This window comes from Xyrauchen texanus, chromosome 33 (genome assembly GCF_025860055.1).
Source record: "Xyrauchen texanus isolate HMW12.3.18 chromosome 33, RBS_HiC_50CHRs, whole genome shotgun sequence".
Taxonomy (NCBI): Eukaryota; Metazoa; Chordata; class Actinopteri; order Cypriniformes; family Catostomidae; genus Xyrauchen; species Xyrauchen texanus.
In genome coordinates, this window is record NC_068308.1 from 3671975 (window position 1) to 3777474 (window position 105500).

At 39.3% G+C, this 105500-nt stretch overlaps 2 protein-coding genes across 2 annotated transcripts; one reads left to right on the top strand and one right to left on the bottom strand.

Annotated features, from left to right (window-relative positions):
* Nucleotides 1-1163: 1163 nt before the first annotated feature.
* On the top strand, nt 1164-4082 carry LOC127626829 (60S ribosomal protein L19). Its single transcript, XM_052102896.1, has 6 exons — nt 1164-1192; nt 1803-1909; nt 2840-2962; nt 3104-3224; nt 3564-3674; nt 3908-4082. Exons 1-6 carry the CDS (start codon nt 1188-1190, stop codon nt 4029-4031), a joined length of 591 nt encoding a protein of 196 aa, XP_051958856.1. The 5' UTR covers nt 1164-1187; the 3' UTR covers nt 4032-4082.
* Nucleotides 4083-16194: 12112 nt separating this feature from the next.
* On the bottom strand, nt 16195-87202 carry LOC127626532 (SH3 and cysteine-rich domain-containing protein 2-like). Its single transcript, XM_052102398.1, has 11 exons — nt 86801-87202; nt 65858-66233; nt 65517-65611; nt 41635-41719; nt 40294-40406; nt 38997-39066; nt 37047-37096; nt 33412-33500; nt 29911-29962; nt 23842-23979; nt 16195-16632 (listed from the first exon to the last, which is right to left on the bottom strand). Exons 1-11 carry the CDS (start codon nt 86891-86893, stop codon nt 16534-16536), a joined length of 1260 nt encoding a protein of 419 aa, XP_051958358.1. The 5' UTR covers nt 86894-87202; the 3' UTR covers nt 16195-16533.
* Nucleotides 87203-105500: the final 18298 nt, after the last annotated feature.

Genomic DNA, 105500 nt, shown 5'->3' on the forward strand with positions numbered 1-105500 from the left:
AAACACCCTCAAACGCACACAGACATACAGTATACACACATACACAGACTCACACTGCATGCAAGGGACAAAAAGAATCAAACACGTTTTTTGAGACTTAATCTTGCCATACAACAACCTTTTTTCTACATTCTTATTGAATTATTTATTGCTACAGTACGTATATTCTTTTAAAAATCTTTAAGATTAGTTCACATACTGTATAAGTTTAAACTATTGTTCACATGTATGATTAACACACAAAAAATACGAGGAATCCTGTTAAAAGTGTCTTGAAATTTTGTGTTGCTTCAGTTGTGGTGCATATCAACTGGGTAAGAAAATCTTTTGCTCAGTGGAAAAAAAAACATGTCTGAAGGGTTTAGGCACATTAATACTAATAGTACAAAATAAATAAAACTGTTGTGATCAAAATTAAATCACAACCTTAACAATGAACTTGAAGGATAAACACAAATACATTTTTGAGCCACTGGAATGTGAATACTTTTGCAATCTTTGTACAGTTGGCTTTTTATAAATGTGCAACTTATCATTCCAGTACAGAAGTGCAGTATACAGTACAGAATAACAGAACGTTATTGTCATTAATTCATCAGGCTACCATAAAATTGAAGGGATGGGAGATCACATGAGCCCTGAAAAGAGTTTGTACTAAAATAAGAAAAAGTTTTGGAATTTAAAGAACTGACACTGCTACCTTATCTGGCCCATTTTACCTGGCATTAACATATCAGATTATATTATGTTATTACTGCTAAAATAGTCTGTAAAATCGTTAAGATATTTATTTAATAAGAGGATGTATGTAGATTTTGAGAAAGAAGAGGAAACAGAGGGACCCATGTGACAAAAACGCAAAGCGTGATTACGTCAAGCCGTAGCCCATAATGCAATTTTAGAGGAACTTTTTTTTTTTCATCGGAATGTACCATTTTCATTGTAATAGTGTTGTGCTATTCCTTCGCACGTCCAACTTAATGAACATTTTAACATACACAAGAAGGTGTGTTTTAGATGTAAAATATATTTAACACATATTGTAAACATATTTTCTTATTTATTTGCAAAATAATTTATGGTTATTTAAGTTTGAGCGCAGATGATTTGGGCAATGTACCCATCCTTTATAATGGTATACTCCAGCGTTCTGCGCAATCGCTCCTTTCTCTCAGCGATCCGCCGCAATGAGGTAAGAGCTCGAGACCTGCTCCAACAAAAATAACCAAAGTTGCAGAAAATACGATACTATTCCCACATATTTTGCCAGAATGTTGACCGTAAAGGTGTTCATTTAGGAACCTATCTTTAGTTGATGTTATGGGGCTTGAATGTGAGTTTTAAACCCCAGTGTTTCGTGAAATGTGCAGGCCTCAATCTGTATCGTGCTCCACGCTGTCTCGTGCTCGGCCGAAATAAATGCTTTATACTGACATTTATTACAGCTGTCTTATAAAGATGCGGACATCACATGCTAACTGTTGTTTAACTTAAAACCACTCGCTTTTACTCCGTTAGTTTTATTATTTATAAAGGTTCTGCCATGTGCGAGCATAGTATTGTGGCTTGTTTTGAACAGCGTGTTATGATATTGTCATCGTTTTATGGTCCGTGCATTGTCATAGAATTCTACTGAAGTAGCTTAGAGGACCATGTAAGTTCCGTGGTATATGAATATTATAATTGTAAAGACGTTTTGGTTAGTTATCTGTATTGTATGTCCGTAAATGTTTAACTGACCTAACACTGGCACATAAGAACTCAAATGTGTCTTCATCTTAATGTGTATTGAATGTTTTCAGCATGCTCAGGCTGCAGAAGCGCTTGGCGTCCAGCGTCTTGCGCTGTGGCAAGAAGAAGGTCTGGCTGGACCCCAATGAAACCAACGAGATCGCCAACGCCAATTCCCGTAAGACATTTACTACATCATCCAACAAGTGCATCAGTTTCACTCTAATTGGGGGTTTTCCACGTTGTCTTAAAGGGATCATCTTACAATGATGACAGTTTTACTCTGCCTCAGTTTGTTCCAAACCCATATGGATAATTTCTGTGGAACATGCACAAAATATTTAACAGAATGTTCATGCTGCTCTTTTCCACACTATGAAAGCATTTGGTGACCAGTAGCTGTCAAGAAAATAAATGCTGTAAAACTATCATATAAGTAGGTAGTTTGAAAGTGGAGAAGAAAAAGTTAGATATAATAACCTAGCAACTAACTCATAAAGCTATCATAACTCATCAATAGACAACTTCTATGATAATTTTATTGTACTTGATCCTTTTGAAGCTTGGCAGGCCTTGCCCCAATTAAGGGTGTACTCATACTAGGGCCTGTTGCCTTGTACCATGCCCAAGCAGAAGAAGAAAAGTGCTCTTGCATAGCTCAATGGAGTCCATCATTGTAATGTTACTTTATGGCTTAATTGGAGTCGTTTGTGGCACTGTGACACTCCCATGCCTAATTGTCGACAGCATCATACCACTGGAATTTATCCTGCCAGATATAGAGTCCATCCTGTACCTTCAGATACTGAACCATTGCTCAAAGTTTCTTTGGTGTCCATGAGCGCACAGATAGTCATGAGTTTTACCAAATATCTCAGAGTTCTTGTCTGTTGTATCCGGTTGTTCCTGTATACTCGTCTGCCCAAATTTCCAGTAAACACTGCACCTATGCCGTAGACCAAAGTGATCCATTTGCCCAGTCGCATAATTGATGTCATGTTTCCAGTTCCGTGCTCTCTCCGTAGAGAGATCTCCGTAGAGGGATCTCTCCGTACACGGGTCTGTGCTAATGTAGTAATCATCTGTTCTTGGTTCTCACTCTTGTTAGGCCAGCAGATTCGTAAACTGGTGAAAGATGGTCTGATCATCAAGAAGCCTGTCACTGTTCATTCTCGTGCCCGCTGCCGTAAGAATACATTGGCACGTCGTAAGGGGCGCCACATGGGCATCGGTATGTTGAGCCTGTGGCATTTTCTTTTTTTATTAATATATACTAGTTCAAAGAAATGTTGTAAAATGTATAGGTGTCAGATTTGCCAACTCCTTGTCAGTTGAGTCCTTGTTTTGATTTATTTTGGATAATTGCTGTCAGGTAAGAGGAAGGGTACAGCTAACGCCCGCATGCCAGAGAAGCTTTGCTGGATGCGTCGCATGAGAATCCTGCGCCGTCTTCTGCGTCGCTACAGGGAGTCCAAGAAAATTGACAGGCACATGTAAGTAACCTGTTTGCCATGCTTTGTGAATAAATCTCATTGAGAGAGAATTTTCAGGTAATATGCGAAAGTGGTAGAATTTGTTGTATTCCCTTTTATTCTCTTTGAAGAATCTCATTGAGTCACTACAGTATTCAAATCAGAATTTTGAAACTCAAATGTTCTGAATGCATTACAGAAATCAATTTATGAAGATGCTCTTTATTTTGGTTAATTTAAACAAAAATGTTCCTAAAAAATGGGCTGAATTTTCTTCATGCAATTTCATGCATTTAGTTTCTAAGCTGTTCACATACTATCAAGCTATTTTAATAGTTGTGCATTTGTTTGTGATTTCAGGTACCACAGCCTGTACCTCAGAGCTAAGGGTAATGTGTTCAAGAACAAGCGCATCCTCATGGAGCACATCCATAAACTGAAGGCTGACAAAGCTCGCAAGAAGCTCCTGTCGTAAGTTGAACTGCCCTAGCAGCTAATGGGCGATTTTCAAATAAGATTTCTCTAGAAACGTATTTAAGTGCAATTTTAGTGTTTCATTTGGCTGCTTTAGTAATATTACATGGATTTATAAAATGGTATTACTGGAATTTTAAATATATTGAAATGAATGAATGAATTTAGTACAAAGAAAATCTTTCAAAAGTGTTTATGTAATGGCTGATCATATTTCACTTTTCTCACAGTGATCAGGCCGAGGCTCGCCGCTCTAAGACCAGGGAGGCTCGTAAGCGCCGTGAGGAGCGTCTGCAGGCCAAGAAAGAGGAGATCATCAAGACTCTGTCAAAGGAGGAGGAGACCAAAAAATGAGCATTTGTGTCAAACTTGTTTAAGTTGTAATAAACATCCACAAAACGTTGACTCAGTGCTTTTTATGTTCTTGGCAGAATTTTTTCCAAAGTGACTCACACAAAAGGTATGTTAGATAATATAAAGAGCAGTACATGTAGCTGAGGAACACTTGTTGCATGGAGTTTAAGAACACTCTTGCTTTGATTTATTTTCTATAGATCAGGATGTTGGGATGTGATGTACTATAAAAGTATAAAAATTGTATTAACGCCAGCATTAATGGAGGAAAAACAAAATGAGTTGCCACAACAGCAAAGATGTTTCCAAACCAGCTGCTGCAGAAGTGACTAAATTTGGCAACTTTCTCCTATGACTGCTGAAACCCACTTCGCTCATTTTTTTTCCTGTTATGGAGTTTTTTTTTTATGCTTTTGAAACCAATATTTGCTTTGGGCTCCCATTCACAGATACTTAAGTGTACCCCTGTAGTCGTTTACTTATACATTGTGTACCCAGAAATGTGAAAAGGATCTATTGCCATTATGGTTTAGTTGATTTCATGAATAATGATTTGCTACTTGCTAGTCGGCAGCAGGTGGTGTAAGACGTGGGAAATGCTCTTTTCTTTTAGAGAGCATATTATTGGGCATAAATATGAGGTGCCCCATGGTATTAAGTGTAGTAGTATAAGGTTTGTTAACAAGGCAAAACATTTTTGACTTGCACATCACACCAATGCCAATTTAGGAGAAAACATAGTTTCTAAGCAAACATAAGTGGTCTTTGCAGTGCAAAGCTTTATTTGTACGCGAGACATTTACATTATTTCATTTTATAGTTTTTGTTTAGCTTGACGTTTTATCTGGAGATCAAATGTGATTTTTCTTTTCTGTGTTAATTTGATAGAACAAGTAAAAAAAAATTAAAAGGTATGCAGTACAAATTCACTTGTGTGTATATATAGAGCATCTGGAAAGTATTCACAGCGCTTTTTCCACATTACGCTATGTTGTAGCCTTATTTAAAAATGGATTAAATTAATTATTTTCCTCAAAATTCTACAAACTACCCCATAATTACAACGTGAAAGAAGTTTGTTTGAAATCTTAGCAAGTTTATTAAAAATAAAAAACGAAAAAATCACTTGTACATAAGTATTTGCAGCCTTTGCTCAATACTTTGAAGCACCAATTACAGCCTCAAGTCTTTTTGTGTATAATGCTACAAGCATGGCACACATATTTTTGGGCAGTTTCTCCCATTCTTCTTTGCAGGACCTCTCGAGCTCCATCATGTTGAATGGGGAGCGTCAGTGCACAGCCATTTTCAGATCTCTCCAGAGATGTTCAATCGGGTTCATGTCTGGACTCTGGCTGGGCCACTCAAGAACATTCACAGAGTTGTCCTGTAGCCACTCCTTTGTTATCTTGGCTGTGTGCTTAGGGTCGTTGTCCTGTTGGAAGATGAACCTTTGCCCCAGTCTGAGGTCCAGAGCGCTCTGGAGCAGGTTTTCATCAAGGGCGTCTCTGTACATTGCTGCATTCATCTTTCCCTCGATCCTGACTGGTCTCCTAGTTACTTCCGCTGAAAAACATCCCCACAGCATAATGCTGCCACCACCATGCTTCACTGTAGAGATGGTATTGGCCAGGTGATGAGCGGTGCCAGGTTTCCTCCAGACATAACACTTTCAGGCCAAAGAGTTCAATCTTTGTTTCATCGGACCAGATAATTTTGTTTCTCATGCTCTGAGAGTCCTTCAGGTGCCATTTGGCAAACTCCAGGTGGGCTGTCATGTGCCTTTTACTGAGGAGTGACTTCCGTCTGGCCACTCTACCATACAGGCCTGATTGGTGGAGTGCTGCAGAGATGGTTGTTCTTCTGGAAGGTTCTCCTCTCTCCACAGAGAAACGCTGGAGCTCTGTCAGAGTGACCATCGGGTTCTTGGTCACCTCCCTGACTAAGGTCCTTCTCCCACGATCACTCAGTTTGGCCAGGTGGCCAGTTCTAGGAAGAGTCCTGGTGGTTCCAAACTTCTTCCATTTACGATTGAAAGTGTTAAGACCTTAAGGGATGGTAAAACTATGCTGTTTTGTAAAAATGGTAGGCAACAAAAAACGACCCTGGGAATTAAATCACTGGTCGGGCATAAAGTAGTATGTTTAATCCCTGAAGAAAAGATTTGGGTTAAAGGTGTGTGTAATGTTGTTCGATGGAAAGGCGGAGGCGAGAACCGGCTTGTCAATATAAATAATAGTTTAAGTGGTAAACTGAAACAAAACACACATACACATGACGGACATGTACGTAAACGATCTCTCTCTCCAACACCACAGCCCGCAATCGGCCTTTATCCCTCTCAGAGGCTTAATTAGCCTGATAAGGGACCGGGTGTGTATAATCACGACCTGGCCCCGCCCTCCACCCTGCCACAGTGTGATAACAGGGATTCCAACCGATGTTCCAGTTAAAAAGATAAAAAGAAACATAACTGGAGCTTCAGTAAATTATGTCAGATGGCTGAAGTGTGTCAGCAACAATGTAAAGACAGACAGCCTCTCAGTGGTATTATACTTTGGTGAGAATAAGTTACCTGAGAGAGTATACGTAGGATTTGTGAGCTATATGGTTGGACCATACGTTCCACCACCATTAAGATGTTATAAATGTCAAAAATTCGGACATGTAGCAGCTGTGAGCAGAGGCAAACAGAGATGTGCGAGATGTGGAAGTGAGCATGAATATGGCAAATGTGAGCAAGGTACAAACCCTAAGTGCTGTAATTGCGGAGGTGATCATAGCGTGGGATATGGAGGTTGTTTAGTGAGGAAAAATGCAGTGAAATTTCAAAATGTCAGAGTGGAAGAAGGAATATCATAAGCTGAATCTCTCAAGAAGGTAAAATGGACAACCAAAGTAATAGAAGCTAAAGCAACAGTTCCACAACAAAACGTTAAGTTGCAAGAACAAAGTGAAGCGAAAGAAGTGATTGTAGATAAAGTGTCATTCATGGCAGAAGTGGTGAATTGTTCTGCCCAAACTGAAAGTAGGACAGAAAGAATTAAAATAATAATCAGAGCTGCTGAAAAGTACTTGGAATTAGAGGATGTTAATGTAGATATGATAAATGAAAGGCTTAAGATGCAAACAGTAATAGTCAGACAGCATGTGGTGGTTCATAATGGTGATTACAATCTTGCAATGGAATGCAAGAAGTTTAATTGCCAATGGACATGAATTCAAGAAATTCAAAACAAACCAAGAAAGTGATCGTGACATTATATGTGTGCAAGAAACGTGGCTAAAACCACACATTTTTTAATGCATGGATACAATACAATTAGAAGAGATGGACATAAAGGAAATGGTGGTGGGGTAGCAACATTTATTAAACAAGGTATTGGGTATAGAATAGTTGAGGTTGATGGGGAACAAGAGGTAGTGGTGGTTGAAATTTGGGAAGGATCACGGAGTATTAGAATAATTCATTTTTATAATCCATGTGACAGGTTAAGTAAGGATACATTAGAAAATATTGGAGGGAATGGAAATTATAAAGTAGTGTGGATTGGTGACTTTAATGCACACAGTACATTATGGGGTAGCACAATAACAGATCATAATGGACAGATAATAGAAGACATGCTAGAATGGAGAGGGTTTGTATGCATTAATGATGGAAGTTATACAAGAATTGATTTGGCACAGGGAAAATATTCAATGTTAGACTTGACACTTGTTTCTGAAAATTTAGCAGGAAAATGTGATTGGAAAGTTTTAAATCAAAGTACAATAGTTAGTGATAATATTTCTATCAGTAGTAAAATCGGTGTGGACATAGCTCAAACAGTGGTGGAGAGCTTACCAAGGTGGAAATTTAAAACAGCCGACTGGGATAAATATAAGGAATTATGTAAAAATTAAATGGCAGAAATGAGTAATTCTATAGAGGAAGCTGGAGAAAAGCTTTCCCATTGTGGAATGAGGCAATTAAAAAAATAAGTAAAGCACTTAAGAGAGTAAGAAGATCATTCAATTATAATGATTTTATTAATTATAAAAAAGCACAGGCTATAGTGAGAAGAGTAATACAGACATCTAAGAAAAGATATTGGAGGGAATTTTGTAATAATATTGGAGAAGAAATTGAAATGAATGAAGTATGGAGTATGATAAGAAAGATGGGAGGGAAACAAAGAAACAGTAACATTCCTGTCTTAGTATATAACAATAGATCAGTAATACCTGACATTGAAAAAGCAGAGGTGTTAGCAGAAACATTTGCTAATGTGCATAGCAATTCAAATATAACAGAATAAGTGAGGACATATAGGGATCTGAGCTTGAGTAAGAACCCTCAAATTCTGGAGGAAAATGGATCATCAGGATGTACTTTAGATTTAGAGTTTACCCTGTTTGAACTGAAGCGGCGCTTACTGGGGTAAAATAAACTTCTCCAGGTAGAGATGACATCTGTTATGAGATGGTAAAACACCTATCAGAAACATCTCTAAATATTATTTTGAGTCTTTTTAATAAGGTTGGGAATCAGGGAAATTACCAGATGACTGGAAGCATGGGGTCATAGTGCCAATAGCGAAGCCAGGGAAGGATCATTTGCAGCCCACAAACTACAGGCCCATAGCATTAATGTTTAATTTATGAACACATTAACAGATTGATATATGTTATTGAAAAGAAAAACCTTTTCTCTGCATTCCAAAGTGGTTCAGAAAAGGGAGAAACACAGTGGATTCTGTTTTCGTTCACTTAAGGAAGTGTTAGTAGGAGTATGTTTTGATGTTGAAAAAGCTTACGATGTGATGTGGAAAGAGGGACTTTTAATAAAACTGGATAGAATGGAAGTAAAAGGTATAATGTGTAACTGGATTATGATTTTTTTGTTTAAAAGAACAATACAAGTGAGAGTGGGGTCTGCTTTTTCTCAGGTACATCAAGTAGAGAATGGAACACCACAAGGAAGTGTTAGCAGTCCAGTTCTGTTTAACTTAATGATCAATGATGTTTTTTCACAGATAGATTCATATGGATAAATTAGGTGTATGCCTGGCTAAATAGATGAGTCTTTAGTCTAGACTTAAACTGTGTGAGTGTGTCTGCATCCCGATCAGTGCTAGGGAGACTGTTCCATAGTTTAGGTGCCAAATAGGAAAAGGATCTACGTCCTTTTGTGGATTTTTATATTCTAGCAACTATTATCAGGCCAGAATTTTATGATCGTAATGAAGACGACATCATATTTCTTTCTTTCAAGCCGTCCCCCACCACCAGTTGAAGAGTGTGGGTGAAACACTGAAGACGCTGTTTTCTTGCCATAGCAGCATCCAGGGATTGCTGCTCTTCTTGGCTTGGATAATTCCAGAGCTGTGGATCATCAAGTTGGTCCTCATCATGTGTGTTCACTGGGAAATCACACAGTGAAGGCTTTCTTTATTTTGGGGGCATTATCACTAATAATATAGTCTAATTTATCTTTAATGTTAAAATCATCACAGATGGCCTTTGAAATGGTTGCAGACCAGTAAATTCAAATTAAGCTTAATACTCTCATCAGTTGCCTCAATTAAGTGTACAGTTACTCCAAGATACCACCTAATTTTTCTGTCGGACCAAATATCCACTGTGACATAAATGTTTTGTGTTGCTTAATGCAGTTTTTAGCTTGTTGCATCACTCCACAGAAAGATTTTCTACTTTTGAGGCCACTGTTCTGCGACATATTGGGGTGTACTTCTGGTCAACCACTGAGAGACAGTGATGAAAACTGTTGTTTTCCACAATAGACAGAGGTAGTTTGCAATCAGTAACTAAGTCAGACACGATTTAATTGGTTATAACTTTCTGTTATGGATGACTGGCACTGTACAACATGTGTTTCTATGAATTGTGAGACTGAAGGTTGCTGTGGATCTTTTGGAATGCTTTTGTTAATCTGGTATTCTTCAAACCTGTGCATGGTAAAGATAATACAAAGCAGAGATAAATTCAATGATTAAATTCTATGGATGACAATATTCAGAATAAATACATATAAAATACATTTTGACTATTTTAAAATAAGTATTTTACAAGTAGAATAATAAACATTATTACATGGCTCTACTACATATCATATTTATTTGGCAAGTAGATGTGTAATAAGTGGGATAATGTATATTTAGGATAGATATTCCTTTAACAAATGAAGCCATGACTACTCGCATGACCAGCTTGCTTATCTTTAAAAAATGGTCTTTTCTGTGCAACATGCAGAACGAAGTCAAAATACATTTCCAATCATTCTAAAATCATTACTATATATATAATCAATCATAACTACATACATACCGCTGATCATCTGATTCAGCGCCAGCCATGCACCCCCACAACCCGGCCTGCCCTCCTCCTTGTCGCATTCAGTTATTTCCATTTTGCTTACATAATTCCTCAGCACCTGATTGGAAAGCTGAACCTAATGGGCTTGGACACCTCCCTCTGCAACTGGATCCTGGACTTCCTGACTGGGAGACCTCAGTCAGTCCGGATCGGGAACAGCATGTCCACAGACACAACGCTGAGCACTGGGGCCCCACAGGGCTGTGTGCTCAGTCTACTGCTGTTCACTCTGCTGACTTACGACTGTGCAGCAATGCACAGCTCGAAACACATTTACATTTACATTTATGCATTTGGCAGACGCTTTTATCCAAAGCGACTTACAGTGCAATTATTACAGGGATAATCCCCCTGGAACAACCTGGAGTTAAGTGCCTTGCTCAAGGGCACAATGGTGGTGGCCGTGAGGTTCAAACCAGCAACCTTCTGATTAACAGCCCTGTGCTTTAGCCACTACGCCACCACCACTCCATCATCAAGTTCACCGATGACACGACCGTGGTGGGTCTCATCAGCAAGAACGACGAGTCAGCATACAGAGAGGAGGTGCAGCGGCTAATGGAGTGGTGTAGAGCCAACAACCTGTCCCTGAATGTCGACAAAACAAAAGAGATGGTTGTTGACTTCAGGAGAGCACAGAGTGACCGTTCTCCGCTGAACATCGATGGCTCCTCTGTGGAGATAGTCAAGAGCACCAAATTCCTTGGTGTTCAGCTGGCAGGGAACCTCACCTGGTCCCTCAACACCAGCTCCATTACCAAGAAAACCCAGCACTGTCTCTACTTTCTTCGAAGGCTGAGAAAAGCACATCTTCCACCCCCCATCCTCACTACATTCTATAGAGGGACTATTGAGAGCATCCTGAGCAGCTGCATCACTGCCTGGTTTGGGACTTGCACCATTTCGGACCACAAAGCCCTGCAGAGGATAGTGAGAACAGCTGAGAAGATCATCAGGGTCTCTCTTCCCTCCATCAAAGACATTTACACCAAACACTGCATCTGCAAAGCAACCAGAATTGTGGATGACCCCACACACCCCTCACACAAACTCTTTACCCTCCTCCCGTCTGGCAAGAGGTACTGAAGCATTCGGGCCCTCACGGCCAGACTGTGTAACAGCTTCTTCCCCCAAGCCATCAGACTCCTCAATACTCAGAGACTGGACTGACACACACACACACACACCATTACATTTGGCATTTTTATAGTGTCATCTTTTTGGACTATTCAGATTAGAAATATACTGGTCGGTGCTGCACTGTCTGTCACTGTCTCTTACTGTGCCTATTGTCCTGTTTCCTTTTTAGTAATTTATTGTACTGTCCTGTACTGTCCTGTACTACTACACACATTTCCACATGCACTTTATGTAGGAATGTGTAGGTCTTATTCAGTCTGTGTTGTCTCATGTGGTCCTGTGTTGGTCCTTTGTTGTTTTTATGTAGCACCATGGTCCTGGAGGAACGTTGTCTCGTTTTGCTGTGTACTGTACTAACTGTATATGGTTGAAACGACAATAAAAACCACTTGACTTGACTTGACTTGACTGCAGAGTATCGTGTGGGAGAGAGAGATTGTTAACGGATATGTCCGTCATGTGTTTATGTTGTCTTTTAAGTTTCTCATTAAAATATTATTCATATTGAAAAGCTGGTTCAAGCCTCCTCCTTTCCATTGATCATTTTACAGATGCCTTTCCATCTTTGTGTGATTACTGGATGTGTTTTACATCTCTCCGCTTCCGACGGCCACATGCACTGCCTCACGTGTCTGGGCAGCAATCACACTGAGGCAGCATTTCTGGAAGGTTCATGGTCTCATTGCGAGAATATGACCATGGCGACGCTGCGGTCGCGGCTTTCTTTCTTCCGCGGGAAAGCCGCCCGCCCGCGCGCTGCGCATTCTACCCACAGGTATGAGGCCGGCCCGGCTTGTGCTGGAGGTGATTTGGGGAGTTCAATGTGTAGTCTGATGCACCTGCTATTATGCACGTAGCAGCCTGCTTGCACGTGCATTATCAGTTCTTGTAACACGATTCAGCTGTTGTGCCGTTTTTCTATAGGGACCACTACTGTCACGAAACATGAGTGAGTGACAGAAGGGGAAAGTGATGGTTACTGTTGGAACCTCCGTTGCCTGATGGAGGGAACGAGATTTTGTGTCCCTCTTGCCACAACACTGTACTAGCGACTGAAATGGCCGAACCTTGTCTCGGCTTCTCAGCACAAAACCTGAATGAGTGGTTGCATTCCAGCTCCTTTTATACCTGTATGTCTGGAGGAGTGGCATGCAAATTCCACTCGCTAATTCTCATTGGCCTTTTCTCAAAGAATGGGAGGTGTTTGGGGCTCTCAAAAGCGACCCCTAGTGTCACTAAAACGACACAACGTCTCGTTCTCTCCATCAGGGAATGGAGGTTATGACAGTAACCATGACGATTTTGAGCCCCCTTTATTCAGGGACACATTATTCAATTTCTGTTAGTCACATGTCTGTGAAACTTGTTCAGCTTATATCTTAGTTGTTGAATCTTTTTATCTTTTTTTCATACAAATATTTACAAATTTTTAGTTTGTTGAAAATAAAAGCAGTTGAAAGTGAGAGGATGTTTATATATATATATATATATATATATATATATATATATATATATATATATATATATATATATATATTCTCCTTTCTTTTTTTTTTTACTTTTGAAGCAGTTATACCTGTGCTAATAATATACAGTAATAATAAAATAATTTTTGCTTTATACCTGTGAATAAATTAACATGTTTATTTGCACAGTTTAAGCATGCTATCTTGCTTAAAAGAGCAAATGGCTCTTTTAGTTTGTTTAATACACTCCCAATGTAAACAAACGTGCAAACATGGATGTGTTTTTAAGGATACGCTTCTTTGTGAAGCATGCAGGGAGAGGGTGTCTACTCACTGACTTGGTGCCGATTAGAACAGCAAATCATTGGTTTAGGGTTCCAGAGCAGGAGAGATGTCTACGCGACCCTGAAAGTGTAAAATTCAGATGTTGTTGAGATGCTTAGATAGCACACGTAAATCTCTGAAATGTCTGTAGATCTTTTCATCTGGAAAGCATCACTATCTAATTAACATGTTAAAAAGTTCAGATTTACAAACATTCTAAATTATAAACGTGTCAAAGAGATCTGCTGAATGTCTTATTGACATCAAAGATATATTGACATATGTCTTGGAGACGTATTGCAGATGAGCAAACCATGTTAAAAATGTGTCTTCCAAATTTAAACACGCATTAAATAAATGTTTGGGTGATGTATGTGTGCTATTAGGGTGGGCTGTAGCTTATATGCCCGCAATGACACAAGCATAGGGCATAAAGCCAAGCATCACCTGCCGATAAAATTGTCAATTAGGGTTTCAAGGTCACCACCCCTAAGAGGAGCTCCCACAGAGTCAGTTACTGACACAGCATCGAAGTTATCAACATGAAACGGAACTGTGGTTATTTACTCCACTGTTCGAAGACAACTGAGAATTCGGCTCTGTGTTAACAGCTCCAAATTTTCTTCTTGCCATTGGACAGGGAAGAACCCAGTGCAACGCTGAGTACTTAGTGTCAAACAGGGCGGAATAACTGAACATACTGATTGACAACAAAGTCGACAGCATTGGGAGTAAAGTTGCAACTTTAAAATGTTTTTTTTATTTTTTATTAAAGTGTGATCAGTAGATTTGATCATTTTCATGCATACAGAAAAAAGTGTGTCCAGCATTACAGAGTAAACCTATTATCACTGCTTCTTTCAAACATCAACCCAAACTACAGTACATGCCGAGTTTTAGTGCTTCATCAAAGATGTACAATATTTTACATCAGAAATTTCAACCAGCAATATATTTAACATAAAATTCTCAGTTTCATCAGAAGACACAATAATTAGTGACACATCAAATGTCAATACATATTTAATCTTATGTACCAACCCAATAAACTATTTTGTTTTTTTCTTGAGTGCTGTAGCACATCAAACATGAACTATACATGTAAAACTTTCTCAGCGAATACATGATATGGTGCTCTGGTAGAGCTTATTTAATTGAACAATAAATCACAATAAATAATAGAATAAAACAGACAAATAAATAAATACCTCCAAAGCCACAGTGATTTTGGTTCATATCTCAATGATCTTATCATTTTAACAAGTCAAACTGATATTATCTTCTAAAGAAAAACATCAAATCATTATTGCCAGTTCAAAGCAGATTAAACTGCTATACAAATAGCAATACTATTGACAATGCACACAAAATAATGGACATAAACAGTAAAATAAGACATGCACACATGAAACACAGAATATCTATGAATTAAAAACTATTGTTCAAATGCTTGCTACATATTTGCTGTGTGTGTTTGAGGTTTCTTATTGTAGTGCATGTTAAGTTCATCTATATCTCATACTCTTGACATAAGGCATGTGCTTTGTGCTGAGTGTTGAGAGGAGACGTCAACAACACTCAAAACAGACTCCTCAATAGTGTCATCTCACTCTGCTCCCAACATTACAATGAACACAACTGGACAAGTGCCTTACTGTGCTTATTATTCGACAGAGCAAGAGAGAGAGAAGTGTGTGTGCGAGAAAGAGAGAATAAACAAGTGAAAAAATGAAAAGGAAGACAATTATTTTTGAATATACTATGAATAATGTATTCATAATCACTATGTTTTTCATAATGAAAAAATGAAAGAGAAGTTTTGCATTGCTTCATTATAGTATAAAGACAATAGTCCACACAAGCTTTTCATTCATCAAACTATTGCATGCTTTTCTGTTTTTATTGTTTTTTAATTATGTAGAACACAATGCAACCAAACAATCCATACAGTGACTCTAAGGTCAGAAACATACTCTACACCAGTACATCAATGCAAATGCTTCTAGCAACGCAAGCTCGATTTCACTGCGTTCAAAATGTGCCAGAACCAGAGTTGGGTGTAATCTGATTACATAGCAATTATTTACTGTAATCGAGTTACTTTTTAAGTCAAAACATTGTGTAATGTATTACATTTTAAATTCTTGTAATCAGATTGCATTTTAGTACATTATCAGATTACTTTTTAATTACATTTACATGTACAATATTATTATTATTATCATTATTTATGTATAATACATTTAAAAAATGAACTACGTTCATCTGTTTGCATTTCTGTGACAGCTGAAAGGTGTTTGATATATATTATTATAGACATTACTATATAATTATTTTAGAAAATTAAATTTTTTAGACATTATTTAGAAAACAAACTTATCTGAAAAGTGTTTTAGAAAGTAACTTGTAATGTGTTTACTTTTGCAACCTAGTAATTAGTAAAGTAATCTAATTCAAATTTTAGGGAAGTTATGTTATGGAAATAATTTGTAATATGTAATAGATTACTTTAATTAAGTAATTTACCCAACACTGGTCAGAACACAATTCAAAATACATCACAAGTATGCGTTGCATTCTCAGTGTTACCACAGGGGGTGCTATCTATCTATCTATCTATCTATCTATCTATCTATCTATCTATCTATCTATCTATCTATCTATCTATCTATCTATCTATCTGTCTGTCTGTCTGTCTGTCTGTCTGTCTGTCTGTCTGTCTGTCTAGCTGTCTGTCTGTCTGTCTGTCTGTCTGTCAGTCTGTCTGTCTGTCTGTCTGTCTGTCTATCTATCTATCTAGCTGTCTGTCTGTCTGTCTGTCTGTCTGTCTGTCTGTCTGTCTGTCTGTCTGTCTATCTATCTATCTATCTAGCTATCTGTCTGTCTGTCTGTCTGTCTGTCTGTCTGTCTGTCTGTCTGTCCATTTCGGGTTCACGCTGTCCTCTTGTTTACATCTATAAGAGTTCAGAGGTCGGAATGCAGGCCATGCAAAGTCGCATGAACTTCTGTTTCCCTGCTGATCTCCTGCATGTCTCACCGCAGGTTTCTGGTATCTGGTGCTCTACAGGTAAAGCGTGTGTGTGTGGGGATGCATGCTTGATCAGTTGCTGCAGTGTGTTACACATGGAGAGGTGAAGCAGATTCATTCCATATGTTCTCTCACGTTTCCCGTTCAGGACGTACAAAAACAGGCCTCATATCTCCTCCAAACACCTTTGGGGAACCAGACCACGCTTCTTACTACTGCTCAACTTCAGGAAACCATCATTCTCTTCTCCTTTACCAACACAGATCTGTTTGAGAGAAAAAACATGTTTTTCGTCAACTTATGTCTCAGGGGTTGAATTCTTTTGTAGGTCACATTAAAACTGCCTTGGGCTTTATTTCGGCTACTTTTCAAATGCCTTTTAGGTATAGATTTGATAGTTTTACCCTTGTCCAAGATTTTGAATCTTAAAATATACAATTATTTTAAAATAATTGCTAATGTTTTTCAATATTTATTGTGTGAAAATTATTTTACACTGCAAAAAAAAAACATATTTTTGACATATTCTTTTAATGTATCATATTTAATACATTAGGCTTTAGAGGTCATTATCCTCCACCTTGTGTAGGACATTAATTATTAAGTTTTTCTTAACATACATGCTACAGTGGTAAATCTAGAGGTACTCTCTGGGATTTTCAGAGATACCAAATGTTTGAGAGTTTGTCCATGACTTCCTCTCCTTGATATGGATTGAAATGTATCACAGTTCAATTCAGCACATCAAATACAATATTAATAAAATATTTTTTTTTCAATAAACTAATTTTATCATATGTATTTTGTGCACAAACCCTACTATCACTATATACAGATAATCCAGGTTGAACTTCAAAGACATTAGTCATTAATCTTACAGTTCATCTAAAATCTTTGTATTTTATATTTGTATATAAGATAAACACTGGAAAACTATTATGGAGTTTTGTGCGCTATACAAATAAAAATGACGACTATATTCACATTTAAAAAAGACATACTGTAAAACGTTTTTCACTGGTCTCAAGAATTTATGGTAAGATGACATCATAATAGCTTGTAATGTAAAATAATGAGATCTTGAAAATGACAGAGCAGACTGCATATATGAAAGTACACAGACATTTTAGTTCACATTTTAAATATATTTTATAAAAACTATATGTCAGAATTTTCAAAAAAGTTTTTTTTTGTGGTGGGCATGAATGTAATGTAATGGTGATGGTATCACACACACACACACACACACACACACACACACACACACACACACACACACACACACACACACACACACACATGTTTGTGTTTCCATGTTTTATGGGGACTTTCCATAGACATAATGGTTTTTATACTGTACAAACTTTATATTCTATCCCCTAAACCTAACCCTACCCCTAAACCTAACCCTCACAGAAAACTTTCTGCATTTTTACATTTTCAAAAAACATAATTTAGTATGATTTATAAGCTGTTTTCCTCATGGGGACCGACAAAATGTCCCCACAAGGTCAAAAATTTCGGGTTTTACTATCCTTATGGGGACATTTGGTCCCCACAAAGTGATAAATACACGCTCACACACACACACACACACACACACACACACACACACACACACACACACACACACACACATGTTTGGTTTCCATGTTTTATGGGGACTTTCCATAGACATAATGGTTTTTATACTGTACAAACTTTATATTCTATCCCCTAAACCTAACCCTACCCCTAAACCTAACCCTCACAGAAAACATTCTGTATTTTTACATTTTCAAAAAACATAATTTAGTATGATTTATAAGCTGTTTTCCTCATGGGGACCAACAAAATGTCCCCACAAGGTCAAAAAATTTCGGGTTTTACTATCCTTATGGGGACATTTGGTCCCCACAAAGTGATAAATACACGCCACACACACACACACACACACACACACACACACACACACACACACACACACACACACACACACATGTTTGGTTTCCATGTTTTATGGGGACTTTCCATAGACATAATGGTTTTTATACTGTACAAACTTTATATTCTATCCCCTAAACCTAACCCTACCCCTAAACCTAACCCTCACAGAAAACATTCTGTATTTTTACATTTTCAAAAACATAATTTAGTATGATTTATAAGCTGTTTTCCTCATGGGGACCAACAAAATGTCCCCACAAGGTCAAAAATTTCGGGTTTTACTATCCTTATGGGGACATTTGGTCCCCACAAAGTGATAAATACACACACACACACACACACACACACACACACACACACACACGCTCACACACACACACACACACACACACGCTCACACACACACACACACACACACACACACACACACACACACACACACACACACACTCATACACACACACACACACACACACCATCAAGAAATGTTCAGAAACATCCACTAGGTGGCAGCAGTCATCTAGTACAGTGCAGACAACAGGATTTTTAGCTAAATTTTTATTATGTAAATGATGCACAGGCTTTAGAAAACAGAGTATAAAATTTGCTGGTAAAGTATGTAACCATGGTTCTATGACTGGCGGAAGACCGTCAGAGAGCTACTGAGTGGAATACAATGTATGTATATGCGAGTGGTTTGCATTCCTTGGGGCACTGTGCTGCAGTGAATGCACAAGTCTTCCAAAGCCTGCTTAAGATTTTCGATGCCTAGGCAGCTTGGACAACGGTTGTGACATCACCTGGTACAGGAAATACCAAGCTGACATCCATAAAATGAGGCTCACTTAAAGGTGGGGAGTGCGGTACAAGACTGGAATCACCAGTACACCATAGCTAAGGCATTGAAATGAGTATGTATTTTTTGTGCATCTTCACTGGGGACAGGTTGTTTTGGGCAGTTTAGGAAGAACATGCTCACCCAGTTTTGCAAGGAAAGGCCTGAAAATTGCAGGGATACAGCCATGTTTGGGAAGTAATAGAGTACATGTAACAGGATTACATATTTAAAATTCAAAATCTTAGTAACTGTATTCCACTACAGTTACAATTTAAATCATTGGTAAACAATACAGTTATATTCAAAAAGTATTGTGATTATTGAAGAGATTACTTTGCATTTTATTGTAATTTGTTTCATTTAATATTTAGTCTATTCAGTTGGGGGGAAGAATCCATATAAATGATGCGATCCATGAAACGTTTGAACAGCGGTAAAACACTTTTTTAAAATATGTTACATTCATATGAGCAGACAGAGGGCACTTTCACACTGTTAAGAGTGAAAAGGAGGATGACATCATTGAGGAACTTTCCTTTTGAGAGCCTAATCGAGAATCCACATCACATCACATGATAAGAAGAAATCTGTGTGTAGTTTTATAGTTTGGAGCAGCAGAAAGATTTAACCTTGTGGTTAATGTGGTAATGTGAACATTTAGCTTTATGCAAAGCTAAAATGCTATTTCTAGCCCTTTTAAATGCACATTACCAGCAACTATATTTTTTCTTTTTCTAAGTGTCGATAATATGTAAACTCCCCTAAAAACGTCCCTTTTTCAGGACACTATATTTTAAAGATAATTTTGTAAAAATCTAAATAACTTAACAGATCTTTATTATAATTGGTTTAAACAATGTTTTCCATGCTTGCTCAATGAACCATAAACAATTAATGAACATGCACCTGTGGAACGGTCGTTAAGACACTAACAGCTGACAGACGGTAGACAATTAAGATCACAGTTATAAAAACTGAGGACACTATAGAGACCTTTCTACTGACTTCTAAAACACCAAAAGAAAGATGCCCAGGGTTGGCTTGCTGCATGCAGGCATGAGGACTGCAGATGTTGCCAGGGCAATAAATTGCAATGTCCGTATTGTGAGACGCCTAAGACAGCACTACAGGGAGACAGGAAGGACAGCTGACCACATGTAACAACACCTGTACAGGATGGCAACAACAACTGCCTGAGTTACACCAGGAACGCACAATACCTCCATCAATGCTCAGACTGTCCGCAACAGGCTGGACTGAGGGCTTGTAGGCCTGTTGTAAGGCAGGTCCTTACCAGACATCACCAGCAATAATGTTGCCTATGGGCGCAATCCCACCTTTGCTGGACCAGACAGGACTGGCAAAAAGTGCTCTTCACTGACTAGTCACAGTTTTGTCTCACCAGGGGTGATGATCGCACAAGCATTTATCGTCAAAGGATTGAGAGTTACACCGGGGCCTGTACTCTGGAGCAGGATCAATTTGGAGGTGATTTTGGTGGTCTGTCATGGTCTAGGGCGGTGTGTCACAGCTTCATCGGACTGAGCTTGTTGTCATTACAGGCAATCTCAACAGTGTGCGTTACAGGGAAGACATCCTCCTCCCTCATGTTGTACCCTTCCTGCAGGCTCATCCTGACATGACCCTCCCACATGACAATGCCACCAGTCATACTGCTCCTTCTGTGAGTGATTTCCTGCAAGACAGGAATGTCAGTGTTCTGCCATGGCCAGCGAAGAGCCCGGATCTCTTTGGATCGGAGGGTGAGGGCTAGGGCCATTCCCCCCCAGAAATGTCTAGGAAATTGCAAGTGCAAGTTCCAAGACATCCTGTAAAAAAAAACTATAATAATATATAAAACATTTTTTTTTTGGCTTTTTATATATTTATTATTAAAATATACTGATATATTTAGAACTGATTCCATCGCTTATTCTCCATGTGTCGGATCATGGACATGATAAGATTGAAATCACTCATCAGTATGGACCACAGTCCAGAACCTCACCGAAGCGAGCATGTTTGTTGGACGAACAGCGCCAAAAGCATCTTCTTGCTGTGCATCTGATCATAAACAGGATAACACAATGGCTTGTTAAAAAAGACAATGATTAAAACTGAAAACTCAACGTCATATCAACTCTATTTTTGGTCTATTTTATATCAAGTTCCCATGATTGATGCCAACATGTTTTTTTGGCGATACGTCGACATGACAATATAGTTGAAATACTGAATAACTTGATACAGACAAGGTAAGTAAGCAATTTTATCACACTAGAGTCATGTTAACACGCATTATGCTCAAGTATTGTGGCTTTACTTTGTATATGTTTTGTGTATCAGACCCTTGCACAAAAATAATTTTCTTTAGAAATAAAGGGATGAGTGGAAACTATTTTCTGTGGTAATAAATATTATGCCACAAATATTGTCAGTAGAGCTGAACTTTTACTAAACATGAAACACCCCTTGTAAGAAATATCAACAAATGAACATAAAGTCTCAAAGCAGTCCTGGTTTTGATGGTAATGTCTGCTCTGTGTGCTGTTCTATCGTATTTGAACAAAGCATCCAAATCTTTTTGGCAGATCTGCAAACTGTTCTATCGTATTTATTCTTAACACTTTTGTCCCATGATTAATATACAGCCCCAAACTATTTTGTTTTCATCGCCACTCAAAATGTGAGGTTCAGCCATCTTTGTTTATGTGTTTTTGGAAGTAGCTCTTGTCCCCCTCCCGTTTTCCCCCTTCCCGCCCACAATACCCAACAGGGACTTTTCTTAGCTTATGGCGAGCCCTATGCAAAATCCTAAAAAACTACTTTGCTTTGCGGGGCCCCCTGGTGGCTCAGGGGACCTAAGCGGCCACTTATACCACTTATAGCTAGAAACAGCCCTGATACCTGCCCACATATTTACATATTTTCCAGCCCATTTCGACAGTCTTATTTCAGTCTGAGGTGCAAAACATTGGGACTGAACTAGGGGAGTTTCATGACCCTTTAATGGCAGCATTCAGACCCCTGCAGGTCCTAAGCATTAGGTGAGAAGACAAAATAGGAAGTGATGATGAGTGCAATGGGTATTTATAGGCGGCCACGTCATCAACATGCCACAAGGTGACAGCTTTTGCAGTAGGTTCTCTGCAAGAAGGGAGAAATGAAGGTGTTCCACCCAGAAGTGCTCTTTGCCATTCAAGAGCAAAGGAAATAGAACTATTTGCCAAAAGGGTAAGAAAAATAAAAAACATTAAAATCTTACCCCATGGCATATAGGTTTTTCTTGTTATAAGCATAAACGTTACAAAATTTAGTCGAATAAATGTATCTTTATATATTTCCTAAAAAAACAAGTAAAAAAATACGCAGTAAAAGTGTACACTTTTTTAACACAGTTATTTAAAAGTTAATGTAGACCAAAGAGTCAACTGTGTCAGTGCAGACCATGCTTGATATGAGATATTATGTGTGAAGCAAAAATATAAAAATCATGTTAAATATCACTTGTGAAAATAATATTTTTTATTGTGCAGCATTTCAAGCTCTAGTTTTGTCAAATTATACAAGAAGCGCATTTACATTTATGCATTTGGCAGATGCTTTTATCCAAAACAACATACAGTGCATTTAAAGGTGTAACGTTTCTCATTGTGTCATCTTGGACTTACACTGACACCTAGTGGTTTGGATGCAGCATCATTTAAAATCAATAGTTTTCAGTTTCAGATGTCATTGTAGAAATGTAGTATTCACAGTCAGTCATGATTACTTTACTCAATGAGTGAAAGTGTCCAATAACAGGACTGTTACTGAGATTAATTGAGTAGTGTTCTAGCTGGTCATGTGATTCTAACATGGCAGCCCCCATGTGCGGAAAACAGCTTTTATAAAGTTACTGATATGACTGTAGTCTTCATTTTAATGTGAATGCTCATGATTTAATAACATATATTGCAAAAGTACAATTCATGTCTTTAGGAGATAAAAAATTAACAATGTATGCCCTGGGAATCAAATCCATGATCTCGGTGTTGCTAGTGCAATGTTCTACCAGCTGAGCTACCATTCATGAAGTATAGGATTAAAAAAATGCTAGCTATGAATTTAGTGCATGCAATTTTCTCTCCATAATGTTAAACTATCTCTAAATGGCAATTTAAGACGTTGTAGAAATGACATTTGTTGTGTTACGACCCTAATTTAACTCTTTTTTTCCTATCCTATGGTTTTAGTGTGGGACAGTCTACATATGCAGCTATAGTACCTTCAAAATGCTAAGAGACACAACCCACAATAGATTTCAATAGTTTGATGTTAGCATGTTGCTAAGTTTATGACGAGATACTCTAATGAGCATACAAATACATAGCACACACATATATTGGGTAAAACAGTACATATAGCAGTAATGAGAATTTTCTGGATACTTTTGAGTATTGAATGAAATTGATTTATGATGTATTTAAAATTGATTGTCTTCTCTGAGAAGGATATATGCAATGTTGCTTTATAATTTGGCCAAATCAACGTATTGCTTTCTATCTTGTGGAAGAGACTTTGCATCAGGAGCATCTTGATGCCTTAAAATGCTGCCTAGGTATCACCACACTAGGATTTTTAACAGAGCTATTTTGTGTGCATGTGTATTTCTGTACGTGTGTGTGTGTGTGTGTGTGTGTGTGTATGTGTGTTTATTTGTCAATTCACCTGAAACTCTTTGATGGTCATCTGTCCTTTGTCTTTGTTACCATGGTAACTCTGAGTCACCCTCCACACCCTCTCTCCAGGACGGACTCTTTGCACAAAGTTAGCTGGGAAAAAGCCGACTTTATCACGACATTTACCCTACAACACACACACAAGCATGTATGAAGTCAGTCACCATAGCAACATCCATCTAAAACCTCACCCATGTTTCTCCAGGGCTTCAGAATTAAAGTGACTGAGCAACATAACAGCTTCTCATTAAAGAATAAAAGGATGAAAGCAGCACGACTGATCTTCTCATGCAGACTGGCACTATTTCAGTGCTGAAAGGTAAAATGTGCAATGCTTGGATGTTAAAATACTGTGTAAATACTGTGACTCTATGGTGCTTAAAAAAATTGCTCCATTGGTTTGAGTGGCCTGATGTCAATTTCTGGCTTGGGGTTTGACTATCTGTTTCATATTTTGGATGTTAAAATATTTTCTCAAGTCAACTACAGTATAGTGTTACTGATGCAGAAATCATACTTCAGCTTAAAGTAAATCCTATTTATTATTGCACACTTTTCTGTTTACTGTTATGATCGTAATCGAATCAATTGGATTATGATCTTTGCTGTGGCAGATGCTCAACTATGTGCAGATTAAAGTGATAGTTCACCCAAAAATGAAAATTCTCTTATGATTTACTCACCTGTAACCCATCCCAGATGTGTATGACTTTCCTTCTTCAGCAGAACCGAAATGAAGATTTTTACAAGCCGATTTCAGCTCAGTTTGTTCATAAAATGCCAGTGAATGGGTGCCATCAGGCTCCCAGGTGTGATAGTCTAATGCTGCCTAAATATTAATATTAAAGTAATCCGGGTTCACACATCCTCCATGTGGCGTGGCATGAGAGAGGCACGAGAAGCGCATAAGCGAGAAAAAGCAACGCCTCTGCACAGAAAATAAAGTTATCTATGGGGTCCTGGGGCGATTCTGGGATGCGTCACCTCTCGACTCACGCTTGCAGTGTAAACAGTGTCATTTGTTAATATGGGCACCGAAACAAAAACGCGCCCATCAACCCTCGCTCACGCCCTGCTCACGGAGGATGTGTGAACCCGGCATAACTCTCGTGAGGTTTGTTCCTCATTTGTAAACAAAGCGCGGGCTTCTGGCGTCTTGCGTGAATGCGCCATTATGCTTATGTCACGCGACAGCAGCATCGACTGCTGGCAGGAAGCATTTTTTAAAGTTAATAAAGTTTTAATCAGCGATTTGTTTCTTTTTTTATCCTCATTTGGATTGCCCAATTCCCACTATTTAGTATGTCCTCGTGGTTGTCTTTGCCTCTGTTGCCTTCTGAGACCGTCAATCTGCGCATCTTATGACATGGCTCATTGTGCATGACACCGCAGAGACTCACCGCATGTGGAGAGTCATGCTACTCTCCGCGATCCACACACAACTTACCACACGCCCTATTGAGAGCGAGAACCCCTCATAGCGACCACAAGGAGGTTACCTCATGTGACTCTACCCTCCCTAGCAACTGGGCCAATTTGGTTGCTTAGGAGACCTGGCTTGAGTCACTCAGCACACCCTGGATTTGAACTTGGGACTCCAGGGGTGATAGTCAGCGTCACTGAGCCCCCATCAATTTGTTTCTTGCACAAACCTATTGATTTTCTTCAGAATTTTCTTCAAAGATACACTGATGAAGGAAAGTCATACTGTTACGATCCCGTGTTGTCTGCCCCGTGTTTTCTGTTTCACATATCACGTGTCACGTTCCATGTCACATTTTCCTTGTTGTCCGCCCCATGTTTTACTGTCCATGTAAGAAACTACATTTCCCATGTTTCCCGGCCCTCATCACTGCCTGCACTGTGTTATTGTCCGCACCTGTTCGTGATTTTGTTATTACCGTGTCTGTCTACTTAAACCCTGTTGTTTTCCCTTTCCTTTGTGGTTCGAGGTTTACCCTACCCTTCGTGGATGTTTCGCTGTCTGTTCTACCCGCTGTGTGTTCTTTTGTGTTTGAGTTAGTTTTTCCCCTCGTGGACTTTTCTTTGTGTTTTGCTTATTTGTTATTTTGAAATAAACCACATTTGGATCCTAACCACCCGTCTGCCTTCTCCTGCTTCCCGCACCCATAACACATACACATCTGGGTAAAATCATGAGAGGATTTTCATTTTTGGGTTAACTATCCCTTTAAGTGAAAACATTGTTACAATTTCAAATCCCCATGTATGTATGTACAGTGGCAAGAAAATGTATTGTATTTTGTCTATAGTAGTGACTTTGATGAAGATGAGATCACATTTAAATGCAGAAAACCAGCTAATTCTAAAGGGTTCACATACTTTTTCTTTCCACAGTATATATGTGCATTTGAGTGAAAAGTTGTACAAAACCCAATGATTAAGTTATCCAGCAAGATTTGTTAATGTTCTACAGAGCATATTCTGTGCATGCTTCAATGAAAGCAGAAACCTAACCTTTTGTACAAAAAGAGTTAACCTGGTTAATGCCACCAATTTGATTAGTGACTTACAAATTGTGTGGAATCTTAAAAAAATCTTATAAATTTTATGTAATTTTTAATAAAAGAAAACGTCTAGGTTACTGTTGTAACCTCTGTTCCCTGATGGAGCGAACGAGACGTTGTGTCGAATGAAGCGACACTAGGGGTCTTTCTTGAGAGCCTTGCATATCTCTGAATTTGAGAAAAGGCCAATGAGATATTGGCAGACAGAATTTGCATGTCCCTCCCCCGGACATACGGCTATAAAAAGAGGGAATCATGCATCTGTCCATTCAGGTTTTGCACTGAGGAGCCGAGAATAAGGTTTCGGCCATAACAGTGGCTAGGATCAGCATCGTGGCCGGGCGGACACAACGTCTCGTTACAACAGTAACCTAGACGTTCCCCGACTGTCGCTCACTTCGATACTGTGTCGAATGAAGCAAAACTAGGGGTCCCAATTCAATCACGCCATGTGCTGAACCGTGTACATGTGGTGCTGATGCAGGAGCGGGCAGGCAGTTGTGTGCCAAGGCGACAGGCTGCGTCAGACTGCACATACCCTTCCCCAAAGCCCATAAAAATCACCATAAACTTTAAGTTCCCGACACCCATAAGACATGCCAAGCATGGGAGCAGGCCGCGCCTGCCACGCCTTTTCTCTCTCTATGTTTCTCGCATAAAGCTTAAGCGGCTGGGGCCATCGTAACGCTATCACACGCATCGGGGAAGGCGTTCCAACTCATATTCTTTTAGGGGGAAAAGACCCTGCGGAGATCACCACCTGCCCAGGCTGGAGGGAGGTAAAGAGAAGCAGAATTCGTCACATGGATTTTCAGGCCACAAGTGGGAATGGTGCGGTTGTAGATCCTACCTGCTGCGAGGGAGGAGTTGCTACAAACATGGCAACCGGGGGGCAGTGGGGACTGCCCAAGGGAGACGCGGGTCCGCCCATAGGCATTCTCGGGACACAGGTGGATCGCAACCGCTCTGTCCACCTGTGGGACATCCGAGTACCCGTGGGCCACCCCACCGTTGAGGGTAGTGAGAGCGGATGAGCGCGGAGGTCGGTTGCGGGCAGTGAAAGGTGTCTTCCACGACCTCATCAGCTCATAATGCACGTCCATGAAGAAAGGAACCGTGGGGGGGTGTCTGGGGCGTGACTGTGAACCAATCGTCTAGCCGTGAAGGCTGTGGGGAGGATGGAGGGTTCCAGTCCAACCCCAAGCTGACGGCTGCCTGGGTAAGCATGTCGGCCATCTGGGCATCAGCATCCATGAACTACACAGGGTCGGAAGGGCATTTTATAAAGACCTGAAAAGGACGTTCAATGGCGCTGTGTATTTCTCTTTTAGAGAAATGTAATTATTTTAAGAAAATATTCTCTTTTAGAAGCGCTGTTGAAGCGCCCACGGTCAAAGCTTCACTGCAGAGAAGAAGAAAGCCGCTGATATGCGCTAGATACAACAGCATACACTCTATAGAGATGAGTGGAACAGTAAGTGACTGCGGCTCGATGATCACACAACCGCTAAGCTCCAAAGAAAAAATCTGAATGGACAGACATGTGATTCGCTCCTTTTAGATTCCTGTATGTCCGGGGGAGGGACATGTAAATTCTGTCTTACAATTTCTCATTGGCCTTTTCTCAAGTTCAGAGATATGCAAGGCTTTCAAGAAAGACCCCTAGTGTTGCTTCATTCGACACAAGGTCTCGTTCGCTCCATCAGGGAACTGAGGTTACAAACGTAACCTAGATGTTTTCTTTGATTAAAAATGACATAAAATGGATAAGGAACTAGGTTTAATTCATAGTTAAAGGAATAAATCACCCAAAAATGAAAATGATCTCTTATATGATCATTCATTTACCCTGATGCCATCCCCGATGTGTATGACTGTCTTTCTTCAGTAGAACACAAATAAAGATTTTTTAGAAGAAGACAGAGCTCTGTCAGGTCCTTATAATGCAAGTAAATGGGTGCCAGCACTTTGATGGTCCAAAAATCATATTTAGGCAGCATAAAATTAATCCAAACGACTCCAGTCGGGTTAGGCCATCTGAAGCGAATCGATAGGTTTGTGTATGAAACAAGTCAATAATGAAAACATTTTTAACTTAATCGGTGCTTTTATCCAGGGCCCTGATGCAGTTTGAAATGGCAGAATTCTCGCATGACTTTTGTACTTCTGTTGTAAATAACCGCTGCTTCCAAATTCACAATTCGTGTCAGATGTGGGCAGGAAGTGCTTTTTAATTATTGATTTATTTTTTACACAAACATATTGATATGCTTCAGAAGATTTTCATTGATCGACTGGAGTCGTATGGATTACTTTTATGCTGCCTAAATAGTATTTATGGACCGTCAAAGTGCTGGCACCCCTGTCCTTCTATTATAGGACCTGACAGAGCTCTATCTTCCAAAATTCTTAATTTTTTTGTGTTTTACTGAAGAAAGACTGTCATACACATCTGGGTAAGTGAATAATGAGAGAATTTTCATTTTTGGGTGAACTGTTCCTTTAAGGATGAAGTGACATTGTCATTTCTCATGCATCACTTTATGCATCATGATTTTAAGGAAAAAGGCTTTCACTAGAAGTGTGACAGACATCTTGTTTAAAGAGCTTATCCTTTTGTGCACATCTTAATACAGTATACTGGTTCTCTTCTTGATATGAAAGGATAAGGAAAAGCTTGGCTGGAACTAACATGACTTGAAACACTGTCACAGTTTAAACTTAAGATCTGGGAAATGCTGTCAAATACTTCTCTTAATATGTCAGTTTCTAAAAACAGACAAAATTTGTCTTTATAGTTATTCATTTACAAAGGAAGTTGATGGGGCAAGTGTACCAGAGGGTTTAAAGCATACAGTAAATGTAAAGCTAGCATGTTTGTTAAATCACTTCAATTCATTATTTAATACAAATGTTTATTATTTGAGCTGTAAAGTTTTATAAATCATAAGTTTGAGCTTAAAACTTCTTTTGTTGTTACATGATGTTATTCCTGTTAGTAAACAGTACATTACGGATCCTTGCGTATTCTATGCAAAAGTTACTGGCTTTTTATGGTCATGACAAGAGTTTACGCACACAAGGTTATTAAGTGATTCTATCACAATAGTCTCATGGTAACGTAGTATAAGTCTACAGTTTCAAAACAAATGTATTTTCTGTGGTAATCAACAGCATGTCAGAGATGCTGTAGATGAATATTCCTACAATGCCACACTCTGTGTAAATGTGCAATTTGTCTGTATTTATGTAACATAATGTGTGTGTGTCTAAGCGGCTCTATCTCTCATGTGACTCTAAGTCTCATGTATTCATTCAACCATGTGATGGCATGCACTCAAGGCCTGACTGCCACTACAGAAGGAGAAAGCTCATGAATGTTTAATGAAATGACTGTGCTCTTATCAAATACTGCAGCACAGCTCGCTGAAAAACTATGGGACCTGGCCACAGTCCAATCACTCTACATGAACCAATGAATGTCAGTCTGTGAGAGAGGAATCAGTTAGTGCTGGAGAATCTTGACTCACCTTCCACCAATCCTCATTCGAGTCATCTGTCACCTGAACACGATCACCTGGCCTGAGACAGTGAGAGATACAGATATAAAATAATTAGACCAAGTAACATCTGTCTTGAGTGATCCAATCCCAAGTAGTCAGCAGAGACACATTGTCATTTGCGCCTACTATTAAGGGTGCTTGCACACTAGCGGAAGCTCTGACTGAGTTTGATGGATAGGAATGCACCAGTTCCATTTTTAGGATGTGAAAAGTGCTGTGTCATTTAAAAAAAAGAAAGTTGGAATACAGCAAATTGTGTTAATGAACGCACAACTGGACCAGTCTCTCTAAAATGTGTAGTTGCCTACATCAAAGTGCGTTGCAGCAAAGATTTCCTCAACTTTTGGTTGCGTCACAAAGCTTCACTTTTTAATCCTTGCATTCTTTTTCTATGTCATGTGCATGTCATTTTATGTGCACTTGCTAATTGGCGATGACAGTGAAAAGCATGAGACCGTAAGGTGTCCCATTGTAGATTTCAGAAGGGTCCTCTTGAGTGCCTCCTTTGTGGCCACTATGTGCCTTCAAAATGCCCTTCGGTCGAGGCCTCAGTGAAACAAGCTTCACAATTGACTTTTACCTGGCATTGCTTCAACGGATTCGGACAAGGGCTAAGGGGTTCATTTGGGACAAGGCGAGTAGGAGGTGTTTCACTCTTGTCCTGTACACATTAGTATTTACATGTGGTCATGTGTTCTGAATGGGGTTTAAGTAGATCACTAAACATTTGATCAACCCTGTTTACAGTAGTATTTAGTTTATAGGGGACAGGGTTTAGATTCATGCCACATCAGGGTTGGGAAGGTTACTTTTAAAAAGTATTCCACTACAGATTACAAATTACATACTGTAAAATGTAATTTTTTAACATATTCTGTTAGCTTCAGTAACTAAAGTAAGAAAATACACTCTTTGAAAAAGAAAATATATATCTTATGCAGTTTTGCTCATTTTCAAGGCATATTTCAGAAGATGAAAGACAAAACAAAGCTGATTTGTTTTGTTTTGAGCTTCATTGACAGGTTGCGTGTCCGTTGCAAGCTGTTATTCGAACAATCATGGTTCCCCTTCTGTCACTCACTCAATGATGTGTCGATGTAGTGACACTAGAGTGACCCCTAGTTTCAATACATCGACACAACGCCTCGTTCCCTCCATCAGGGAACAGAGGTTATGACAGTAACCATGAAGTTATTGAAACCGTAAGTATGAAACAGGACAACCCAAGATTCCGTTTACCCGATGTTTAGAATGACACGGGGTTAACGATTTTAAGTGTGAAAAGCCCTAAATGTTCCTTAACACCAGAAGAACTAATAATAAGAGTAAATTGCGGTAAAGTCATTTTTTGTGCTGTTTCTGTCTGTCGCGCCAGCCACTTTGCACATCCATCAGGCCAATTCCAAAGTTAGAAACAAGCGGTTGATTTTTTAAAAAAAATTTTTATCAGTCTGATCTTAACATTTTGAGCAGCCCATTTCTACAGAGATTGTTTTTTTTGAGTCTGTCACAATGTAATGCAACTTTGCAAAGAGGCTACTCAAAAGCATACCTACGGCTTGTAGCAAATTTCACATGCAAAAAGGGCATTTACATAGAAGTCTTGAAGGTACAGCAGCAAAGAAATGACTCATTAAATTGTAAGGGTCAGAGAGAGGGCAGAAAATGATCATTAAAAACTAAATTTGGTGCAACAACAATAACATCATAACGGTAAATAAAATAATATGTATAATACAATATGACTGCTTTAAATAGGACAGGAGCTACTGTTGCCTCAAAAGCTTTGGGTTGGGTTGGTCTGTTCAGCAGGGGTTTAATTATATAACTTCCGGCAGGATAATCTGCCTACTGCTGACATGAATATACTCCAAAGGGCGACTGGTTCTGACTAAAACCTGCTGGATTAAATCCACTGGGAAAAACATGAGTCTCACTTAATGCATCATCATCAGAATTCACTACTGCAGTGTAAACTGACACTGACAGATACAAGACACAGTCAGGAAACAATAACTGCACATACACACTACACACCATGCATCAGTCTTATTGAATATCTGAATGCATTAGATAATCATCTGCAAGCAAATACTGCTTACAGATACAGAGCTTTTCTCTGATAAACTTGATGTCCACATACGTTGATTTTGTGTCATTATTCCCTCAAAAGATGAGAAAACATGATAGTTATTTTGAATAACTTTCAACATGAACACATCTGTGGGTCATTTCGCTTCATTTTAATATACATTTTGTTATATTTTATTTTGTTATCTCGGTACAATATGTTCTATTCATCAGTAAATGCATTCCAACATTTACTGCACATTTTCACACTGAGAATAAACGAGGTCATCCAATAACTGAAAAAGGATTTATATGGATTTAGGATGAAAATAAGGTGCATTTCGAACTGTAATGAGATCAGTGCAGACAGACAGAAAACTGAAGGTTAAGTCATTCACTAAATAGGGAGCAAGGGAGCATCCTATAGCTCTTATGTAGCTAAGTGCATTCAATCCAAACTTCCTATCAATAGTTCAGTTTCAGGCTGCAGATGATGTTTGGATCACTCAACATGTTTGGCAGACATGGGACAATGATAATCAGTACATAGATTCACAATTTATAATGTATTGTTTTATTTTAACATGGTTGGCAGTGATTTGATGATGCTGGACATTACTATGAATCAGAATTATTTATGCTAATTTCTGATGTAATGTCTGTAAAGTCTCTAAAACATGAATAACCAACACTCCTGGAAACATAATAAACAATTTGATGAAAACAATCTGACTTTCTATAGCTCGATATCATTTATCTTTCTTTTTTTTATCCCCCAATTTGGAATGCCCATATCCCACTACTTAGTACGTCCTCAAGATGGCGCGGTTACTCACCTCAATCCGGGTGGCGGAGGACAAATCTCAGTTGCTTCCGCTACTGAGACCGTCAATCCGGCATCTTATCATGTGATTCGTTGTGCATGGCACCGCGGAGACTCGCAGCATGTGGAGCCTCGTGCTGCTCTCCACGATCCACACACAACTCACCACACGCCCCATTGAGAGAACCACTAATCACCACCACAAGGAGGTTACCCCATGTGACTCTACCCTCCCTAGCAACCGGGCCAATTTGGTTGCTTAGGAGACCTGGCAGAAGTCACTCAGCATGCCCTGGATTCGAACTCTCGACTCCAGGTGTGATAGTCAGCATCAATACTCGCTGAGATACACAGACCCCAACTTGGTACTATTTAAAATTTCACAACTTTGTACCACTATCCACATATGCGGACATACATTTTTACGGAAAATACTGCATTTGCTAATAGCTAGGTGCTATTAGTTACAAATCAAAAAAGAAGGAAAAATTAATAATACACACAGCAGTCATGCTCGGGTTTGAATTGTGGCTTATATGTCCAAATACTGTATAAACACACAGTGGGTCACTCACTGTAGCTCCAGGTCGTGTTTCTCTTGAGGAAGGAACTTGTACAACACCACGTACGTGTGTATGGAGTGCACTTCAATGCGTTTAGGGGCCTGTACATACACAAACAAATAAGGTGAAAAGAGTAAAGATACACACCATTCAATATCCTTCCCTTGAGTCCTTTTGTCAAGCTTTTAGGACATTTTCATGGCAGCTTGTTGGTTGAATGTTTGATGATAAATATGCATGAGGATCACAAGGTGACACTGTCTTTGTAGGGATGTGCAAAATGAAATTCACATGAATTATGAGGCACAACAAGTCAAAACCTTCATTCACAGAAACTAAAAAGAGAAAAAATGGAAAGTTGTTTTAGAGAGTTTGATAAGAGAAATGAAAGCAGGATGGAGGAAAAGAGACAGATATAATAATTATGAGTATGAAACAGAAAATAGTGTGACAAGAACTGAACTGAGGGCCAATTTAGGGCCAAGAAAAATCTATGGAGATTTTATATATATATATATATATATATATATATTATACACTGATGAGCCAAAACATTTTGACCACTCTCATTTGAAGCAAATTACATTGATCATCTCCTAACAAGGCAAAATGTCATATTGAATGCAGGAGAAATGTGAAGGAGTAAAGACCTGAACCACTTTGACAAGGGCCAAATTGTTATGGCCAGACAACTGGGTCAAAGCATCTCTGAAATGGCAGGGCTTGTGGGGTGCTCCCAGTCAGCAGTGGCAAGTACCTACCGACAGTGGTCCGAGGACGGACAAACCACAAACCGGCGACAGGGTGTTAGGCGCCAAATGCTCATGGATGCCCGAGGGCAACGAAGGCTATCCCTTCTGGTCCGAACTGACAGACAGTCTTCTGTGGCACAAGTCATCGAAAATTTTCCAGTGGCTGCACCCTGCTGTGTATGGGGCTGTGTAGCCATAGACCGGTCAGAGTGCCCATGATGACCACTGTCCACTGTCGAATGTGCCTACAATGGGTGCGGGTGGTGGAACTAGACCTTGGAGCGGTGGAAGTAGGTCGTCTGGTCTGATGAGTCATGTTATCTTTTACATCACGTGGACGGCCGTGGACGTGTGCGCTGTTTACCTGGGAAAGTTATGGCACCAGGATGCACTGTGGGAAGACAACAAGCCAGTGGAGGGAGTGTGATGCTCTGGGAAATGTTCTGCTGGGTAAACCCTAGGTCTGGCCATTCATGTGGATGTCCTAAACATCGCTTCATACCCTTCGTGCTAATGGTAATCCCTGATGGCAGTGGCCTCATTCAGCAGGATAATGCACCCTGCATACATTGTTCGGGAATGGTTTGAGGACTCGTCGATATGCGAGGGCAATAATGGTTGTCCTGTCTGGTCCGAACCAACAGACGGTCTACTGTGGCACAAGTCAGAAACTTTTAATGATAGTTACGGGAGGAATATGTCACAACTCACAGTGCATAGAACCCTGCGTTTATGGGGCTGCGTACCCGCTGACCGTTCAGAGTGCCCATGAGACGAGATGCGTTTTCTTTTACATCACGCTGTGCACATGTGCGCTGTTTACCTAGGAAAGTTATGGCACCAGGATGCACTGTGGGAAGACGACAAGCCGGTGGAGATAGTGTGGTGCTCTGGGCAATGTTCTGCTGGGAAACCCTGGGTCCATCCATTCCCCTATCTAAACATTATTGCAGACCAGGTACACCCTTTCATGGCAATGATATACCCTGATGGCAGTGGCCTCTTTCAGCAGGATAAAGCACCCTGCCACACTTCACACATTGTTCAGGAATGGTTTGAGGAACATAATGAAGAGTTCAAGGTGTTTTCCTGACCTCCAAATTCCCCAGATCTAAATCCGATTGAGCATCTATGGGATGTGCTGGACCAACAAGTCCGGTCCACAGCGGTTCCACTTTCGCATCTTACAGGACTTGAAGGATCTGCTGCTAATGTCTTGGTGCCAGATACCACAGGACACCTTCAGGGATCTTGTAGAGTCCATGCCTCGGTGGGTCGACACTGTTTTCACAGCACGCGGAGGACCAAAAGCATATTAGTCAAGTGGTCATAATGTTTTGGCTCATTAGTGTGTGTGTGTGTGTGTGTGTGTGTGTGTGTGTGTGTGTGTGTGTGTGCATATATATATATATATATATATATACACAGCTCTGGAAAAAAATCAAGAGACCACAGCAAAATCATCAGTTTCTCTGGATTTACTATTTATAGGTATGTGTTTGAGTAAAAACATTTTTGTTATATTCTATAAAGTACTGTAAACATTTCTCGCAAATTCCAAATAAAACTATTGTCATAAAGAGCACTTATTTGCAGAAAATGACAACTGGTCAAAATAATAAAAAAAAAGCTGCATATATATATATATATATACTGGTGACCAAAAGTTTGGAATAATGTACAGATGCTGTTTCGGAAGGAAATTCGTACTTTAATTCTCCAAAGTGGCATTCCAGTGATCACAAAGTATAGTCAGGACATTACTGATGTAAAAAACACCACCATCGCTATTTGAAAAAAAAGTCATTTTTGATCAGATAGATCATTATACCTTTACCATTTATACATTATACCAAATACCATTTTCCTTATCCTTGAGTAATCATGTTAAATTGTTCATTTGGTGCTAGAAAATCACTTGCCATTACATCAAACAGAGTTGAAAGCTATTTAGTTAGTTAAATTAAGCTTAACATTGTCTTTGTATTTGATTTTGAGTTGCCATAGTATGCTATTAAGGTCAATATTAGGTCAAAAATAGCAAAGAATAAACAGCTTTCTCTAGAAACTCATCAGTCAGTCATTGTTTTGATTAAGTTGTACACTACAGTCTTCAAAGAAAAAGGACAACTTCTAACAAGGACATAAAGAGATGTGGAAGACCAGATGTACAACTAAACAAGAGGAGAAGTACATCAGAGTCTCTTGTTTGAGAAATAGATGCCTCACGACCTCTGCTGACAGCTTCATTGAATTCTACCCGCTCAACACCAGTTTTCTGTACAAGAGTAAAGAGAAGACTCAGGGGTGTAGGACTTATGGGAAGAATTGCCAAGAAAAAGGCACTTTTGAAACAGAAAAACTAAAAGAAAAGGTTAGAGTGGACAAAGAAACACAGACATTGGACAACAGATAATTGGAAAAGAGTGTTATGGATCTTAACCCCATTGAGTTTTTGTGGGATCAGTTAGACTTTAAGGTGTGTGAGAAGTGCTCGACAAGACAGTCACATCTATGGCAAGTGCTACAGGAAGTGTGGAGTGAAATGTCACCTGAGTATCTGGACAAACTGACAGCTAGAATGCCAAGGATCTGAAAAGCTGTCATTGTTGCACATGGAGGATTTTCTGATGAGAATTTTTTTTTTTTTCAAATTGTAATAGTCATTTTTCACGTTATTAATCTCCTCACTATACATTGTGATCAGTTGAATGCCACTTTGGTGAATAAAAGTACCAATTTCTTTCCATAAGAGCAAAATCTGTACATTATTCCAAACTTTTGGCTGCCAGTATATATATATATATGCAATAACTGGCAACGGACCATTGAATTATTGAAAAATAATGCACACCCTATTGTAATTAATAATAAAGAAGTACTGCAACCACTCACCTTTAAACTGACTCTATCCTCTGATATTTCACTGTCAGCTAGAGAGACAGCTAAAGAGAAAGAGTTATTTTTGTAATTTTGTTATTCACAAAAATCATATTTATGTATATATATATATATATATATATATATATACACACACATATACACATAACAGTTTCATAGTTCCAGTCCTCGAATCTGATTGGACGAGAGACGTTCTATGAGCACTTGTGGTCCGACACCATCAGCACTCAGAGGGTTCACTGTGTGTATCACTATGCTTGTGTTCATGCCCTTCTAAACTAAAGTGTAAGAGTAGTGTATATGTGTTAAGAGCTATGGTTTGTCTTTTTTTTATTACATATGTTAGTCAGCTTTAAATGGTTTTAAACTAACAACTTCAGCATTATGGCTCATCACAGCTGGGAGACACAAGAGACTGAATAATTACACAATGGGTGCTGTTTAAAATGGCAGAGGACATTGTGGTTTCTATAATGATTGACTCTTGCACACCTGCTATCGCGAAATAGGAAAGAAAAACCCCCGTTGAATGGCTATTTTTCCACTGAGAAAGCTGATCTTCAGAAAGCTGACAGTATCTCTGCTTGGGAGTGACAACAGGTGATCACACACGCTCCATGGCCCTAAATCAGCACTGCTGTGATTACATTTGGCACTCAGCAGTGCTGATGTAGGGCCATATAGCATGATTGCGTGTGGGATATTGCTTACATACAACAGTTCAATGAACAAGTGAATTTAAAACAATGAGGAAAAATTGAGTACGGTCATAAAAACGCATTTGTGCATGGAACTACTTTATTACGTGACAGATCAGACTCTGCTATTGCTTGTCCAAGCCCCAGTTAGTAATAAAAAAATGTCAGAGAGAGAGAGAGAGATGGAGTGTGTGCGATCGCCTGTTGCCACACCCAATCAGAGATGCTGTCAGCTTTTTCAGTGGAAGCGGGGTATTCCTCTCTATTTCATGGTAGACTGTGCGCAAGAGTCATTCACTATAGAAACAGTGATTTTAAACAGTATGTATCCAATGTGGAAACTCTGATAAAAGGTAAGCACTTCTGTAATAAATCAGTCTGTTATGTCTCTCAGCATGAGCCTTAATCCTGAAGTTGTCCGTTTAAAGCCATTTAAAGCTATTTCCTAGCTTTGGGAATGTATTAGTAATACAGCGATCACGGAGCGCAGTTCTATGTAAACAATGACTAACAGATTCACTTTACGTCACCAATTGGCTCATATTACACACAAAAAATATATTTTGCCACCAGCTGCTGGCTAACATATGTAATGTCAAAAATAAAATAAATAATGTTAGTGACACTTATACAGTAGCTCTTAACACATATGCACTACTCTTACTCTTTAGTTTAGAACCCCACAAACACAAGCGGAGTGATACACACATTGAAGCGTCTGAGTGCTGATGGTGTGAGACCATCAGTGCTCATGGAACGTCTCTCGTCCAATCAGATTCGAGAACCGGAACTAACTGTATATCATGTTATATGCATGCTTTCTTGCATGTATATACAGTACATTTAATTCACAAGTGCACAATTATTTTTCCTTAAGAAAACCATGTTCATAATGTATTTTACAATGTTGTTATTATGTGAAATTATAATTGTTTGGTCTTTCAGTCTTAATTCTATGCTTAAGTATTAACATTTGAACTTCTATGGTCACTCTCTATTGCCTATTGCTGCCTTTATATTCAAAGCAAGCATCATAACCTTTAATGTAAATCAATATACATTTTAAACAAATATATATTTTTTTACCTTTCTGTGTAATACTTTATGAAGTGCATTTCAGAAATTCAAACCAAAGATAATTCAAGTGTGAAATTCGGACAAAAGTAATACATTGACCTGTGCTGTCCAGTGTAGGTCAGATACACTTAAGTTATACAGTATGTTTACTCATCTGTGTGAAACTCACCTTCAGCATCAGCAACACACTCCTCTTCAGTGATAGTTTGACTTTCTAAACTCTCTCCTACTCCTTTACCCTGTTACAAGAGAGAGAGAGACTCTTAATACCTACAGCAGATAAACTGTGCATCACAATTCACATACTATCCTTCCTAAATAGTATGTGAGATTAAAATTAGCGCATCCCATATCACAATACATCGAAAAAGAGCTGGGTCAATAGGGTATGACCAAAATCTTATATCACAGTTATGGTGTACATAACGATAAAGTTATTTTTAATGAAAATATCTGATGAAATAATGGTTTATATTTTAATAAATATTTCAATATCTATTTAATGATGTACATTTACAGTTTTTGTTATTATGAAACGATTATACTCCCATGATTTTCAGAAAAGCTGCTTTGAAACAATGTTTATTGTTGAAAGCATGTGTTTTGTTATTTTTTCATAAAAGAATTACACCCTAGATGTGTTCCAATCAACCAATAGTGCTCTACATAGTGGACTATACTTAAAAGGCGTATACATCGATACCCAGGATTCGGAGGGTTACTTTTGAAATGTATTCCATTACAGATTATAGAATACATGCTGGTCATTTGTAACATATTCCGTTAGATTACTCAAGGTCAGTAACGTATTCTTAATACTTTGGATTACTTCTTCAGCACTGGAAGATTTTTTCACTTGTTTTGACAAAAAAACAATCCACTAGTACAGTAAGACAAAATACACATTTTAAAAATACATTCTCTGAAAAACCCAAATATCTTATGCAGTGTTGTTTCTAAAGCAAATTGAATTGAGGATTTTTAGATATTTTTACAGAAAAAATATATATAAATACTCATCAAGAATATGATTTTTGCCCTAATATCAAAGGTCTTACTAGAAAAAAGAAGTTATGATCTAATGTGAATTTTCTTGATAAGAAATATGATCGTGTCTGGTAACATGTGCTTGTAAAATGGCGAGAAATAACATTTTAGCTTAGCGTAAATTTACACAAGGTTTATTTATTTTTCTTCTGCTCCAAACTTGCACTTTGGAAATCATTTATATAAATGTAAAGGACTAAATATTAAATGAAACAAATGACAATAAAATGAAAAGTAATCTCTTCAGTAATCAAGAAGAAAGAAAACTGTAATCTGATTAACAATGATTATTTTCTGTGTTTGATGATGTTGAAGGATATTTCATATGAACAAAATGTTATCAATATTCAACAGATATTCCATGCTCAGTGAGTAGGAAGCAGTGAAAACACTATAAAATGACAAGACAATGTTATTACCTGGTGACACGGCGATTCTGAGATACTTCCAAAGTTGGATCGACTCATGTGCGCAAGAGATGTTCCGTATCGTAATGCTTCATACACCGGGTCCACAGCACTCTTACCCTGATCTACACACACACACACACACACACACACACGTTGTGTTTCCAAGTTTTATGGGGACTTTCCATAGACATAATGGTTTTTATACTGTACAAACTTTATATTCTATCCCCTAAACCTAACCCTACCCCTAAACCTAACCCTCACAGAAAACTTTCTGCATTTTTACATTTTCAAAAAACATAATTTAGTATGATTTATAAGCTGTTTTCCTCATGGGGACCGACAAAATGTCCCCACAAGGTCAAACATTTCGGGTTTTACTATCCTTATGGGGACATTTGGTCCCCACAAAGTGATAAATACACGCTCACACACACACAAACACACACTCACACACATTAAAATGTCATATTAAAAACATTTCTGGCCAGTTGAAGCACTTAGAACACAGTAAAGGTTTGACTCTATAGTGGCATTTAACATACACCAATTTTGATAATAAATTGAATTTATCTAAAACAAAATGGTTCAAAAATCAGCTTTTTGCAACTTCAGCTAAATATAAATTTAATAAATATAAATATTTAAACAATGTCAGAGTTTAAAAGTGCTGACATTGTGCTGTGTCTATCCGCTTTTCTACAGCAATTGTGTAGCCGCATTCATGATTCAGGGCATCAAGCGCTGCTTTGAACTGCTCATTAAAAGCGTTTGCAAACAACTTTTCGTTCTAAGTTTTATTGGTTTTAAATTGTGTATTACAGAGGCTGCAAAGTACTTGATTTCTGTCACAAGTCCCATCTGGGCTTTCTTTTTTTTTTAAATAGCATTAAGAGGTCATTAAGAGATCATTTGATGTGTATGTGTTTGAGCATCAGTGTAATGACTTCAGGTGAACACATCACAAATGCCCTACTCCAACCAGTCTATATGCTGGTTTATTCTTTATTAAAGGAAAAAACGTTGATCACGATTAAGACAATTTTAATTAATCGTATGCGTTAATGCATTAACATTGACAGCTCTAAGAAAATACAATGAACGATTTAATGAGCTCTAATCCTATATAGTATTGCTTTCAAATACACATTTCTTGGTTGAAAATAAAAGGATTCAGGGAAACAAACAGGTCATTTTATCCATAAAATGGCATAAAAATCTCATTTGTCATTTATGGCCCATTATCTTTTCCCAGTAGTTTTGTACAGCTAAAGCTATTTACTCTTTATACAAAGAAAAACTGAAATATTTGCTGTGACTGTATAGTGGCATTAGTTACAGAATCCTCACCTTGAGTGGGCGAAGCATCTTTAGCCATACCAAAGTGATCATAAGTGAGAAGAGGAGAACTGAAGTTCCTTTTGAAAACACCTGACTGATAAACAGGAGAGATTTAAGAAACAGACATACAGAGTGTTAGCAAAGGTAAAAATGAACACGCTTGCTTTTCCTAAAAAAGTATCAGAGCAATTGCCTTTGTCTATATTTGTTTTTGGACATGTACTTGGTAATTTCATGTTTTCAAGTACAAAGGCTCGACTGAGAGACTGTTTGTGTGTGTGTGTTACTATATCATAACTGTGTGATTCTCTGAGGACTAGACGTTTTTCCTAGGCTAACTTGATGACTTTATACAAATTAGTGAATCTTTAGAAAGTTTGTATCATTATTTATCATTTTAAATTATGTCATGGGACTGCTCATGAGACATGCAAGAATTAATGACATTTCATGTCACTGTCATCACATAAAGCAGAAATATTTGAGACCAGAATCGTCAGGCACAGGTACAGTATTTCTTCCCACAGGCTATCCATCTCATGACCAGTTAAAACTGCCCCATTGAGCAATAATTATGTGCAATACACAGATTAGTCTATTTATATTTATCCAACATATCCTACATCTTCTGCCATTATGTTCCCTTGCACTGTATGTAACAGATTATTATTTGTATCAGTACATACTTATTACTTACTATATATATATATATATATATATATATAAATATTTTTCATATCTCTGTCTTGTTGTTGTTGTATTGTTTGTGCACTGGAAGCTTCTGTTATCAAGACAAATTCCTTGTATGTGTAAGCATACTTGGCAATAAAATCACATCTAAATCATCATGAGGCTGAGTATGAATATGCACATGCACAAATGAGGTATGTGAGTTATGGAATGCGGAACATTTTTAATGATTAACAATGGCAATTTGGGTCTGATTATTGTCCTTGTATGCCAATGTTAATGCATCTATTAAGCTTAAACATGGCACCTCCCCAAGATTCAAACTAGAGCGAGGAATACACCAAGGTTCCTATTTCACCTTATTTGTTCATCTTAACCACTCAATTGTTATTAAAAATAGTGATTTAAGAGGTGCAGGAAAGGAAATGATCATCAGCCAACTGGCTAACGATACTACCCTTTCCCTGAAAAACTCTGCCCAGATCCCTCTAGAACTGGGTAAGAACATACTTAAGAAATGCATCTTCTATTTGGAACATCATACCGGAACATATCTTTTCCAAGATGGGAGGATTAAAACGTCTGAAGTTATGTCATTTTAACATAGATAAATTTCCGTCTAATTTTCACAAGCAGGCACTTTTAGAATTATCTATTGTTTTCAAGCACAATTATTCTCCAACTAGTTATTTTATCTGGAATAATAAGGATATTTTTTACAAGCATAAGTCTGGTATTAATTTTGTGAGCCAATTGTTTAATAAGGATGGTCATCTGTTCACATATCAAGAATTTCTATTTCATTACAAAATCCCTATCACCCCCAAAGAGTATTCCGACTGGGGTCATTATGGTACTTAAAGGTCATTTTATTTATCTTTTTCATATATAACTCCACCAGATCCATCTGACACACCAGTAGAAGTAAGTTTAATTTGTTTTAAACCTCCTAATATGAAAAATAATAGACATATTTGAGATTTTTTCCAAAATGATTGTGTTTCCAGTCCATGTGTAACTTGGAATAGATCTGTAAAAATATTGTGTGGAAAAAGGTTTGGACACTTCCTAACAAATATCTGTTACTAAATAAAATGAAAGAGGTTTCTTTTAAACTTCTTCATCGATACTATCTAGTTCAAACTTTTATTGTGTCAAGATTTTCAATAAACATTAATGTGAACTGCACTTTTTGTGATACACAACCCGAGACTCTTTTCCATCTCTTTTGGTACTGTGATGACACAAAGACATTTTGGAAGGGTGTATCTCAATTCATTATAGATTTGAGCCATAAAGACTTCCAACTTTTTTTTGAGAATGTATTATTTGGGTTTATTATTTATAATATATATTTTATGAATATTTTATGAAGAGGTCTCTTTTTATGTAACTTATATCTTTTTCTTGCAAAGTACTTCATTCATAAGTGTAAAGTATTGAAAATTAAACCTATTGTTTCTAATTTCCAAAAAGATGTAGGATCTTACATTAAAACCCTGTCCACTTCTTCCAACAAAAAAGCCATCAAAACATGGAATGTAGGCTTGAAAAAACAAATCAGCTGAAATGTGTCTGGTTACCATGGCAATCATGTCATGCGCTTTGTGCTCACGCTCTGTATCGTCCTGTCAGTCAGCGCAAATGCCCCAAATAATGCAAAAATGCGTTTTCAACAACAAGCTGAAAGAAGCCGTTCCATGTCTTCACGCAACATGTGAAAATATAAGCGGGAAGTTTTCTGAAGATTCATTTTCCCCACACGCACGGAATAAATCAGACAAGTGTCACATTCAAACAGCTACACTGCCCTATTCACACTGCACACGTTTCAGATGGAAACTAATCATAAAATATAGAGTGTTTTTGTAGCATTTATATGGACAATTGTGTTTTCTTAGTTGTGAAAGTTAAAATAAGCTTAAAATATTGAAGTTGAATTTACAGTTACAATTTAAAATTCAGATTCATGAACGGATTCATTCAGACTCGGACTCGACTCGGACTCTGTCTGCTGTGGACTCGGTCTTGAGACCAACTTGGCCCTTTTTGGACTTGGACTTGACTTGGACTTGATTGTTTAAGACTCGGACTCGACAAAGGTGGACTCGAACCCAACACTAGTGGACAGTCAATAAATAAAAGCTTTTATTCCACATTCTCTTCTGTGAGTGTGTAAGAGAGTGAGTTATTGTAATAAATTCACTGTCCATTACTTCAGCAAAGCTCAGTGGCCACATTTAACATAAGCACATTAAGAACAAACCCACTGCAAACCTGACTCCTCAAAGACGGAGAGTTGAAGTAAAACTGAAATGAAAAGCAAATCTTTATTTATCTAAATAACAGTGTGGATGAAGTGAAAACTAAAACTGTCAGCATAGTCTCATAGAATAAATGTTACTATAACTAAATTTTTCCAAATGGACTTTTACGTGCCGAATTCTGTTTCACCACAAAAAAAAAAAACAACAACGCACAAATCAGGACTACAACGGTTGATTATGACTTTATAAACATTTACTTAATCACACTAATACTCACACTGCTATGCTATGATATCGAAACACTTTTACTCTAAAGTATCATTTGAAAAATTATACATTTTAATGCTTGTATTACAGACCCACCTATATTTACACACTTATTCTAATTTAAATAAGTTCAGATGTAACTCACCTGATAGAGAATTTAGACTCTGAACTTGAAAGATCAAGGTTTGAGCCCAGCCAAGCACGCAAACTGACACGTGAGATGAAAGTGTCACAGAAGCGACACAAAATTATGTGGTTGCTTCAGAAAATGTGTTTTTAATGTCGCATTTGCTTTTAGAACACTATCAGTTAGGTTTAGGCTAACGTTTTAGGTTAGGGAGGTACGTTTTACTAATTAAAACCTCCATATAATATTCACTATAAAAACCTTGTCTGATTATGACACCATTTCACTCACTTTTGGCGCCCCCTGCTGGACATTTGACTGGGAAACTGCAGCAAAACATGTAATGAAGCATGTAATAGATATAAATTAATAATAAAATATGATTTAGGAAGCGCCAACAAATAAATAACAAATTGCGACACTATTACAGATCTTAGGTCACTTTCGACCCTATACACTTAGTAATTATGCAATAAGAAAAAAAATTATATAACATTTATTCTTTTTTTTTAATCTTGCACTCCTCAGAAGATAAATGTTGATGAATACTAAAGAGGTGGGGGCGTTACTCCAACAAATGGATGAGGATGAGTCTAAATCCACTAAATGGAGTGGTGGTGGCGTAGTGGGTTACAGCACACAACTGGTAATCAGAAGGTCGCTGGTTCGACCCCCCCACAGCCACCACCATTGTGTCTCCAGGTTGCTCTGGGGGGATTGTCCATGTAATAAGTGCACTGTAAGTCGCTTTGGATAAAAGCGTCTGCCAAATGCATAAATGTAAATGTAAATCTAAAAGATTTGAGATTTGCATTTAAGCTGGAATAATGTTGAAAATATAGTGATGAACAGCAGCATTTCACTAAACATTTCACTGGAAAAACATAGACATAGAATGCTGTGCTGGGCCATCTGTGCAAGGACAGGTTTTTTTAATCACCGAATCACAATCACTTACATGAATTGTCAAAATGAACAGATTCACTAAACTCAGCTTCCCACTTCACAACACTACATTTTAGGAGGATATTATAGTGGAGTGCATTTGTTTATTACCTCTGTTATTTTGCCTGTATGGTGCATGAGATATACAATATGACTTGCAATGTGACATTTTTCACATTACACCACTATTTGTTGAAAAAGTAGCTCATTACAGCAAAAGCTACACTCTTTTGAAAAAAGTTGATCCTACTGAAAAATGTAAAGTTAGTAGCGTCACTACTTTTAATAAGTGACTCCCCAACACTGCTCTATAATCGGTCAAAAGCTGAATTTATAATCTAGCATTCTAATACATTTCAGTTTGGCCATATGGGACTGATGACAAAACTAGAGGTCACATTGTACCTGAACACTGGAAACAACAGAGGTCTTATAACTGCTGATATTCATGAAAAAATAAATCACATGACGCTGCATAAGCTGCAGTGCCATATGCTGTATTACAGAAAGAGAGAGAGAGAGAGAGAGAGAGAGAAAGAAAGAGATGGGAAAAGGCGAGACGACTTTGCCTGAAAGTTGAGAAAGTTACTGTATATGCTCAGAGCTGTTCAATGTAGCTGGATAACAGACAAGAAATAAATAAAGCTAAGCTATCAGTGGCTTTTTGATCAGAGTGGTTTTTATTTTTGAAGGGAAGTTGTTAGTCACTCAAAGAATTGTCTAAAATTGCTTATTGCTTTAATACAACGATGCCATAAGAATTATAATAAAAGACACCAATGCCCTGCTGAAAAAAATCACTTTTGTGTTTTGGATACTGTCCCTATGCTGGCATTTTGGCATACTGTCTAGGTTTCTTAACTTATTTTCCTTACCTATGATTAAAAATGTAATCCTTCATCTGAGATATATGGAACTTGTGACATTTCCTCATTTTACCACATACACACACACACACACACACACACACACACACACACACACACACACACACACACACACACACACACACACACACACTATCCTGAATTGATTCAATTACGTTTTTTTTATTGACAATTAATATTTAATAATACACACATATATATATATATATATATATATATATATATATATATATATATATATATATATATATATAAGCCCAGCCCCTAATCTGGCTAATCAAGCTGACGAGAGGGATAAAGGTGGCCGGAGGTGGCAGTTCGGCAGGGAGAGAGCTACAGGCAGCTGATTTGTATGCGTTTGTGTTGTATATCTTTTGCTTTAAGTTGATCATTAAATAATGATTTATATTGTCAAGCCGGTTCTCACCTCCTCCTTTCCCTTTTAACCTGTTATATTGGTTGGCTTGATTAGCCTAATTACGGGCTGAGTGTGTGTCATCACGGCCAGGCCCCACACTCCTCCTTGCCACAGATGGTAAGTGAAGAATCAGTTCTCATAGTCAATGTGTTGAATGCAGGAGAAATGTGCAGGAGTAAAGACCTGAGCAACTTTGACAAGGGCCAAATTGTTATGGCCAGACAACTGGGTCAGAGCATCTCTGAAATCGCAAGGCTTGTGGGGTGCTCCTGGTCAGCAGTAGTGAGTTCCTACTGACAGTTGTCTTAGGAGGGACAAACCAGTGACAGGGTGTTGGGCACCCAAGGCTCATCGATGCGTGAGGGCAACGAAGGCTATCCTGTCTGATCCGAACTGACAGAAGGTCTACTGGTCACAGAAAATGTAAATGATAGTTACGGGAGGAATGTGTCACAACACACAGTGCATAGCACCCAGCTGCATATGGGCTGCGTAGCTGCAGACTGGTCAGAGTGACCATGATGACCCCTGTCCACCATCAAAAGCACCTACAATGGGTGCAAGCATCGGAACTGGACCTCGGAACAGTGGAAGAATGTCACCTGGTCCGATGAGTCTGTTTTCTTTTACATCACGTGGAAGGCCGTGTACATGTGCACCTGCCCCGTTTACCTTGGGAAGTGATGGCACCAGGATGCACTGTGGGAAGAGGAGGAGGGAGTGTGATGCTCTGGGCAATGTTCTGCTGGGAAATTCTGGGCCCGGCCATTCATGTGGACTTTGACATATGCCACCTACCTAAACATTGTTGCAGGCCATGTACACCCCTTCGTGAAAATGGTATTCCCTGATGGCAGTGGCCTCTTTCAGCATAATGCTCCCTGCCACACTGCACACATTGTTCCAGAATGGTTAGAGGAACATGACTAAGAGTTCAAGGTGTTGACAAGGTGAATTCCCCAGATCTTAATCCGATTGAGCATCTATGGGATGTGCTGGACCAACAAGATCTATAGCTGATGAGTCAGCTGTTATCACAAACAATCTGTTTAACAAGTTTCTATATTGGCCTTGAGAAGTGTCAATAAAAACCACGTTCCATGTCCCGCCCTTTTGTTTTGAAGAGCATCAACTATAGCGTCTGCTCATCTATAACATCACCGTCAAGGTAAAGTATCTCCTCTTGTTCTTTGAAAACAGTGTTAAAATGTGTACAACTATGAAAGGAGTCCAAAAGCATACATTTGTGTAAATAACACTATTGTTTTTTAGATTAAAGTGTAGTGAAGAGATTGCCTACATCGTGCTGGCTCTGTGATTTCCCTGACAACCAAAGCCATTCATGCATGCACAATGTCAGGTGGCTTTAAAAAGTAGACTATACCAGCCATATACAGTTGTCAGATTTTCATCTTTGTGAAAATGGGAGTGAAAGCTATTTCTGCCAGGCAATTTATGGACCCAAAAACGCATCTCAAAACCAAACTGTCCACTCAACAACCGGACTAAAAACCCAAGTTATAAAACTGATTTTGTTCTAAAATAGCAAATGAAAGCTCAGATTATATCCAAAAATGTATTCACTAGCAATCTTTAACCTACCAACAGAGTGCTGGGAACATGAACAGTTAGACTCGAGTAACTGAACATGCGCCATTGGAACCCATGATAAGAAAACCATGTCAATGTTCGCTAACAAGAAATCCATGAAAGTTCAATTAAAATATCAAACAGTTCACTAACATCAAATAAAATCAAAATTGCATAAAATCCCAAAATAAATGCATAATTATATTATTTGTATTTTTTGGGAAGAAGAAATGGTATCATTATCATCATCAAAAAAATAAAAAGGTTACACATCACATTTTTCAATAGGTGCATTAAAGCAGCAGATCATTATATTATATTTTCCTGGCTAGTCGAGCTAATGCACATGCGCAGTCTCGAGTTGATTTACAGGTGATGTCTCTATCTAAAATTGATAGGCTTTTTAATCTGTAAGCCAGGACTTCATTTTCTACATCCACCATATTGGGTGTTCCAATTTCTCCCAATTTATTTTAATACAAGTTCTCCATCTCTGGCTAAATAGGATGCTTCTCATTTCTTAAATTGTGCTTCCTCGTTTCTAAACCCTGTGACCTGGAAACTGATCAAAGTCTGGCATCATGAAGGACATATAAACTCTCTAAATGCAGCATGAGGAGGCGAGGATCAAGGACAGATCAAGACACCACAGGAGCATCCAGTGCTGAATACTTTTTTTGTGGAAGCACATGGCGCATGCATAAATTCTCCTCCCCCTTCATATCTGACACAACAGTTTTAATTCAAGTTTCAGTTTTGCAGTTTAAATAGACCATAATTGTCAGATACATCAACCGTGCATCTTGTTAGGATTATTAGGATTTATTATGTATATATTAATAAATCAAGTTTCAAGAACATAACAGCAAACGCACAGAGGTAATTAAAACATCAGCCTGGGAAGTCCGTTCAAAATGTGAAAACAGAAGTTTACTTTGGAACTTCCAGCTAGAAGAAATTAATCAGGTACATAGGTAGCTGTCTGAACCTGCTCTGAATTATTGCCTGCCACACCTCCGCCAGTGCCTTCAGTCATCCAGCAAAGGGGTCATCAGCTGGGAGGTACCCATTAAAGATGGTTTGCCCCAATAATCAAGGCCAGTGTGGCCAGTGTAATTCACAATTAATATGACGCCTTATGCCTATGGACATAATACATTATGTTGTGTTCTGTGCTATCATTCCTAGGTTGCAATACTATTCCAAGCCAATAGGGGACACTTTGTCATGTTAATGTGAATTCTACCTGCAACTACAGATAGTGTTGAACTACTGAGTGTTGGCTGTGTGCAGTATGATGCCGTTAATAAAACATGCAGATAGTTTTTAACAAGCAGTCCAGTACTTTCATTTCTTTTATTACGTTAAACATTACACATTACATCAAGCCAACTTACAATACCAATTTACAATTTATAAACATGTCCATGCATGAAAGCCAAAACCAAGGAGGCCTAATACTGGGAAAAAGCTATCTAATAATATTTGCAATTTAAATGTTGCTTACAATAATTTTAGTTTTGTAAGGATACACATTTACTTTTCAAAATTTGAACTGACACTGAATGCTCAGGCCAGCATAATTTACACTTCGAAAATTCCTGATGTTGTTATAACAATACAAAAAGCACTTACCAATTTGCTAGAAGTGAAAATCAGACCTCCATTCCTGTTTATATCTCAGGTTTTAAATCCATAAGGATCTCTTTCTCAATGGCGATAGCAGCAGTGCTAACAGTTATAGATCTTGTGCTCTTCGCTGTCAAATTACGTACATCACTTAAAGCTATGAGTGATTGCGTCACTCATAGCCAGCTAGAAGGCCTCGACTGGGACATATCCTAAAGACGACACCCACCACGAACAAATAAATCAATCTGATTGGCTGATGAATCTGGAAATCTGACTTTCGATGCCCATTCACTTGAACTGTTGAGGGATTCTATAGAAATTCTGAAGGCATAACAGGGTGGAGCTCAAACTCAAGCGCTGCTTTGTTTAACAAGCTCGGCTTTGGGCATGCGATTTGTGAAACAGGTGTCATGCTTTGCTTGATAGCATCAAGGAAAAAATTCTGATTGGATAAACTTTTCATTTTTTGCTATTCGTTTGTAGATGAATTAGAAGTGGAAAATGATAGAAAATAAATAGGCAAAAAGGTGAATGAGAGTGAAAGGATGAACAAATCTTTATTTATTAGGCATGTTAGGCTAGCAGAGAAGGCTTTGCTGGCCCTGAGAATTCACCACTGATCATGGAACATCTCCTGGTGGTGGGGCAGTCCTCAGGGAGGCCACCCCTGCAGCTGGACAGATACTTTATATTGATTCTCATTCATGCCTCCCCTTTAAGACATTCCTCCTTCACAGGTCAATACATGCAGCCAGGGTTCAATACACATTCCAATGAGTAGACAACCTCTATGTCCAAGGCCTCTTTTTTGTGGGAAAGGACAACCTACCAGTTTACACCTACCACCCCTCCATTGCCAATACACAAACCAATCCCCCAACAGTATAAGTTGGAGAGTGACGTATGACAGCATCAAGCACTCATCTTGGCATAGTTTCGTCCACCACTCAATCACTTTCTAGAAACCCTTGGATAAGGACCAAGTGGGTCAGAGCTACCCCCTCCCCACACACACACTCCTTTCCATCTGCCACATACTACCTTAAGTAGTAGGGGCGGCTGTGGCTCAGTTGGTAGAGCGGCTCAAACATTTTCTTCAGAGACTTCAACGCTGCTCCAACAATGCCAATGTCTTTCAATAGGTGCTTCATTGATTTCACCATAAATCCTTGACACCCAACCTCCACCAGGTAAGTGTCAGTCCTCCAACCACTTTTCCTGCACTCAGCAGCCAGATCAGCATATTTAAGCTTCTTCCTCTCATTGGCTGCCTCCAGTCCCTCTTCCCATGGGACAGCAAGCTCAATCATTATGACTTTTCAGGAAATGTCAGCCTCTGGCCAAGGTTGACCTCCATTGCCCATCGCTTTCAGGCACCAGGATTGATCTGGCTTCCCTCAATGCAGTGCCTTGTTCGTCGCCTCCCCTTTTAACAAAATAACTGCCTTTGAGGAGCATGATGACCTTTGTTTGCCTTTACTCTACACACCTCTTGGATCACTGCCAGGTTGCACAGGACCTGATCAAGCCACCACCTGTATCGACTATGTGAAATTGTAGTAGACATAGGGGAAAAATCTATATTTTGTGATCACATCACAATACTGTATAGATCTTTTCATGACAAGAATCAATATTTTTTTATACAAATTTCACATTAAGATTTTTGGGCAAAAAGGAGATTGACCACCACTCAGAGCAAGTATTTGAGAAGGTGAAACATTATCCAAACTTAGAACAAGCTAAGAACATATTTACACAAAGGAACAAAGCCCAATGCGGATGAATGAGTCAAAAATGAGTAAAATATTGCATATTGTCTATGTTTTGAATCACAATACACTGAACAGAAAGAATAAAAAAATAGCTTCTAGTGCTGTACAGGGTAATAACTAGGGATGACCATCTCTACTACAGTAAAATGGCATGTAGTTCATGTATTGAACATCCCCAAACAGGTGCATAAATCCTCTGAAATACCTCCCACAAAATGAATAAACTCCAGCAACTTCCATCGCAACCAGCTCATGGTCTGGGAAATACATACAGCATGCATGTTCAAGCAGACTTCTTGGGTGTGTTCCACTCAAAAGTGATCATATCTAAGCCCTGAAGTGCTGTGTGAAGTCATCATTTATGCTGTTTGGAACACAGGTCAAAAAACATTTTATCCAACTAAATTTCTCCAGTGCATTGTTTCGTCCCACACACTGTGATGATTTTTCATGAGGGAGAGAGAGGATGCTGAATAAAAATTTAAAATTTAAAAAGCAAAGTGGGTTTTTTTGTTTTAAAAATAATCTTGCTTAAATATATATATATATATATATATATATATATATATATATATATATATATACACTCACCTAAAGGATTATTAGGAACACCATACTAATACTGTGTTTGACCCACTTTCGCCTTCAGAACTGCCTTAATTCTACGTGGCATTGATTCAACAAGGTGCTGAAAGCATTCTTTAGAAATGTTGGCCCATATTGATAGGATAGCATCTTGCAGTTGATGGAGATTTGTGGGATGCACATCCAGGGCACGAAGCTCCTGTTCCACCACATCCCAAAGATGCTCTATTGGGTTGAGATCTGGTGACTGTGGGGGCCATTTTAGTACAGTGAACTCATTGTCATGTTCAAGAAACCAATTTGAAATGATTCGAGCTTTGTGACATGGTGCATTATCCTGCTGGAAGTAGCCATCAGAGGATGGGTACATGGTGGCCATAAAGGGATGGACATGGTCAGAAACAATGCTCAGGTAGGCCGTGGCATTTAAACGATGCCCAATTGGCACTAAGGGGCCTAAAGTGTGCCAAGAAAACATCCCCCACACATTACACCACCACCACCAGCCTGCACAGCAAGGCATGATGGATCCATGTTCTCATTCTGTTTACGCCAAATTCTGACTCTACCATATGAATGTCTCAACAGAAATCGAGACTCATCAGACCAGGCAACATTTTTCCAGTCTTCAACTGTCCAATTTTGGTGAGCTCTTGCAAATTGTAGCCTCTTTTTCCTATTTGTAGTGGAGATGAGTGGTACCCGGTGGGGTCTTCTGCTGTTGTAGCCCATCCGCCTCAAGGTTGTGCGTGTTGTGGCTTCACAAATGCTTTGCTGCATACCTCGGTTGTAACGAGTGGTTATTTCAGGCAAAGTTGCTCTTCTATCAGCTTGAATCAGTCAGCCCATTCTCCTCTGACCTCTAGCATCAACAAGGCATTTTCGCCCACAGGACTGCCGCATACTGGATGTTTTTCCCTTTTCACACCATTCTTTGTAAACCCTAGAAATGTGCGTGAAAATCCCAGTAACTGAGCAGATTGTGAAATACTCAGACCGGCCCGTCTGGCACCAACAACCATGCCACGCTCAAAATTGCTTAAATCACCTTTCTTTCCCATTCTGACATTCAGTTTGGAGCTCAGGAGATTGTCTTGACCAGGACCACACCCCTAAATGCATTGAAGCAACTGCCATGTGATTGGTTGATTAGATAATTGCATTAATGAGAAATTGAACAGGTGTTCCAAATAATCCTTTAGGTGAGTGTATATATGCATATATGTTTGGGTCAATGTAAAACTATTTGCCAATTCATTTTCCTATATGAACCAACCCTTATGCATCATATTGTGGTCCAGTCCATTTTAGGTGAGGTATGCCTGACATTTTCTGGGTTAATCTGCATATTCCCAAACAAATCTCATCACAGTCTTTGTGTATTGTGTTAAAAAGCTTCTAAGGTTGGTGTAACTGCAAATATTTCTCTCAACAGACTAGATGGAGATTTGCATAAGCTCTTTAGCGCTAATCCCAGCCACCAAGAAATTCTGTTTTGCTAGCTTTTCTGTCTCTTTCTGGCTAAAGATGACATTCCAGCAGTGTACACATTTTTCTGTATCCTATAATAATAAAGCAAGGTCAGCTATCCATTCATTTCATGAACAAAACAGATCTGAATTCAATACTTAAAACATGATATGATGTATGAACAGTTCTTCATTAGCTAACTAAAGACAATAATAATAATAAAATAACAAAACTAAAACCATAGAAATGTGTAAATTAACAGCACAATGTTGTTTGAGACACTTATCTTGATGCTTTGGTCTAGATGTGCAGGCACAGTAAAATATTATAAAGCTTTGAAATATTCCAAGATAATTGTCATTTCAAGGCTCAAAGACTCCAATCTGGCAATATATGCAGACTTAAGCTTGACTTGGGGTAGCTCCCAAAGGACTTGTCAGACAATAACATGACATTCAACCGAGACATAATAAGGCAGCATTCAGATTGACTGCAGATACTGAACCTGTTCATGCCTTAATGAACTCCACAGGGCTTAGACCTCTGACTATTTCATCTTATTATATACTGCACGTGTGTTGTGTATATAATTATATATATATATATATATATATATATATATATATATATATCACACTCAATGAGCACTTTATTAGGAACACTATGGTCCTAATAAAGTGCCCGACATTGTCTTCTGTTGTTGTAGAGTGGTTATCTGAGTTACTGTAGCCTTTCTGTCAGCTCGAACCAGTCTGGCCATTCTCCATTGGCCTCTCATCAACAAGGCGTTTCCGTCCACAGAACTGCCGCTCACTGGATGTTTGAGACTGTTGTGTGTGAAAATCCCAGGAGATCAACAGTTACAGAAACACTCAAACCAGCCCATTGGGCACCAAAATCATGCCGCATTCGAAATCACTGAGATCAAAATTTCTCCAATTATGATGGTTGATGTGAACATTAAACAAAGCTCCTGACCCATATCTGCATGATTTTTGTGCACACTGCTGCCACACGATACGCTTATTAGATAATCACATGAATAAGTAGGTGTACAGGTGTTCCTAATAAAGTGCGCATGAAGTTTATACAGTATATTTATCGATCAGCCTAATATTGTGTAGGTCCCCCTCGTGCCGCCAAAACACCGCCAACCCGCATATCAGAATAGCATTTTAGATGATATTCTTCTCAACACAATTATACAGAGCGGTTATCTGAGTTACCATAGACTTTGTCAGTTCTAACCAGTCTGGTCATTCTCTGTTGATCTCTCTCGTCAACAAGATATTCAAATAACCGGTCTGTATAATTGTGTTGAGAAGAATATGACCTCAGAATGCTACTCTGATATGCGGGTTGGCGGTGTTTTGGCGCACGAGGGGACCTACACAATATTAGGCAGATGGTTTTAATGTTGAGGCTGATTAGTGCATATATATATATATACAGTATATACAGTACTGAGCAAAAGTTTTAGGCACTTAAGATGTTTCACAAAAACATTAGTCTTAAGATGGTTATTTACATCTTCAGCTTTAGTGTGTGAATAGGAAAAATACATTTTAAAATCTCAAACATTACTTTTGCAAATAGAAAAGATTAGAATTAAAGAACAGGGAGCCCTGCAACATATGGTATTGCTCCCACAGAGCCCTCCACTAAACATCGAGTCAGTCTGAGATTACATAAAGAGACAGAAGCAATTGAGACAGGCTAAATAGAGTTCTCCAAGAAGCTTGGAACATCCTATCTGCCAACAACCTAGAACAACTCCAGGTGTACCTAGGATAATTGGGACTGTTTTAAAGGCAAAGCTTGTCACACTGAATATTGATTTAACCTTTTTATGTTTACTGGACTTTGTATGACATTACGGTAATTGATAAATGAAAATTATGTATGGCATTATTTTTGAAGACACCCTCACTATGCAACATTTTTCAGAAGTGCCTAAAACTTTTGCACAGTACTGTATATATATATATATATATATATATATATATATATATATTAGAGCTGTCAAAGATTTAAATATTTAATCGCATTTAATTGCACAATTTATTTGTAGTTACTCGCAAATAATCGCAAAATCTTTATAAACATGAGTGTAAAATATGCACAAAACCAACCCCACCAACAGAGTTGAACAACAGAAAATACGTATTATGACAGGATTTATTCACTTTTTTTTTTTAAATTTTTAACAAACATAATCTTTCCAAGAGCACAGTAGAATTAAATAACTCTGGTCATGTGACTCTTGGCACCACTCATCTCATTTACAATTGACAACTCTGTGTAAAATACTTCAACAACTCTTTTTAGACCCCGGTCACAATTGTAACTGGTGGGATTAAATGGGTTATTGACAGTGTAGATTACCAGCAGGCTTCCGTTAGCAGGTAATCAGTAACTCCGCTACGCTCCCTATATGCATATTACGCAGTCTGTATATGTAGGGCACCAACTCCCAAGGGGGTCACCAGAAACTCCACCATCTGCCTTTACTGGCACGTTATACGTTATTCAAGGACCCGTAGCCATAGCGGAAACACAGAAGATTGCCTCGTGCTTACAATTTCATTTCGTACTCGCACTGAGCCTCACAACTTTCGTACCACGCCACGCAGTGCAAGGCAGATGTTAAAATGGCAGCTGTCTTGCAGCTGCAATCCTGTTACAAAGTTCCGAGCTCTATCTGTGGTTTGCGGGCATGTTCTACTGCTGAAATGCTTGGCGCAGGTCTCAGCATAATGTCTCCCACTATCTGTTTAACCGACGGTCAATGCAATTGAAATTAGCGGTGTTTGCACGAATTGACTCACTTCTCATGAACTACGGTTAATTCAAAGGGTCATATTACGTGTTAACGGCATTTAAAAGAAATTGTGGCGTTAAACAAATTTTCCATTAACGCGTTAATTATTGCGTGCATTATACTCTAAGGTATAACTATGAATAGTTAATTATTATAATGTATTATAATTGTGGTTATAATTATTTATGAGATGTTATAACATGTTATAATGTGTATTATGAGACATTACTAATGCATAATAATGCGTTTACGTTGCATTATAAATATGGGCTTCATAGAAAATGTTACCAAAATATTATTTGGAATACAAAATTGTATTTTGTATTCTGTTTTCTTAAGTTAGAAATTAAGAAGAAAATGGTAGTTCTTAAGAATGTTTCATGCATCGGCACCTGGAATGTATTGTGTACTTTCCTTTCTCATTATTTACTGCATTATTTGTGTACTAAGTATCATTTGCTGGGTGTGTGATCCTTGTTGTCTGTCAACTATTTTTATAGAATTACCAATGTAAAAAATAAAAAAGGGAAAATACATGTTCTATTCTCATGTAATTCATAAAAAATATGAAATGATGCGTGTAGACCTGCATCATATTGATTTCTGATTTTCTTTTCTGCCCTGTTGACTATGTGTGTGTGTGTGTGTGTGTGTGTGTGTGTGTGTGTGTGTGTGTGTGTGTGCAGATTTCACTATTTGTGAGGGCCACATTTTTTTTTAAATGTCCTCACTAATTTATTAAAACTTATTGAAAACTGACTAGTGAGGACATTTTAGGTGGTCCTTACTAGTTAATATGGCTCATTAATCAGACAAATCATGTTTTTCTTTAAATCTACCGATGTGCACAGGTTGTGTGAGGGTTAGGTTTAAGGGATAGAAAATATCATTAGCCTTGTGTGAGAACAAACTGAAATGTGGACGGAAACGCCTTGTTGATAAGAGGCCAATGGAGAATGGCCAGACTGGTTCGAGCTGACAGAAAGGCTACAGTAACTCAGATAACCACTCTACAACAACAGAAGACAATGTCGGGCACTTTATAAGGCCCATAGTGTTCTTAATAAAGTGCACATTGAGTGTATACTGTATATAAACACAAGTCTATGAAATGTCTTCTAATATAGTGAACAAATCTTTTGTGTTTGTAGTATGTACAGTGCACACTAAAACTAAATGTGGGTCACATGGTATGAAGCTAGTTTTTCTTGTCAAACAATACAAAGGTAAGAACTAATAAAATTTATAAAATAATAAATTTACATAAAAATACAATAATGTCAAAATCTTGATTTTCAAAGATCAATGAATATACCATTATTAAGAATAAGTGACACGTGTGGCTCTCCAGTAAGTGCAATAGCTATATCTAGTTTTTGGATTTCAGAAATGTACATCCACAGTGCTCTGGAATGCATCATTAAGGGTCCAAACACAAAAGTGCTGAAGATCTACATTATCTGTCCTGATTTTCTTATTATTCTTTTTATGCCCTAAAACCGCAGAAAAGGGCCTTTAAATTAGGTGGGATAGTTTTTTTTTTATTTTTCTTCAGAAGAAGTTTTAACAAAAATACAAAAATTCTAAAAGTTTCTAAGATGTGGTTTATTTGACATGGAAGAACCCCTTATGCTACTTATAACAAACAGTAGCTCTGTTCCAAAACCTACCTATCGTTTTAAGCATTAAAAACCCACTCTAAGGCGAAGGCTGTTCCCAACAGAAGGCAGCAAAACTATGATGCCTTCTAACATACCTCGTTTTGGCCTAAATCTAAGGCAGAATTGCATGTTTCATTCAAAGATAAGACAATCCCAGAGTGCATTGTGACAATCCAAGTGATTGAATTCCTCCAAAATCAGTGTTGACAATATAAGTACAAATTTACTTTATGTATATTGGATTTAATACTGAAAAGTAAATTGTTAAATCCAATTAAAATTTGACTAATTTACCCAATAATTCTGAATGCTAAGAATAATTATGCGTTGTATCTCCTCAAACGCTTAGCAGCATAACATCAGACACTATTAAAACCAATTGAGAGTCAGAGTCAAGTGTCCTGTGCAGTTATCATGAATAGAGCTGTTTTGTGTAGGGTGCATACTGGGTGGGTTGGCTTCCAATGTAGAGCTTGTCATGCTGCCTTAAATGTCACTGCTTGCTGAAAATAACAGCTTAAACCAACTTGAATTTCCATGCTTGTCCACACTGGTTAATGCTGGATAGTGCTAGTTTGGTACTGGTCTAGCTGGTGGACCAATACAACTATTCTTTTGAAGCTGGTTGATCAAGCAAGTCTAAGCTAGTTAAGAAGCACACCATCAGCATCCAAAACATCAAAATTATCAAATCAAAGTGGATCATGTTCCACAAAATTCAGGCTTGTCCAGGACAATGTAATATTTCTTTCTTCCCCAATCCTTCCTATTGCTCTCTCGTTAATCACAGAATGTGTTTTCTGTGTGAAAACCTTTTCACAAACACACACACACAAGCATCTGAAGGAAACAACTTTTCTGAGAGATATGCACTGGAGTCTGTTGACCTAGTTTGAGTAAACGTGAGAAAAAATGTAATTATAAAAGTGCCTGTTCAGCCTGTGAGGAGCAGATTGTGTTTTCATTATGTAGACTTTATGTGTGAAATGAAGAGAAGAGAGAGTTTGTGTTCTGGAACAAATAATCACATTTAACACGGATCTTCAGCACTATGGGAAAAATAGCTGAAATGTAGCTGTGTTCCAAAACCTGCTACCTAGACAGCATTTTAAGGTACCATAGACACACTCCCAATGCGAAGGCTGTAACACAGCAACATGATGTGCGACATGGAGTTTCTTCAAAAAGCGTATCAAACCAGTCTCAATGTGCCTGCTTGTTGACTGTATCAAAAGAGTACCAAAAGCAGTCGTATTTGCTTGCGGTTAAAAGAGTATACACCACAAAAAATTTTGACCACCTAATATGCTAATATGCTCTTGGTCCTCCGCATGCCACCAAAACAGTGGTGACACACCAAGACATGGACTCTACAAGACCCATGAAAGTGTCCTGTGGTATCTAGCAGCAGATACTTCATGTCCTGTAAGTCCGATATGCTCAATCGGATTGAGATCTGGGGAATTTGGAGGCCAGGGCTACACCTTGAACTCTTCATTATGACAATCAAACCATTCCCGAAAAATGTGTGCAGTGTGGCAGGGTGCTTTATCCTGCTGAAAGAGGCCATTGCCATCAGGGAATACCATTGCCATGAAGGGGTGTACCTGGTCTGCAATGATGATTAGGTATGTGGCCTGTGTCAAATTGACATCCACATGAATGGCTGGACCCAGGGTTTCCTAGCAGAACATCGCCCAGAGAATCACACTCCCTCCACTGGCTTGTCGTCTTCCCACAGTGCACCCTGGTGCAATCACTTCCCCAGGTAAACGGCACACACGTACACAAATGTCCACAGGATCAAAAAGAAAACAGGACTCATTGGACCAGGCCACCTTCTTCCACTGCTAAGGTCCAGTTCTGACGCTCACATGCTAGTTGTAGGTGCTTTCGATGGTCGAAAAGACCATTGGCACTCTGACTGGTCTGCAGCTACACAGCCCCATATGCAGTGTTGTGACACATTCCCACCGTAACATCACTAAAATTGTATGTGACTTATGCCACAGTAGACCTTTTGTCAATTCAGACAACACGGGATAGCCTTCGTTGCCCTGGAACCTAACTTTGTTGCCTTGGGTGCCAAACAGCCTTGCTGTTTCAGAGATGCTCGGACCCAGTTGTCTAGCAATAACAATTTGGTCCCTTAGGTCTTTACTCCTGCCCATTTCTCCTTCATTCAACACTTTGAATATGAGAGCTGATTGTTTGTTTACCATCTAATCTACCCAGACCTTGACACGTGCCCTTGTTAGGATATGATCATTATTTGCTTCACCGGTGAGTGGTCATAATCTTTTGGCTCATCAGTGTACTTTGAAAGGCTGAGCACTCAACCATGTGCGAGATGATCTGAACCGTGGTAAAATGAAGTGAACCTGAGCCTTTAGAAGGTAGCTGCCTATGTAAATGGTAGACAGCAAGACAGCTTACTAGGTTTTGCACCACAGCCAGTTGGGTGGGTTTGGTGGTTGAGGGGGTTGAATCTTATAGCATTGTTTATGAAACACACAACAGTGGAGACTAGCATTTTGTCCACCAGACACAATGTGATAATACGACAAGCCATGATAGTTTTCTCTTCCAAATAAATCTGAGCCGGGTTTCCCCATCCACTGTCAACTCTCATTGGTATAAAATCCTGCTCATCATAACTGTACATCAAATATGTTCTGATTGGCTGTTATTGGGCTGCATCATGCAGCAGTTTTGCATCAGTGCTAATCTTGTCAACGAAATTACTGATGAAAATTTGTTGAAGGGTTTTTGACATTTTTTCAGTGATAACGAAAATGGGACAAAAAAGACGCATAATTACGATATTTGTTTAATTACAACATTGTTGATGATGAGAAAAAAGTAATACAACAACATAAATACTACAACTACAATTAATTTTTTTTACATTTTTGTCTTGGACTTATATATAAGGTTTCTGATATGACTTCATCTCATGTGAGTGGTAATGATTTTTTTACATGGGTTTCGATATTGCAATTCATTTGTTTAGAAGTTAATCTTTTTAAATCAGGAAAAATTATCTGGAAAGAATAGATTAAAATAATCATAATAAGATTGTCATAATATGTTGGGGATTTCTCAGTTTCTGCTGCATGAGCTGAAAAAGCTGAACACCTGTACAACCAACATCACAAACGGGTTAATTACCTTACTCACACATATCCTATATATGTGATTTTAATGAAGCCACAAACACACTTTGCTCTACCCTAACTTTCTGCCGTGGCAGTGTCTGCCCTCCTACCTCCAGGGCAGCACGTGCCAAAACCTCCAGGCCCTGGCTTGTCAATACACTTTGTGACCCCCAGACTAAATTCAGGGCTGCTGAGAGGAAGTGGCGCAAGTCGATAGCACCAGCTGACCTGAGCAAGTATCAATCTCTACTTTCGTCTTTCTCTTCTAGTGTTTCTGCTGCCAAGGTTATCTATTAACAGAATTAGATCAGTAACACTGCAATTTCCCGCCAACTGTATACAACTATCTCTTCTCTCCTCAATCCTCCCCCACCTCCTCTCACTGCTTTTCTGACTGATGATTACTTTGAAAATGTTTTCACTGACAAGGTGATGAACATTAGTTCTCTAAACAAGTGCTTCTCAAACTTTTTAGGCCAAGTACCACCTTCGATCAAATCAGAACATTCACCACCAATGTTCATTCAAATATTTTTTCAGCATTCGGCACATATACATTTTTAACGTAGTCTTAAGTATTGTGAGCAACATACACGATGCCATATTTGATTATTACCAGTATTCTTGTAGTTTACACAATCAAGATCAGCAAGAGTATGTTTCTAAAATCAAACGTACAATATTAACATTTAGGAGTTTTGCAATCCAGTTCAAACAAACTACAATATACATTTAGAAATTTGGGGCTTAGGCATTGCTAGACACTGTTTTTCATCTCAGCCCCCCTAAAATTAGGCAGCTAGCATCACCCTTAAAAATATTTGATAATGTGCATGTGATCTATGAAAACAGCAGGTGCAGTAAGTTATCTGAGGTTCATTTTTACTCTGAATCATGCACTTACCAGTCGTTAACTTTAAAACTTGTCAAACTAAGTATTTTCCTTCTCTCTAGTCATAGGCAGGCCATTGGTGACATAGCGGCAATGATCGTGGCTCAGCTGTCAGATGTGCACTCCTTTTCTCTGTCCCTCTTTCGAGCAATCTTCCAGTGAAATCAAAATCAAAATACAGCTAAATACAACCCAGTGTCTTTGAGTCAAAAGCACTATTTAAGATCATAGACTTTAAGGAAGTCTGAGAATGTGTAAAAAACAAACGGAATTATATCTTGCCTCATTAGTATTTGATGTTCTGTTTTCTGCATGGGAATAATATTGTGGTGTGCGCACAGAGTCATCAGTGCAGCCGCGTGCAACGAGAATATTACCAATTCACATCCTGCACTGCCAATGTAAAAAAAGAAAAAGGTGCGCTATCTTAAATATATATTTAAATTGTAATCATACATTAGAAATAAAACATGGAAAACAATTTAATTTAATTTTTTTTATATAAATATCCTGGGTCGTGCTGTGTACTACCCGGGGCACTCTGCGTACCACTGCTCTACACACACACCCACAACCGCTCCCTTCCGACATATCTCTCTCTGTTTTCCTCTTTCTCTATTCTTTCGAGACAGATGTCTCCAAAGGTCTTCTTTCCAACTGTCCTACTACTTTTCCTCTTACCTTGTTCCTTCTCATCTTCTGCAAGCTGCCTCTCCACCAATCCTGCCCACACTCACACACATCAGCAATACATCCCTTACAACTGGAACCTTCCCCAAAACATTTAAGCATGCTTGGGCAACCCCACTGCTCAAAAAAGCAACACAATATCCAACAGTACTTGATAACTACAGACTGGTCTTTCTCCTACCTTTCCTGTCAAAAACTCTTAAGAGGGTTGTGTTTAACCAGCTGTCTGCTTTTCTTTCACAGAACAACTTACTTGATAGTCATCATTCTGGTTTAGCAAAAGGTTATTCCACAGAGACTGATATCCTATGTGTAACTAAAACTCTGAAAATAACAAAAGCTAATTCCAAATCATCTGTCCTCATCATCCTTGACCTTGCTGCCTTTAACACAGTGCACCACCTGATCCTCCTGTCCACCCTCTCCGACCTGGGCATCACCATGCTTGGATGGTTTGAGTCATACCTCACAGGCAGATCCTTCAAGGTCTCCTGGAGAGGAGAAGTGTCCAAGTCACACCAGCTGACCACAGGTGTTCCTCTGGGATCAGTAGGCCTACTTGGGCCCCAACTCTTCTCGATCCACAAAGCATCACTCCGACCTATCATAAAGGCACATGGCTTCTTCTATCACACCTACTCATATGCAGCTCTACCTGGCATTCCAGCCTGACAACCTCACTGTCTTTCAGATATCTCAGCCTGGATGAAGGAACAACTCCTTTGTTCAACCTTGCCAAGACAGAACTTCTGGTAATCCCTGCCAACCCATCTGTTGACCACAACCTCACAATTCATCTTGGTTCAGCAATACTTACACCATCCAGGACAGCCTGGAACCTGGGAGTGGTGTTTGATGACTAGATCTAGTCAGCCGCCTGGTCTTGGAGGTATACACTTTACAACATTATGAAAATCAGAGCTTTCCTGTCTGAATACACTCCTGGTCTAAGCTCTTGTCATATTAAGACTCTGCTACTGCAATGCTGTTTTGGCCAGCCTCCCAACTAGCACAAATGAGCCACTGCGGTTGGTCCAGAATGCGGCAACGCGTCTTGCCTTTAATCAACCAAAGAGGGCCCACATTACCCCCTCTTGATCTCACTCCACTGTCACTGCCTGCATCAAAATCAAGGCTTTGACTTAGGCCTTCAGGACAGATGATGAAACAGCACCCTCTTACTTCAACTCACTCCTCCAGGTATATGTCCCTTCTCACTCCCTGCATTCAAAGAATGAGCACCGCCTGGTGGTTCCACTGCAATGAGGCACAAATCCGCTATCCAGATCATTCACATTCCTCAGTGGTGAAATATGCTTCTAACCCCCACCCAATCTGTTGAGACCTTCTCAACATACAAAAAAACAGCTGTAGACGCATCTCTTTCATGAGCACTTAATCAGTCCACAAATATAAGGCACTTGCGTTCTATATTTATAAAAAAAATGGTGTCTTTCTTTGCTCTAACTTCTGTACTATGCCAGCTGCAGGATCTGCAGAGCGATCCTGCAGATATTGATTTATATGACAAATTGCTTATGTTCCTAATTTTTTTAAATCGCTTTGGATAACAGAATCTGCTAAATGACTAAATATAAATGTAAACTGTGAAATAGTTGTTACTTGTAGTAAAACCAATCAATATCACCAATTTAAAGTGGGACAAAAAGATATATTATACGATGGGGGGCAAGTCCACCCCATCCAAGCAAGGATGCATGCAAACATTACATAATTTATGAGATTGTAATGCCTCCTAAATGCAAGCATGTTTCAGGGGCTGCTAAATAAAAAGGCAAGCATGCAAAGAAAGGTTGATAGGCAGGTGAGGTGCTTCACTGGTGTCTGTTTTTTTGTCAAAAGACAAAAATTATGACTAAATAAAGAACGGTGTGAAAATGAACACTGTTTAGTATTCAGGCTGGACAAACAATTTCCTTGTCGCTAGAATGCTATTACATCGCATTAAGTCAAGAGCATTTGTGGTTTTAGGTAATGTGAACTGAACTGCCTCACCTTGCCATGGCAGGCTTGTTGGGAGAGCTCAGAGGAACACCAGAGATGAGCTCCTATTTTACATGATTTACACCGCAAACCCTGCTTAGAGTTCCCTAGAAAGACAAAAAAATAGCACATGTTGGTCCAAATAACTTTTTATGACTTATAGGTACTTGTAATACCTCATGTTTATAAAGTTCAAAATGTTGTGTTCCACTAAAGAAAGAAAGTCATATGGGTTTGGAACGACATGAGGGTGAGTACATTTTGACAATTTAAATTTTTGGGTGAACTAAACCTATTAATATTTATTGCAGCCACAGGGTCTGTGTGTATATAAAGTTGGTATCTTTACATACCTATTATCATTTGTTTGCACAGCTGACAAACAGTTGGTCGGCGAAACACATATTCCTGAAAAAAGTGTTTCTTCTCTTGGCAGGACTGTGATTGGAGTGAGGATTTAGAACTGAGAGAGATGGAGGGACTGACAGCGGGAGACTGTGATGACAGCGATGGGTTGGGGCTGATCGATGGTGACAGTGATGGTGAACGATCAAATGGCAGGGGACACTCCTGAAATGGTGGAGATGGAGGTTGCAGAGCAGGTGAAGGATGTTCAGAGATGAAGTCTGGATAACGCCGAGCTTCGTTGTTGGTGCGCTGGAAGAAGTTCTCAACACTTTTACTTCTCATGACCGACTTGAAAGAAAGAGAGCGCTTCAATCGCTGGAGCTGCAATGAAAGACAATATCACATTACAGCTACATTCTAGAAGAGACCAGGGAAAATGTTGTGTCTATCTGTGCTGATGTAAGGACTTGATGCAATCAGTACTTATTCCATTGTATCGACAATAACATAAGGATTAGCTCTGAGCCTTAGGGCTGGGTGAAAATATCGAGTTCCCTGATGCATCACAATCTCCATTTGAATGATCCTTAAATCCCAAGATCGATCTTTTAATCTATGCAAGTCACAACATAGAGGGCTATGCAACTGTGATAAGCCATTGGCTGGTAAATTTTCAGACTGAACTCATCAGTGACTAAGTGATATAATGGCAATGTTCAGCAGTGAAATCCTTTCACTGTGTGTTGAGAGAACATGTTTGGTTTGACTCATTCTGTGTAATGTGTGTCCAAAGATAAAATATCCTCTCCGTTCTTTACAGTATGTGGCTGTTATCAACATCCAAGATTATATGGACAGAAGATGACCAAAATAATCAAATTTGACAGAATAGATCATGTGAATCCTATAGACTGCTGTTTTGAGTCAAATTTCCACTGCTTTGATAACAGTTACACTATTAGGATTTTCTTAAATTTCAGATGGTAGGGGATGCCATAATTTAAGAAAATCCTAATAGTGTAACTGTTATCTTAGTACATATGGACAACAGAATTTTATGAGGTCACATGCAAAATTTCATAAATTTCCGATGGTAGGGGACGCCATAATTTATGAAATTTTGCATGTGACCTCATAAAATTCTGTTGTCCATATGTACTAAGTTTACAAGAAACAGGCAAATTAGTCATAATGGGCCACACCCAAAAATGAATTAGCTTTTATCTTCCAAATGACTTAACAAATAAAAATTATTTTTTATAACATTTTGTCAGGAGGGTCTGTAGATGATGTATACCAAATGTATATTTGTGAATCAGACAAACACCCTTCTCCGAGAGATTGACGTTTTAGCATCTGTTCTACAAATCCATGTAAATATTTTGTTACAGTACCATATTATGCTTGTAAACAATAAATGCAGATGATGAAGCTCTACCTGTCATTTCACCTTCATCTCAAACTTGTGAAGACAAAATTCCTTGTTATCCCTACTAACTCATCAAACGGCCACAACATCACTGTACATCTGGGCTCAACAATGCTAACAACAGCCAGGCCAGCCAGGAAATAGTTTGATGACCAAATAAACTTCACTACACACATCTCAACAACTACCAATAATGCAGATTATGCTGATTTCAGAAGTATCGGGTCCTACCTGTCTGAGGAGCACAGCTCCTTAACCAGGCTTTTGTCATCTCAACACTGGAGTACAGCAATGCTGTGTTGGGTGGCCTTCCAGTTAGCATGATAAAGCCTTTAAAGATGATCCACAACATGGCAGCAGATCTGGTCTTCATCGAACCAAAGAGGGCCCATGTCAAATCCCTCTTGGTCTCACTGAACTGGCTACGTATAGCTGCCCACGTCAAATAAAAGGCTTTGAAGGCTACTTTAGTATGTGTTTGCTTATATAGAAGGTGAGGCAGCTAACTAGGGTTTGAAACAAGATAGCAACTCTCAGTGGAAGTGGAAATAAAGACTTCTTCAAAAAGGCCAAATAAAAGTTGCCAAAGGGAATTGTTACAATCAAAAAAAGGTACTCAGAAAAGCTGACAAAACAGTTATCAGCCAAAGATCCATCATCATTCTGGAAAGGCTTAAAACACATCACAAGCTACAAAAAGAAAACAAACGTCCATGAACGACCGCCAATTAACTAACAACCTTAAACCTTTCTCCTACAGATCTGAAAGACAGCCTCCAAAACCACCTCAATCCACTCAAAGCAATTAGCATCTTATATAGGTCTGCGAGACAACAGCCACTGCCCCAAAACAAACTTATCATTGACTATCTGAGCAAAAGATTTAAAGACACTCTTCAAAAAAACTAAACATAAAAAGCACCTGAACCTGATTTTCCTGCCTCCCTGAAGCACTGTGCTGACCAACTAGCTCCACTGTTTGCACATATCTTCAATCAGTCTCTGGTCCTGTCATCAGTTCCTGTCTGTTTAAGAATTCCATAGTGTTTCAAGTCCCAAAAAAGCAAAGGGTCTCTTGTCTAAATAACTACAGGCCAGTGTCTTTGACATATGTGTTAGCTAGTTACGGCTAGTAACTAGTGTGTTACGGCTACTGTATCGGCCACACGTAACCCTCCCCAACGCCCCCAGAAAAGGTGTCATATACAGACCTTAGGTTCCCAGCACCCCTGAGGGGGTAACATGACCAGCTTACATGACCAGCTTTTCTCTCTCTATGTCTCTCGCATAGAGTGTAAAGCGGCTGGGGCTATCTTAATGCTAGGAAATGTGTCGGGGAAGGCAGTCTTTCCCGATCCTATTCTTTCAGGGGGAAAAGACCCTGCACATCCTGCCCAAACTAAGGGGAGGTGATATGTGGCTAATACACCACGTGGGTTGTCAAGCCCCATGTCGGAGCGGCGCGGATGTAAGTCCTACTTGATGAGGGAGGAGCTCTACAAACACAGTGACTGGGGGCAGTGGGACTGCCCAAGGGAGACGTGGATCTGCCGACTGGGGGAAAGTAACAAAATACATCACAGGGAGTTGCCTGAAGAGGGAATTAACTTCTCGTTGAGCGTGCTCGAACCCGCAAGGGGGCATCCCGAGGCTTGCATGCTGAGTAAAGACTCAAAGCACTTACCTTGCTCGGCACACCTGGCAGGGGGCGGGTTAAAGACTGAGGAAGAGGTCCTGGAGCGGCGTCTTCGGAACTTGTCAGCGCCGGCCTGCCGTGGATTGACAGTTGCGGGTCCGGAGGCGAGGTGACTGCATCCGGGGAGCTGGGACTGTAGGTTTTTGGAGCCGGGCGCCATGAGAATGGCACGCACCAGCTGGATGACCCAGGGAGTGAGGAAATCACTTTTTTATTGAAAAATGTATGCAAAATGTGTCCGGGGACGGAGTGGTCCTGATACCAGCTCTGGAGTGAACGTTTGACTGCCTGGGTCCTCCATCTCAGGAGCAATTAGAAGCTTTACGGGTCCTAAAGATGGGCTGGGAGCGGCGCTCTGATCCGAGGTACCAATCGTCAAGCTGTGAGGGCTATGGGGAGGACGGAGGGTTCCAGTCCAATCCTACGCTCACGACAGCCCGGCTAAGCATGTTGGCCATCTGCGTGTCGGCCTCAGACTGGGCGGGCTGACCCGAAGGTGGAAGCCCAGTCAAGTCCTCTGCATCAGATGCCTGGACGCTATCTGATGCAGCGGCAATGTCCTCATCCAATTCCAGGTGCTCAAGGGAGAACGGCGGCTGGCCGCGAGGCAAGCCACACTCATCCCGAGCCCGGACTGAAGCAAGCAAGCGTGCCGGGGGCGGGTGGTTCATGGGGATTTACCCGGCAAAACCGAGCCCATTTTCATCCCCTAAGTCGCCTTCATCGGCAGCCGGGTCTTCATCAATCCCATGGGAATGAGTGACGTGGGGGGCGTCTGAAGTGGCGTTTACCTTAAGAAAGGAGAGCCGCGACCGCAGCGCTGCAATGGTCATGTTCTCGCAATGAGTACATGAGCCAACCACAAATGCTGCCTCAGTGTGATTGCTTCCCAGGCACACAAAGAAGATATCTTTGTGGAGAGATATCGACCGCATCCAAGAACTAAAAAAGGGCATATTTTAGGGAGGCGGAAAGGCATATTTTAAAAAGACGCGTCTTGAAAAGGACGTTCTATGCCTGACCGTGTATTGCTCTTTTATGAGAGAAAATAAACTCTTTTAGAAATCAAACTCTTTTAGGAGGGGAAAACACTCTTCTGGAAAGAGAAAGCGCTGTCGAATCACCCAGGGTTGTGGACTACACAGCGTGCAGAGAGAGAAAACACTGCTGGGAATGCGTTGTAGGATCCAACAGCAGTGCTTCTTGCCAACAGAGGTGAGTGGAATAGTGGTGAAACTTCAGCTTGCTGCTGTACAACCACTCGGCTCCGACGAAAAAATCGGTTGGGACATGCAAATTCTGTCTGCCAATTTCTCATTGGCCTTTCCTCAAGTTCATAGGTATGCAAGGCTCCCAAGGAACACCCCCTTGTGTCACTTCATTCGACACAACGTCGAGTGAGTGACAGAAGGGTAACAAAAAAGTATAGAATGAAAGCATTTAAGCTCACGTAAAGCAAAGAAAAAGAAGCCGCTAATAAAGTAGACTGATGCAATTAATATACAGGACGAATATAAACACTCAACATATAATAGTTATCATGTTTATATTGTATCTCATGTCATGTTTTTGTTGAGAAAAACAAGCATATCCACATGCTCAGTAAACTATACTCATTTATGCAATTTCTGCAGATTTGTCAGCTGCACATTTATTCTGCGAATCTCCCGTTATACCTCATCCCAGAGGTGTTCTATTGGAATCAGATCCGGTGACTGGGAAGGCCACTGAAGAACAGTGAACTCATTGTCATTTTCATGAAACCAGTTTGAGATGACTTTTGCCTTATGAAATGGTGCATTAACATGCTGAAAGTACAGCCATTAGAAGATGGGTAAATTGTGCTAATGAAGGGATGAACATGGTCAGCAAAAATACTCCAACAGGCTATGGAATTTAAGTGATGATTGATTGGTTTTAACAAAGTGTGCCAAGAAAACAATACCAACACCTTTTCACAGGCTGTTGACACAAGGAAAGATGTGTCCATGGATTCATGCTGTTGGTGCTAAATTCTGACCATCTGTGTGCCTCAGCAGAAATTGAGATTCATCAGACCAGGCTATGTTTTTACAGTCTTCAACTGTCTGGTTTTGGTGAGGATGTGCCCACTACAGCCTCAGCTTTCTGTTCTTGGCCTACAGAAGTGAAACCCGATGTGATCTTCTACAGTTGTAGCTCATCTGCCCCAAGGTTTGACATGTTGTGCTATTCTACTCACTACAATTGTACAGAGTGGTTATCTGAGCCTTTATTTCAGCACAAACTAGTCTGGCCATTCTCCGTTGACCTCTCTGGATGTTTTTTGTTGCCACCATTTGGCGTAAACTCTAGAGACTGTTTTGCATGAAAATCCCAGGAGATCAGCAGTTACAGAAATACTCAAACCAGCCTGTCTGGCACCAACAATCACACCATGGCCAAAATCACAAAAAAAAAAAAAATGCTTAGTGAGTGTACATTCATACTGATGCAATTGTTTCTACACCATACGCTGTTGCACATTTCTATGTTCCTTTCACTCATTATTTGCACATATTTGTAGTTAATGTATTGTATTTTTGTATTTAAACGTAAGGACAGCTGTCTTTTTGTTTTTGTTATAGTTATCGATGTATGTCCTTCTTTAGCAAATGCCAAGTCAAATTACTCATAAGAGAAATAGTAAAATCGGCCAAAAAATATATTGTATTGTATTGTATTCTTAGCATAACAGTAGATCATTTTCGCAGTAGTGTGGCCCAGGTGCGGACTGGACATCGGGAGCATCGGGTGTTATCCTGGTGGGCTGCGGGGTAATTTGGGCCAGCCTACTGCTGCACAAGTAACAGCCTTTCCTACAGGCGATATTGGATGCCACCCTTGGCTATAACATGGCCATGCAGAACCCGTAACAGAGCGAGAATTCAATACACTTAGTAAGGTCAAAAGAACACAATGGCTTTCATTTTGAAATTGTGTAATCACTTTTGTTTTGAGATCACTTACACTGTGGCACTGTTTCCATAAGTGCATGTTTACTCCGTAACTCACATGGACTTCATTATTTGACATACAAATCACAATAATGGTGACAACCAAAGAAGACATATTAAGTATAGGATGAGCTCTGAATAATCACAAAAAGACAATTAACTGCAAGTTAAAACAAATACAATAACAGCAGTGTAAAATAATCAGCAAACATCAAAGCTATGAGCAGTACATAGACATTTGCATATGCATAGCGCAAAGCATTAGTAGGAGCTGAAGTGTGGCTTGCTGAATAATGCTCATACCTGATAAAAATGAAGAAAACAAGTCATGAAAAATATTACTTTGTGGCTTTTTGAGTCTTTGAGGCTTGCTTTGTTTAAAGGACATCAGAAACAGCTCTTGTCAATGTATAGGGCTTTTTACTTTTTTTTAAGAATAATCTGGGGAAGAAATTAAAACACTGCAGATGTGAAGACGCAACAAACGACTTTAGTAAAGACTAGAAATATGAGCAATTAATCTGCTAAATATCAGCAAAGTTCTAGTCTTTAAGAAGTATGTTTATTATAAATTTACATATTTATATTTGTTTGTATTTATATTAGGGCTGTCGATTTAACGCGTTAATTCAATGCGATTAATTTTACAAAAACAATTACGCAATTAATCACAATGTCCCCGGACCGTAATAAGGAAGATTCCTGAGAAATGCAAGCTTGTAGTACCACCTGTTTACTCCAGAGGGCAGTAAGTGAAATTTCAGCTGTAAAGAAAACAACATTCAGCAGACACACAACACAGACATGTGTTACGTTCTTGCGTTCAAAACACTTGAAGGAGCGCAAATCCAAACTAAGGGATCCCAAGATGTGTTTAAAGATTGAGTATTAAACTATATTCAACTTGACAGAGTGACCTATGTTGTGACACAGTGACCACCACAGTGAACATTGTTTATGACGCAACACACCCGAGACACTACACAAGCATGTCTGACGCAGGGTGTGGCTGGATTGAGATGGTACAAAATTTGGAAATTACCCCATAAACATTTAATCACGAATAAAATCAAAGAAATTTCCATTTATAAGTTCTACCTCACTAATTATTTTCTTGTAGAGAGGTTTAATTGAGAAGTCGATATATTCTGTACATTTTGTGGTCTTATCATTCCCAGCTTTCAACTTTGTTTTGAAAATGTTTTATTCATTTTTTTAGCTATGACATGTCTCTTCATAAGTAATATTATTTGATTAGTTTTCTGCTTTTGTTGCCAAAGTTTAGTTACATTCATAAATGTAAGTATGGTGGTTATAAACCATTAGTTTTCATTTTTAATTCAGAGGTTCAGCAATACCTAAGAACTATTTCCAATTTGAGTAACAAGAAAGCTGTAAAGTGTATTGAAATATGTAAACAATTTGATATTTTAATTTAAACTGTTTATTTATTTATTTTCCTTTTTGTTGTTGTTTGTTTTATTATACGTCATGGCTTTAGATGCAAAACTTTTGTATGCATTAACAAAACAAATTAATAAAACAAATGTCTGACGCAGGTCTACACTGACGGGTCCTAAACAGCCCTCATAATAAATCTCCAACTGATTGATAAATTCACTTGTGTAATGGATTGCTGTGAACTGTATGACAATGACTGTCTTATGATCAATAATATGGTAGTAAACAATACATTGTATTCTAAAGCTGCTTTTTGTATCGTCTTATCAATGATTAATTATTCTGCCACAAGAATGTAATGCATTTTTTATTATATATATTAATTTTTAAATATTTAAAGATAACTATGTATAATTTCATCATTATATACTGAATTATTGTTATATGAGGGGCTTTCTCAGCAAATATTTGTATATGTGATTAAATGTGATTAATCGCAATTAATTAATCGGGAAAACATGTAATTAATTTGATTAAAAACTTCAATCGATTGTACAGACCTAATTTATATATGTATATATTCTGGCCAATTTTTTTTTTTTTAAACAAATATTTAAGTATATAACAGTTATGCAAGTATTATGGGTAATTGGCATGAAATTGTAAGTACTGTCATCAGTGTCCAGCTGTGTGACACTTTCTTCATCTAACTATTTTAAACAACATTTTATAGTTATATATACATATATTATACAGTATTATACTAGTTGTTTTCAAAACCTCAAATCGCACTTCTAGAAAAAAGTTGAAGGGTGATTGAGATCTTTAAAAACTTCGAGGAAATGCAGACTTGTCACAGCAACTAAAATTCATACTTTCCCTTGTAATTTCATGTACATTTTAACCTAACATGTTATTTGTCTGAACTATACAATGCTTATTTTTAGTGCTTTCTCTAAAAAAATCCACTCATCACATTTACAGTGGTTTTATATGTTTTAAAGTTATGAACATTTTTGAACTGGTGGGGCACGTTGTCATGACTTGCAGTCAATAGAAATGTATTTTTTTTTCAACACAAAAAATTTAAATTGAGTGGGAAAATGAAATCAATGTGCCGGTGTGGTGTTGCGGGCTGGGTTTTGTGGGCAGCTATGGGCCCAGGGCCACTTTTTAGTTCAATCTCTGGTGTAGCTTTTCGAGTAACAAGTTTATTTAACAAAATGTAGAGATAAATAACTGTCAGGTGATATACTGTAATTTAATTCTGCTATCAGAACTGATTGAAATATCTGATAAATTGCTGTATTTTGTATAGCTAAAAATATTTTCTTTTTTAAATAGTTTCAAGGTAGACAGCTAATTAGTTAGCTACATTACACAAAGTAGCTTGACTGTAGTTTAACTACTTTAAGTAATGACTTTTTAAATTATCTTCCCCAACAATGAGACAGAGATTAGGGAAAACATGATGGTGGACACTTCATACTTGAAAACTTAGAAGGTATTAAAAATAATTATCCTTGAGGAAAAACAGCAATTGGCAAGAGCAAAGGGGCTTTAAAAAATCATCTTCCAACAGAAGCAGAAACATACAGATAAAGCCACACTGCCCAGACTCTAATGATGTGTGAGTGTGTGTGTGTGTGTGTGTGTGTGTGTGTGTGTGTGTGTGTGTGTGTGTGTGTGTGTGTGTGTGAGCGTGTATTTATCACTTTGTGGGGACCAAATGTCCCCATAAGGATAGTAAAACCCGAAATTTTTGACCTTGTGGGGACATTTTGTCGGTCCCCATGAGGAAAACAGCTTATAAATCATACTAAATTATGTTTTTTGAAAATGTAAAAATGCAGAAAGTTTTCTGTGAGGGTTAGGTTTAGGGGTAGGGTTAGGTTTAGGGGATAGAATATAAAGTTTGTACAGTATAAAAACCATTATGTCTATGGAAAGGCCCCATAAAACATGGAAACACAACATGTGTGTGTGTGTGTGTGTGTGTGTGTGTGTGTGTGTGTGTGTGTGTTTGTGTGAGTGTGCGAAAGAGAGAGAGAGAGAGAGACGTGAGTTTCATTGTTTTATTCTGGGATGAAAGAAGAGAGAAATATCACCCGTGGCGCTATAGATCCTAACTGAATGTGAGATAGACTGTGTGTGTGTGTGTGTGTGTAAGGTGCACCGCCAGCTATTATTAAACTAGAACTCTGAAGTCAGAGCCGTTTTCGACAACTGAAGACTTTCGACATAGCACAGAGTGACAGGCAGGAAGAACAAGAGAGAAATAGAGAGAGAGAGATAAAATGTGAGAACAGTGAAAGATGAGCTAAACATATATTTTCTTTATTTTGAAATCAAAACAATTCTGAAACTTTCTTGCTCTGACATTCAAAAGGACGCACATCCACATACAGGCACATCTGAATTCAATGTTTGCATAACTAAGATGCCTCCATTGGATGGAATTATGAAGGAAGTATTAAGATGTATCCTTCACTGCCTATGGTATTCTTTACATAATGATTACAATGCATTGTAAAATATGAAATTTGGTCACGATTCAATTCAATTATTCATTTTCAATGCCACATGACGTTGAAAAATCAAAGGTAACTTTAATCAACCGCCATTTAGCTTTTAACTGGTTAGTTCCCTTCAGAACAGTCTAAAATTGCTATTCCATATATAGTGCACTATTTGGCATTCACTATTTAGGTAATGAGTGATTTCGCTCAATAACATTTTTTTAGGCTGTGTTCTATTTGTGGTTTAACTGTTTTATGGAGAAATAAAGCAAGAGCCAGACACAGTGCGTGTGGTGACAGGCCTCGGGGAGGCATTTATATTAAATAATAAACAACAAAAAAGACGAAAAGGGAAAAATGAAGTGTTCATAGGGGGTAAGTGTCCAAAATAAACAGTGCGACATGGCTACATGAAGGTCGGGGATTGATGAGAAGGTTCATCCGGCGGCCATATGCGCTCCCCTACTGGTCTGGGATTTGAGGGTCCATGTGGCTTATCCCTGGGCCATGTGGCGTAAGGAGAATGCCAGCATGCATGCACAGGGGGCTTGAGACCAGCCTCTCGAGGAGAGGCGCGGACTGCGTTTTAAAGGCAGTGATGATGTGGCCCTATTCACATCCGGTGCTCCTCATCATCCGCTCCCAAACAAGGCTAAAGACTAAATTGCGCCTCTTCTCTCTGCTGCTACTCCCATTGTGAGGCTGGATGAAGGACGGTCCTCAGGAGAGGTGGGGTAATGATTATCCAAGGGAGGGGCATGTTGTTCTGACACTATATATCGGTAACTAAATATAGTGGTAATATTGTATCAGGACTGTGGCAATTCCCAGCCCTAATAGTTATATATTTAATTAGGGTGACATTTCCTACTGAAAATTAACATAGTTTAACCATGGTTACTGCATATTACTATAGTAAAACCGTGGCTAATTTTCACAAGGGTTAAAAAAGGTGACAACATTGAATTTAACATTACGTTTTACTTACATAATATACTGTGTGCTAATAAACTATAAATTCCCTATTTCATATAACTTAATTGAAATATAGTGAGAAACAGCAGCAATACACTAAATATTTTGCTTAAAAAAGAAGGCAAAGTCGCTTTAAGGCTGCATGTGCATGTAATGATTGTGTGAAGTCAGGAGAAGGCAGACGGGAGGTGCGGATCCAAACGCGGTACTTTATTGACAAACAAATAATGAAGTACAAAACAGGAGCAAAATAAAAGGACCACGATGGGTAAAAGAAACTAAAGACTAGATAACATACAGACTGGGTGCGGGTAATGAAACATACACGTAGGGCAGGGAGATCCACGAATGGGTTAACAGCGGGGGAACACGAACAGCAGGGAAATCCTCGGACGAACACGCAGACAGTGAACATAACCTGTGAACAGCAGGGAGAGAGGTTAATAGCGGACATGTAAAGTAATACCAACATACAACGTCAACGAACGACAAAGGAAAGGGGAAACAAGCGGGTTTAAATAGACAGACATGGTGATAACAAAATAACAAACAGGTGCGGACAATAACACAGAGACGGCGGTGATGAGTGAAACAGAAAACATGGTACAGACAACAAAGGATCGTGACACGGAACGTGATCGGCAAAACCGAAAACACGGTGCAGACGACACGCAACATGGTGCGGACAACACAAACCTGGTGCGGACGACACGAAACCGTGAAACCTCTTAAACTGAACTTAAATGATTTTGTTTTCCAGACACTACATTAGAGAATGAGAGGACGGTGTACTCTTTGGAAAGTAGCTTGTTACTGGAAAAGCTACACTTTTGTGAAAATACCTGAGCTAATGTAATGCTCCTGAAAATGTAGTTAAGTTAGTAGCATCGCTAGTTTATTACATTACACACCAACACTGTTTGACAGAGTCTATGGAAATGTTGATTTCACCGAATAGAATTGTTAAACTATTAAAATAAAAATAAAATATACCATTCACCCAATATTCATGTGCTATGTATTTTTTCTTAGCTAAGCAAGCTGTTAGTGTTGTTATCTCAAGCCGGCATAACACTAGCCATCCTGTTATTTGACTTTTTCACTCATTGATTAAAGTAATCATGACTGACTGTGAATACTACTTTTCTACACTGACGTCTGAAAATGAAAATTATTGATTTTAAATTATGCTGCATCCAAGCCACTAGGTGTCAGTGTAAGTCCAAGATGACACAAAGACAAAAGATACTGAGTCTACCTTTAAACAAAGCAAAAGCATCAGCACTCGTTTGAAACCTGATGAGTGTACCTGCGCAATTCCCGTACTGAGCAAAGTGATTGACAAGGCACTTAAATATCGCTCTTATTACTTCAATTCCACCTGTTTGTATTTCTTCCTCTTCTCTCCTGCTCTCAAAGTTTCTATAAAAAACCTGTTTAACAAATGTTTGCAGAGACAGGTGTGTAAAACACAATAAATTAGATTTTATGTTGGTGATAGTACACCTGCAGAAATAACAGCAGTTTGGTAGCTAGGTGAATTTGTTGACAATCGAATACCTGCAGATTGTTGTTATTTTAGATGTCATTTTTCAACATTCGGGCAATGAAACTGCTTTATGTTGAGAAGTAGGAGAAAAGTTTCTATTAGACATTGACTGGAACGTAGCTATCTATGTAGGTAGCGCACTAGTGTTTGGAACAGAGCCACTAAGAGCTAATTACTGGCTTGCTCGCAGGTGTTATGAGCTGCTGTATGAGCACTAGGTGATTTGTCTTTGCCTTGGGGTTATTTTCACCACTTACTCTTGAGTTATATCAGCCGAAATTGACATTAACATGATCGGTAGCATAAACTGTGACACCAGTTTATGTGTACACTGGTAAATGATGCGTCCAAGCCTCCGTTAGTAATTCAATAAGTTCACTCCAGAAATAGTATCACTACGTGTGCTGTTTCTAACAAGTTATTGGATAAACAAGGATAGACGGCTGGATGCGTGTGTGTGAGAGAGAGAAAGAGAGAGAGAGAGAGACGGAGTGTGTGCAATCACCTGTTGCCACACCCAATCAGAGATCAGCTTTTTCAGTGGAAGCGGGGTATTCCTCTCTATTTCGTGGTAGCCGGTGCGCAAGCGTCATTCACTATAGAAACAGCAATGTCCTCCGCCATTTTAAACAGTATGTATCCAATGTGGAAACTCTGATAAAAGGTAAGCACTTCTGTAATAAATCAGTCTGTTATGTCTCTCAGCATGAGCCTTAATCCTGAAGTTGTCCGTTTAAAGCCATTTAAAGCTATTTCCTAGCTTTGGGAATGTATTAGTAATACAGCGATCACGGAGCGCAGTTCTATGTAAACAATGACTAACAGATTCACTTTACGTCACCAATTGGCTCATATTACACACAAAAAATATTTTTTGCCACCACCTGCTGGCTAACATATGTAATTTCAAAAATAAAGCCAGTAACTCCTAACAGATACACTTTAGTTTACAGCAGCATGAACACAGAGTGATACACACACAGTGAAGCGTCTGAGTGCTGATGCTGTCTCACCATCAGTGCTCATGGAACATCTCTCGTCCAATTAGATTCGAGGACTGGAATTAACTGTGGTATAAATATATATATATATATAGAGAGAGAGAGAGAGAGAGAGCGAGAGAGAGAGATGTTACTCCACTCCCTTTGTTATCAGAAGCAAATACATCAACTAAAATATCCTGTGATAGGAGACAAGACCAAATAACTCTGAATTAGTTAACTGTTGATGCACAGTACAGCATAGACCCAACACAAAAACAAATGCATTGATGTCCTTATTGCTGAGGTTTGCACATATGTGTGGATGATAATTAGTCACATAATGGAGTTTTATAAAAATGGCTCGGGGGGAGCAAGGTAATTTAATCTAACCAATCACATCGCAACAATAAGCGTATATAAACAGCCGCTTACCTCTACATGGCGTTGAGTCTTCCGGCATTCGGTCCTGCCCATTGCACATGAACAGACCCATGCAGTGACTCGGGTCATAATTATTCTGCAAACTTGTCTCTCCTCTCAGCATTCAAGCTTGCCTCGCTGCACAGCCCCAATAACATGAAGCAAGTGCAGCTACAAACTTCCACTCATCTCTACACTATAACTTGACTTTCCCTTCACCCATCAGGTAAAATCAATCTATTATTTTATTTTACAGACAGTCTTCTCTACTTTTGATTGAATCATTGGATTACAAACTTTTGTTTACAAGCTTGACCATACAACTTAATTGCTGCATGATTTTTAAAAGCATTCAACAATCGGTCATATGCTTCACCCAATTTTAAAGTAACAGGTTAAATCGATGCCGAACGAGTCAGCTTGGCATCTTGCTTTATACTCTGATGTTTTTCTGTAGAATTTATTACAGGTTTTCATTATAAATAAGTCGTTTTATCCACCCCACCTGCAAACAGTGCTTTTACAGTATCTATTCAATCCAACTCTCAGGCAAAAACTCGCTGTCCAAGCACGTTAAATGTGGCATCTTTCAGGCCATGCGACAAACTCCCACTACACTACAAACAGTGCACATGCTGTCCAAACACGGGCGGTGTGACCAAACCTCCTACTGTACTGCAAACTGTTCAAGCACTGCAACCGCGGAGTCTTTAGGGCCATACTCCCACTCCACGGCAAACAGCGCAAATGCGTCATCGAAGCACCGCAACCATTGTGACACGTCTTTCAGACAAATGCGTCTCAGCCTCCATGGCTCCATAACCCATAATATACAAAACAAACCATCATCCACCTAACAACTGACAACAATCAGGCTGTTTCAGGTCTTCACTAAACAGTTCACCATAAGCCTGCATCTCCGCATCAAACAATTTCATTCGAAAAATGCCAACAATGCTTAACCCATTCTTAACGCAGAGTAAGTTCTTGCTTATTTGCAGCAGATAAACTATACTTAAGCATTTCCTTAATCGGCACCATAACCACAGCAGCCCACAAAGGCCTGCCCGACACATAATACAATTACTGGGCTGCTGGACATCCAACGCATATCTCTGCTACAGTACATCCACACCAAATGTCTTCATGCCAGGAAAGCACATCAAGCCCTAATTATCTAATCAAAAACATTTACATTCGGGGTCAGGGGGACACTTGCTTCATCCTCGTTTTTCCAATAGGCCAGCCCCACCGTTCAGACGCAGCAGAGGTCCACCCCCATCCGGTCCGGAAGCCCCCATCCCACAGCGCAGGACGGGCCTGCCTTAAGCACTCAAGGGCTCTCCTGTTTGAATTGCATGAGGGTTCTCCCGCATGAAAGCAGTGCTAGCTAACTCACGTTTACTTGTATCGTGGGCTCCCCCTTTCGAATGCCGTGAGGGCCCCCCATTGGCAGGAGGAGAGGCTGAGGTCGTTCCGAGAGCCAAGTATTCAGGCCTACATTCGGGTGGGTCAGACTCCTACAGCACAATACATAAAGGGCTCTCCTGTTCAAACCATAGCAAGGGTTCTCCCTTTCCTTACACGGAGTGCTATTCACGTTTATCTGTATCGTGGTCTCTCCCGTTCGAAACTTGGTTGACTCTCCCGGTGGAATGTAACGAGAGCCCCCGTTCGATTGCAGGTTGGGCTCGACTGCTCGAGTGCCCGCAGTCCCCCTTCCCTCAGGGTTCGCCCGTTCACTGCACGGGCCAATCCATCAAACTCACCAAGCCTGGAGGGAGACTTAAGGTCGGTCAGGGCGGCCTTACACCTCCATACAGGGTGACCCTGCCCTAATGCTGGGGCGGCCCCCACGTTCGGGCATCATTTCCATGCGGCCACTACCACCACTGTCTCTTCAGTGCTTCTGCCTATTTTCATTCTCCATCTCTAGCTATTCTACACCCAGTTTCCTATCCACTGAGCGGACCCCTAGCGCGAGGATGCCTCCATACTTTGGCACATCTGCCCACTTCTCACAGCATGCGCCTCCTCCTCCCTCAAATTAATTTCACTTTTAGATGTGAAAGTGAAACTAAACATTTGCCACATGTGACTTTCAGATGTGAAAGTGAAGATTTATAGTAATAAAAGGACATTCATATTGATCTGTTTCTCACCCACACCTATCATATCGCTTTTGAAGATATGGATTAATACACTTTATGTCTTTATGCTGCTATTATCTGCTTCTTGGTCCTTCAGATTTCTGGACACCTTGCATTGAATGACCCTACAGAGCTAAAATATTCTTCTAAAAATCTTCATTTGTGTTCTGATGAAGAAGAAAGTTTTAGTGACAGTTTTGGGCTGGTATGAGGGTGAGTAAATGATGAGAGAATTTTCATTTTTGGGTGAACTATCCCTTTAAATCATCAAGAGCCTTGTGAAAGGAAGACAATATATGTTATCTACTAAACATTTTTACTAGAATTACAGTCACAACTCAATAAAGTGGCTTCCATAATGGGTAAAATCAGAAAAATTTGCGATATAGAAATAAGGTGTTAATTAAATTAAAAATTAAGCTGCTTAAAGTTACAATAGAAAATGTGGAATTCAAACGGTTCCGGTTACTTGGATGATAAAAATAACTTGTATATCCAATGTAAATATGAAAAGAAAATACATAACTATGTTTACAATTAATAAATTGCAATTATGCAATACAACTGGGTATGTACAGCATGTGAGCACACACACGCCCAAACAAAGACTTGCTAAGGAGAGCCTAGAATAGTTGCTACGCAATTCACACACTCTCCAAATTTAACAGCCCTCGAGGGTATTACAAATGAGAATAAAAATAGATGAAAAAAAAGAAACAAATGCAGCAAGACACAAAAACAGTGACAGTTCCTTAATTTATCTGTTGTTCTGAAGCCTGAGACAGTGAAACACTGTGACAACCAAAGATCAAAGATAACCATCTTTTTTTACTCAGTATTTTATAGCAGCGGACTTTTAAATATATTGTCAACATGATCTACATAGGGCCAACAATGTGAACTTATTAAAATTACATATTTTATAAATTAACAAAAAAAATCTGATTTACTAACAAACCCGTATTTAATGTATTCTTGGTTGTATTTTATTTTACTTTATGTGTTTTAGTTTAGTATGAAGGCGTTTCTTTCATACATTGCATGTAGAGGGGGCTCTGTAGCGCCACCTAGAAGATGGGCATGTTCGGGGGGGCTGTCTAGCACATCCCTTTTGAACTACGTACAGTCACCAAACTGTGTACATATATAGATTTCATCAAGCCGGACAACTTTCATGCTGACAGCCATAAGCTCTGCCCAACAGGAAGTCGTCCATTTTGAATTGTCTGAAGAATGCATGCTCTGGAATTTGAGATATTCCTCCTTGGGGATTCATGTTACAGGTACCAAATGTGGGTGACATCATGCCAAGCCATTGATGATGCTAAATTTATTTTTTATATATCGAACGGTGTTGCCATGGTGATGCGATAAAGTAAAATAGGAAACGGGAAGTGTTCATATCTTGCTTGCATTGTGTGATTTACATAAAAAATGAGCTGTATGTTTGGCCTTGCAGGCTGATCACATTGATGTGGCTATTGTGGGTCACGGTTGTATTGCCACCAATTGCCGAAAGGAAGTGTGGTACTTTTAACAGACTTTGAAATATTACCTCTTATGTTTACCTGAATTGCCTCAATTTATTTTTTTATAATGTCAAGATAGTGCAAATTTAAAATTAAAAAAGGGATTCTTGATATCTTAAATAGTGTTGCCATGGCCACACATTAAATGTCATCATTCCTTTTTATGTATATTCACATGTTTTTGAGGTATTGGCATGCTTGAATTTTCATAATATTTTTCACACACATCAGATTTGTTGGCTATTAGGCCTGGGCAAAAGTTAAGGCATGGGCGTGGCTGGGGAGCTCTTTAGCGCCACCTTTTGACAAAAGTGGTGGGTTCAGTTTCTTCTACGGTCACCAAACTTGCTACATATATTGTTCTCATTAAGCCGGACAACTTTCAAAATTACAGTCATTAGCTCCACCCAACAGGAAGTCAGCCATTTTGGATTGAATGTGCGTTTTTAAACTGCAGGCCCTGAACTTCTGAATATTCCTCCTAAGGAATTCATGTGATTGTCACCAAATTTAGGCAATATTATGTCAAGACATTGAAGACGTCAGTTATATTTGATTAACGGGAAACAGGAAGTTTCTCATATCTTCTGTGTGCATTGTTTGATTTAGATAAAAATGTATCGGTATGTTTGGACTTGGGGGCTGATCGCATGGATGTGGCTATTATGGGTCACAGTCATAGTGCCACCAACTGGCAGCAGGAAGTGTGGCACTTACAATAGACTGAAATAATCCTTTTACATTTACCCAAATCGCTTCAAAATTGTTTAGACACTGCTGATGGAAAATTTTTAAGGGATGCTTGATACTAATGTCAGAACACATCTGATTCAAATTTTTTGAATGGATTCCAGATCTATTAAATAGTGTTGCCATGGCAACATATTAAATATTATTATTTTCTTTGCATATTCTGGCACTTGTCTTGCTTAATCCTTGTATTCTCTTTGCTTACGTTTTACTTTAAACGTATTGGGGGTCAATTTTGTCAGTGTGATTGTACCGAAACAAGGATTTTATTTTTTAAACAAATATTAAATCACTTTTTCAATTATTTAAAAACTTTACATTTGCTCTGTTTTTAGCCTGATTTACCTCAAAATTACTAAAATACACAATTAATTTGCATATAAAATAAGAAATGTATGTTAAGAACTATTTTAAATATATGGAGATTATGCCATGTGTTAGGATGTATATTTAGTTGGATATTTATTAGGGCTGTCAATCGATTAAAATTTAAAATTTTCGCATTTACAAATATTTGCTGAGAAAGCCCCTCATATAAAAATAATTCAATATATAATAATGAAATAATGACACATTGTTATCTTTAAACATTTAAAAAATTATATATATATATATATATATATATATATATATATATATATATATATAAATAATAAAATAAACAAATATTCAGAAAATTAAAATGCATTACATTCTTGTGGCAGAAGAGTTAATCATTAATAAGACGATACAAAAAGTGGCTTTAGAATACAATGTATTGTTTACTTCCATATTATTGAACATAAGCCAATCATTGTCATACAGTTCACAGCAATCCATTACACAAGTGAATTTGTCTCTCTTCTGATCGGTTAGGTTTATATAAGGGGTATGGTTAAGAGCATTAATAAGCATGTCCTTGGCACCTCACATGCTGAACTTGTGCTTAATTCCGCATTACACATCCAGGCAATTGCACGTGATGAAAACATACAAATCATAATATCCAACAATATGTGCCTATTCGTAAAATGTTTAAATATTGACAAACATAAAGAAACTTCACACACAGTCTCAGGGGTGAAAATTTCAAAATGTTGGGGGGGACAATAAACATAACAATTCTCAAGAGCAATTTTTGAAGGGGACATCAAGGTTTTTTTGTTGTTGCCCCGTTTGCATTTGTATTATTTTATTTCTTAAACTATTATTTTAACAATATATCATTATATTATTTACAGTAAACATATTTTAATGATATTTTAGGGGGGGACAACCCTCAGATGGGGGGTCCTGACCACCCCGACCCCCCCGCGATTTCCGCCTATGCACAGTCTTGAGGGACTAAAGGGGTATTTTCAGTTTTATGTTTTTTGATACATGACAACAAATTTTTTTATATTAATCACATTTTAAAACAATATTGTTTCACCATTTTTTTTTTTTGTTGTTGTTGTTGTTAAGATTATTCTGCCCTCATTCCAACTTTTCCTTTTTTTGAGAATTCCTGCTTTTTATAAAAGCCTTTTAATTATTTCCTAGTTTTTAGATGGCTATGCCACATGACATTTTGACTGAACTCAGTAGGCTACTTTAAAACATGCTCATCATAGAATAAGTGTGTTGAAGTAGTTGTTTTTGTAAATGTTATTTTAATGTCTTTTAATAATTTCATAGGTCTGGAAAAAGAATTCATGCTTTAGGTTTCGAACATGACATGGAAATGTTCTTAATGCCAATTGATATGAATGGTATTCCTCTCAACCAGTACACTGATTACAGTATCAACAGATCTTCCTAAATATAATAAGCATAGGCTAGATAATCAATTATTTATGATCGTCCGACGTCCGCCAGACTATGAACTTGAAATGGCCAGACTCGCAATATACTTTTCAGTTACGCGTTTATTTTTACAACACAAAATGTATACGGCAGTGTTTCCAAACCATTATTTCAGCCACGGCACATTTAAAAAAAATAAAAAATACTATGGCACACCGCTATCCCACATAATCATAGTCGATAGTTTTCCTTTTCAATAACTTGTCCATGTTACATGTCAGCGTTCACACGTATTGTTTGAAATTCGACTATGCAATAAACGCGTGACGTAAGTACGCTGTATAATGACGTCACAGATGACAACAGTGCAATGAAAAAACAACAAATCTGCTTCTTTTCTAATTTGTAGATTTGTTCTTGCAAATTAATTATTGCAATACCACAGCAAATTGTTTTTTTTATTATTATTTATTTATTTTGTGGAATTTGATCATTTTCGACGGCACCTCACAATCTTTCACGCGGCACAGTGGTTGGGAAATATTGTCAAACAGCATATTGTCCAACGTCAAACGATATATGTACGGAAAGGCGCATAAAAACGGATTTACAGACGTTGTCTATTTTTATGCGCACTATGCGTTAAACGTGTAAAGTCATGTGATGTTTTAGTCAGCGAAATCAAATTTTCTTAAAAACAAACAAAAACAACCTTTCATTAGTCACGGCATGTGTCATTGTTTTGTATTATTAGTTTAATAAATTGTGTAGCTATCGTTCAGATGGGTCGGGTCAGGTCATGCCTCACCTTTGATTCGGGCTGGATCGGTCCTGAAGCCGGTGAGCGCTGAAAGTCCTGGTTTTGGGGTTCGTTCTCTTTTTCGTTATTCTCCGTCATCATAAAACAATCAAATTTCCTAAGAGTGATGCAGACCACAATATCTTCTTTACGAAATCGATTGAACGCAGTATCTCGTCGTAGCGTTCCTGAATAAAGGGTATTCTTGAAATCCAATTACCTGCGAGACCAAAGATAGCTCCTGCTCACCTCCATCAACAGCACTCACCGTGACAAAACATGCACATCAAAGAAAGCATAAGAATGTTTCGACCTTGTGTGTCGAAGGAAAAAAGAAAAATATCCGAAACGTTTAGAAGCCTGGACTGACGCGTTCTGGCTCCCGCATCTAAACTTGGATTTGACGGCTTCTTTCTGCTTCGCATTCCAGTCAGATGATTGGGCGAAATTTCCCAAGGCATGCAAATATTGATGTAGTACTACAACGAGACTGGAGCAGAGGTGTGACGTCAGGGAGAAGGGCGTGGATATTGCGCAAGTCCTCGCACTTTGTTTTGGGATGACGTATAGAGACTAATTATAACCGCTTTATTATTTGCCCATCTCCATCCTCAAGATGTCAACATCATCTGCGTCTGGCGTCTCATTATTTATATATTAAGCACAAATCCGTTTTATTCTATAATGAATGACACGCGCATGTCTCCACTCAACCCATAACATAGAGATTATTTAATTACAGGCTTTGCTCGTGCACACTAGAAGCCCTTTGCAATAATCTGCACAGCATCCGCAGAATCTATGTTTAGAAGCTATTGAACAGCTAGGGGCGTATCATTATTATCTCACACCAAAACACAAAACCCTTGCCCTGGGAAACATACCACATAAATGCACAACAAGTGTAAGTTACAAAATATGTATGTATAGTAATTATGCAATGTAGTATAACATATGTGATGGATAGTTTTTCTATTGTATGCCATGCAATGACTGTATTGCTTATTATGATTTGTGTATCTTTTAAAAGCTAACAGCAATTCCTGTTTTAGCATTTTCCTTTTTCAGCTTTAATTCCGACATAGACGGAAAACCTCTTTCTTTCTTTCTTTCTTTTTTTGAAAAAAAAAAAAAAGAATTCAAATGAAAAGATTATCAAGGATTTGGTTGCATAAACGCATACCTTTTAATCAGGATACAGTACATCATGTTCTGGGATTTAGTCATGTACAAAGCTATTTGCTTTCAAATCAGCTAAATAGTTTCCATTCAGTCTTAAATTTATATTAGACATTTTCAAAACAATTAAAATTAATTACAAGTTTCAACTTGCATTGATGGCAAAGGATGGCAAGATACTTGTTTTTATAAACAAGATATTTTGATACCATTACAGGTAGGGCTTAAGTGCTATATAAACAGATGAGCCAAAACATTATGACCACCTGCCTAATATGATGTTGCTCCTCCATGTGCCACCAAAACAGCACTGGTCTGCAGAGGCATGGACTCTACAAGACCCCTGAATGTGTCCTGTGGTATCTGGAACCAAGGCATTTTCAGCAGATCCTTCATGTCCTGTTAATTGTGTAGTGGAGTCACTGTGGATTGGACTTGTTGGTCCAGCAAATCTCACAGATGCCCAATCGGATTGAGATCTGAGGAATTTGGAGGCCAGGGCAACACCTTGAACTCTTCATTATGTTCCTCAAACCATTCCTGAACAACGTGTACAGTGTGGCAGGGCACATTATCCTGCTGAAAGAGGCCACTGCCATCAGGGAATACCACTGTTATGAAGGGGTGTACCTGGTCTGCAATAATGTTTAGATAGGTGGCACTTGTCAAATTGATGTCCACATGAATGGCTGGACCCAGGGTTTCCCAGCAGAACATTGCCCAGGCATCACATTCCCTCCACCGGCTTGTCGTCTTCCCACAGTGCATCCTGGTGCCATCACTTCCCCAGATAAACGGCACACACACGTGCACAGCGTGATGTAAAAGAAAACGCATCTCATCAGACCAGACGTCCTTCTTCCACTGCTCCAAGGTCCAGTTCTGACGTTCGTGCCATTGTAGTCACTTTCGACAGTGCACAGGGTCATCATGGGCACTCTGAACGGTCAGCGGGTACGCAGCCCCATAAACGCAGGGTTCTATGCACTGTGAGTTGTGACATATTCCTCCCATAACTATCATTAAAAGTTTCTGACTTGTGCCACAGTAGACCGTCTGTTGGTTTGGACCAGACAGGACAACCATTATTGCCCTCGCATATCGATGAGTCTTGGGCGCCCAACATCCTGTCACCGCTTTGTGGTTTGTCCCTCCTCGGACCACTATCAGTAGGTACTCACCATGGTTGACCAGGAGCACACCACAAGCCCTGCCGTTTCAGAGATGCTCGGACCCAGTTGTCTGGTCATAACAATTTGGCCCTTGTCAAAGTCAAAAATCACTTTAAAATCACAAAAATCACTTTATTGTCACTCAACCACATACACAAGTGCAACAGTGGGTGAACGTCACTCAGGTCTTTATTCCTGCCCATTTGTCCTGCATTCAACATGTTGACTACGAGAACTGATTGTTCGCTTACCATCTAATCTACACAAACGTTGAGATGGGGCCTTGTTTGGAGATCAACATTATTTACTTCACCTGTGAGAGTTCATAATGTTTTGGCTCATCAGTGTATATGTAGACGCTTTCTCACACCTGCAGTTACACCAGTTGCTTTGAATCTTTGAGAATAACACAGGCGTGCATATCATAGACTCTCTCTCATGGTGCAAATCAAGCAATGCCATTCTGAGAAATTGTGAAGTATACATGGATAAACTTGGACTTTGTGTGTGTGTGTGTGTGTGTGTGTGTGTGTGTACATGTTTATGCTACACTCTGGGGACCAAATGTCCATACAAAGATAGTATAACCTGAGATCACCTACATTGTGGGGCCCAGCCAATGGTCCCCACGAGATAAATGGCTTAGTACACATACTAAACAATGTTTTTTTGAAAATGTAAAAATGCAAAAGGTTTCTGTGAGGGTTATGGTTAGGGTGTATGGTTAGGTATACCACAATGATATAAAAACAGTTAGTGTGTGTGTGTGTGAGTGTCTCTCTCTCTCTGTGTGTGTGTGTGTGTGTGTAAGCTTCTTAGATCAGAGCAATTCAGGTGAAAGTGTTCAGCTTGGGTAGTGTTAACATTATGCTGTTATATAACCATCATCTTTTATTAACCTAATGCAGGTACATTTCATGAATGTCAGAAAGGCTCAGATAAAGGAAACCATTTTTATTAAATCAGCCATGGAAGTTTTTCATTTTTCCATGTTTTTTATTTTGTGTTCCATGAGGGAAAGTAACTAATATGGGTTTGGTGCAAATTGAGGGTGAGTAAATTATGACAGAATTTTCATTTTTGGATGAACTATTTCTTAAAAGGTATATTCTGGTTTCAATTCAATTAATGCATTTATCTCATCCTCTGTTTTTAGACAGCTCTTTATTTAGCTGTGTATATGTGCAGCTGGTCTTAAGACCTTGATATCATCACTCTGAGAAGAGATAATAATCAGTTCAGTAAAATGCTTACAGGGCCTTGAATTAATTTGTTGAGCGTTTACACTCCATGTATTTCTTTGTGTGTGTGTGTGTGTGCGCTTATCTACTTCCCTCTCTTCATCCACACACACACACACACACACACACACACACACACACACTGAGACAACACATTGTGACTCTGTAGAAAACAAGGCGGATCAGACTGTCAACTTGAAAGCTAAAGCCTTTGAAAATATCTCCTGCTCTCCCTATCAAAATAGCACACAACTCTTGTCACTTTCTCTTTTCTGTTGCCTTGAGATTTGTTCTTGCACTCTTTTCTTTCATTTCCATTTTTGCCCATAAAACGAGCTTTTGCTTTTATACCCGTGTGCTTAATTATTTTTTTCTTTATATATTGTTTATCATTTATTTATTTGTCACCCTTTTCTTGTCACATTTTTTCTCCTCTTTCCTGCTCGTGCACTTTGATGTTTTTATGTAACTCCATCTCTCTCGATGTTATCTTTTCATCAGAACACTCTCCACCTCTTCTTTCTCTAAATAAAATATAGGCTACATTGTTACCTCATCCAACCTTTGTTAAATCTTGTCTTTCATATGCAAATCCAAAGAACCTCAATGCTCTTGAAGTTATTTAACCAGATTGAATATAGAAGTTCAATTATTTAGTAGAGCAATAAGCCATGAGAGGCTGTGTGTTACTGTGATTGTACCATGGAAGAAAGAAGGTCATATGGGTTTGGATCACAGTTTGAATATGCCGTATGGAGAGTGAGATTTAAAAAATAGTTTTAGTGAATAGCAACTTGCAATATACGTAGTCGCTATTCAAGTCATTCGAGTGTTTGAGTCATATGGCTACTTTTATAGCACTCTAGTGATGTTAGTTTATTTTTTTGTCCTTGAAAGACAGCTTGACGATTGACAGACCTGGTCACTATATACCGCTGCTGTATGGAAAAGAGCTATGAAGGTATTTGACCCTCATATAGTCTTCATAAATGAGCCCTACCTTTTGTCCTTCCGGTCATTTTTGATCAGAAAGAGCATAGGTGTTTACTTTTTTTTTTATGATGATGATGATAATTATACCATTTCCTATTCAAGTAATAAGAATAAAAGTATGCACTTCTTGCATATAAGCACATTTATGAAACTTTCAGTAAAATCTTACACTTCTATAAGTTGAAACATGAAGAAAACTTTTAAACAGAATTTACCTTTTTGGATGAACTATATCTTAAAAGGAATATTCCGGGTTCAATACAACTTAAGCTCAATCAACAGCATTTTTGGCATAATGTTGATTACCCAAAAAAATATTGTGCAAAGTTCTGGGTTACAGTGAGGAACTTACAATGGAAGTTAATGGGGCCAATCTTTAAACATTAAAATACTCAAAATGTTTAGCCACAAGACAAGAAATCTGATTACTAATCTTTTTTGTGTAAAGTTCTATCTAATTGTACAACTTTGTTGCCATAAAGTCGTAACAGTGTGAACCCAAAAAACTTTGAACTTTAAACCCTCCAAAAATTCTCCACATTCATTTGCATAGTAAGTGCCTCACTATAACCTTGATATTTGTTTTTTTTAAAGAAAAGGACGGACGAGTAAAATGTTATTTTTTTCATAATCCACATCATGCCACAAATTTTGTCGACTTAGCTTACCTTGTATTGAACCCAGAAGATTCCTTTAAATGAAACAGCTACATGGGCATGTATAAATCTGTTGGATTTTTCATTCTTAGTTCATCCTACAGTACTGTGAAAGTACAAGCTTTACTCTTTTTTTTTTTTTATAGCAAATTCAATAACTTCTTACCATTTCTCAGTGTGTGTTCTTGTGCGTTCCTTGGTTGTCATAGACCCTTTCAACATAAACCCCCCATAAAATAGATAGTTTGAGGTTGTTGAATCTACATATTGTTGCACATCTCAAAAATGTTATAGATTTGTTCTACATGCTCCTATCCTTCGGAGTTTGTTCTTTCAAGTTATCTAAGCAAGACTGTTATTGACGTTCTTAGCATTGAGAAACAGCTTTTGTGTCATTTTTGATGTTCAATCGCCCTGCTGAATCTTAGCGAGGAGAGTACATTTTTTGGTAAGACCATAAAAATTTTTGACTTATGTTGTACTTTCAAAACAGCACCATTTTTGTGTAATGCATCCCTATTCACATACATATCTACTAAACACTAAATATATGTACTTCACTAGAGATGGGTAAATAAATATTGGGACAAAAAATTTAATAATGCCTTGATAATGCACACCCCCATTATGCATGCCGTTTACATTTGCATGTAACTTTTAGCAGTTAAATTTATTAAACTTCTGCAGAGCCTATTGAGTTGTGATCAAATTAGCTAAATAAAAGCATGCATAGATGTTGTGGCATGTGAGGCCCAGGCGGTCCAGCTAATTTAGAGTAGATTCGCCAAAGCATAGGTAGATCTGTTTGCTTCCCGGGAATCCTCCCACTGCCCACTCTGGTACTCCTTGACGGGAGCTCCCCTCGGGACAGATGCACTGGTACACAGCTGGCCCAGGGGGCTGCGCAAATACGCATTCCCTCCAATGAGCCTACTTGCACAGACTCTGTGCAAGGTCAGAGTGGACGAGGAACAAGTCACCCTCGTGGCGCCATACTGGCCCACACATACTTGGTTCTCGGACCTCAAGCTCCTCATAACAGCACCCCCTGGCAAATTCCCCCGAGGGAGGACCTCCTCTCTCAAGGACGGGGCACCATCTCGCACCCACGTCCAGACCTCTGGAACCTCCGTGTCTGGTCCCTGGACAGGATCGCTCAGGCAAAGTTTGTTTGCGAGTTGTTCTTCCTGAGGCGAAGACTCCCAGAGATGTGCAGTCGGGTCAGTGCTTTCCTTCCTGCAGGAGAAATTGGAGGGGTGGCTATCCCCCTCCACCTTGTATGTAGCAGCTATATCGGCACATCATGATGCAGTAGATGGTAAGTATTTAGGGAAGCACGACTTGATCATCAGGTTCCTGAGAGGCGCCAGGAGTTTGAACCCTCCTAGGCCGCACCTCTTTCCCTCATGGAACCTCTCCGTGGTCCTTCGGGGCCTTCGTAGAGTCCTGTTTGAGCCCCTAGAGTTAGTCCAGTTGAAGGCCATATCGTTGAAGACCGCCCCCCTGACCGCACTCACTTCCATCAAGAGGATCAGGGGCCTGCAGGCGTTCTCTGTCAACGATACCTGCCTGGAGTTCGGTCCGGAAGACTCTCACATAATTCTTAGACCCCAACTGGGCTATGTGCCCAAGGTTCCCACAACCCCATTCAGGGATTAGGTGGTGAGCCTGCAAACTTGGGCCGCACGCAGAGCTTTAGGCGCTCTGAGAAGCTTTTTGTCTGCTTTGGCGGACAGCGGAAAGGGAACGCTGTCTCCAAACAGAGGCCCAGGCCGTGCCCACCCCTTTGGTAATTTGAGCACACTCTACAAGGAGTGTGGCATCCTCATGAGCACTGGCCAATGGCACCTCTCAAGCAGACATCTGCAGGGCAGCTGGCTGGGCAATTCGCAATACCTTTGCCAGATTTTACGGGTTGATCTCCGGGTTGAGCCGGTTTCGTCCTGTGTTTTGTTAAGTACGAACAGGTAAGTTTGGGAATATGTGCAGTTGGCCAAGTGTATCGCTTGCATATAGTGCCTTTCCCCTGCATGAGGTGAAGATGTGTGCTCCTTCCCCCCATGCGAGTTCATGAACCTGTAAACCCTGGATGTCCTTCCTCCCTAGCCTTTTGGCTCACGAATTTGGAGGAATTCATAGTCAGTCCCAGTACGTGTGCTAGCATGTCCTGTACTGGGGTAGGTGCTCCACAAGTGCCGGTTGCCCTGATAACCTCCTGTGATGTATCTGCTGTGGTATGGTCTCCCTATCGGTAGACCTGCGTCTCCCTTGGGCAGAGCCGTGGCTGACTTGTCCTGCTTCCATTCTTGGTCATTTCCAAAGCAATTTAAAAATATTGTTTTGCAGTACACTCTGCTGGCCTTTACCAGAGATAAGAAAGCATATTGGAAAAAATAAAACTCCAATTAGTTGAGCTTTATTGTGTGGAGTTGTCTCTGAGGACACGAGAAGGTGAAGTGAAAGTAAATGGTATTTTAGCCCTGCAACATTCAGTGATCTGTAACCCTCTTATGGTATTTGGTCATTTTTTACTGAAATAAATGTTCCTCATATAATAAAAATATCTGAGCAGAACAAGACTTGGTGACTTTTCCTCCATTTGCAATCTGAACATACAAAAAAATTGTCCTTGATGTGGATGTACATGAAGTGGTCATAAAAATAAAAAAGTGACAATTTTGGTATTCGCGTTCAAAATTGAAAATGAATGGGAAAGACCAAAATCAGAAATGTTTTGTCTGTCAAATACAATCAATTAATCAGCCACAATGCCGAAAAAACAGACAGAAATTAAGTAAGTAAATTACAGGGTGAGACTCTAAAACATCCTCAGAGCAAAAACACACACACACACACACACACACACACATGTTGTGTTTCCATGTTTTATGGGGACTTTCCATAGACATAATGGTTTTTATACTATACAAACTCTATATTCTATCCCCTAAACCTAACCCTACCCCTAAACCTAACCCTCACAGAAAACTTTCTGCATTTTTACATTTTCAAAAAACATAATTTAGTATGATTTATAAGCTGTTTTCCTCATGGGGACCAACAAAATGTCCCCACAAAGTGATAAATACACGCTCACACACACACACACACACACACACACACACACACACACACACACACACACACACACACACACACTTGTTGGGTTTCCTATAGTGTTTACTATAGAAAGTTTGAAATTGAAAATGTTTACTCTGATTCTTCTGTTTTATACTCTAATTTAATTTTCAGAATTTCGCAGTTCATTTAGTTATTTACTTTATTGATGTTTATTTTCTTGACATTAGAATTTGGCTTAGAATTAGGTTGTGAAGTCACAACCTAATTCACATAAGCAAGAATCCCTACTAGATGCCTAGCTAAGTATTTAAAGATTCAAGTGTATTGCATTCTCATTTCAGACAAAAAGAAATGGTCAAACTCTCTTTCAATGGAAACATTTGTTTGTTTGTTTATTAATTTCTGTACTTGCTTGTGTAACACTTTGCATTTCTCTGCTCTGATTTTGGGAAGAAATATGCACTGCTTCCTACACAACAGATATAAAAATGGTAAAATGTGTAACAGAGTTGAAAGTAGGCTATACTTCGCTCTTATTGGTAGTGATGGAAGAAACAAAGCTTTCCAAAACTTCTTTGAAACCATTTTACTTCACAAAATGATTCCCTTTTTTGAAGTGCTCGAAACATGGCATGCAGAAGACATCTGCTGGTCGCAGGCAGTAAAAGCAATTGGAGACTTAAGTCAAAAGCAGCTGCTATGACACAATGCTTTGAAAAAAAAATGTATACTATACTTTTTATTAGAAGGCAATCTACAGTATCCTGGAATACACAGATCTGAATCACTGCAGAATATGTAGATCTTTATATTGCATACAAGTTGACATTTTTATTATTATTTTTTAATTGATTGAAATAAAGATTGTTTTCATACTAAAACTTATGTCAGATGGGTCAGACTTTTTTTAAATCATGAAATCTATTTATGCTTCAGTATCTTATACCATGTTTGCCATAAACATGTGTAGATGAATAGCTATGGTGATAACTTACATTCACATAACTCGCAAGAGCGATGGATGAACTTAGTTATAAATTGTAATTGTTTGTAATTATTTGTTTATTTATTTTTTGCTAAATTCACTTGGGATCATTTACAGTCCCACATTGAATAGTTCACCCAAAATTATAATTATTTTGTTATTTACTTCGCATCATATGCCGTCTCAAACATGAATGGCTTTCTTCTGTGGAAGAAGGCAGCATTAAGTTTTCTGTGCAGATAAAGGAAACCATTTTTATTATATGAGGAACATTTATTTCAGTAAAAAATGACCAAATACCATAGGAGGGTTACAGATCACTGAATGTTGCAGGGCTAAAATACCATTTACTTTCACTTCACCTTCTCGTGTCCTCAGAGACAACTCCACACAATAAAGCTCAACTAATTGGGGTTTTATTTTTTCCAATATGCTTTCTTATCTCTGGTAAAGGCCAGCAGAGTGTACTGCAAAACAATATTTTTAAATTGCTTTGGAAATGACCAAGAATGGAAGCAGGACAAGTCAGCCACGGCTCTGCCCAAGGGAGACGCAGGTCTACCGATAGGGAGACCATACCACGGAAGATACATCACAGGAAGTTATCAGGGCAACCGGCATTTGTGGAGCACCTACCCCAGTACAGGACATGCTAGCACACGTACTGGGACTGACTATGAATTCCTCCAAATTCGTGAGCCAAAAGGCTAGGGAGGAAGGACATCCAGGGTTTACAGGTTCATGAACTCGCATGGGGGGAAGGAGCACACATCTTCACCTCATGCAGGGGAAAGGCACTATATGCAAGCGATACACTTGGCCAGCTGCCCATATTCCCAAACTTACCTGTTCGTACTTAACAAAACACGGGACGAAACTGGCTTAACCCGGAGATTGTAAAATCTGGCAAAGGTATTGCGAATTGCCCAGCCAGCTGCCCTGCAGATGTCTGCTTGAGAGGTGCCATTGGCCAGTGCTCATGAGGATGCCACACTCCTTGTAGAGTGTGCTCAAATTACCAAAGGGGTGGGCACGGCCTGGGCCTCTGTTTGGAGACAGCGTTCCCTTTCCGCTGTCCGCCAAAGCAGACAAAAAGCTTCTCAGAGCGCCTAAAGCTCTGCGTGCGGCCCAAGTTTGCAGGCTCACCACCTAATCCCTGAATGGGGTTGTGGGAACCTTGGGCACATAGCCCAGTTGGGGTCTAAGAATTATGTGAGAGTCTTCCGGACCGAACTCCAGGCAGGTATCGTTGACAGAGAACGCCTGCAGGCCCCTGATCCTCTTGATGGAAGTGAGTGCGGTCAGGGGGGCGGTCTTCAACGATATGGCCTTCAACTGGACTAACTCTAGGGGCTCAAACAGGACTCTACGAAGGCCCCGAAGGACCACGGAGAGGTTCCATGAGGGAAAGAGGTGCGGCCTAGGAGGGTACAACCTCCTGGCGCCTCTCAGGAACCTGATGATCAAGTCGTGCTTCCCTAAATACTTACCATCTACTGCATCATGATGTGCCGATATAGCTGCTACATACAAGGTGGAGGGGGATAGCCACCCCTCCAATTTCTCCTGCAGGAAGGAAAGCACTGACCCGACTGCACATCTCTGGGAGTCTTCACCTCAGGAAGAACAACTCGCAAACAAACTTTGCCTGAGCGATCCTGTCCAGGGACCAGACACGGAGGTTCCAGAGGTCTGGACGTGGGTGCGAGATGGTGCCCCGTCCTTGAGAGAGGAGGTCCTCCCTCAGGGGAATTTGCCAGGGAGGTGCTGTTATGAGGAGCTTGAGGTCCGAGAACCAAGTATGTGTGGGCCAGTATGGCGCCACGAGGGTGACTTGTTCCTCGTCCACTCTGACCTTGCACAGAGTCTATGCAAGTAGGCTCATTGGAGGGAATGCGTATTTGCGCAGCCCCCTGGGCCAGCTGTGTACCAGTGCATCTGTCCCGAGGGTAGCTCCCGTCAGGGAGTACCAGAGTGGGCAGTGGGAGGATTCCCGGGAAGCAAACAGATCTACCTATGCTTTGCCGAATCTACTCTAAATTAGCTGGACCGCCTGGGGGCTACTCTCCCCTGAGCCTCACATGCCACAACAGCGCGTCCGCTGTGGCATTGAGTTTGCTCGGGATGTGAGTGGCCTACAGGGACCTTAGCCATTGCTGACTCCAGAGGAGTCCGGCGTGATGGCCACGCGATGTGTGCTTCTGAAGCCAGTACTGAAGCGGTCTCATATGCATCAACCCGAGCGCCATGGCCGCTGATGAGTATTCCATATGCCTCAGGAGCCTCTGAAAGTATTTCAGTGCATCAGCATCTTGAACGGGAGTTTGTGCAAGGCCCGGTTCAGAATTCGCAGGTCCAAGATTGGCCGCAACCCACTGCCTTTCTTTGGGGGTAGGGCTGTAGAACCCTTTCTTCATCTCGGCTGGAGGGACAGGATCTATTGCGCCCTTCTGCAGAAGGACCATGATTTCTGCGTGCAGGACAGTGGCATTCTCACCCTTAACCGATGTGAAGTGGACGCTGCAGTACCGGGGCGGATGCCTGGCGAACTGAATCGCATAGCCGATTTGGATGTCCTGACCAACCAACGCGATGGGTTGGAAAGCGCTAGCCATGCCTCCAAGCTCCGGGCAAGAGGCACTAAAGGGACAATCGCATCTGACGTACATGGGGGAGGGGCCTCGCGGCATGGGAACAGTGTCCATTCGCCGTGGTAATGCCGGCCGTGGGCACCGGTTGTGTGACCCAAGGAGAGAGGAAACTTCTCTTTTTTTGTCAATGTGGGTACCGCAACCCGTCCGGGGTGCGGCGAACACAAAACAAATGGGAACAAAAGATTCTCCTCCCAGCCCTCCACCGGGGGACGGAGTGGTCTGGTCACCATTTCCCGGGTTCCATTTCCCGGGTTGCCAGGCCGTGAGGCAGGGGGCATCATCTTCCTGCGGGGGGCTCTACGCCGGGGCCGAGGACTCGCCTTGGGCTGGGGCGGAGCCAGCTGGGCTTTTGCTGCCACAGGGGTACGCCCTTGGAGAGTAGACGGGGTACGCACTATTGTGCAATGCCAGGGCAAGATGTGCTGTATCGCCTCTATCTGTTTATTCACCGCGGAGAACTGCTGGGCGAAGTCCTCGATGGTGTCGCCGAAAAGGCCGACCTGGGAGATGGGCGCATTCAAGAAACGTGTAATAAACAATTTGATTAACAAAACCGAAGATTTTATAAAAGCTCCAACAGACAAGCAGCCAGTCAGAGTCTAACTCGGCCTCCCTGAGGCCCTGTCTATGTGATGAAAAAATCATGGGGGGAATGGACAAAAAGACAAATAATGAATAAAATGGTATCAAGAAGAATTAGATACAGCTGTATGAGGTCACAGCACTCAAACACAATGGGCTAGGCTAGAGCTATATGAACAAAATATGATGGAAAGTGTGCTATTACTTTTCTTAGTGATCAGATTTAAGTTGAAGGGGGGAACAGAGCCATACCTCAATACCAGAAAATCATACAAACCTGGAGGTGATTGGCTTTTTTGACTTGGGCCAGAAAGCAACCACGTAGCAACAACATGGAACACCCTAGTAAATGGCCGTTCACACCAAGAACTATAACTATATTTGCATCCATACCAATGGATGATAACTTTCTTTTTGATATGAGTATACTGCAGTAAAACAACAACAACAAAAAACAGATGTAGATTACCTGCTATTGCTCTACCTTTCACAAAGAAAACAAAAGAAAAATAGAGGAATATGGGTACATGAAATACTTCAGAGACAAGAGGAATGCAACACTCTACCAAGAGAATTATTGTCTTATACGAAAGCATGAATAAAATTTGTCTTCATGAGTCAACATCAGTTTGATGGTTTCTTGGACATCGTGAAAAAGGATATCAGCAAGAGCCCAACAAATTTCAGCAAACCAATCAGTGCCAGAGACAGTTTGGCAGTATGTCTCAGGTAATATATTTATAGTGCAATGACAACTTATTTAAATGCAAGTATTTAGTTACAGATTCATACAAAACCATATTAAACTTTTGAGTTGGAAAATCCACTGTAGCCTCAATAATACCCGATGTGTGTGACACAATTTGGGAGAAGTTGCAGCCCAAGTACATGCCCATTCCAAAGGAAGATGATTGGTTGAAAATTGCAGCTGGATTTCAGGAAAGGTGGTAGTTCCCCAACTGCATTGACGCTTTGGATTGTAAGTATGTGGTCATCCACGCACCATCAGACTCTGAATCCACATTTTATAATTACAAAGGTGATTTCTACATTGTCTTGATGGCCCTGGTTGACCACAGGTATTGCTTTAGCATAATTGATGTTTATGCCATGGTTCTAGCAGTGATGGGGGCATCTTTGCTCAGTGTGCCTTAGGGAAAGCAATAAAAAAAAAAATGACACCCTGGTAATCCCTCAGACAAGACCACTGCCTGGATCTTCACAGCCAGTCCCCCATGTGACAGTGGCTGATGAGGCATTCCCACTTTCACAGAACATCATGCATCCCTTCCCTGGAAAGGACCTAAACCAGGCTAGATGAATATACAACTACAGGCTATCATGGGCTAGGAGGGTGGTGGAGAACTCATTTGGGATCCTTGCCTTCAAGTGGGATGTGCACCAAAGGAGGATTAGGTTGCAGCCTCAAAATGTGTACAAAGTTAGAAAAGGCACTTTTGTCCTGCATAATTATATAATCAAAACTGCCAAACCAATACTCAGTGCCAGAGTGTATGACAGTTTCAGGTACCAGTGGAGCTGTACAGAATCTACCTCAGTGTGGGAATCATCCATCAAGGGAACTGTGGAGTGGCTCAGAAGAGGTCAAATGTTATTGACAAAAATATTTATTTTTAAAACCTAATGTACTGTAAACTACAGTGTTATTTGGCTAGATTGACAGCAAAATGCTGCTTTCCACAATAATTTATCACCATAATTAAAATGCCATTTATGCTAATTTTATTATTTTTATTTACAAATGGATGCCTATACAAATGTGAAGTATGTTCCATTGTCTCAATGTCTGCTCTATGGACAAGCTCATGAATCTTACATTTTATCTTGGCTTTTGTGTGTTCTGGCATCTTTCGCATGGAGGTAGCCATTGAGTTAAAAATGCATCCAGCTCATCTTCCTGATGCTGTTTCCTGCTACACAAATACTCCATTATTGCAACATCGATTGCAGAAGGAGCAGTAACAGCCCTCCTTTAAGATGTAGAGGTAGATTTAGACCCTGGCTCCGCCCTTTTCTACCCTTATGGCTCTAGCTGTCCCTCATCTGTATCATCTGCGTCCTCTGCCTCATCTTGTAAGTTACCTGATGTTCTATAAAGACAATTGAGATCTGGCCTATATTTTATTTAAAATGCATATGAGATTTAAAACATTATTCTGTAGCTTTTAATGAATTTAAAATCCTTATAAGTGAAAAGCACAAGTAGTAAATCTAGTATTATTAATATATATATACTGAAGTTGTGGGAACACAAGTTCCAGGATCCTAGCATATTTGTACAGTTTAAACATTTTTGCTGGGTCTCCACGTTTAGATGCTGCCTTTTTTCTGCTTGGGCATCTCGGATGCTGATCCAATTCTTCCTAGCACTACTACCCCCTAGAAAATGTTTATATAATCTTAATAAAACATGTAGGCAGGCCAGGCATGCTCTGTAGCCTATTACTTGCTACAAATGTGTTGGTACACAAAAGAAGTGCCACAAACTATTAAAATAATTCATATTATACAAATCATTTATCTTTAATGGTATTTACAGATTATGCTTTCAATTGTTTTGTAAGCCATTGAACATATATTGCTGTGGTCTCATTGTATTTACACGGCTTTAACCAGCAGATGTCATCAGCTCTTCTCTCATCACTGCTAGTAGTTATGATCTCCACTGAATTTCATACAAACTAGAATTGTCATTTTCCCCGCAACTTAAAACGAGGCAAGACAATGTTGTTGATGTTGTTGATGTTAGCGCTGGATACATGAGGTAATTTTTTTCTACCCGCTAGCATTAGCTTTATATTATACCATCTCATACTTCTCCCCATTCATTCCGAGGCTAAACCCAATCTCTCATATTTCCTCCCTAATTTGGAATACCCAAATTCCCAATGCGCTCTAAATCCTCATGGTGGCACATATCTTATCACGTGGCTTGTTGATCGTGTTACCGCGGAGACAAGCGCTTGTGGAGGCTTCACACTATTCCCTGTGGCATCCACGCACAACTCACCATGCGCCCCACGAGAGCGAGAACCACATTATAGCAACCACGAAGAGGTTACCCCATATGACTCTGCCCTCCTTAGCAACAGGGCCAATTTGGTTGCTTAGGAGACCTGGATGGAGTCACTCAGCACGCCCTTGCTACAGAACTTGTGACTCCAGGTGTGGTAGTCAGCGTCTTTACTCGCTGAGCTACCCAGGCCCCAAATGTCCTTTTTCAAAAGGCATCTTTGTATAGGGAGTTTGACTTATCAAACAAAGGTGAGGTTTTTTGGACCTCTACGATTAGCTTCTCTGTTATGTCATCTGCCATTTTTTTGCACTTGAGCCCAATAAAGTCAGATGGAATTTGATTTGCTGTCAATGTTTCTATCGTTCATCAGCTGCAAAAGTGATCCCAACGATATCGTTATAGTTGTTGTTTGGACTCTGCTATTTATTTAAAGTAATAACGCTTTTGAAAACGTTATCATTGCAGTTATTGTTATAGTTTTTCACAATAAAAAAACACCCAAAAAACCTTAGCAAAAACATAGCAATGCCTGTCAACCACCAACAACACCATTCAAATTTAATTTGTATTTATTTATTATATTATTATAATAAATATAGATGCAAACAGCAATAACAGGGCCAAGCACAACACAAAGAACACATAAACTAATATGACATACAAAACTAAAAACTAACACCACTTCGCAAGTCACCTCAGGGATGAATCGATCCCGTACCTCTCCGCTTCACACAATAAAATGCACCACGCTGCCACAGGACTAACATCCACCAAAAAGACATTCCAAGATCTGAGTCAGCACAGCCAATAGCGCAGCAGTCACTCCAATCAACTTGGTATTGCTATATCTTTTCAACTAAGTAATTTCTGAGCGGCTTAAGCAGAAGATCATCTGAGACATTTTTCATAGGAGTTTTGGGGGAAAAAAACGATAAAAGTCACAATCCAACATGGCGGTCACTGTGACAGGTGGAGTTCTATTGTAAGTGGTGTATTAAAATAAACATGAAAATAAACAATTCAGCAAAAGAAAAGTACATTTTCGAGTTCTTGTTGTTGTGCTATAGAGGTTGGCCTAGAGACCCCAAACCTGGTCTGGAGGCTATTCTTAACAACCCCTATCAGTGTGCCAAATATCATCAATGACTGCAGCAATGTTTAGGTATGTGGCACGTGTCAAATTGACATCCACATCAATGGCTGGACCCAGGGTTTCCCAGCAGAACATTTCCCAGAACATCACACTCCCTCCACCGGCTTGTCATCTTCCCACAGTGCATCCTGGTGCCATCACTTCCCCAGGTAAACGGCACATACGTACACGGCTGTCCACATGATGTAAAAGAAAACAGGACTCATTGGACCAGGCGACCTGCCACTGCTCCAAGTTCCAGTTCCCATGCTCGTGTGTCCATTGTAGGCACTTTTGATGGTGGACAGGGGTCATCATGGGTACTCTGACCAGTCTGTGGCTACACAGCCTCATACGCAGCAGGATGAGATGCACTCTGTTGTGACACATTCCTCCCGTAACCATCATTAAAATGTTCCGAGACTACTGCCACAGTAGACCTTCTTTTGGTTCAGACCAGACAGGATAGCCTTCATTGCCCTCACGCATCGATGATCTTGGGAGCTTAACACCCTGTCGCCGGGTTTGTCCCTTCTCGGCCCACTGTCGGTAGGAACTCGCCACTGCTGACTGAGAGCACCCAACAAGCCCTGCTGTTTCAGAGTTGCTTTCCTCAGTCATCTGGCCATAACAATTTGCCCTTGTCAAAGTCGCTCAGGTCTTTACTCCTGCCCATTTTTCCTGCATTCAACATGTTGACTACAAGAACTGATTGATCGTTTACCATCTAATCTATCCAGACCTTGACATGCGGCCTTGTTAAGAGATGATCAACGTTATTCGGGTCACCTGAGGAAATCTTTAATGATGTAGCCAGAGGGGAGCAGTAAATATCCTAGGGTGGCACACCAAAACATATGTAGAATGGCTGAATCAAAAGGTATACAACTGTATAGCTGCACATTGGTTGATAGATTCAGCGTGTTTTTGTATTATTGTACAATTATTTCCTTGCAGTGCCAGAAAAAAAAGATTAAACAAGTTCAAATAATTAGTTCAAATGTATTCATGACATGTCCCACACTTTTTGTTTTATAATTTTTATATTTGTAATTTTATAAATAGCTGTCATCAGGTATGTGTGATTACATTTAAGATGCTTTTATCCAATGCAATTTATGGTAAATTCCCCTTGAGCAACCTTATTTGTATTACATTACATATTATAATGCTCATATTCAGATTATATTTACATTTGTATTGTCAGTTCAGTTCAGTTTCAGTTTATTGTCCCCTAAGGGAAACTTGTCTTGCAGCCAGGTAAACATACAAGTGACACAACAGGTAGCCTAAACACCACATACACATACCAATAAACAACACAACTACTAGTTAAAAACACTGTTACAGTATTACCCATCTATGTCATAGAATTGTGCAAATTTAGCAACCGAATTGCACTTGGTGTAAAAGAGTTCTTAGTCCTATTGGACTTAAAACAAGGGACTCTAAATCTCCGACCTGAGGGGAGGACCTCAAAAGAACAATGAAGGGGATGATTTACACAGTCCAATATGGCATCTGCTTTCCTCATAACCTGCCTCTCATAAATATTTGTCAAGGAAACCTGTGGACAGCCTATTAATTTACCAGCCACCTTCACAATATGGCGTAGATTATTTTTCTCCCTCAGGCTGATGCCCCATACCAGGCAATAAAAGCAAAAGTAAGAACAGATTCAATAAAAGATTTATAAAATAAATACAGGATAACCTTATCGACATTAAAAGAATTAAGCTTCCTTAGGAAGTACAATCGTTGTTGTCCCTTTTTGCAGATAATCTCTGTATTAATGTCAAATTTGAGTTTACTGTCTATCACAGTACCCAGGTATTTATACTGCTCTACCACCTCTATGCTTATTCCTTTTATATAGGTGGGTAGAGGAGAACCAGGTTGTTTTCTCCTAAAATCTATAAACATATCCTTGGTTTTAGAGGTGTTAAGCTGGAGAAAAGAACTGTCGCACCAACTGACAAACTCATCGACCACTGGCC

Excerpts from the sequence above, each read along its gene's own strand:
- LOC127626532 (XM_052102398.1), bottom strand. The coding sequence starts at position 86,893 with ATGATGACGGAGAATAACGAAAAAGAGAACGAACCCCAAAACCAGGAC. Across the intron at positions 66,234-86,800 it reads CGATCCAGCCCGAATCAAAG|CTCCAGCGATTGAAGCGCTC; the intron begins GTGAGGCATGAC and ends CTTTCATTGCAG. Across the intron at positions 33,501-37,046 it reads AGGATAGAGTCAGTTTAAAG|GCCCCTAAACGCATTGAAGT; the intron begins GTGAGTGGTTGC and ends GTGTATGTACAG.
- LOC127626829 (XM_052102896.1), top strand. Across the intron at positions 1,910-2,839 it reads GATCGCCAACGCCAATTCCC|GCCAGCAGATTCGTAAACTG; the intron begins GTAAGACATTTA and ends CACTCTTGTTAG. Across the intron at positions 2,963-3,103 it reads GGGGCGCCACATGGGCATCG|GTAAGAGGAAGGGTACAGCT; the intron begins GTATGTTGAGCC and ends AATTGCTGTCAG.